The following is a 144179-nucleotide window of genomic DNA, read 5'->3' on the forward strand; positions in this document are numbered from 1 at the left end:
TACAAGAGAAAAAGTAGACAAGACAAATAACATTTATATCACACTTTTCTCCTGGCGGACTCAAAGGACCAGAGCTGCAGCCACTAGGGCATGCTCTATAGGCAGTAGCAGTGTTAGGAAAAGAGAGAGATATGAATCTACCTGGCTATCTGGGGTTCTCTTTGGACAACTGTTGAACACAAAAGACAAGGCCATGTCTGGCTAAATATCTGTAAGCAGTGGCTGCATGGTGTAATGGATAAGAGCGCTGCCTCTGACAAAGGAGACCAGAGTTCAAATCTCAGCTCTGTCTGTTCAGTAAGCCAGCACCTATTCAGTAGGAGACCTTAGGCAAGTCTTCCTAACACTGCTACTGCCTATAGAGCATGCCCTAGTGGCTGCAGCTCTGGTGCTTTGAGTCCGCCAGGAGAAAAGTGTGATATAAATGTTATTTGTCTTGTCTACTTTTTCTCTTGTATTGAGCATAAATGGTAAATTTTAGGCCAGCTTCACTTACTACTGTAGTGGTACAGTGCTTAGGGTGACTTGCCCACCACACAGTGAGATCTGGGTTCGATTCCCAGCTATGGTATGATGTATACTGGTTTTTAAAATAGTATAATTCCCTGGCAGAAGAGACCCTCCTCCCTCCGGGAGGAGGGAAATTAAAATCTCCCTAGCAGAGTGTGTGGCAGCTGTCCCATAACTAATTAGTGTAGGCAGACAACTGAGTCAAATGGTATAAAGGACCTTGCTTGGAGGAGGGAGGGTGGGCGGGTCCTTCAGCAGTGATGTGTATTTCACTCAATTAGGTGTGGCTCCAGGTATTAGAACTTTTGAAACATGTTTTCTATCATTTTTCCAGCTGATAGAATTTTTTAAAACTTTCAAAGTTCGCCTCCCCATTAAAGTCTATTGCGGTTCGCGAACTTTTTCGCGAACCGAACCTTTCGCGGAACTAAAATCGGAGGTTCGGCCCCACTCTAGAGTGGAGACGGAGCGGGCCTTGCAGGTGCAGCACGCCAGGAACCAGAGCAGTGTGTGCAGTGATGAGCGGGCCTTGCAGGTGTATTATGCCAGGAACCAGAGCAGTGTCCAGTGATGAGCAGCTGGGATGAGTGGAGACTGAGCAGGCCTTGCAGGTGTAGCATGCCAGGAACCAGAGCAGCGTGTGCAGCACTGCAGTTTTGCAGATGAGTAGCCAGGATGAGCGGAGACAGAGTGAGCCGTACAGGCATAGCAGCCAGGGGACAGAGCGGCGTGTGATGTCTGCTCTCACTGTGTCTCATTCTTATGATGCCCTCTAGCGGCGTCTTGAAAGACAGTGAGAAGGCTAAAGAGGACTTCTGGACTAAAAATACTGCTGGTAAAAAGAAAAAAAATGCTGGCACTTGATTACTGGGCTCATGGCAGGTGGAGCTTGTTAGGCAGAGTAAATCTTCAGTACGTCCTTGAAGTCGCTGTATGCAGGACTTGTTCGTGTGCTTACTGTAATATTAATAGTGAGCACATGTACATGTCCTGCATACAGCCCACAGCCAGATTGTGCTGGAGATTTATTGTACTCACAATGAGCTCTGCCATCAGCCCATAATCCTATCATAATTGTAGACTGTGAACATTACTGCTGAGATCCCAGAACTTGCCCTTTACTTGGATTACTGAAATTCAGGAGCCGCTGCATTTCCTAACCTTGGCTTATACATGTCTCAATAATTTTTTCCTGATTTCTGAAGGAAAAGTGGGTACCTCGGCTTATACGCAGGTAGGCTTATATATGAGTACATACGGTATGTAGAGGCTACAAGTATGCACAGTAAGCAACAATGCTGAACAGATGTTAATCAAAAGATGACCTGCCGGGAATAAGATGGGACAGTTTTCTCAGAGGCACCTGCAAAGGAGCACTAACAAACTCACTGAATTCCCCATACGGTTGGCTTTGGGTACACCGGTTCCATCTTGAGGCACCCGGTGACCAATAATAGATATTCTTAGAACGATTGCTATTTCCACCAAAGACATAGATTCTTTCACCCCATTGAGCAACTCGATCAGATGCGAACTTCACCGGCAGATGTGGGACCTTTGGCTTCTCACAAACCTGTCCTTTTTCATCCAAGACAAAACATCTTCTTGTGGCTGAATTCGGATTTCCAGATGAATAATCATAGCCACCGATCACAAACACCTTGTTATCCATTGTTACTGCTCCACCATAGCGAACATTAATTTTACTTGGAATGAGACTCCATGCATCTGATGCAGTGTCATAGATCAGCAATCCTTTAATGCTATATTCTAGTGCATTGTCTCCTCCTATGATGTACAATTTGCCTTTTAGCTGTGCAGATGCAAAGGAATGTAACAGGTAAGGTAGTTTAGATAACTCAGACCAACAATGTTTGGATAAGTCAAAGCATTCCATTAAGTCCAAAATCCCATCTCCATTCCATCCTCCAACTGCATAAAGCTTCTCCTGAAAAGATAAGAATCCATGCGAAGACCTGGGAGTCGTCATGCTTGGAAGCTCTGTCCAGTCATCGGTCACAGAGTCATACACATGGAAAGCCTTAGAAACGGAACCATCCTCCGATATACCTCCTGTCACGTACAAATTATTTCCTGAAGCCACACACCTAGGGTGCATCACAGGCTCCAAAGGCTTCAGATAATTCCACTCATTAGAAGCAGGATCATATGCATCCAGGTAGATTGCATAATCCATATCAGCTCTAGGCGGAAGGTCCATGCAAACAATCCAGTTTTCAAACATTCCTTGCCGGAGTTGGAATTTCTGGAGATCACATTTTTCCCATCTTCCACCTTTTTCTACTTCTTCTCGTTCATGGGGCAGCATTAACTGTAACCGGATGACTCTACGGAGTTCTACAGGAAGTGGACTGTCTCCGGAACTGTTGGCTTTCCACCAGCTAAGAGCCATGTGATAAACAGAAAGTTCTGAAGACACCATCAGCTGGTCTGAGGAAAGAATCTTTATTATTTCTCCTAGTTCAAGGTGGAGCAAATCCTCATTATCAGAGAGGCTAGTGATGTGCCAGCTGATGTATTTCATTGCCATTTCCAGAAGTCTACTGTGATGATGGGTAGAGGCCAGTCTGTAAGTCCAGAAGCAGTTATCATCGTTTAGTCTCTTAATCAGAAACCTGAAATTAAATCAAATCCAACATGAAAAACAAATATGGGAGAGTAAGTGGACAAAAATATACACTTTCCAAGGCTTCTGACTGGATTATAGTCTCACCATCGTAGAGATGTGAATGGTTGATACGGGCTACCAAACTATGCCATGTGGTACTATAGTGTAACAAGGGTTGCCGCGCTATATCGCGGTTTGATTGTGCATGGTAATCACACCATGCACAATCGTGTTTTACCGGTTTCCAGGGCACACAGCGGCGGAGATGTGATGCAGTGGCGGGCGTACGAACAGCAGCGGGGGTTAACAAATGCTCACTTCACCTCAATCCATTGTGCGTGTACTGCTTACTTCTTCCTGTTCTTGCGTTCCATCTCTGGGCACTGTTTCAAGGAGATGGAACACAAGAACAGGAAGTAGGAAGAAGTAAGTAGTACACGTGCGATTGATCGAGGCAAAGTGAGTATTTGTTTACCTCTGCCGCTGCATCCCGGCTCCCCTCTACCTGGCTATCTATACTGGCTGCACCTATTCTGGCTACCCATACTGCGGCCACCTATTACTGGCTACAACTATGCCTGGCTACCTATACTGCGGCCACCTATTACTGGCTACAACTATACCTGGCTACCTATACTGCGGCCACCTATTACTGGCTACAACTATGCCTGGCTACCTATACTGCGGCCACCTATTACTGGCTACAACTATACCTGGCTACCTATACTGCGGCCACCTATTACTGGCTACAACTATGCCTGGCTACCTATACTGCGGCCACCTATTACTGGCTACAACTATACCTGGCTACCTATACTGCGGCCACCTATTACTGGCTACAACTATTCTCGGCTAACTATTGCTGGCTACCTATACTGCGGCCAACTATTGCTGGCTACACCTATTTCTGGCTACCTATTACTGGCTACACCTATTCCTGGCTACCCATACTGATGCCACCTATTACTGGCTACACCTACTCCTGGCTACCCAGACTGTGGCCACCTAATACTGGCTACACCTATTCTCGGCTACCTGTTGCTGGCTACCTATACTGCGGCCAACTATTGCTGGCTACACCTATTCCTGGCTACCCATACTGCTGCCACCTATTAGTGGCTACACCTATTCCTGGCTACCCATACTGCGGCCACCTATTACTGGCTACACCTATTCCTGGCTACCTATACTGCGGCCACCTGTTACTGGCCTATTCAGAATCAGAATTGTTTATTGTCAAGTGCAATAAGTGTCACACCCGGAATTATTTGTGGACACATGGCAGTTGGCATAGTGCAAATACTAGGACATAAGCATATTTTTAACAACACAAGTATTGCAACAATAACAGTGTGACAGCAACAGTACAAAAATTTAAGATTGCAACCAGGGATGCTCAAATCCGAATTCGGGTGAAACCCAGATCGTTGCTATTAGTAAACCTGTGCGGGGTGGACGGGGACAGCTTACCTGTCTGACGTCTTCTTCGATCCGTCCCTTGGCGCCTCCCACAATGCGGTCCACGCACATCATGTGACTACAAACACTTCCTCCTTCAACCCGGAAGGAGGAAGGGTTTGTACTCACGTGACCGCCGCGTGGAACGCATTGTGGGAGGCGCTGAGGGATGGACTGCAGAAGATGTCAGACAGGTAAGCTTGAACAACGCACAGGTATCTGGGTGAAATCCGGATAGCAACTATCCGGATTCACCCGAATTCGGATTTGAGCATCCCTAATTGCAACCCCCTGTGCAGAACATGCATCAAGTAGCAACGTATGGGATTAGAGTCACCCTATGGGCAAGCGCTCAGCTCAAGTTGAGAAGGATGTCCGCTTGGGGGAAGAAGGTGTTACGTCTGGTGGTTTTAAGCCTCATCTACACAGTACAATTTTCCATCAGATCGGATCTATTAGACGGATCTATTAGATAATTTCCAACCAGTCCAATAGGATTGCGTTAGATTTTGCAATAGATTTTGGGTACTTATCAAAGCAAAATCTATTACAAAATTGATCTAAAACAATTTGGATATCTACACACAATGCAATTTATTATTAGAACCATCTAATAGGTCCGTCTATCTGATGGAAAATTGTACCGTGTAGATAAGGCTTAAGAGGGGATGGACCTATAGCAGCCTTTCTCAACCTTTTTTCCCTGGAGGAACCCTGCAAATTAGTTTTGGATCTCGAGGAACCCCTGCATATATTTTTCTGAGGCATGGTCTTTAAAAGTAGGTTAGGCTGTTAATTTCACTACCTCCTATTACACTGCCACTCATTAAAATGTGCTCATTATTATTCTGACGCCCAATTTAGTGCTTCTTTTTACAGTACCACCTATTATAATGTTCTCCATTATACTTCCCTCATGATGGGTTAAAATGCCAAGGAACCCCTGCAGAGTCCTCAAGGAACCCTGGGGTTCCAGGGAACCCTGGTTGAGAAAGCCTGACCTATAGGGATGGCCTGAGGGAAGGAGGTTGAAGAAGCAACTGCCAGGTTGGGAGGGACCGTGTGTGATCCTGTTGGCCCTGGACTTGATCCTTGTTGTGTGGAGGAGGTCCAGAGGGGGTAGGGGTGATCCGATGAGCTTCTTGGCGGCATTGACCACTCTCTGGAGTCTTTGTCTGTCCCTTGCGTTTGCCCCTGAGTACCAAACAATGATGGAGGTGCAAAGGACAGATTCAATAGTAGCAGTAGTAGTAATAGTAGAGTAATAGTAGAAGTAGCAGCATTCCTGACTACCTATACTGCGTCCCCCTATTACTGGCTGAACCTATTCCTGGCTACCTAAACTGTGGCCACCTGTTACTGGCCTATTCAGAATCAGAATAGTTTATTTTCCAAGTGCGACAAGTGTCGCCCCCAGAATTATTTGTGGCCCTCTATCTGGCTATCTATACTGCGGGCAACTATTCCTGGCTATCTATACTGGCTGCACTGATTCTTTGCTACCTATACTGCGGGCACCTATTCCTGGCTACCTATACTGCACCCACCTATTCCTGGCTACCTATACTGCGGCCCCCTATTACCGGCTACAACTATTCCTGGCTACCTATACTGCGACCACCTACAACTGGCTGCACCTACAGTAGTTTGCAAAAGTATTCGGCCCCCTTGAAGTTTTCCACATTTTGTCATATTACTGCCACAAACATTAATCAATGTTATTGGAATTCCACGTGAAAGACCAATACAAAGTGCTGTACACATGAGAAGTGGAACGAAAATCATACATGATTCCAAACATTTTTTACAAATAACTGCAAAGTGGGGTGTGCGTAATTATTCAGCCCCCTTTGGTCTGAGTGCAGTCAGTTGCCTATAGACATTGCCGGATGAGTGCTAATGACTAGAGTGCACCTGTGTGTAATCTAATGTCAGTACAAATACAGCTGCTCTGTGACGGCCTCAGAGGTTGTCTAAGAGAATATTGGGAGCAACAACACCATGAAGTCCAAAGAACACACCAGACTGGTCAGGGAGAAATTTAAAGTAGGCTTAGGCTACAAAAATATTTCCAAAGCCTTGAACATCCCACGGTGCACTGTTCAAGTGATCATTCAGAAATGGAAGGAGTATGGCACAACTGTAAACCTACCTGTAATGATCCGCTCAACTGGCTGCACAGGCAGACAGCTGTTCGACCATCCCTTATGTCTGAGAGATGCAGGTCTCTGGAAAAGAGACCTGGCTTCATCTTGCAACTTTCAAAGTTGCTTCGTTGAGGGATTTGCATACATGCAAATTGCCCAGCTGTCTCGTTTGAGGGCTGGCAGTATAAAAGCCTTCTGCTGACCAGAAGGCTTTGCTGGTCATAACGGTTTGTTAAATACACTCCTGGAGTGTCAGCCTTCCCTGTTGGATCTTTATAGGTATCTTAGAGCAGCGTTTTTCAACCAGTGTGCCGTCCTCTTCCCAGCCCTCCCGCACGTCCCCGCTGCTATTACCTTAGCAGCGGCCGCTCTCCCCTCTCCAGCGCATGTGTTTATTTAAGGCAAGCAGCGTATCTCCCGGCTGCTCTGTGATGCGCAGGAATCAGGGCTCGGTTACCATAGTAACGGCGATACATATCGCCGCTACAGGAAGCCACAGCCCTACTTCCTGTCGCATCACAGAGCAGCCGGGAGATACGCTGCTTGCCTTGAATAAACACATGCGCTGGAGAGGGAAGAGCGGCAGCTGTTAAGGTAATAACAGCGGGGACGAGCGGGGATGGGCGGGGGGCACCACCTGGCTATACTGGGGCACTATACTGGCTATACTGGGGCACTATACTGGCTATACTGGGGCACTATACTGGCTATACTGGGGCACTATACTAGCTATACTGGGGCACTATACTGGCTATACTGGGGCACTATACTGGCTATACTGGGGCACTATACCGGCTATACTGGGGCACTATACTGGCTATACTGGGGCACTATACTGGCTATACTGGGGCACTATACTAGCTATACTGGGGCACTATACTGGGGCACTATACTGGCTATACTGGGGCACTATACTGGCTATACTGGGGCACTGTACTGGCTATACTGGGGCACTATTCTGGGGCACTATACTAGCTATACTGGGGCACTATACTGGCTATACTGGGGCACTATACTAGCTATACTGGGGCACTATACTGGCTATACTGGGGCACTATACTAGCTATACTGGGGCACTATACTAGCTATACTGGGGCACTATTCTGGCTATACTGGGGCACTATTCTGGCTATACTGGGGCACTATACTGGGGCACTATACTGGCTATACTGGGGGCACTATACTGGCTTTACTGGGGCACTATTCTGGCTATACTGGGGCACTATACTGGCTATACTGAGGCAACTAAACTCCCTCCTACACTGGGGTAACTATGCTAGCTATGCAGCCGCACCCCAGCCCCCCCCCCCCCATAGCCTGCTGCGCACGGCACTGTCCACTAGGTCGCGCAAACCCCCCCCCCCCCCCCCCCGCCGTTCCCCGGAGAAAAATTTGGTCAGAAAGTGTTCCCCGGGCCGGAAAAAATTGGGAACCACTGTCTTAGAGTAATTCTGGGGACTGCACTATGCAGCTCCTCTAGTGCAGTTAGCCTGCTTATCTGTTTTGTCTATGTTGCCTCTCTGCTGTGATTGTCCTGTCGCAAACGGTGGTCGATAGGAAATCATCCTGTCTGTGGGTGCTAACCAGTGCAGCGGTTGCTACTGGTAGCTCCTTCTGTTTCATCTGACTTACTTGGATCGCACCAGCCTCTAGCGGTAGCGGCTGTGGATCCTTCTGATCTACTTTCTTGGAGTATAGCCGGAGCAGCGGTTGCCACCGGCTATCTCATCTGCCTGTCTTGCTTGGATTGCACCAGCCCCTAGCGGTAGCGGCTGTGGATCCTTCTGATCTGTGATCCTGTCCCTGAACCCGGATCGCACTCGCTCTGGCGGTAAGAGCAGTGGATCCTTCCTATCCTGTCCCTGAACTTGGATCGCACTCGCTCTGGCGGAAAGAGGAGTGGGTCTTTCCTATCCTGTTTCCCGGTCGTCTGTCTGTCTTGTCTGATACGAACACTTGCTGTAGGCTCGGTGAGGTAACCGTTAAGCAAGCGCTCGTGTTCTCTGTTTCGTGTTTGGGTGGCGGGGGTTAGTTAGGCGTGCTTGTCTCTGTTGCGCTTAACGTGCGGAGATCGCGCTGTAAACGCGTTCGCTGTTGCGATTGAGTGTGGTGTTCGCGTTTAGTTAGCGTTTGTTATTTTCCTCATCTTCTCATTGTATGAATTGCTGTGCCTTTGCTACTCTCGTGCCCTGTCTTGCTTTAGCCTTGTGTCACCTCTGGCAATCGCCTCTCTCGCGATTGCGTTCCTACTTCGTATCTGCTGTTGTGTGTCCACCGTCGCAGGTTGGCGACTAGATTGGTGCACACACATACATTCCTCCTCTGTGCTTATTCTGTCTTGTGTCACTGTTAGCAATCGCCATCTCATACGATTGCCTTCTCACCTGATCTTCATGGTTGTGTGTTCATCGTCGCTGGGTGGCGACTAGATTGGTGGACACACATACACTCTGTCGCTTTACTCTCTTTCTTTAAGGGCTATCTTGCCCTGCGTTCTTCCCTTTGTACAATTCCTATCTGGCGTCTGTGGCAGGGCAGAGGATCTGTTCCTCTGCACTCCACAGCTCCATCTGCCGACAGGAATTTCCCTCTACAGGTGCGTTGCACCTTTTGCTGGGTTCTCTCAAATTATACGCTTGTGGAGGATTTCCGCAGTGTCAGCACGCGTCCTGTGCGCTGACCACGGAGAGAATTCCACAATCGTTACACTACCAAGACAAGGCCGTCCACCTAAACTCACAGGCCGAACAAGGAGAGCGCAGATGAGAAATGCAGTCAAGAGGCCCATGGTGACTCTGGACGAGCTGCAGAGATCTACAGCTCAGGTGGGGGAATCTGTCCATAGGACAACTATTAGTCGTGCACTGCACAAACTTGGCCTTTATGGAAGAGTGGCAAGAAGAAAGCCATTGTTAACAGAACAGCATAAAATGTCCTGTTTGCAGTTTGCCACAAGCCATGTGGGGGACACAGCAAACGTGGAAGAAGGTGCTCTGGTCAGATGAGACCAAAATGGAACTTTTTGGCCAAAATGCAAAACACTATGTGTGGCGGAAAACTAACACTGCACATCACTCTGAACACACCATCCCCACTGTCAAATATGGTGGTGACAGGCAGCATCATGCACTGGGGGTGCTTCTCTTCAGCAGGGACAGGGAAGCTGGTCAGAGTTGATGGGAAGATGGATGGAGCCAAATACAGGGCAATCTTGGAAGAAAACCTCTTGGAGTCTGCAAGACTTGAGACTGGGGCGGAGGTTCACCTTCCAGCAGGACATTGACCCTAAACATAAAGCCAGGGCAACAATGGAATGGTTTAAAACATATCCATGTGTTAGAATGTCCCAGTCAAAGTCCAGATCTAAATTCAATCGAGAATCTGTGGCAAGATCTGAAAACTGCTGTTCACAAACGCATTACATCTAATCTAACTGAGCTGGAGCTGTTCTGCAACGAAAAATGGGCAAGGATTTCAGTCTCTAGATGTGCAAAACTGGTGGAGACATACCCTAAAAGACTGGCAGCTGTAATTGCAGCAAAAGGTGGTTCTACAAAGTATTGACTCAGGGGGCTGAATAATTACGCACACCCCACTTTGCAGTTATTTGTAAAAAATGTTTGGAATCATGTTGGATTTTCGTTCCACTTCTCACTTGTACACCACTTTGTATTGGTCTTTCACATGGAATTCCAATAAAATTGTTTCATGTTTGTGGCAGTAATATGACAAAATGTGGAAAAATTGCAAGGGGGCCGAAAAATTTTGCAAACCACTGTATTCCGGGCTCAGTGGAGTAGCTACAAACCTCTGGGCCCCGATGCGGAATCTGGATGTGGGCCCTCCCCCCCCCGGCAACAACAGCCCCCCTCCCCCATCAACACCCGACGCACACACATATCCGAATACCTATAGCCAGCTATAGGTCCCCCCAGTATAGGTAGCCAGGCATAGGTAAGCCAGTATAGTTGCCCCCGGTATAGGTTAGCCAGGTAGGTGCCTCCAGCATAGGTAGCCAGTATAGTTGCCCCCGGTATAGGTTAGCCAGGTAGGTGCCTCCAGCATAGGTAGCCAGTATAGTTGCCCCCAGTATAGGTTAGATAGGCAGGCGTCGCCGGTATAAGTTAGATAGATAGGTGCCCCCAGTACAGGTTAGCTAGGTGGGTGCCTCTAATATAGGTAGCCAGAATAGTTGCCCCCAGCATAGGTTAGATAGGTAGGTGCCCCCAGTATAGGTTAGTTAGGTAGGTGCCTCCAATAAAGGTAGCCAGTATAGTTGCCACCTGTATAGGCTAGCTAGGTGCCCCGAATACAGGTTAGACAAGTAAGTGCCCCCAGTATAGGTTAGATAGGTAGGTGCCCCCCAGTATAGGTTAGAGTAGGTAGCTGCCCCCCAGTATAGGTTAGATGAGGTAGGTGCCCCCCAGTATAGGTTAGATTAGGTAGCTGCCCCCCAGGATAGGTTAGATTAGGTAGCTTTTCCCCAGGATAGATTAGGTAGCTTTTCCCCAGGATAGGTTAGATTAGGTAGCTGCCCCCCAGGATAGATTAGGTAGCTGCCCCCAGGATAGGTTAGAGTAGGTAGCTGCCCCCCAGGATAGGTTAGAGTAGGTAGCTGCCCCCCAGGATAGGTTAGAGTAGGTAGCTGCCCCCCAGGATAGGTTAGAGTAGGTAGCTGCCCCCCAGGATAGGTTAGAGTAGGTAGCTGCCCCCCAGGATAGATTAGGTAGCTGCCCCCCAGGATAGATTAGGTAGCTGCCCCCCAGGATAGATTAGGTAGCTGCCCCCCAGGATAGATTAGGTAGCTGCCCCCCAGGATAGGTTAGGTAGCTGCCCCCCAGGATAGGTTAGATTAGGTAGCTGCCCCCCCAGGATAGGTGGGTAGCTGCCCCCCCAGGGTAGGTTAGGTGGGTAGCTGCCCTCCCCAGGATAGGTTAGGTAGGTAGCTGCCCCCCCAGGGTAGGTTAGGTAGGTAGCTGCCCCCCAGGATAGGTTAGGTAGGTAGCTTCCCCCCCAGGATAGGTTAGGTAGGTAGCTTCCCCCCCAGGATAGGTTAGGTAGGTAGCTGCCCCCCCAGGATAGATTAGGTAGCTGCCCCCCCCCCCCCAGGATAGGTTAGGCAGGTAGCTGCCCCCCCAGGATAGGTTAGGTAGGTAGCTGCCCCCCCAGGATAGGGAAGGTAGGTAGGTAGGTGCCCCCCCGCCCATAATGAAGGGGGGAGCCGCAGCTGCGGGGAGGGCAGCCCGACCTCTCCCTCCCTTCCTCTCCCCGGGGCCCCCCCCCTCAGATGCTGAGTGAGCGGCGCACGGAAGCGCTGTAGGCAGAACTCACCTCCGTCCCTGGTTCCAATCGCCGCTGATCTCCTCCCGCTGTATAGATGCTGATACACACTGCCAGTGCTTCCGGATAAACAGGAAGCAGTGTGTATCAGCATCTATACAGCGGGAGGAGATCAGCGGCGATTGGAACGCAGGGACGGAGGTGAGTTCTGCCTACAGCGCTTCCGTGCGCCGCTCACTCTGCATCTGAGGGGGGCCCGGGGAGAGGAAGGGAGGGAGAGGTCAGACTGCCCTCCCCGCGGCTGCAGCTCCCCCCTCCCAATACCGCGCACGGATCTCCAAACGGACATGGGCCCCCCGGGCCCCTCCCCCGCCTCTTCAGGAGCCGGGCCCAGTCGCCGTGGCGACCGTTGCGACCACGGGCCCTACGCCACTGTCCGGGCTACTTATATTGGGGGCCCCTATACCTGGCTACCATACAGGGAGGTGAGGGAGTGGAACTGTGTAAAAAAAAAAAAAATAAAGATTTGGGTGCAGCGATTGGCCGTAATAGGAATTACGGTTATAGCCGCGCTCAGTGAACAATTTGAGCACAAATTACCATAAAAACACTGTAATTCAGCTGCCAATTACATCTTTCACCACTATCCATGGCGACCTGGAGGGGGAATAGTATTTAACGCGGCCAGTACTTTGCAGGAGCAGGGTGAGCCATTTTACATCTTTACCCTGCGTCTAAATCTCCCGGGAGCTTATTTATATGTATGCTGGGGGAGTGGGGCACACCTGGCTACCATACTGGTGAGGGGAGGGGGGCAGATTATTTAATGTAAGGGGGAGGCCCGGGTCCAAAAAACTGTGTAATACCATATACTGCAATACCCTGGTATTTATTTTAGACGGTTAGAATCTTAGATCAAAATGAGGCAGCATGTACCCCAGAAAAAACAAATACAGGCAGCAAATTCCACTGGACATTAAAAACATATAATAAATAAATAAACTGGCAAAATATCCTCCCAAACACAATTGGGCAGTGTATCACTAAACATAATTAAGTTGTGCCCCTGCAAAATTATAATAAGGCAATGTGTATCCTAATCATTATTAGGCTGTATATGCCCTCAAAATATAAAATAGGCAGCATATTCCCCTAGACACCACAAATAGGCAGTTCCCCCAAACAGAATTAGGAAGTGTGCAACCAAATATAATAAAATCCATTCCAGGATCGCACCCCTCTAGAATGGTACGTGCCAGACCACAAAGATTCCAAACAATAAACACAAAGGTGCCCACACTATAAGGTCCAGAATAACATCCATCTATTATTACCTGAGACAATTCTGATCAACAATCATTTCGGGGCCACCGGGGGTCCCCTTTGTAAAGGCACAAGACAGAAGGCAATACTGTAAGACCATGTGTGACGGATTCGCCATTCACCCTAAAGTAAGCGCCAGGCTTCCCTGGGTTCCCCTTAAAGGTAGTGTGTGTTTTAAAGTGTAACTGTCGGGCATAAAATCAAAAATCTATTATTTATTTTTATCTGGTAAACAAGTAATAAGGATGCTAACCAGGCAATCCAAAAGTTAAAATTTCTATTACTTTTCTTGCTGATAAATAATCATTCCCCAGTTTACATGACTCTTATTTGGTACGTTGCCACACAAAAGGAAGTTGCAGGGCATGCTGGGTTGTCCTTTTTTGCTTCTGTACATTGGTTTAGCCTGAGGGGAAATAAAGAAGCAAAAAAAAAACAAAAAACAACCCAGCATGCCCTGCAACTTCCTTTTTGCGGCAACGTACCAAATAAGAGTCAGGTAAACTGGGGAATGATCATTTATAAACAAGAAAAGTAATAGAGATTTTAACTTTTGGATTGCCTGGTTAGCAAGCTTACTACTTGTTTACCAGATAAAAATAAAGAATTGATTTTTGATTTTATGCCCGACAATTACACTTTAAGAAAAGTTTCGTTTTAACATTGGTTTAGAATGACAAGAAGTGGCCTTTCCTCTCCCGTACTGCTCCTGTGCCACCTTCCTCTCCCGTACCCCTCCTGTGCCACCTTCCTCTCCTGTACCCCTCCTCTGCCACCTTACTCTCCCGTACCCCTCCTGTGCCACCTTCCTCTCCTGTACCCCTCCTGTGCCACCTTCCTCTCCTGTACCCCTTCTGTGCCACCTTCCTCTCCCGTACCCCTCCTGTGCCACTTTCCTCTCCCATACCCCTCCTGTGCCACTTTCCTCTCCCGTACCCCTCCACGGGCCACTTTCCTCTCCCATACCACTTTCCTCTCCCCTACCCCTCCTGTGCCACTTTCCTCTCCCGTACCCCTCCCACAACTTTCCTCTCCCGCACCCCTTTCCTCCACCCACTCCCCGCCATTTTGATCTTGCTCCTCCCACTCTGCTTTCACTCCCCCCCATCCCAGCCACTTTGTCTCACTCTGCTCCCCCCGCCACTTTCCTCTCCCGTACCCCTTTCCTCTCCCGTACCCCTCTGTGTGCCACCTTCCTCTCCTGTACCCCTCCTGTGCCACTTTCCTCTCCCGTACCCCTCCTGTGCCACTTTCCTCTCCCGTACCCCTCCACGGGCCACTTTCCTCTCCCGTACCACTTTCCTCTCCCGTACCACTTTCCTCTCCCCTACCCCTCCTGTGCCACTTTCCTCTCCCGTACCCCTCCTGTGCCACTTTCCCGTACCCCTTTCCTCTTGCACCCCCCCCCCCCACTTTCCTCTCATGCCCCCTCCTGTGCCCCTTTCCTCTCGTCATCCCCCTCCCCCCGAAAACAATTTATCTCACTCCCTGCCCCTCCCACTCTGCCATAGTGTTCCCACTTGCATTCTGCATTGATTTGGTCTCTGCCATCAGTGGACTTCAGTTGCCACATTTTTTTCCATTTAATTCCAATTCCAAGCTAAAAGTAATTTGCATTATATCTGTCAGGTCTGCCGGTGACGCTGTACGGCAGAATGCCGAGCCCCGGCTTGCAGCACGGATTTCCAGGTCTCGGTGGGCTGCTGACGTCACTGGAGCGCAGGGCGCTCAGCTCCCATTGGATAAGCGGCGGACGCGTTCTCAGTACACACTCCGCCACTGTAAACAATGATCACATGTGCACACTGCGTGTCAGCTGACTGCTGACACGCTGCTATGGGATTGGGCACTTTGGATTCCTTTACTTTCTGATTGGTTAGTCCTTGTATAAATGCAAGGTAAGCGCCCTCAGTTATGGCCCGTGATAGCCTATGCTGGGCTTGTGCTGAGACTGCGCTCACAGCTGATCAGAGGCGTATCTGGGTAATACGGCGCCTATGGCAAAGAATGAAATTGCGCCCCCCCCCCCCCCCTGTTCAAGTTTGGAGGGTTCAGTCCAACAAGAAGTGGGAGATTACAATTGAAAACTGCCAGAGAGGCAGTTTAGCTTTTATCTGCAACCTGCACTACTGTCATAAGACAGATGTGTCCCTAGATACTAGAATTAAGTTACTGGGTTACCCAAATACCAGTTTAAAATGCCCCCAGATACATACATTCAGCAGCCATGGTCCCCTAGATATTAGAATTAACTAGTCATGTGCCTCAAAATTAAACAGCTTCCAGATAAAATATTAAAGTAGTCACATGCCTCCAGATAAAAGAATCAAGTAGTCACATGCCTTCAGATAAAAGAATCAAGTAGTCACATGCCTCCAGATAAAATAAAGTAGTAACATGCCTCCAGATAAAATAAAGTAGTCACATACCTCCAGATAAAATAAAGTAGTCACATGCCTCCAGATAAAATAAAGTAGTCACATGCCTCCAGATTAAACTATCATAAAGTACCGTAGTTATGTCCCGCCCAATAAAAACAAAGTTGTCACAATAATCCAGATAAAATAGTCACACATCTCCATATAAAATTAAGTAGCCAGGTGCCTCACATTAAACAGGCAGGTGCATCAAGCCAAATCCATCCTGCATACATAAATCAAGTAGCTATGTTCCTCAGATAAAAGAATCAAGTAGCCATGTACACATATATACTGTATATCAGTATTAGGTAGCATGATGTGTCCCTAGATATTAGGTAGCCATAGCTGTCATCCAATTGCTGGCTGGGTGCAGGGTGCTTGCTGGGGGCTGTGTGCAGGAAGCTGGCTGGTGCACGATGCTGGCTGGGGCAGGGTGCTGGCTTGCAGGGGGCAGGGTCCTGGCTGGGGCAGGGTGCTGGCTTGCAGGGGGCAGGGAGCTGGCTTGCAGGGGGCAGGGTGCTGGCTGGGGCAGGGACCAGGGTGCTGGCTTGCAGGGGGCAGGGTGATGGCTTGCAGGGGGCAGGGTGATGGCTGGGGCAGGGTGCTGGCTTGCAGGGACCAGGGTGATGGCTTGCAGGGGGCAGGCTTGCAGGGGGCTGGGTGCTGGCTGGGGCAGGGACCAGGGTGCTGGCTTGCAGGCTGCTGGCTGGGGCAGGGTGCTGGCTTGCAGGGGGCAGGGTGCTGGCTGGGGCAGGGTGCTGGCTTGCAGGGGGCAGGGTGCTGGCTGGGGCAGGGACGAGGGTGCTGGCTTGCAGGGGGCAGGGTGCTGGCTTGCAGGGGGCAGGGTGCTGGCTTGCAGGGGGCAGGGTGCTGGCTTGCAGGGGGCAGGGTGCTGGCTGGGGCAGGGACCAGGGTGCTGGCTGGGGCAGGGACCAGGGTGCTGGCTGGGGCAGGGACCAGGGTGCTGGCTGGGGCAGGGTGCTGGCTTGCAGGGGGCAGGGTGCTGGCTTGCAGGGGGCAGGGTGATGGCAGGGGCAGGGTGCTGGCTTGCAGGGGGCAGGGTGATGGCTGGGGTAGGGTGCTGGCTTGCAGGGACAAGGGTGCTGGCTGGGGCAGGGACCAGGGTGCTGGCTTGCAGGGGGCAGGGTGCTGGCTGGGGCAGGGACGAGGGTGCTGGCTTGCAGGGGGCAGGGTGCTGGCTGAGGCAGGGTGCTGGCTTGCAGGGGGCAGGGTGATGGCTGGGGCAGGGACGAGGGTGCTGGCTTGCAGGGGGCAGGGTGCTGGCTGAGGCAGGGTGCTGGCTTGCAGGGGGCAGGGTGATGGCTGGGGCAGGGTGCTGGCTTGCAGGGGGCAGGGTGCTGGCTGGGGCAGGGACGAGGGTGCTGGCTTGCAGGGGGCAGGGTGCTGGCTGAGGCAGGGTGCTGGCTTGCAGGGGGCAGGGTGATGGCTGGGGCAGGGTGCTGGCTTGCAGGGGGCAGGGTGATGGCTTGCAGGGACCAGGGTGCTGGCTGGGGCAGGGACCAGGGTGCTGGCTGGGGCAGGGTGCTGGCTTGCAGGGTGATGGCTGGGGCAGGGTGCTGGCTTGCAGGGACCAGGGTGGCTGGCTGGGGCAGGGACCAGGGTGCTGGCTGGGGCAGGGTGATGGCTTGCAGGGGGCAGGGTGCTGGCTTGCGTGCTCGCTGGGTGCCATACCAGTGCTCAGATCAGTGTGCCGCCGGCCCGCCGCTACTTAGGAATCCAGACCCATGTGACGCCTCCCCCGCCGCTGCTTGGGCATCCTCCTCCTTTTAGTACCACATCGGAGGGATCAGCGCGACACCAGAGACAGAGAAGGGCGCACATGTTGCTCGCACCCGGTGTACTATGAATGCGGAAGTTACCGATGATGTCACTTCCGCATTCGTAGTATACCGGGCGCAAGCAACATGTGCGCCATTTCTCTGTCTCTGGTGTCGCGCTGATCCCTCCGATGTGGTACCAAAAGGAGGAGGATGCCCAGGCAGCGGCGGGGGAGGCGTCACATGGGTCTGGATTCCTAAGTAGCGGCGGGCCGGCGGCACACTGATCTGAGAAGCGGCAGCATCAGCGAGGGCTACACCGGAGAGGAGGGAGGGAGAATACAGCGGTGGCATGGGGGCAGGCATGGCGCCCATGGTGCACTGTCGCCCATGGCACTAGCCATGCCTGCACCCCTTTAGATACGCGTCTGCAGCTGATTGATCTTGTTGCCGACATTGCCTGTATCCTGAGCAAGCTTATTTCTAGATTGATTTCCTGTTGCCGACCACCGCTTGTTCCTGGCCACACTTTCCAATTGGATTACCTGTTGCCGACCCTGCTTGATTTCCCATGAACTCTGCCTGGACTGACTCTGGCTTGAACTGACCACGTTACCTGTAAAGTGTTTGAACTGCCTACAACCTATCCTCTCCAGCCTACGATCACTTGGCTTTCATCTGGACTGCCTCAACTTCCAGGCCTTAGGTGACTATATACTTGAGTACACTGTCTCTTGTATTACTCATACTGCTTGTTTGGTGAATACTGTCAGTCTGTATGCTACATCTACCTGCAGGGTATTGTAGTATTATATTTGTATTAGGTAGGAGTTTGCACAGGTGTTACGGGCTGGGCTATAGGTCAGTCATATGGGCATACAGTCTGACCTATAGTCATTGACCCGACAAGCCTGACAATATCATAATCATCTCTTGGCACTGTTCTCTAGTAATAGCTTTCCCAAACCAGAGAATTAAAGTTTAGGGCTAGTGGGATACACTAGGTGATGCCATAGATCGTAACACAAAGTTGCATCTACGCAGCATAAGGTACATTGTTTGGGTACTGGCTATGGGTTGTACAGAGTATATTAGGTGCCTGTGTTTGGCTAAATGGAGGCGCCCTATTTAAGCACAGAAACTAATAGCTGGCACTCAGACAAATGGAGGGGGGATGGAGACTGTAGAAGAAGAGGGCAGCCACAATAGTGAAGTAGGAAAAAGAACAGAGACGGCAGTGTGCACAGCGTCACTATGAGCTGTACTAGTGTACAGCTGTATTCTAAATCAACACCAATGAGAGCTGGGAATTAAGACATAAACAGTCCTGACCTTGTGCGCAGCCTTGGTGTGCTAATAATTGGTGAATTGAGCTTCAGAAACCAAATCTCGGCTGTAGTCAAAACTTCCTACTTTCATCTGAGGAACATTGCAACAAAAACATGTCATTCCCCAGAAGATCTCCCAACCCTAGTTGACACCTTCAATGCCCTCTACGCAGGCCTCCCAAATAAGGACCTGTACCTGTAGCGATTGGTGTCAGCACGCAGAGAGAATCTGATTATTGGTGATCTGCAGTATCACCAAGAATGCAGATATATACCTGATTATTGATGATCTGCAGAATCACTGATAATACAGATATATTGCTAACCTCTGGACACCTATTGGTATGTGAGTGTTTGGTGCAACAGTAGTACTTTGAGTAATGCACCTGCTGAGCAGGTGATAATAGACAGTAAGGAGACACTGCTGAGAGCACAGGAATCTTCCAGCAGCCTGAGACTCCTCAAGGGGTGGAGTCAGGCTGAAGATAGGGAAGGCCAGAGAGTGAGTGACACCTGAAGGTGGATGTCACTATCTGGTCTGGAGACTATCTCTTAATAGGAGAGATAGCTCTCGAGGTCGGGCTCGCCTGACAGATAAAGTACAAAGACAGAAGGCTGATTCGGTATCCAAGGCAAGTAGGGTCTGGCAACGGAATACCAGATATGCGAGGTACCGAATCAGAAGACAGAGGAGTAGTCAGAAAAGCAATATGTCATAACAGATATCAAGCAATGCCTAGTCTGGGTGCGAGGTCCGTGGTCTCAGCACCCTGGAACTAGCCTGATGTATAACACAAATGATAATACAGTTGCCTAAGCTGGGTGTGAGGTCCTTGGTCACTACACCCTGGAACTAGCTTGAAGTATAACACAAATGATAATACAGTTCCCTAAGCTGGGTGTGAGGTCCTTGGTCTCTACACCCTGGACCTAGCTTGAGCATAAACAGAATAACAGTTCAAGTAATCTGGCTAAGTGTGAATTCCCAGGTCCACCTGGTTCAAACACACTGTAGGATCTGACTAAGGTCTGAGTGCTTCCATGTAGTGATCGCAACGGCAGACAACTTGCAACTGGCCAGCAGTAACTATATATGGAGTAGTGCTCTCCAGCACCACCCCTAATTGCTCAACCAATAGTATCCTGCTCCGGAGTCAGCTGATCGGCGTGGTCAGCTGACTCTCCCTGCCTAGTATAAGAATTCTGCCTCTCAGCGCGCGCGCGTGTATTCCTAAGCCTATGTGCACCAACAGACTCAGCCACACCAGACACACACTGCCGCGTGCAAACTGCCGCGCTGGACGCAGAACCAGCCGCCTTACTGTTGTTGCATGCGGTGGATTTTCCGCGTTCTGCCCTGCTACCAGACACACGCTTCCGCGTACAAACTGATGCACTGGACGCAGAATCAGCCACCTCTTCAGTAGCACACGCGGCGGCTTTTCCGCGATCTCTCACAGTACCGCCTGCAATTAGTACAGAATGCTGCTGTCAGTTTGCTAACAAACTAGCCTCGGCCCTGTCACATTACACAGATTGGACTGTTGAAATTCAAATCCCTACACAATTTGGGCCCTGGATACATAAAGGACTTGCTGAAACTGCACCACACCTCTCACAAACTCAGATCAGCAGGTTCCATAAACTTGTTCTCTCCCAGAGTGCACCTCAAAACCTTTGGAGCCAGAGCTTTCTGTCATACTGCCCCTACCCTTTGGAATTCCCTACCACACCCAGTAAAAGCCACCTGTTTATCCTGGCCTTTGCAGACTTATAAAATGTTTCCTATGTACCACAATTTACCAATCAACCAATGACTGTACTGGTCTGAGCCATGCTTATGCGCTTTGAATCCTGATGGAGAAAAGTGCTTTCCAATTGTTATTTGTTGTTAGTGTCTGCTTCCTTCTGCCACTCTGTATAGCCGGAGGAGTGGGGGGAGTAGTCACAATAGCCACACTTATTATGGTGGGCACACGGCTCTACTTCCAGAGTAGTCTCTGAACCACAATAGCCTTTTAGATCAGTGGAACATGCCCCAAGGGATGATTCAGAAGAATGGGGTCAGCATAGCTTAGCAAAATATTTAAGGGGGGGGGGGGGGGGAGGGAGTATTACATACCAGTGTACTATTAATGATGGAACACCTGGGTCTGCAGATGTGTGTGTGTGTGTGTGTGGGGGGGGGGGGGGGGGGTCCTGAGAAATGGCTGCATAATATATATATATATATATATATATATATATATATATATATATATATATATATATATATATATATATATATATATATATATATATATATATATATATATATATATATATATAATGGTGAGAGAGAGTGTTATCTGGTTTGGTATTGGAGGGGAGGTTCAGGTCCAGTGTGTCAGGAAGCTTTCTCTATGGCTAAGATGATGATGATGATGATGTTGATGGGGAGTAAATCCAGCTTAGTAAGCTGTGTTGTGATGAGGAGAGGGTCCACTGAATTGACTGAATTAAGACACAATACTACTGTATACTTTATGTGCTTGAATATGACAATTTCTGATATAGTAAACCACTTTTCCCGGTCCCTTGAAGTTTATAAAGGGATACTACTGTATAAAACAAAAAGAAACCCATCTTTCTATTATCTTTATGGTATTAAATGCATAGGGATTTATTCATTGAAGAAGAACAGTTAGTCTTTTTTAGAGAGGCGAGTAGTATAGGCATAATGGTACTAATGCACAAACTGCCGGCAATACTGTATTGCTATGCGCAAGCAGTGCACAACAATTTTACTGCTACTAATGTCAGCTGTGTACAGGAGGATGCTCAATTAGCACGACCCGCAGTACATGGGTAATGCAAGCGTCGCTATGGTAACATGTGTAGCATTACTTGCTTAACCCCCTTGCCTTTCCAATTATTTCGGCAAGGGGGCAGCGCAGCACTTTTTTTTTTTTATTTATTTTTTGTTAAAATCATGTAGCTAGCCTAGCGCTAGCTACATGATAGCCGCTAACAAGCGGCATCCCCCTATCCTCTTCGATCGCCGCCGGCGATCTGCGCAAGCAGGAAATCCCGTTGAGAACAGGCCATGGCGACGGGGCGGGATGACGTCGCCGACGTCGGGACGTCAGAGGAAATCCCGATACACCCCTCAGCACTGCCTGGCATTGATTGGCCAGGCTGCGCAGGGGTCTGGGGGCGGCGCAGCGCGGTGGGTAGCGGCGAATCGGCGGCGATCGCGTACCACACGCAGCTAGCAAAGTGCTAGCTGCGTGTAGGAAAAAAAAATTATGAAATCTCCTTAGCTCGGGATAACCGGCAAGGAGGTTAATGGGTGTTACCCATGTACAGCAGATCACACCTATTGCTCAACATTAGTACGGATAACAGTGCTATGCGCTGCCTGCACAGCAGTATATCTACAACCGGCAAGACTTCATCTTAAGTTCCAGGTGCGTAGATACAGTGCTGCCTATAATTATCCATACCCCTGGAAAATTTTGACTTAAAGTTACTTTTATTCAACCAGCAAGTAATTTTTTGACGGGAAATGACTCATGATGATTCATACCCTTCACAAAATGGTCACAGTCTGTGGGAAAATCCAAGGTTCAATACCATTCCAAATAGTCCAAGCTGTTCTAAAGCATCCTAATTACCCTGATTAATTGAGTACAGCTGTTTTAATCAACTCAACAGGTGAAAAACAGCAGCTCTCTGCAGTTGGTTTGTAGACAGTCATGGCTAAGACAAAAGAGCCCAGTGAGGACCTGCGGCTCTGCATTGTGGCTGCTCACAAGTCAAGAAAGAGCTACAAGGCCATTTCTAAATGTTTTCAAGTTCCTGTGGCTACAGTGCAAAGCATTATTAAAAAATATAAGATGTTCCGCACTGTGAGAAATCTCAGAGGATGTGGTCGGAAGCCAGAAGTGACACCTGTGCTGGCCAGGATAGTAAGAGAGGTGAAAAAGGATCCAAGGATCACTACCGAGGCCATCCTGGTGAATCTGGGCTCTGCTGGTGGCAATGTCTCAAGGCAGACAATCCAACGGACACTGCACACTGCTGGGTTCCCCGCATGCAGACCAAGACGGACGCCACTTCTCCAGATAAGGCACACAAAAGCTCGCTTGGCCTTTACAAATGCTCATCTGGACAAAGAAGCAGACTTCTGGTCTTCTGTGTTATGGTCAGATGACACAAAAATTGAATTGTTTGATTACAAGGATGTTTCCTTCATTTGGTGTACAAAGGAGAAGCCTTCAACCCAAAGAACACCATCCCCACTGTCAAACATGGTGGTGGGAACCTAATGCTTTGGGGGTGTTTTTCAGCTAATGGACCAGAGAACCTAATCACAGTAAATGGCACCATGAAAAAAGAGCAACACATGAGGATTCTCAACGACAAAATCAGGCAGTCTGCAGAGAAATTGGCCTTGGGACTGTTTGTCCATTTGAGAATCTGTGGAGGGAGCTAAAGATCAGAGTAATGGCAAGAAGATCCTCAAATCTGAAAGATTTGTAGCTCATTGCTAAAGATGTTAAGAAAAACAAAAGTTTGCTTTCCTAAAACAGAAAGAATTTGCGATAATTCAGGTTGGAGGGAGCTCGAGATGTCTCCCAGGCACCACTGCTGAATATATGCAAATTAACCATTGATGAGGATCAAACAATCCGAAACAGTCTGTATGCATGTTGGATTATTATGGCTCTGTACATATTAACAAGCTGACACATCATTGCATTCCAGCGGTTCTGGAGGTGTGTTTAGCTTCTAAGCGTACAATGGTTAATTTGCATATATTCAGCGGTGGTGCCTGGGAGACATCTCGAGCTCACTCCAACCTGAATTATCGCAAATTCTTTCTGTTTTAGGAAAGCAAACTTTTGTTTTTCTTAACATCTTAGTAAGGGGGCTTTTAGGACCATTGTAGTCCCTTACACACCCCAATGAGTTCTGGGTCACCATGAGCTTGCTGGTTAGTCATTGCTAATGATAAATGGGCAAAAACACCTGTGGAAACATGCAAAAAGTTGGTCTGCAATTATGCGTTTGATTGCTGTAACAGCCAATAAAGGCTTTTCTATTGATTATTGAGAAGGGTATGAATAATTTAGGACTGGAAACTTTTTGATCAAATGTATCATATTTTCCGGACTATAAGACACTTTTTCTCCCCCAAAACTGGGGGTAAAAAATTCCTTGCATCTTATAGTCCGAATACAGTGAGTCCCCAGTATATGTTCGCCCGCCAATAGGAGCCGCCGACATGCCGCGATATCGGGGACACCCTGTATTGTCCCCAGTATCTGATAATGAGCAGGGGTAGCCGCGGGTATTACTCACGTGACCCGATGGTGCCCACGGCGGTGGCTGTTGGTCCCCTCCGTGTCGTCCTCTTCCGATGTCCTGCGCTCTCCTCTGCTTCCCGAGAAGATGTAATTAAGCTGCGGCAGCTGCGGGCATTACTCACCGTCCTTGGAGCCCGTGCGAGCAGCCGCTCGTCTCATTCACTTCTTTCCTCTAGTGCCAGTACTTCCTGGTCGCGTCATTACAGACGCGACCGGCACTAGAGGGAAGAAGTGGATGAGATAAGCGGCTGCTCGCTCTGGCTCCAAAGACAGTGAGTAATGCCAGCAGCTACTGCAGCTTAATTACATCTTCTTGGGGAAGCAGATGAGAGCGCAGGACATCAGAAGAGGATGACACGGATAGGACCAGCAGGCACCACCACGGGCATCATCGGGTCATGCGAGTAATACCCGCGGCTACGCCTGCTCATGATCAGATACAGGGACATGGAGGGGAACAGGAGAAGGACACAAGAGGGATATGAGGATGACACAAGGAGGGACAGAAGGATGACATAATGAGGGACAGAAGGATGACACAAGTGGGGACAGGAAGATGACACAAAGGGGGGCAGGAGGAGGCTACAAGGGGGTGCTAGAGAAGGCCACAAGGGGAGACAAAAGGAGGACACAAAGGGGTACAAGAGGAGGCCACAAGGGAGGACAGAAGGAGGACAAGAGGAGGCCACAAAGGTGAACAAGAGGAGGCCACAAGGGGGGACAGAAGGAGGACACAAAGGGGGACAAGAGGAGGCCACAAAGGGAGAAAAGGAGGCCACAAAGGTGAACAAGAGGAGGCCACAAGGGGGGACAGGAGGAGCCAGGAGGCCACAAAGGGGAACAAGAGCACAGCACAATAATTGGGGTGGGGGGGGACATCTAGAAGACGCCCCTGGACCATAGACGCCCCAGGTTTAGTATAATTTTTTTCCCCTGGCTTTTTCCTCTCGCCTCCTTTTCCTCCTCGCCTTTTTTTCCCCACAATAATGCTTCTGGTACATTGTCTTATTATCTTTTGGGAGACACCTATGTCATTTCCCGTAAAAAAAAAAATGACTTTCTGGTTGAATTAAAGTAACTAAGTCAAAATTTTCCAGGGGTATGAATAATTATGGGTAGCACTGTATAAGTCTCTCGCAGCAATCGCCCACCACACACACCCATGTGCGTTCTTGTCACTGCCCGTTAGTACAATGACCACTGAATGGGAACACACGACCACCAGCATCAATGAGAAGCTGGTGGTCATTGAGAAAATCAAAGTGGAAACACACACGCTACACTCCGTGTGTACATTCACAGTACACTGGAATAAAGGGGGGGGGGGGTGCGACATCTAGTGGCTAAATAGTAAAATTACACCTACATACATATTAAATAAAAAATACATAAAATCCCCCATTAATTAACCCCTTACCTTATGCTAGGGACATATTTTAAACGTTGTAATAACAGGGACATTGGGCAAATAAAAGTAGCACGTTTTATTTTAAAGGACAACTATAATGAGAGAGATATGGAGGCTGCCATATTTAATTCCTTTTACACAATACCAGTTGCTTGGTTGTCCTGCTGATCCTATGTCTCTAATACTTTAAAGCATATCCGAGGTGAGAGGGATATGGAGGCTGCCATATTTATTTCCTAGTAACAATGCCAGTTGCCTGGCAGCCCTGTTGATCTACTGGTATTAGTAGTATCTGAGTCAAAATCCTGGAACAAGCATATGGTTAATTCAGTAAAACCTAAGTCAGCTGAGTCAGAGTACCTGATCTGCTGCATGCTTGTTCAGGGTCTATGGCTAAGGGGATTAGAGTCACAGGATCAGGAGGAGTGTCAGGCAAATGGTATTGTTTAAAAGGAAATAAATATGGCAGCCTCCATATCCCTCTCACCTCGGGTTCCCTTTAAGCCTTATACCCTGAACAAGCATGCAGCAGATTAGGTGTTTCTGACATTATAGTCAGATCTGACAAGATTAGCTGTATGCTTGTTTCTGGGGTTATTGAGACACCACTGCAGCCAAATACATTAGCAGGGCTGCCAGGCAACTGGTAGTGTTTATGTAAAGGATTGCGGAGATGCCGCCGCGCGGTCTGGCGGCGGGGCGGCTGTCTCTGCGTTCAGACCGGCGGTTTTCGCACAGCAGCATGTGTCTGGGGTGTCTGAGCCTTCTAGTGCACACAGATGGAGAGCTGCGCGGGGAGGCAGGACCTTTATGCCAAGAGGAGAGGGATCAGCTGATCAGGTTGGTCAGCTGATTACAGCGCAGATTGCCATTGGCTGAGTAGCGCTGGGTGGCGCTGAGGAGTGCTGCACTATATATAGATCTCGCTGGTCAGTCTCAGGTTGTCTGCCGTTGCGAATACATACGTGTGAGCACTCAGACCATAGTCAGATCCCACAGTGTGTTAGAACCAGGTGGACCTGGGAATTCACACTTAGCCAGATTACGCTTGTGTTATACTTTAGACCAGTTCCAGGGTGTTGTGACCAAGGACCACACACCCAAGCTTAGGAATACGGTGTTATTGCTGTGTTATACTTTAGACCAGTTCCAGGGTGTTGGGATCAAGGACCTCACACCCAAGCTTACGTATACTGTGTCAGGGCTGTGTTATTCTTTAGACCAGTTCCTGGGTGTTGAGACCACGGACCTCACACTCTAGACTAGGCCTCTGCTTGATATCTGTTATGACCTATTGCTCTCTTGACCTCTCTCCTGCTTTCTGATTCGGTACCTATGCATATCTGACTACCTGTTGCCAAACCTTGCCTGTACCTGGTTACCGAATCAGCCTTCTGTCTCTGTACCTTATCTGCTCGCGTGTTGCTGACATGGCCTGACCGACCCTTCTGGCTGTCACTCATTCCTTGAGTGTTCAGTCTGCCTGTACTACCTGTGACACCGCCCTACTAGGTGTCAGGTAGCTGCAGAGACTCCCTGTTCCTCAGAGGGGCCTCTCTGCAGTCCAGTAAGGGGCTCTATCCCTTAGGAGTCCTTTGGCTGCAGTATAGCCTGATTCCCAGCATTACAGGGAATCACTGGCTCTCAGGTTATCTCCATCCCCTCGGCTAGGAGATAGTCCTCATACAGCCAAGGGCCACCTGCTCCTCAGGTGGTCCATGCTCATTGTTATCTGCGTCTCCCGCCCCTCGGGAGACAGCTTACTGTTGCACCAAAACACTTACACTCTATCAGGTGTCCAGAGGTTAGTTATACTTGTATTATTGGTGATTCTGCAGATCATCAATAATCAGGTATATATATGTATTGTTGGTGATACTGCAGATCACCAATAATCAAATTCTCTCTGTGTGCTGACACCGATCGTTACAGTTTAGAAGAAATAAATATGGCAGCCTCCATATACTTATTTTCTCACTTCATAAGTCCTTTAAAGAGAACCAGAGACATTTGAAAAAAAGCTTTTATACATACCTGGGGCTTCCTCCAGCCCCATAAGCCTGGATCGCTCCTACGCCGCCGTCCTCCGCTGCCTCCATCTGCCGATACTGGGTCCCGTACTTTCAGCCAGTCGACGCAAGCGCAGTGCATCACTGCCAGCGGACGCGGCCAATTGTAAGCAAGAGCAGGGACTCCCTCCATACTATGCAGGCACATGCGTAAGGATATGGAGGGAGTCCCTGCTCTTGCGTACAATTGGCCGCGTCCGCCGGAAGTGATGGGACCCGGTAGCGGCGATAGAGGCAGCGGAGGACGGCGGCGTGGGAGCGATCCAGGCCTATGGGGCTGGAGGAAGCCCCAGGTATGTATAAAAGCTTTTTCATTTTTTACCCAGGCTTCGTCTCTGGTTCTCTTTAAAACTGTAGTGGCCGTAAACTGAGAAATAATGAATTTTTTTCTAATTATTACTGTCAAAATGCAGATAGAATTAAATAATTCTTAGCAAAATGTACCACCCAAATTGGTGGCGAAAAAAAAGCAAGCTATAGTGAATTTCATTGTGATAAGTAGTGATAAAAAGATATTGGTGAAGAAATGGAAGGAGCGCTGAAAAGTGAAAAATTTCTCTGGTCAGTAAGGGGAAAAATCTCCTTGGAGGTGAACTAGTTAAAGGCAGTTTTTGCTATGGCACTTTCTAAAAATTACATATGGCCTGGGGATTTTGAAAAGGCAGTAATGTAAAGAGAGGGAAACCGAGAGCCCGATATGGTGTAGTATGTTAATGTAATGGTACAGTGGGTTGCAAAAGTATTTGGCCCCCTTGAAGTTTTCCACATTTTGTCATATTACTGCCACAAACATGAATCAATTTTATTGGAATTCCACATGAAAGACCAACACAAAGTGGTGTACACGTGAGAAGTGGAACGAAAATCATACATGATTCCAAACATTTTTTACAAATAAATAACTGCAAAGTGGGGTGTGCATAATTATTCGGCCCCGTTTGATCTGAGTGCAGTCAGTTGCCTATAGACATTGCCTGATGAGTGCTAATGACTAAATAGAGTGCACCTGTGTGTAATCTAATGTCAGTACAAATACAGCCTCAGAGGTTGTCTAAGAGAACATTGGGAGCAACAACACCGTGAAGTCCAAAGAACACACCAGACAGGTCAGGGATCAAGTTATTGAGAAATTTAAAGCAGGCTTAGGCTACAAAAAGATTTCCAAAGCCTTGAACATCCCACGGAGCACTGTTCAAGGGATCATTCAGAAATGGAAGGAGTATGGCACAACTATAAACCTACCAAGACAAGGCCATCCACCTAAACTCACAGGCCGAACAAGGAGAGCGCTGATCAGAAATGCAGTCAAGAGGCCCATGGTGACTCTGGACAAGCTGCAGAGATCTACAGCTCAGGTGGGAGACTCTGTCCATAGGACAACTATTAGTCATGCACTGTACAAAGTTGGCCTTTATGGAAAAGTGGCAAGAAGAAAGGCATTGTTAACAGAAAGCATAAGAAGTCCCGTTTGCAGTTTGCCTCAAGCCATGTGGGGGACACAGCAACCAAAATGGAACTTTTTGGCCAAAATGCAAAACGCTATGTGTGGCGGAAAACTAACACTGCACATCACTCTGAACACACCATCCCCACTGTCAAATATGGTGGTGGCAGCAGCATCATGCTCGGGGGGTGCTTCTCTTCAGCAGGGACAGGGAAGCTGGTCAGAGTTGATGGGAGGATGGATGGAGCCAAATACAGGGCAAACTTGGAAGAAAACCTCTTGGAGACTGCAAAAGCCTTGAGACTGGGGCGGAGGTTCACCTTCCAGCAGGACAATGACCCTAAACATAAAGCCAGGGCAACAATGGAATGGTTTAAAACAAAACATATCTATGTGTTAGAATGGCCCAGTCAAAGTCCAGATCTAAATCCAATCGAGAATCTGTGGCAAGATCTGAAAACTGCTGTTCACAAACGCTATCCAGCTAATCTGACTGAGTTGGAGCTGTTTTGCAAAGAAGAATGTGCAAGGATTTCAGTCTCTAGATGTGCAAAGCTGGTAGAGACATACCCTAAAAGACTGGCAGCTGTAATTGCAGCAAAAGGTTCTACAAAGTATTGACTCAGGGGGCCGAATAATTACGCACACCCCACTTTGCAGTTATTTATTTGTAAAAAATGTTTGGAATGATGTATGATTTTCGATCCACTTCTCACATGTACACTACTTTGTATTGGTCTCTCACATGGAATTCCAATAAAATTGATGCATGTTTGTGGCAGTAATGTGACAAAATGTGGAAAACTTCAAGGGGGCCGAATACTTTTGCAATCCACTGTATCTGGTGATAAAGAAGGTGATTATACTAACAAAGGTAGGTCGCCACCAAGGCAACCACTGGGCGAGCAGGCGGGGAGAATTATAACCTGACCCCGCTCAGGTCTAAGAAGTCGCTCTCTGTAGATAGGAAAAAGTGGGGATACACCCCTCCACCAAGGGTGGATTAAATTATTTTGTAGCAGGAAAACAGAAGCGCCAGGTAGAGTAAAATTAATTAAAATCGTTAAAAAGGGGAAGTGGGTGGACTCACCTCCCTTCTGGAAGAAATGGCCGGACAACGGGCAAGTTACTTGCAGTTTAAAGTAACATTTAATAATAACTCCAAAAGTGCAACGCGTTTCACGGGTAACAGTCCCGCTTCTTCAGGCAAACGATTTTTGGAGGGTACACTGTCTGGTCAAGAGCTGGGTATAGCGCCTCTGCCTCCGTTTGACAGAGGCGCTATACCCAGCTCTTGACCAGACAGTGTACCCTCCAAAAATTGTTTGCCTGAAGAAGCGCGACTGTTACCCGTGAAACGCGTTGCACTTTTGGAGTTATTATTAAATGTTACTTTAAACTGCAAATAACTTGCCCGTTGTCCGGCCATTTCTTCCAGAAGGGAGGTGAGTCCACCCACTTCGCCCTTTTTAACGATTTTAATTAATTTTACTCTACCTGGCGCCTCTGCTATCCTGCTACAATTTTTTTTTTAAAAGGCAGTAGTTTGCCATGGGAGTCTAATAATTGCATTCATTTAGTAATGTTTGCCTTCACACAAAAAAAAGCTCCTAACCTGAATTCTAAAGGGGCCCATACACTGGTCTATTTCAGCCATTGATCGATTCTATAGAATCGATCAGAAATCGATTGTATCAAATTCCCCATTCGATCGATTTGCAGCCAATTTTGATCGATTTCTATCTGACAGGATGGAAAATCTAGGTCAATCTGCTGCTGGTAGCAGATCCATAGCCCATAGAGTTGCATTGGATCTAATGGACCAATAATGCATTTAGATCGATTTCCAATAGATTTCATTCTGAAATCTATTGGAAATCTGTTCCTAGTGTGTGACACACATCAGATAGATTCCTGTCAGATTTGACTTGACAGGCATCTGCCAAAAAAATCTATCCGATGGTCGAATCTGCTGCAAATCTAAGAAAACAGACATCCTCCACCCTTACCCTGAGCACTGGCGTGCCACAGGGCTGTGTACTAAGCCCTCTCCTTTATGCACTTTTCACCCATGACTGCCAGCCTATCCATACCTCAAACATAATTGTTAAGTTTGCAGATGATACGACTGTCATTGGGCTTATATCAGACAATGAGGAAGCTGCATACAGAGAAGAAGTTAGGAACCTGACTGCATGGTGCGACATTAACAACCTATTATTAAATACAAAGAAGACCAAAGAAATTATTCTGGACTTTATGACCACCAAAAAGACCACTCAGCTACCGCTAATGATCAATGCAGAGGCTGTGGAGAGATTTTCCAGCTTCAAATTTTTGGGAGTCACTATCGCAGAGAACCTTTCCTGGGCTGACAATGCTTTATCTCTAACTGGCAAAGCACAACAACGCCTCTACTTTTTGAGAAAACTAAGGAGCGCTAACCTCCCAGAAGCTGCTGGTTAATTTCTACAGATGCACTATAGAAACGTTCTGACCAATTGCATGACGGCCTGGTACAACAGCTGCACCAAGGCTACTAGAGAAGCCCTGCAGCGAGTTGTTAAAACAGCAGAAGCCATTATTGGCACTGAGCTACCATCACTGGAACTCTTGTATAAGACTCGCTGCGTGAAAAGGGACAAAAACATTATCAAGGACAACACTCATCCTGGAAATGCCTTGTTTGAGCTCCTTCCATCAGGTAAATGTTTTAGATCAATTCGCACACACACAAACAGACTGAAAAACAGCTTTTTCCCATCTGCCATACATGTGATGAACTCTGAATCCTCTCTGAAATAATTAACAATGTGTACAAATTGTTTAATTATCTGTAATACCTGGCATACTTGTATAATGTTTTCTCTTGCTATCTTTGTCACTATCACTATGTTCCCTATATGCACCGTGGGGTTGCCATGAAAAGTAATTTTTGTTGTGTTACACAATGACAATAAAGTTCTTGAATCTTGAACATCTATAAGTGTATGGTCACCTTTAGGCAGATTTTGACTTGGCGATTTCTTCCACTCATCTCCAGTGATGTCTATGATAACCCTCGGGATAAAGAAGAAGAGATGATGTGATATCCAAGTTATGGATATCTGTGACGGTTTATGATGATCAGTAACACATCTCTAATACAAATAGGCCGGAAACTGTTCCATAAATATCGGGCGACTTGTTACACACGCCTTATTTCTGTGTACCGGGCAACAATAGTTAGGAATATCTCACAATATTGCAAAATAATAGCCTTATCTGTAACATAGGTCAAAACAAAAAAAGTGGTAGAAGGTGCTATATGCCCAAAACAGCAACAACTTTATTGGTATAAAAAAAAAAAGCTACACAAGAAAGACACATAAACCAGGATAGTGGCAGAACTCATAAAACTAACATGTGCCTAAAGGCAAGGCATCAGTGGCATCACTGATATAAATATGTACAGTATATACTGTATGTATGGCAAACGTGTGTGATGAATTTGACGGAACCGACTTAGATTCCTGGATGGTACGTGATGTATAGAAAAAAAAAAGCAACTGCTTTCATCAGTGAATGCAATAATCAGACACCATAGCACGCCACATAAGCTTCAGAAACAACCTCTGTAGTGTTAGTAAAGCAGCAAGTAGCAGCAACACAGTATTGTCTAGGCAAATACGAAGGTATAAGGGGGTCCTCCTTACTAACCTGCCAGATGATTAGGATGGCAAGGACAGACCATTAGGGCCTTTAGTTCTTACAGCAATTGCAATAAGATCTTGTCGAAAATACATTTCAATTGTATCCCACAAGACCCATAGGATTATCTGCTGCTCAGTCTAAGGGGGCCCATACACGGGTCGATTTCAGCCATCGATCAAACAATCGATTCTATGGAATCGTTCGATCAGAAATAATTTCTATGAAATCTATCGATCGATCTGCGGCCAATTTTGATCAATTTCTATCCATTTGATCTGACAGGATGGGAAATCTAGGTCAATCTGCTGCAGGCAGCAGATGGATGGCCCATAGAGTTGCATTGGATCTAATGGTCCAATAATGCATTTAGATCGATTTCCAATAGATTTCATTCTGAAATCTATTGGAAATCTGTTCCTAGTGTGTGGCACACATCAAATAGTTTCCTGTCAGATTGGACTTGGCAGGCATCTGACAGAAATCTATCTGATGGTCGAATGTGCTGAAAATCTATAAATGTATGGCCACCTTAAAGCTGCTCACCGCGGTCATTACCAGGCCAATCCACAATGCAAGGCACCATAGAGAGTCAAGCACTATATCTGCTCACTCATAGCGTGTGAAGTCACCGCCACAGGCTCTGCCCACCTATGTGGTTCACCCAACCAGCCCATGCTTCATCAGGGTCTTTAACGTAATTGGCTTGAGAGAGTTATAACTGTCTCCTGCATTGTCCTTTTAGGCAGCTTCAGTATGGCTGAGTGCAGTAATGATCCCGGCATCCAGCTATATGTGGATGCTACAAGTATGCACACTAGCCAACAATGCTGAATGGATGTCAATCAAAATCTGACCTGCCTGGAATAAGATGGGACAGTTTTCTCAGAGGCACCTGCAAAGTAGCACAACCAAATCCACTTGGACCATCAGGAGGGAGAGGTAGTTCTTGAGCACAGGTTGTCCAGTCTGAGTCACCCGGTGTCCAATAATCGATACTATCATAAAACACTTCATCACCTTTACTTAGGACATAGATTCTTTCACCCCATCGAGTAACTCCAGCACATGCTGCCTCCTCTGCAAGTGGTGGAACTTCCAGGTCCTCGCAAACCTGTCCTTTTTCATCCAAGACGAAACATATACTTGTGACTGAAGTGGGCTTTCCAGATAAATAATCACAGCCACCGATCACAAACACCTTGTTATCCATTGTTACTGCTCCACCATAGCGAACATTCATTTTATTTGGAATGAGACTCCACATATCTGATGCAATGTCATAAATCAGCAATCTTTTAATGTGATGTTCTCGTGTAGTTTCTCCTCCTATGATGTACAACTTGCCTTTTAGCTGTGCAGATGCAAAGTTGTGTAATGGGTAAGGTAGTTTAGATAACTCAGACCAACAATGCTTGGATAAGTCAAAGCATTCCATTGAGTCCAAAATTCCATCTTCATTCCATCCTCCAACCGCATAAAGCTTCTCTTTAAAAGATAGGAATCCATGCTCGTCCCTGGCACTCATCATGCTTGGAAGCTCTGTCCAGTCATTGGTCACAGAATCATACACATGGAATGCTCTAGAAATGGAACCATCCAGCAGTCTGCCTCCTGTCACATACAAATAGTTTCCTAAACCCACACACTCAGCATGTGACACTGATTTCAGAGGTTTTAGCCTATTCCATGAATCAGTAGCAGGATCATATGCATGCATGGAGAAATCATCATTGTCATCATCTCCATCTCCATTACCATCCTCTATAGGCTGAAGGTCCATGCAAGCAATCCACTTTTCAAACATTCCTTGCCGCAATCTGAAACACATTAATTCCTGTAGATCACATTCTTCCCAACTTCCACCGTTTTCTACTTCTTCACGTTCATGGGGCAGCATTAATTGTAACCGGATGACTCTACGGAGTTCTACAGGAAGTGGACTGTCTCTGGAACTGTTGGCTTTCCACCAGCTAAGAGCCATGTGATAAACCGAAAGTTCTGAAGACACCATCAGCTGGTCTGAGGAAAGAATCTTTATTATTTCTCCTTGTTCGAGATTGAGAAAATCTACATTTTTAGTGAGGCTAGTGATGTGCCAGCTGATGTATTTCATTGCCATTTCCAGAAGTCTACTGTGATGATAGGTAGAGGCCAGTCTGTAAGTCCAGAAGCAGTTATCATTGTTCAGTCTTTTGATCAAAAACCTGAAATTAAATCAAATCCAACATGAAAAGGAAATATGGGAGAGTAAGTGGACAAGAATATACACTTATCAAGACTTCTGACTGGAATATAGCCTCATCACTGTATAGATGTCAAAACAAAGCGAGATGTGACTGGTTGATGTGGGTTACTAAACTATGCCATGCTATACTGTAGTGTAACCATTGTATACCAGAGGGGCTTGGCTGGGGGACTGAATACAGGCACTTTACAACCTCACGGGGAAATAAGCTGCGCTTGTAATTTTCCAATGCAGAACAACTAATGTTTTTGTTTACCTCTTCTGAGAGGGCGAGTTAACCCACTAGTACTGTGCCATATGCAACTATATAATGGTGTAGATATGACACCTCTCCTGTGGAATGGGTAACAAAATGGCTGCAGGCTAATGTCCTGTAAGTAGTTTCTACCAAGAAAGTAATGCTTTCCTGGAAGTAGCAGTAAATGGAAGAAGGTGTTATTGAAAGCAGGTACATAAGCTTTTCTTCAATGGTGAGCAGGGGTGTTAAGATATTGGCAATGTAGGGGACAAAGAAGGCCTAGGAGAAAGCTTGCTCTATGGTGAGTAATGAAGGTGGCTCCAACTCACCACATGTCTACCTGCACTGTAATGCTGGGAATACACGGTTCGTTTTTGCCTTCGTTTAAACCTTCGTTTCGATTGTGCCTTTTGTCCTTTTCGATCCCGAAATAATCGGTCATACGGTTAATATCACCACCCACGGTTTCGGTTTTTTTTTCGATTCTGATGGTTTCGTTTTTCCAATGATCGAAGGCTGCAAAGAAACGAAACGAAAATCCCTTTTTACAGGGACGGACTAGCATAAACGAATATATAATCGATCTGAACAGCCATCAAGCCTACCAATAACTCGATTAGATGGATAAAGAGAGATAATATCAAACATGTTCGATCACTAGTCGTTCGTTTTTGGGGTCTATTAATCTAAACTATAATGAGATTATGACTATTTTCACATACGTTTTCAACACTCGATTCGTTTACCGAACGAATCGAAGGTTTAAACGAAGGCAAAAAACGAACCGTGTATTCCCAGCATTAGCCTCTCAGATATGTGTCCCCCTTTCTCACTCTGCCTCTCTCATTAGCTCCTACCTATTTCATTCTCCTCAGGGGTGCTGGTAGGATGACAGAATATCTGGGGCAGCAAAAAGTGGGTGTGGTCATGCAGTTTATGCGCACGTCCAAACGTATGTGAACCTATGAGGGTCCTTCTCTTGTCAAAGACTCATAGTAGACACAGTCATAATACATAGTGTGTGTATTTTTTCCACATTAACCACTTCTAGATTCTTGGATCAAAATGAGGCGGCATGTACCCCAGAAACAACATATACAGGCAGCATAGAAAGTATAACAAACTGGCAGCATATCCTCCCAAGCACAATTGGGCAGTGTATCTCTAGACATAATTAAGTTGTGCCCCTGTAAAAAAGTTAAAAAAAATAATAAGGCAACATGGTTCCTAAACATTATTAGGTTGTATTTGCAATCAAAATATAAATAGGCAGCATGTTCCCCCAAACACCACAAAACAGGCAGCTCCCCAAACATAATTAGGTAGTGTGCGCCCAAATATACAAAACATTCCAGGATCGCACCCCTCTAGAATGGTAGGTGCCGGACCACAAGGATTCCATCCAATAAACACAAAGTTCCCCACAATATAATGTCCAGAATAACATCCATTTATTCTCACATGAAAGGCAATTCTGACCACCCATTTTACGGCCACCGGGACCCATGTTTGACAGATTCGCCATTCGCCAGAAAGTAAGCGCCAAAAGGCTTCCCAGGGTTCCCTTTAAAGGTAGTGTGTGTTTTAAAGAAAATGTCTCACATTCACATTGGTTTAAAAAAAAAAAAAAAAAAGAAAAAAAAAAGGCCCCTTTCCTAGAATGTGTTTTATTTACCAGAAAGGTGTCAAGAAAGCCATAAAATTCCTTCTCCACCAGAGCAAGCACATTGGGCTCTATTCAGAAAACTTTTCATACAAGACTTATTTATCACTCAGTTAATAAAAATAACCCCTCAGCACATTCACAAGCAAAATTATCACTCAAAGTAAGTTGTTCCTGATTAACTTCATTTCAATATTACAATTCTTACCTAAATGATATTTTTTTTGCTCTTCGGGAGCTTAAAAATGTAACATAGATAAGGTGAAAACAGATGAAAAGGCTTTTGTGACTCATGCCCATTGTCAGATAAGCATATGAAAGGACTGAGATAAGGAAACCAGATTTCGATCATAAAACACTTAAAGAGAGTCTGAAGCGAGAATATAAATCTCGCTTCAGACCTCATAGATAGCAGGGGCACGTGTGCCCCTGCTAAACCACCGCTATCCCGCGGCTTAACGGGGGTCTCTGATCCCCCAAATCCCCTCGTTTCAGCGGGGGAGCGCTTCCTGGTTGGGGCAGGGCTAACCGCCGCAACCCTGCCCCACGCGCGTCTGTCAGCGCGTATCTCCGCCTCTCCCCCGCCCCTCTCAGTCTTCCTTCACTGAGAGGGGCGGGGGAGAGGCGGCGATGCGCCGCTGATAGACGCGACTGGAGGCAGGGCTGCAGCCGTTAGCCCTGCCTCCAGGAGCGACCAAGTGTCGCAGTGGGGGGTTTGGGGGTGAAGGGACCCCCGTTTAGCGGCGCTATAGCGGCGGTTTAGCAGGGGCACACGTGCCCCTGCTAACTATGAGCTCTGAAGCGAGATTTATTCTCGCTTCAGAGTCTCTTTAAGGGGCCCATACACCTAATGATTTTCCTGACGATATAAGGCAGATTCGATCACTGTGATTGAATCTGCTGTGAAATCATTGCACAAACGTTGACCGAACGATCGTTTTCTGCCCGAAATCGATCGCTTCCGTCGATTTCCGTCGTTCCTGTCCATACGGAAGATTTTGCTCGATCGCCGGCAGGTTGGGAGTGCGTCGATAGCGGCATTCGAATGCCCGACGACCAACGCAATACAACGGCAATACATTACCTGATACGGCCAGCGCGAGTCCCCGCTGTCACCGCTGCTCCTTATCCGCTGGGCTCCGGCTGGCTTCATTTCTTCCTGTCCCGGCAGGAAGTTAAACAGTAGAGCGCCCTCCACTGTTTAAACTTCCCCGGACAGGAAGTTCAGTGAAGCTAGAGCCTAGAGCGGAGAAGAAGACAGCGGAGACCGCTGGCCGGAGCAGGTAATGTATGCAGGGGGGGCGGCGGCAGCACCACCACAGATTGTGGTCGGTTTCAGGCTGAAATAGATTCACAATCTGTTTGCAGGAAAGGCAGCCATACGATCCCTCTCTGATCAAATTCGATCAGAGAGGGATCTATCTGTTGGTCGATCTGATGGCAAATCGACCAGTGTATGGCCACCTTAAAGGTGCCCATACATTAGAACGTGTATGGGCAGATTCGACCAAGAGACAAATTGATCTCTAATTGAATCTGCCCATACACTACAGGCCGATTCCCATCTGATTTCAGCATGACATTTTAACGTGGAGGGATTGTTACGTGTTTAACGTGTCATCCTAAGACACCCGTCTTTATTGTAGCATATTCTGCAACAGAGATATGGATTTCTCTGAAACACAATATAATTATTACCAAGTGTTTGATATCTATGAACATCAGAAAACATGCTAGAGCCAAAATTGGCAAGGATTATATCATCTGCTATACATCCACAGAGTTATGGCATAATCTGAGATTTCATGACAAAACTCTTTTCATGAGGCAAGGGGGCTGAGCCCAGCCTGAGCTCAGGTTGCTGGAGGTGGGATTATCTTATTAGGAGCTCTACCCCAGGGGGTAAAAGTCTGACCACACACAGACAGGGTCCCTCCATGCTGATCCACCCCAGATCCATCTGCTAGCTCAATTGGACCCAGCTTATTCTTGGGACTATTAACAAAGAACTTTCTATCGATTTCTTGGTCTTCTAATTTCCAGAAGACATGGTAAATCCAGCTGAGACTTGTTGCAACTACATCACACCCCCCACAATCTTAGATCAAAAGGACGTAACACCTTGGTCACCCCCAGAGTCCACCTCAAAACCTTTGGAGACAGAGCCTTTTGTCATGCTGCCCCTACACTTTGGAACTCCCTGCCACACCCAATCAGGACAGCCCCATCCCTGGAAGCATTTAAGTCTAAACTGAAAACCTACCTTTTCAGTCTGGCATTCATGAACATCTGACTATCTCCTCTGTAACACAACCCAGCCTGAAACCCTGTATTAATCTGAGACACAGCTATGCGCTTTGAGTCCTATGGGAGAAAAGCGCTTTACAAATGTTATTGTATTGTATTGTATTATTTCTACTTTAATTTTTCCCAATATTTTACTATATCAAGTGTTTAGGATATAGATATTCATATATCTGCTGCCACCTACAGAAACATAGAAGTACTGCATTCTGGCTGTAAGAGACACTGAAGCGGAAAAACAATTATGATATAATGAATTGGTTGTGTAGTACGGATAATTACTAGAACATTTGTAGCAAATAAAATATTCTCATATTTTTATTTTCAGTTATATAGTGTTTTTTATAACATTGCATCATTCTCTAATATTTGCAGATTACACACTACTCAGCATTCTAAATGATTTTACAGAGCAGGCTAGTGAATTATTGACCTGCCCTGTGGAGAGAAAAAGAAAATACAGTGACTGACAGTTGAGATAACAAGCTTTAGAAGACAGACCTCTCTTTGACTTTGAAAGTCGTGGAGCTCAATGGCTCTTTAGCATAGATGACAACTGGAGTTTCTTAGGCGGAAAAATCACTGGACACTGTAGCGTTTTGGGAGCAATCGCGATTAGCGGTGCTATGCATGCTAATCGTGAATCGCCAGCAAAACGCTGCATGTTACGCATTTGCGGTTAACGAGAACACTGCCATAGGCTTACATGGGCTAGCGTTTTTTACAAACCGCTAGCGGTTTGCGCTGAGTGGGAATCACGCAATTCCCGCTCAAGTATGAACGAGCCCTAAGGGCTGAATAGTAGGGACGCAACGGGAACAGGAATTGGAGGGTGATGTCACATGACGGCAAAGGGAACAGGAATTGGAGGGTGATGTCACATGACGGCAAAGGGAACAGGAATTGGAGGGTGATGTCACATGACGGCAAAGGGAACAGGAATTGGAGGGTGATGTCACATGACGGCAAAGGGAACAGGAATTGGAGGGTGATGTCACATGACGGCAAAGGGAACAGGAATTGGAGGGTGATGTCACATGACAACAAAGGGAACAGGAAATTGGAGGGTAATGTCACATGACGGCAAAGGGAACAGGAATAGGAGGGTGATGTCACACGTGCCTCTAATGTTTTTTTTTTATTCTTTGAAATACAAGGAGGTCCTCCGAAATGGTGGCATATAAAAAAAAAAAAATAAAAAAAAAAAAATTAAATGTGGTGGTGATAGAAAGTTTATAATAAAAGGTTCCCAGGTAGAAACAAAAAAAATATTTTTTCCTCAAAAGCTGAAACCTTAAACTTTATTCAATGATTAATAATAAAATAGTGTATTGAGCAGGTCTATGGCTATTGTAAACATCTGCAGTGGCGTAACTAAGGTGATTGGGGCCCCAGTGCGAGTATTACATGGGGCCCAAAGCACCCTATTGATATGGAGTGGAGCCTCAAAACCTACAAAGAACAGCTGCAGTGTTAGAGTGGTTTACTTAGAGTAAGGAAACAGGTGGTAAAGATTACCACTATGCAATGCACATATACAGGTGTTCATTACCAGCACAGTACCAATGAAAAGCTAACAGGATAGATAAGGGAGGGGCCCCTCTGGCCTAAGGGGCCTTGCTGCAGTCGCAACCTCTTCATCCTCTATTGCTACGCCACTGCTAGATTGCAAATAAATGCCTTATATGGACAGACAGGCACGGAGATACAGTTTGATGGACCTGGGGTAAACCAAGTCATAGGTAACATACATTTCACTCACACAGCTTTATGCAGCTACCTTAGAATAACTATCCTCCACACTAAAGGTGGCCACTAATGGTCCAATTTCTAGCAAAAAATCGTTCGAGCGATCAGAAATTCTGATCATATTGGTTGAAAATAATCTCAGTTGATGGGCACAATCGATTATGAACGATTATAAAAATAGTCATCCGATTGGATTTTTGTCAAACCAAAATTTTCTTGATTGGTTGTAAAAGATAGGAAGCAAAGATTGGGTTTTGGTGTAGTGAACAATTTTTCTTCCAATCAGAATTTCTGACCGCTCAAACGATTTTTCGCTAGAAATTGGACCATTAGTGGCCACCTTTAGTCTAACCCTTGTCTGTGCTCCTTCTCGTACCCTGGTCATTAGAAATGTCAGTAATCCTGCAATGGTAGCTGACAGTGCCGTAGCTAAGGAGCTATGGGCCCAGATGCAAGTTTTACATGGGGCCCCCCCAATACAATACAATACAATACAATAACATTTCTAGATGCAATAAGGATACAAAGTCGGCACTGCTGTTGGTGTGTTTATTGCCAGATGGTGCTTACATCATATTGCGTGCAAGATATAAGAAAAACACATACCGTGCAAAAGAGGCTTGTAGCTGTGAGCTGGTGGTGGGCGCTGGGTGCAGGAATAGCCTGACGGCCGTTTCGCGCTGTCTAGGCGCTTCTACGGAGGCTGTATGTTGGGGGTAGACTGACCGGGTAGAAATACCCTCTGTCACGGCGTTCGGCGGGCTTCCGCCTTCTGGTGCCGCCCCTATTCTTCCCCTTCAGCCAATCAGGTAATGGAGCGCATCTGCGCTTCATGATCGGCTTCCGTGGGGAAGGGAGGAACTAGATTACTGGTGCCAGAGCGGACCATACTTATTAGATGGACGCTGGAGCTATTGCTCCTATATGGCAACCTGTAGATGGTTAGGCGCCATCTTGTGGCCAGGGACTAAACTGCAGATAAAAATACACATAGAAAAATGTAGTTTAAAAATATTGAACAATTGGACTGGTTCACATTGAACCACATATTGTGCAAAAGTGCAAACTGTTGTGCTTATGCTTATTCTGTGCCATTATCTTGTGTCTCTCTAAAATAAGTGACATGGGAATCAATATGTGGCCAAATGGTACCAAACCATGTGGGTTAAAATGCTCATGTAATGAGTCATGATAAAAAGGGGAGGAATAAGGGATAGGAGGGGCGCTGCAAATATACTGACTAGGGTATTTCAGAATGACCGACTAGATACAAATTCATACAGGGGTGCAATACAAAAGATATGAGGAATGGGGTGGCTCCAAGCAGCCTTCTAATCTGAATTAAACACATAATGTGAATGTTCACATTTAGGGATCTAAAAAACATGCAAAATCCGCATAATCATTGAGACCCATTGGGCCCATAGCTTCAGTCCTGATAATCAATATAATCTCCTCTCTTTTGAGCTTCTTCTCCCGATCACCTCCTCTTCTCAGTGGAGGGACGTGGATGATGCCTGCAAAAGTTAATACTGAGGGATCACCATTATGCGCTTCTCTTATGTGCTTGATTAATCTGGGTGAGCCATGGCCAGATTTAATAGAGTTAAAGTGTTCTCTAAAACGTCTGTTAATTGATCTTGTGGTTTCTCCCACATAGAAACGACCGCAGGGACACCATATAGCGTACACGACGTATTCTGTCTGACACGTAAAGAACGCATTAACTTTGCGTCGTGTGGGCCCTAACTGAAAGCTGTCTCCTACATTCATCTGATTACACGATATACAATGGCCGCATTTATGGTTCCCATGAGGTTTCGATCGTTCCAACCAGTTGTCTCTATGTGGGGTATTAAATTCACTTTTGCTGACTTTTGATCCTATCGTAGGGGCTCGCCTGAAAGAAAACAGGGGTCCTTCAGCTACTAAGGGTTTCAGGATAGGGTCTCTTAATAGAATATCCCAATTCCTAATCATGGTTGTTTTAATTTGGTTTGTCATTCCTGTGAAGTCGAAGGACATTGGTATCCTCTTTGAGGCCTCAGTTAGGCCTTTTTGCTTGTTTTCCAGTAGGGTTTTTCTTTCTTTGGAATTAGCTTTCAGGAAGGCCTGTTGGATGGATTCGGCTTTATAGCCTCTTGCCAAGAGCCTCTTGCCCAGGTCCTCCGACTGTCGACGAAAATCGTCGTCGAGTGCGTTGTTACGACGTAATCGGAGGAACTGGGCATAAGGAAGTGTGCGGGTCACGTGCTCTGGGTGAAAGCTATTGCTATGAAGTAGGGCATTTGATGCGGTTTCCTTACGAAATCCCATAGGTATTAGTTTCCCTTCCCTGATCACTAGTTCTAGATCCAGAAAGGCCACCTTATCCTGTGCTATATTTGCTGTGAAGGCCATATTTACTTCATTTGCATTAATATAATGCACAAAATTGTCAAAGGTGGCACGAGTCCCAGACCAAAATACCAGCACGTCATCCACATACCTGGACCACGCCCCGAGCATGCTTCTGTAGGGATTACGAGGGGAATGGATGTATTCCTCCTCCCACCAGGCAAGGAAAAGGTTCGCATATGTGCAGGAGACTGCTGTCCCCATTGCAGTTCCCGAGACCTGCCAATACCATTTTCCATCAAAAACGAATGAGTTGTGCGTCAGCACGAATTCGAGACATTCACATATGAAGTCCTTGAAGTGATCATTTTTATCTGTACGATCGAGGAATTTCCTGATTGCCTCTAGACCCAGTCTGTGTGGAATTCTACTATAGAGGCTTTCCACGTCTATTGTTGCCAAGAGGTCACCTTCATGCCATGAATAACCCTCAACTCCCCTTAGGACATCTGAGGTGTCTACCAAGTGGGAGGGGATATGGTCGAGCAATGGCCTCAAGACGTGGTCCAGGTATCTGGACAACCTCTCCGTGACCGAGCCCATCCCTGACACGATGGGTCGGCCCGGGGGATTGGTCTGGGACTTGTGCACCTTAGGTATGTGGTACCAGATGGGCTTAATGGGATGGCTGGGCAAAAGGTCGTTAGCTAATTTAGATGTAATAATACCCTGCTCAGTTCCTTTGCGTAACAAGGTTCTCAGTAAATTCTGGTAGCGGATAGTGGGATCTCCTGGAAGGCGTTGGTATGTCGTGGTATCTTGTAACTGTCTCATTGCCTCATTCTGATATTGCTCTACTGATAATACCACGATGGCCCCTCCTTTGTCTGCTCTACGTATTTGTAGGTCGGTACGATTCTGTAACCATTTGAGGGCTCGTGTTTCTTTTACTGATAGGTTTTTATCTACCTTGGGGTAAATTTGTGCCTTCAATTCCCTCTCTACCACTTTTTGGAAAATATCTAAACTGGAACCTGGCTGAACATGGAAAGGAGCTGTAGATCTGCAGGGTTTAAAGCCCATCTCCATTTTTTGTTCCTCTACATTGGTTTGTAATTCCAATTCCCTTAAAATGTCGAGGTTTTGCTGGTCTTGAACAGTCCATTCAATCCTTGGGCTGAAGCCTAGTGGGCCAACTTTGGCATTGCCCCAGCGCATAACGTTTGGTTGATTGGCTGAGTGTTCCTTTTTCAGAAAATGTAGCTTTATGTTGAGGCGTCTGATATTTTTGTACAAATCAATTTTGAACTTTGCGTAGTCAAAGTCGGTGGCAAGACTATAATTAAGGCCCTTTTGTAACAGATCTTCTACTCCATCGGGGAGTGTCACATTCGATAAGTTAAGGACTTCCAGAGACTCGCACTTAGATGGTGTAGCTAGATCTAGTTCCTTTTCCGCTTTGGGTTCTTGGGGTATCTCTTGTCTTCCCACTGTAGGTGTCGTCCTTTCCTTTTTTGCCTTGGATTTCCCTCTCCCCCTCCTTGTGCTCCGCCTAAAGGGTGTAGCCGCTGGTCTGATCCTGATTTTCCAGAAGGATTATCAGAGGGAGTGTTACCGTTTTTCTTTTCCTCGTCACTGGAATCTGTGTCTGTTGTCCAATGCCCTTTCCCCTTTCTTGGGGTTCTCGGCTTGCCAGCTTGTTGCCAGGAAAAGTATTTCTTTTGGCGGTAATCGTCTCTGTCTCTCTGGAATTTGCGTAATTTGCGTTCCTTGATGGTGTCTTGGACCACAGTCAATTTGCGATCGATCCTTTTCAGAGTCTTAGAGTATCGAGTGCGTTCCACCAGGAATTGGTGGAACGCACTCGATACTCTAAGACTCTGAAAAGGATCGATCGCAAATTGACTGTGGTCCAAGACACCATCAAGGAACGCAAATTACGCAAATTCCAGAGAGACAGAGACGATTACCGCCAAAAGAAATACTTTTCCTGGCAACAAGCTGGCAAGCCGAGAACCCCAAGAAAGGGGAAAGGGCATTGGACAACAGACACAGATTCCAGTGACGAGGAAAAGAAAAACGGTAACACTCCCTCTGATAATCCTTCTGGAAAATCAGGATCAGACCAGCGGCTACACCCTTTAGGCGGAGCACAAGGAGGGGGAGAGGGAAATCCAAGGCAAAAAAGGAAAGGACGACACCTACAGTGGGAAGACAAGAGATACCCCAAGAACCCAAAGCGGAAAAGGAACTAGATCTAGCTACACCATCTAAGTGCGAGTCTCTGGAAGTCCTTAACTTATCGAATGTGACACTCCCCGATGGAGTAGAAGATCTGTTACAAAAGGGCCTTAATTATAGTCTTGCCACCGACTTTGACTACGCAAAGTTCAAAATTGATTTGTACAAAAATATCAGACGCCTCAACATAAAGCTACATTTTCTGAAAAAGGAACACTCAGCCAATCAACCAAACGTTATGCGCTGGGGCAATGCCAAAGTTGGCCCACTAGGCTTCAGCCCAAGGATTGAATGGACTGTTCAAGACCAGCAAAACCTCGACATTTTAAGGGAATTGGAATTACAAACCAATGTAGAGGAACAAAAAATGGAGATGGGCTTTAAACCCTGCAGATCTACAGCTCCTTTCCATGTTCAGCCAGGTTCCAGTTTAGATATTTTCCAAAAAGTGGTAGAGAGGGAATTGAAGGCACAAATTTACCCCAAGGTAGATAAAAACCTATCAGTAAAAGAAACACGAGCCCTCAAATGGTTACAGAATCGTACCGACCTACAAATACGTAGAGCAGACAAAGGAGGGGCCATCGTGGTATTATCAGTAGAGCAATATCAGAATGAGGCAATGAGACAGTTACAAGATACCACGACATACCAACGCCTTCCAGGAGATCCCACTATCCGCTACCAGAATTTACTGAGAACCTTGTTACGCAAAGGAACTGAGCAGGGTATTATTACATCTAAATTAGCTAACGACCTTTTGCCCAGCCATCCCATTAAGCCCATCTGGTACCACATACCTAAGGTGCACAAGTCCCAGACCAATCCCCCGGGCCGACCCATCGTGTCAGGGATGGGCTCGGTCACGGAGAGGTTGTCCAGATACCTGGACCACGTCTTGAGGCCATTGCTCGACCATATCCCCTCCCACTTGGTAGACACCTCAGATGTCCTAAGGGGAGTTGAGGGTTATTCATGGCATGAAGGTGACCTCTTGGCAACAATAGACGTGGAAAGCCTCTATAGTAGAATTCCACACAGACTGGGTCTAGAGGCAATCAGGAAATTCCTCGATCGTACAGATAAAAATGATCACTTCAAGGACTTCATATGTGAATGTCTCGAATTCGTGCTGACGCACAACTCGTTCGTTTTTGATGGAAAATGGTATTGGCAGGTCTCGGGAACTGCAATGGGGACAGCAGTCTCCTGCACATATGCGAACCTTTTCCTTGCCTGGTGGGAGGAGGAATACATCCATTCCCCTCGTAATCCCTACAGAAGCATGCTCGGGGCGTGGTCCAGGTATGTGGATGACGTGCTGGTATTTTGGTCTGGGACTCGTGCCACCTTTGACAATTTTGTGCATTATATTAATGCAAATGAAGTAAATATGGCCTTCACAGCAAATATAGCACAGGATAAGGTGGCCTTTCTGGATCTAGAACTAGTGATCAGGGAAGGGAAACTAATACCTATGGGATTTCGTAAGGAAACCGCATCAAATGCCCTACTTCATAGCAATAGCTTTCACCCAGAGCACGTGACCCGCACACTTCCTTATGCCCAGTTCCTCCGATTACGTCGTAACAACGCACTCGACGACGATTTTCGTCGACAGTCGGAGGACCTGGGCAAGAGGCTCTTGGCAAGAGGCTATAAAGCCGAATCCATCCAACAGGCCTTCCTGAAAGCTAATTCCAAAGAAAGAAAAACCCTACTGGAAAACAAGCAAAAAGGCCTAACTGAGGCCTCAAAGAGGATACCAATGTCCTTCGACTTCACAGGAATGACAAACCAAATTAAAACAACCATGATTAGGAATTGGGATATTCTATTAAGAGACCCTATCCTGAAACCCTTAGTAGCTGAAGGACCCCTGTTTTCTTTCAGGCGAGCCCCTACGATAGGATCAAAAGTCAGCAAAAGTGAATTTAATACCCCACATAGAGACAACTGGTTGGAACGATCGAAACCTCATGGGAACCATAAATGCGGCCATTGTATATCGTGTAATCAGATGAATGTAGGAGACAGCTTTCAGTTAGGGCCCACACGACGCAAAGTTAATGCGTTCTTTACGTGTCAGACAGAATACGTCGTGTACGCTATATGGTGTCCCTGCGGTCGTTTCTATGTGGGAGAAACCACAAGATCAATTAACAGACGTTTTAGAGAACACTTTAACTCTATTAAATCTGGCCATGGCTCACCCAGATTAATCAAGCACATAAGAGAAGCGCATAATGGTGATCCCTCAGTATTAACTTTTGCAGGCATCATCCACGTCCCTCCACTGAGAAGAGGAGGTGATCGGGAGAAGAAGCTCAAAAGAGAGGAGATTATATTGATTATCAGGACTGAAGCTATGGGCCCAATGGGTCTCAATGATTATGCGGATTTTGCATGTTTTTTAGATCCCTAAATGTGAACATTCACATTATGTGTTTAATTCAGATTAGAAGGCTGCTTGGAGCCACCCCATTCCTCATATCTTTTGTATTGCACCCCTGTATGAATTTGTATCTAGTCGGTCATTCTGAAATACCCTAGTCAGTATATTTGCAGCGCCCCTCCTATCCCTTATTCCTCCCCTTTTTATCATGACTCATTACATGAGCATTTTAACCCACATGGTTTGGTACCATTTGGCCACATATTGATTCCCATGTCACTTATTTTAGAGAGACACAAGATAATGGCACAGAATAAGCATAAGCACAACAGTTTGCACTTTTGCACAATATCTGGTTCAATGTGAACCAGTCCAATTGTTCAATATTTTTAAACTACATTTTTCTATGTGTATTTTTATCTGCAGTTTAGTCCCTGGCCACAAGATGGCGCCTAACCATCTACAGGTTGCCATATAGGAGCAATAGCTCCAGCGTCCATCTAATAAGTATGGTCCGCTCTGGCACCAGTAATCTAGTTCCTCCCTTCCCCACGGAAGCCGATCATGAAGCGCAGATGCGCTCCATTACCTGATTGGCTGAAGGGGAAGAATAGGGGCGGCACCAGAAGGCGGAAGCCCGCCGAACGCCGTGACAGAGGGTATTTCTACCCGGTCAGTCTACCCCCAACATACAGCCTCCGTAGAAGCGCCTAGACAGCGCGAAACGGCCGTCAGGCTATTCCTGCACCCAGCGCCCACCACCAGCTCACAGCTACAAGCCTCTTTTGCACGGTATGTGTTTTTCTTATATCTTGCACGCAATATGATGTAAGCACCATCTGGCAATAAACACACCAACAGCAGTGCCGACTTTGTATCCTTATTGCATCTATCTGACGTCTACCTACTCCAGTCAGAGCACGCTGAGTGCGCCACAAGAGTTTAACTCACTACAGCCCCGCAAGTCCTGTACAAAGAACAGATGTGAATCCTTTGCAGTGCCGACCTTTTCCTCTTCCCCTCCAATGTCTCTCCTAACAATAACATTTCTATAGCGCTTTTCTCCCATAGGACTCAAAGCGTTTAGGCTCTCTCAGATTCAGCAATTAGTAGGATGAAGTATTCACACAACAAAAGTTATATTTCTGCAAATGCCAGACTGAACAGGTGGGTTTTCAGTCTGGATTTAAACACGTCCAGGGATGGGGCTGTCCTGATCTGTTGAGGTAAGGAGTTCCAAAACGTAGGGGCAGCATGACAGAAGGCTCTGGGACCAAAAGTTTCCAAGTGGACTCTGGGTATGACTAGATTATTAGAACATGTGGATCTGAGAATGCGGGGATTGCTACGCAGCTGTAACATATCTTTCATGTATCCAGGGCCTAGATTATTCAGGGATTTAAATGTCAGTAGGCCGATCTTGAATAGGACCCTCCATTCTATAGGTAGCCAGTGAAGGGAATGCAGGACTAGCGTTATGTGGCAGTGACGGGGTTGGTTGGTTAGCAGTCTGGCAGCAGTATTCTGTATCAGCTGTAGGCGGTACAAGACCTTTTTTGGAAGGCCAGCGTAGAGAGCATTGCAGTAGTCCAGTCGGGATGTGATGAAGGCGTGGACTAAGGTTGGCAGATCTTCTGGGGGTATGAGGTGCTTGATTTTTGCAATGTTCTTCAGGTGAAAATAGGATGATTTCACCACAGCAGAGATTTGAGCACTCTATACATAATTTATATGGCGCACCAAAACCTGTCAAGGACAACCACAGTATCTGAGATGCAAGAAGGGGATAGGGAACAGTGTGTTAAGGATTACTACTATTCAATGCATCTATAGAAGTGATTATTACCAGCACAGGACCAATAGAGAGCTAATACTGTGATAGAGGGTGGCCCCTCTGGCCCAAGGGCCCTGATGCGGTCGCTACCTCTGCACCCCCTATTGCTAAACCACTGGTAGCTGATCACAGGGAAAATCCTCACACAGGACCCCTGTGATTTACACCAGCTCTTACAAGGCGAGAGAAGGACAGCCGCACATCCATATATCACTATGAGTGTGTGTGTGTACACATGTGAGTGTGTGTAAGTGTGTGTGTGCGCGTCATGGCAACACGTCTCTGCCTGCATTAGCGCAGCTCTATTGAGTGGCTGTCCTCGGCTTACCCGCATAGAAGTGTCACAAATCACAGGGTCCTCTTTTAAGCCTCATACACACGGGCTACAACTGTCGCCGCAACCACGTGGCACGCGCATGTTGCAGCGACAGGTCGCCCATGTGTATGAGGCGCGCACCCCGAACCGTCGCTAGTCGCTGCAACTTCGCCGCAACTGTCGCTAGTCCGCCGTGTGTATGCGCAAGGAACCTTCGGCGACAGCTTCTACCGAATCTGTGACCCTCTGTGCGCCGTGTGTACGGCTGTTGCACAGAGGGACCTGGCGACGAGCTGTCGCTGCTTTTTTTTTTTTCCTTTTTTTTTTTTTTTTTTCCTTTTTTATATATGGCTCGAGCCACCGCTGTGGCTCATGTGTATGAGCCTTTACACTGCAGGATTAATGGCATTCCTAACTGCAGGGAAGGAGCAGGACATGGACTAGGAATAAAACCACACATAAAGGGATGTTATTCTAGGATAACAGCACACTGCAATGTAAGATGAAATGTATGTTCCCTACTGATTTAGCATGATCCAGAACTCGCGATCTGCTGGTCAAAATATCATAATCATTTGGAGGCATTTCGGGGCGGAATCTTGTAAGGATGCCACCCCCTCCAACAAGTTGTATCATTGCCCCCAGTATGGGTAGCCTGGAGGGGGTAGCAGCCAGGAAGGGAGAACAGCGGGCACAGCGGTGGGGAAGGGAGTTCAGACCCCCCCCCCCCCTCACCTGGGTCCCACCCATCTGCTCTCCCCCTCCAGCCATTTGCCCAGCATTTAAATCAGCAGCGATCGTACCATTGGGGAAGCAATGACTCACCTTCCTGCTTCCGTTCCAGCACTGCGTTCCACCGCTGTATCACTTCCTGCAATGCCGCCGACTGTGCTTCGGAAGAACAATGGGCGGCATTGCAGGAAGTGACGTGGCCGTGGTAGGAAGTGACGTGGCCGTGGTACACAGTGCTGGAATGGAAGCAGGAAGGTGAGTCACTGCTTCCCCAATCGCTGCTGACTTAAATGCTGGACAATTAGCTGAAGGGGGAGCGCAGACGGGGGAGCCCCAGGTGGGGGTCTAACCCCCCTCCCCACCGCTACGCCCGCTGCTCCTCCTTCCTGGCTGCTACCCCCTCCAGCTCAGCGCCCCCCCACCCATGGCCAGACGGGTGCCCACCCCCCCCCCACACACACACACTTCCACCACCGAAGAAACCAGCCTCACCCCACCTCATGGACGGCCCAGGGCTGTGATCCTGGAGCCCCGGCCGCCGTTCGGGGGTTGCCAGCACTGGATGGGGGCTGAAGGAGAGGATGGGGAAGTCTCACTAGGACCCAGGGCAGAGCCGGATTAAGACCACACAGGGCCCCAAGCAGAGCAATAAATTTAGGGCCCCCCTCCTCAGACACCCTGTTGAAAGGATGTCCCCCAGTATAGGTGACCGGATGTCCCTGCAGTATAGGTAGACAGATGTCCCCTTACTATAGGTTCTAGCCAGATGTTCCCCCCCTTCACAAGTAGTCAGATGCCGCCCCCCCCCCCCCCCCCCGGCCAGCCCACTATTTCCACAGTATAGCTAGTCAGATACTCCCTCAGTATGGATAGCCAGACACTGGACCCAGTAGAATTAACCTGATCCAAATTTCTCCCAGCCAGTGTCTCACCGGTAAGTCACATAAGAGACCCTAGCTGTCGCCATGGAGAACAGACACTAAGAAGCACTGAGGAGAACCTACACTGAAGATGTGGCACAGGCACCTGGAGAGGTAATAGACACTTTGCGCCTCTCTGTTCACACTCTGAATTGCATCTTTTTTGCAGCTGGGTAATGCCAGAACGATTCGACCATCAGATAGATTCCTGGTAGATGCATGTCAGGTCGATTCTGACAGGAATCTTTCTGATGCATGCCACACACTAGGAACAGATTTCCAATAGATTTCAGAATGGAATTTATTGAGAATCAATCGAAATGCATTGTTGCACCATGCACGATCTAACGTAACTCTATGGGCCTTCGATCTGCTGCCAGCATCCGATCGAACTAGATTTTCCATCAGGACCGTTCGAGCAAATCGATCAAAATCTTCTGGAAATTGGTCGATCGGCCTATCGATCATGCTTCCTGCTGCATCGATTTCTATTTCGATGGCTGAAATCGACCAATGTATGGACCCCTTATAGGGAACCTAAACCGAGAGGGATATGGATGTTTCCTCTAAACAATACCAGTTGCCTTGCAGCCCTGCTGATCTCTGTGTCTGCAGTAGTGGCTGAATCACACACCTGTAACAAGCATGCAGCTAATCCAGTCTAACTTCAGTCAGAGCACCTGATCTGTATGCTTGTTGAGAGGCTGTGGCTAAAAGTATTAGAGAAACAGGATCAGCAGGAGAGTCAGGCAACTGGTATTATTTTAAAAGGAAAAATCAACATTCTTCTCAGTTTAAGTTCCCTTTAAGGCTAATTAGCTCAGCAATGACAGGAACAACTTGAAAACAAGTAGAACTTTAGACTGGGAGCACTTTTCTGTTTTTCTGTCCAGGAAAACTGAGAACGAGTGTAAATCAATGGCAGGCCAGTGCACATGTCAAGGTGTTTTTCCTGGCCAGAAAAAAACATTGAAGCATAGTGTGGATTTTCTATGTCAATTAAAGTAGCTTCTGTGAAAAAAATGCCTGCGTTTTCCCACATACAGACACACATGGTGTGTAAAAAAAAAAAAAAAAAAGGCATGCAGAAAAGCGCGCACAGAAAACTGACAGACAAGTGTGCTCCCAGCCTAAGGCTTTTTAGCAGAACAGTTTGTATAAATGATGATGATGCTATCATGGAAGAAACGTTAACTACAGATGTACCTGTAGCCTTCCTGGCTAGCAAGCAGCTCCTGCTGTTTTAATGCTGGCCAGAGATCACACAGATAACATTAGTCATTCCAGCCCCCAGCCTGTGTCTGACAGTTTTACAAGCTAAGGAGAGGGGGGAGGAGTATCTAGGAGAGAAAGAAACACTGGATGTGTTGTATTTATGTTACAGAGAGCATTTCTGCAGACTTTGTTTTTAATGGACAATAAAGAGTTACATGAACAGGGGCAATCAATCTTTTGGGGGTGACGGGGCCCCTGACCTTTTACTAGATCAAAGCAACTGCCTCTGTTGCCTGGTGGATAATCCGGCTCTGACCCAGAGGCTCCCCCTCCCGATGTAAGTATCCCCAGGGACTTTTTTTTTCATTACAGGTGTTCTTTAAGTCTAATCAGGCTCTCACTGCAGTAGTTATTTTATCAGTGACTGGAGTAAACTTGTGTTTACAAAGCTGGTATATGTCTTGCAGGTATTTTAACCCTCAATAATGGTGCTTATAGTAGCAGCACGGAGTGTAGCAGCACGGAGTAGCAAGCACAATTAGGGACCACACAGTGTCTGGTGGCCTTCTAGATCCTGCTGGTGCGTATCATTTTTAAACTCAGGTAACCTTTAACCTTTATTAATGGGGACTTCACAGACTTAGGAATATGGAAAATGTTTTAGTTTCTATATTTACAACTATTCCCAGCTGGTTGAGAAGAAGAATATTTGTACAGATTCCTCTTTTCCTGTGTGAATGTATCTCCCCCTGTGTTACACATCAGTGACTCACCTGCTGCATTGCTCCTGCATGGCTGTAATCTGCAGGCGGCTGGATACAGTAAACAGATCCTCAACATTGTCCAAAGTGACGGCAGCCTCACCGGTGTATATGAAGTGCAGGATGGTCTCTATGGTGGAAGCGGAGACATCTAGGAGAGAAACTTCTCCTTGCTGAGACTCTACCATACAGCTGGTGAACATGGCTCGGAAATAGGGGCTGACTGAAGCCAGGACAACCCTGCAGAGACAGAATAGATATCAGCACATCTCTGGAGCACAATTAGAATGTATTGGAAGCCAGGGCATTTTCTACACCTGCCATCCCTGGATATGGCTGTGGATGGATGCCAGTAAGACTTTAAAGAGAAACTCCGACCAAGAATTGAACTTTATCCCAATCAGTAGCTGATACCCCCTTTTACATGAGAAATCTATTCCTTTTCACAAACAGACCATAAGGGGGCGCTGTATGACTGATATTGTGGTGAAACCCCTCCCACAAGAAACTGAGTACATACTCCTGGCAGTTTCCTGTCTGTGAACCATGCTGCATTGTGGGAAATAGCTGTTTACAACTGCCAAAAAAGCATGCAGCAGCTACATCACCTGCCAACAGTAAAAATGTCACCATGTAATAAATGTCGGAATGTAAATCAGGGATTGAAAAGCTTTTACAATGGGCAAACACTGACTAAATCTTTTATAAATAATTATTGTAAAAATAAAGCACTTTTTTATTACATTATTTTCACTGGCGTTCCTCTTTAATCCTCAAAGCTACATTTATAACCCCTAAAACCAACTAAGACTATAAGATGCCATCCTCATACCTTGTCCAGTCATGTGATGCAGGTGGGATGGCAGGAAACCTGACGTCACTCCAGCAGTTCTCCAAGAGGGGATCTGGCAACTCTGAGAATTACACCTAAAGTGTCTAGTGGTGCGTTAGGATGAATCGGTTAATTTGGGTGCACAGCCCATTCATTAAATCAGGCACCGCCATAGCCCTTAATTTAATTTGTGGCAATAGTGGCACGAAGTGAACGAACTGAGCGCCAGGGTTCAGCTATTATATAGTCAACTGCAGACTACTGTTATTAGCTATGATGAAGGATTATCGGCTACAGTGCTTGGTTATACAGGTAAGTGCTAGATTTAGATTGTGGGAGGGGTACATGTTAGGCATAGGTATGGGAGACATTAGTGTAAGGTGTAGGTATGGGTGAGGTTAGTGTTAGGGGTAGGCATGGGTGAAGGTAGTGTTTGGCATAGGTATGGGTAAGGGTAGTGTTAGGCGTAGTAGGTATGGGTGAGTATAGTGTGAGGTGTAGCGATGGGTGAGGGTAGTGTTAGGCGTAGGGATGGGTGAGGTTACTGTTAGGCGTAGGGATGGGTGAGGGTAGTGTTAGGGGTAGGTATGGATGAGGTTAGTGTTAGGCGTAGGTATGGGTGAGGTTAGTGTTAGGCGTAGGTATGGATGAGGTTAGTGTTAGGCGTAGGTATGGATGAGGTTAGTATTAGGCGTAGGTATGGGTGAGATTAGTGTTAGGCGTATGTATGGATGAGGTTAGTGTTAGGCGTAAGGTATGGGTGAGGTTAGGTATAGGTATGGATGAGGTTAGTGTTAGGCATAGGTATGGGTGAGGTTAGTGTTAGGCGTAGGTATGGGTGAGGTTAGTGTTAGGCGTAGGTACGGGTGAGGTCAGTGTTAGGCACAGGTCGGGGATGGCTTAGTGTGAGGTATAGGTCGCAGAAGCCAATAGTTTGAATAGTAAAGTAACATCACCAATATTTTACGGTCGGCAACAGCAGGAGCCCCAGTATAACAGCCACTATTATGTATGGACAGCAGATCAGTTAGATAGGACTTGCCGTTGACTTTTACTGTACAAAGTTAATAGTTTAACTTGTGTGATAAGTGCACAAATCCTTCAAGACAGATTTTCAGATACAGGAATATTCTACATTTACTGTATTGTCACAATGATACTAACCTGTGGCACAGAAACCTTCTGCCCTCAGTCACGATGGTCACATCACAAAGTGTTTCAGTAAAATAGAGATCACGCAGACCTAACCAACCAGAGGAGACAAGATCTCAATTCATTTACACAAAGAGGTACGAAAACCGATAACAAAACTGACATCATGTTCTAGTGTGAGGAAGTTCCTGTATTGCCGCCACATTACAGAGGGAAAGTCAATCTGAGTGCAATCTTCAGCCATTGTGGTGATGTGCAGATACACTGCTGTAAGTTACACATAATACAGGTTATGGTGAGGAGGCATGAAGTGCTGCATCTGGGGCCGACAAAGTGTAACATCTCACCTGTGACTTTCCTCACTAGCGGAGATTTCGGCCACAACAGGTGTGAAAAACGACCTCTCCCCTTACCTAAGGTATAGAATATTCAGAATACCGAACAGCACATTTACCAGACAGAAGTCAAGGTATTAAGGCTGTACACGACTAATGTTGCCTGATGGGGATTGAGACCTGATCCTTCAGGCGACATCACCGAGCCAAGGCTGTACAGAATTACACGTTCTGTGACTACGCGGGAGGGCAGAGAGCTGACGGAGAGGCACCAATATGATGTCACATGGTGGGTGTGGCATGTAGCCAAGTTGATCCACCTGGCAGATTACTGGCTGAGCAATAGTCACTGGCTGCAGTACACACGCTGGATTATCGACAGAAGGGGTCGTTATCGGCAATCAGAGCAAATTTTGGGTACCTGGAGTCGGAGGTTTCATAAGCAGAGGAGTCAGATGATTTTTGTCCAGACTCCACAGCCCTGGTTATCGGCCACCTCAGCTGACTGTAATCTAGCGTGTATACGGGGCTTACATTGTGGTCAAATAATGGTGAGTAAGGCTAGGTCCACACTAGCTCCTTGACAGATCGTATCTGTTTGAAACAGATCCGGTTTGTTTGTTTTTCCCCTCCGCTTTTACTTTTTGTGCAATTTTGGTGCATACAATTCCAGTCCGTGGAAACGTATGCCCAGGAGGAGGTCGCCATGCTGGAGGGTGATAGAAGCCAGGACGAGGGTGGCTGCGGTCGTTGGGGAGGGGAAACACCCCTCCTCTCCCTCACCTGAGTCCCACGTCCCCGCTACCCCTCCAGCTACTTTGCGCAAAATAATTAAAATGTTGCTATGTGGAGAGCGGGAGCATACCTTCACTTCCTCCGCACGCCGTGTCACTTCCTGCAACGCAGCCCTTTATACTTTGGAGGGCGGCATTGCAGGAAGTGACACGGTGAGTGGAGGAAGTAAAGAAGGTAAGCTCCCCGTTCGCCACATAGCAACCTTTTAATTACTTTGAGCAAAGTAGCTAGAGGGGTAGTGGGGACATGGGACTCAGGTGAGGGAGGGGGACTTCCCCCCTCCCCGCTGCCACCCCCGTCCTTGCTGCTATCACCCTCCAGCATGGTGGCCCCCTCTCCCCCCCCCCCCCCCCCCAGGCTGTGACACAGAAACTGATCCATTTCTGTGTCAAAATTTGCCTGTGTAGAGGGAAAACAGTTTTTCCATTGCCTGCCACTACCCCTGCGTGTATCGCAGTCCAAATCCGTTGTGTGAAAATTCAGCAGATCCGCAAACGCAGGCGGATCCGTTTTTTTCTTGGGTGAAGACGGCTGCTATTTTTAACATTAGTATCAAGGGCTCCGTTTTTAAACAGGGCTGAAAAACTGAGCCACAGATATGTATCCGGACCCAGTGTGGACTAGGCCTAAATGCTTGCCGCACACCTGATTAGAGAAAGTCAAATTCTTACTTTTAAAATGTGTGGCAATGTGAATGCTAGCTCACACATGAAGCTCGTCCCTTGTCCTGATTTATATCATTTAAAGGGAACCTGAAGCGAGGGGAACATAGAGGCTGCCATATTTATTTCCTTTTAAACATTACCAGTTGTTTGGCTGTCCTGCTGATCCTCTGCCTTTAATACTTTTAGCCATAGACCCTGAACAAGCATGCAGGAGATCAGGTGTTTCTGACATTATTGAAAGATCTGACAAGATTAGCTGCATGCTGGTTTCTGGTGTGATTCAGACACTACTACAGCCAAATAGATCAGCAGGATGCCAGGCAACTGGTATTGTTTAAAAGGTAATCAATATGGCAGCCTCCATATTTTTGATGGTTCAGCTACCCTTTAAGACAGGGCTGTCCAAACTTTTTAAGCCAAGGGCCATATCACTTTGTTTTAAGGGGGTGGGGGGCCGGGGATAGTTATGTCGATTAAACAGAGATATGCCCGAGACACTTTGTCAAAGAAAACATTTCCATGGGAAATAACCCATATAAAGTGTACAATTAACACAGTGGCGGCTGCTAATCAGTGGCTGATACTGCTGCTGGCATAGTGGCGGCTGCTAATCAGTGGCTGTTACTGCTGCTGGCATAGTGGGGGCTGCTAATCAGTGGCTGTTACTGCCGCTCCCACAGTGGCAGCTGCTAATCAGCGGCTGTTACTGCTGCTGGCACAGTGACGGCTGCAAATCAGCGGCTATTTCTGCTGCTGGCACAGTGCCTGGCTGCTAATCAATGGTTATTACTGCTGCTAGCATAGTGGCAGATGCTAATCAGTGGCTGTTACTGCTGCTGGCACAGTGCCTGGCTGCTAATCAATGGTTATTACTGCTGCTAGCATAGTGGCAGATGCTAATCAGTGGCTGTTACTGCTGCTGGCACAGTGCCTGGCTGCTAATCAATGGTTATTACTGCTGCTAACATAGTGGCAGATGCTAATCAGCGGCTGTTACTGCTGCTGGCACAGTGCCTGGCTGCTAATCAATGGTTATTACTGCTGCTAGCATAGTGGCAGATGCTAATCAGTGGCTGTTACTGCTGCTGGCACAGTGGCAGCTGCTAATCAGTGGCTGTTACTGCTGCTGGCAAAGTGGTGGCTGCTAATCAGTGGCTGTTACTGCTGCTGGCATAGTGGGGGCTGCTAATCAGTGGCTGTTACTGCCGCTCCCACAGTGGCAGCTGCTAATCAGTGGCTGTTACTGCTGCTGGCACAGTGACGGCTGCAAATCAGCGGCTATTTCTGCTGCTGGCATAGTGGCAGCTGCTAATCAGTGGCTGTTACTGCTGCTGGCAAAGTGGTGGCTGCTAATCAGTGGCTGATACTGCTGCTGGCATAGTGGCAGCTGCTAATCAGTGGCTGTTACTGCTGCTGGCACAGTGCCTGGCTGCTAATCAATGGTTATTACTGCTGCTAGCATAGTGGCAGATGCTAATGAGTGGCTGTTACTGCTGCTGGCATAGTGACAGCTGCTAATCAGTAGCTATTACTGCTGCTTGCATAGTGGCAGCTGCTAATCAGTGGCTACTACAGTGGTGGCTGAAAACCTACAGGCAAGCAAAGGGGGAGGCAGAGTGGCACCAGCATGCAGCACAGCAGCTACGGCCTGCAGACCGCATGGAATTAACAACTGTAAAGAGCTTTGGGGGCACCAGAAAAGGCTTGGCCTGCTGCATTTGCCCCAGGGCCGGACTTTGGACATGCCTTACTTAAAATATATTTTCATAGTGGTGTCACTCCCTGTCCACAATACCTTGTATTACAGCACATTGTACAGTCCCTTCATCCTCACTGAAGAATTCTGCATTGTCATCCGTGCACCATGGAGGGGGTCTACAGGATTCCTCCATTGTGGGTCTGTGCACAATATACAGAAACGTAAGAACATTAACAGTGTATAGGAACAAATGCCAAATCTGAACTTGCTCCTCTATTTGCTCCCAGGAGCCGCCTAATCCCAAGTGTGGCCACAGACAGTAAGACAAAGCAATTCATGTTCAGCACAATCTGCTGCTGCACTGAAGACTACTCAATAATTTGCCATTGATTTTCATCCACTAAATATCCATCAGGATATTTCTCTAAACTGGCATTTAATAAATAGTTTTGAACTGCACTGTGCAATATGAATGTAGGGATAGGAGAGTCAGCTGATTCAGTTCCCAGCAGGTATCTGTCCTCACACTGAGATCAGTATGCTGTCTTCTGGTCCTCCGCCGCTGCCCGGGGCCCTCCTGCTCATCGGGGCCACACTCATCCCCTGCACAAGCACTGCCACACCTGTGCAGTAGCGTGGAGCTGGCCTTGCACAAGTGGCTTTGGTTTGCTGTGTAGGCGTGGCAATACAAGAGCAGGTGCAGTGTGTCTGTGCTTGCACTTAAAGAGGAGCCCTGATCAGATTACCGAAAAGCCCTTGTTGGTTATCTGTGGAGGATCTGAACGCAGGACCAGAGGAAGGCGTGGGAAGCCTCTATAAGACCCAGAGGCCTCCCTTCTCTTAGTTAAAGGGACACTTAAGTCAAACAAAAAAAAATGAGTTTTACTCACCTAGGCTTCCAATAGCCCCCTGCAGCTGTCCGGTGCCCTCGCTGTCTCCCTCTGATCCTCCTGGCCTCGCCGGCAGCCACTTCCTGTTTCGGTGACAGGAGCTGACAGGCTGGGGACGCGAGTGATTCTTCGCGTTCCCGGCTACAATAGCGCCATCTATGCTGCTATATGGTATATGATATATGCTATAGCAGCATAGATAGCGCTATTGTGGCCAGGAACGTGAAGAATCACTCGCGTCCCCAGCCTGTCAGCTCCTGTCACCGAAACAGGAAGTGGCTGCCGGCGAGGCCAGGAGGATCGGAGGGAGACAGCGAGGGCACCGGACAGCTGCAGGGGGCTATTGGAAGCCCCAGGTGAGTAAAACTCATTTTTTTTTATTGACTTAAGTGTCCCTTTAAGTATGTGAGTATGTTAAGTATGTGATTTTGTACCTCAGCAAACACATACATTGTGACTATAAAGTCTCAAACCCACTGCGCCTGCACGGCACACTCCTGTGGAAGCGAGGATGCGGGCTGTGCAGGCGCAGTGGGTTTGCAACTTTAACCACTTGCCGGCCGCCCACTACCTATGGGCGTCGGCAAAGTGGCACGCCCAGGACCGCCTAACGCCCATTGGCGTCGGCTCCTTGGGCACTAAAAAGCCGGGGATCGCGCGCGCATCCACCGGCATTAGGCTCCGCCCACCCGTGACGTAAACCCGCCAGCCAATTAGCAGCGCTGGCGGGTTGTTAACCCCCGATCTGCCGCATAGTAAGCGTACGAGGGACCACCAAGGCAGGAGGCAGCCCCCCTGGTAAGCACACACAAACACTGATCCTGCCCCCTGATCGCCCACAGCACCCCTTAGACCCCCCCCCCCCCGGATCACCCCCTTAGACCACTGTTTGCACCCAATCACCCCCCTAATCACCCATCAATCACTCCCTGTCACTATCTGTCAACGCTATATTTTAGATTAGGTCCTAAACTGCCCCCTGGGGGCTCCTGATCAACCCCCCCCCCCCCCCGTATACATCTATCCTCCCCTGTAATCACCCACTGATCACCTGTCAATCACCCCCTATCACCACCTGTCACTGCCACCCATCAGATCAGACCCTAACCTGCCCCTTGCGGGCACCTGATCACCCGCCCACACCCTCAGATCGCCCGCAGACCCGCCCTCAGATCACTTCCCAAGTGCATTGTTTACATCTGTTCTCCCCTCTAATCACTCACTGATCACCCATCAATCACCCCCTGTCACTGCTACCCATCAGATCAAACCTTCATCTGCCCCTTGCGGGCACCCAATTACCCGCCCACACCCTCAGATCGCCCTTAGAAACCCCCCGATCACCTCGCCAGTGCATTGCTTGCATCTATTCTCCCCTCTAATCACACCCTGATCACCTATCAATCACCCAGTCTCCCCCTGTCACTGCTACCCATCAAATTAGACCATAATCTGCCCCTTGTGGGCACCCAAACACCCGCCCACACCCTCAGACCCCCCCTGATCACCTCCCCAGTGCACTGCTTGCATCTATTCACCCTCTAATCACACCCTGAGACACCCATCAATCACCTCCTGTCACCCCCTAGCAGACCTACCCATCAGATCAGGCCCTAATTTGCCCCGTGTGGGCTCCTGATCACTTGGCCAAATCCTCAGATCCCCCTCAGACACCCTTCCGATCACCTCCCCAGTGCATTAATTGCATCTATTCTCCCCTCTAATCACCCCCTGAGACACCCATCAATCACCTCCTGTCACCCCCTAGCACTCCTATCCATCAGATCAGGCCCTAATCTGCCTCCTGCGGGCTTCTGATCACCTGGCCAAACCCTTACCGGCCCCACCGCAGTGACAGATTTTTTTTTTCTTCAGATCACTGCTGGTCTCTATGACTTAATTGTGGCTGAGACCAACCGTTATGGCACACAATACGCAACCGCAAATCCAAGAAGCTACTATGCCCAGCCTTTACGGTGGAAGCCACTCCAAGATTCTGAACGTAACATTTTTTGGGGCCTTCTCCTTAACATGGGTCTAGTCAAAAAGAATGTATTGCGGTCTTATTGGTCTACGCACCCAATACATCACATGCCCATATTCTCTGCTGCCATGTCCAGGTCACGATTTGAGAACATCCTGTGCTTTAGTGCCAATACAACCTGTCATCTAAGAGGCCACCCTGCTTATGGACGGTTTAAAAAAAATTCGGCCCCTCATAGACCACCTGTCAAAATTTGCAGATGCTTATACCCCTGAACTCCTCACGGTTTTGGGCCCCTAAAATGTCAGGGCAGTATAAGAACCCCACAAGTGCACCCATTTTAGAAAGAAGACACCCCAAGGTATTCCGTTAGGTGTATGATGAGTTCATAGAAGATTTTAGTTTTTGTCACAAGTTAGTGGAAAATGACACTTTGTGAAAAAAAAAACATTAAAAAATCAATTTCCGCTAACTTCTGTGTAAAAAAAAAAAAAAAAATCTCATTTACAGAGATATTTCTCCCACCCAGCATGGGTATGTGTAAAAATACACCCCCAAAACACATTATACTATTTCTCCTGAGTACGGCAATACCACATGTGTGGCACTTTTTTGCAGCCTAACTGCGCTAAGGGGCCCAAAGTCCTATGAGCACCTTTAGGCTTTACAGGGGTACTTACAATTTAGCACCCCCCAAAATGCCAGGACAGTAAACACACCCCACAAATGACCCCATTTTGGAAAGTAGACACCCCAAAGTATTCAGAGAGGGGCATGGTGAGTCCATGGCAGATTTCATTTTTTTTTGGTCACAAGTAGCAGAAATGGAAACTTTTTTTATTTTTTTTTATCACAAAGTGTTATTTTCCGCTAACTTGTGACAAAAAATAAAATCTATGAACTCACCATGCCTCTTAGTGAATACTTTGGGATGTCTTCTTTCCAAAATGGGGTCATTTGGGGGGTATTTATACTATCCTGAAATTTTAGCACCTCATGAAACATGACAGGTGCTTAGAAAAGTCAGAGATGCTTCAAAATGGGAAAATTCACTTTTTGCACCATAGTTTGTAAACGCTATAATTTTTACCTAAACCAATAAATATACACTTATTGGATTTTTTTTTAATCAAAAGACATGTAGCGCAATAAATTTGGACAAACATGTATATAGAAATTTTACTTTATTTGAAAAATGTCAGCACAGAAAGTTAAAAAAAAATCTTTTTTTTTTTTTTTTTTTTTACAAAATTCATGTCTTTTTTGATGAATATAATAAAAACTAAAAATCACAGCAGCAAAACGTTTTTACGCATTCCTGCTGGTGCAGAAAACTATTGCAGACATCAACAAGTACATTTTCACGCGTTATGAGTGCAATGCGTAAAATTTTACGCATTGCAACAGTGACGTGTAAAAATGTTGATGTCTGCAAAAGCTTCCTGCACCAGCAGGGATGCGTAAAAACGTACGCATGGCGGCCGGCCAACTCCCAGTCGGCAAAAACGGAACTAGCTGCCAGCGGAAGACCAGAGGAGCCATGAGTGACTGTGAGGGCACATGATAGCTGCAGGGGGCTGGTAGATGCCCCAGGTAAGTAAAACTAATTTATTTTTTTTTGAGTTAAGGTTCCCTTTCAGGGGTTTTTAGACTGCAGTCCTTAAGTTACTTCCGGAAGTAAACTGGCGGCAGGGACCAGAGACGTCTGTCTGCAGGGGACCATTAGAAGCCCCAGGTAAGTACAACTCTTTCTTTCCCCCACCACCCTCCGTACAGCATTCCTTCTAAGCTCCCAACGAGAAAAGGTCTCTCTGACAAAGGGATGGTTAAGAGCTACAGCTAATATATCTGGAGAAAGCAGTGCTAATGCGGAGCATGCCACTGAATAGGAAGCAGTAAAATACTCTTGTCATAACCCCACACAGGGGATACAAGGAAAGGCTGAGCAGGAAGCAGCACACTGTGTGGATGGGATCACTATATATTGAATGGCACAGATGAAGGAGAACACACATACAAGTGGCTGAATCCCTGTGACTGGTGAGAGCTGCCACATAGATCACACTCCCTTACCTACAGCAGTAATGACAGAGCAGCAGCAGGTGGCTGCGGAGAGGAACAAGCAGCACAATCACCAGAAGCTCAGAGCTGCAGATCACACACAGGCAGGAAGTCCCAGCACTTCTCTAATCTCTGCAGCCATCCAAGCCTCCTTGGGAAGCAGCTCGCTGATTGGCTGTGAGGTCATCAGTGATACTGATGCTACACACGCCTGTAAACAGTGCCACATGGAGGAAGCAAAGCTGCTCACACAAAGATGCATTCCTATCTGAATTATGTTTATGGGATTAATATTTTTCAAACCTTTTGAAAAAATGTGCATGTGGTCTACCAGTTAGTATTACTGTCTGATTTTCACGAAGGCATCCCAAATTCCACTCCTGGAAAAGGAGTGAAAAAGGAACACAGCATAGTTATTTGTGTGCTAGGCACTGTATTAGGGCTGCTTAAATCCGGATCCGGGAGACATCTGGATAGTTCTACCCGGATATCTCCCAGTTACCTGTACGGGATGGGCGGGGGTGTCAATCTTACCTGTCTGACGTCTTCTTCGGTCCGTCCCTCGGCGCCTCCCACGATGCGGTCCAAGCGGCGCTCACGTGATTACAAACACTTCCTCCTTCCGGGTTGAAGGAGGAAGTGTTTGTAATCACGTGACACACGTGGAGCGCATCGTGGGGGGTGCCGAGGGACGGACCGAAGAAGACGTCAGACAGGTAAGATTGACCCCCCCCCCCCCGCCCAGGTTTACTGGGAGATATATGGATAGCAACTAGCCGGGTATTTCCCGCATCCGAATTTGAGGAAGCCCTACCGTACATACACATGTCTATCGCATCATGTCACATCGGGTATCCTTGAAGCCCTATTACTGGGGGCTAATACAAATCAATGGAGCCACCAGGAAGGGCATCGAGAGGGGCAGCAGAGTTCCTGGGGCTGGAGGCTGCCCCAGGTAAGTATTGATTCTTTACTTGCCTTCTTCTCAGGTACACGTTAAAGTGAACCCATGCTCAGGGGGAGCGTGGTTTGCCTTAGTGTGCACTCATACCCATGTCGCAAGATCGCTGAAACGTTCGCTCATCCCCCAAAAATCACTGATCATTGGAAAAATCATGCACAAAATTGTGATGTGGGTGCGAGCCGTAAGACCTCTTTTCCACAGATGACTGAACAGCTCATTTGTCACACAGCTCAGCTTCACATCTGCCGTCCACAAGCGCCATTCAGGTGCAATTAAAATGCATCCGAATGGCAGCGGTTGTAACACCACACGTGTCTAGCAATGACACGCAACACGTGGCGAAAAAAAAAATCTCATCTCTTGTCTGAGCCGTGCTCGGATAAAGCTCCATGGGGGAGGAGCAGGGGGGGCATCTGTCTGCAGCACATGGCAAGCACTAGCAGCGCCCCCAGCCGGTAGACGGGAGCAGCTGACAGGCAGTGAAGAGACAGATGCTCGTGGAAAAGAGGCCTAACCAAGGAAAGTCACACTAGTTATAATTTAGCGTTTTATTTTCCCATTTAGCCCATACCTTGTCGTATTTCTTAGGACAGTTCCTGCTGAGATAGGTGAGCTTATACAATGGTAAAAAGTCTTTCACAGATTCCACTCACATAGCCAATATAGGAGCACATTGAGATTTCCATTTCTTAAAGCAAGATGAAGCTTAATAAATAAAATATTTGAAATAAAATGTACATACCAAAAAAGTATTAGGACTCCTTCACACTATGTGTTGCGCAATTAATCCTGATGCAGTGCAACAGTGTGTGATCTGCACATCTAAAGGGATACAGAAAAGCCTCTTTGAATGTTTCCTCAGGTGCATCGGATCAAATGGGGTGAATAGCAAGACAGGGAGGCTCTTCCTATTGGCTGCCTGCAATTTTACCACATGCTGATTAGCAACAGGTCAGGGCTGGTCTTAAAGTGTACCTGAGACGAGGGCGAAAAATGTATACATACCTGGGGCTTCCTCCAGCCCCCTGCAGCCTGATCGCTCCCTCGTCACCGTCCTCCACTGCCTGCAGCCTCCGGAACTGGCCCTGATAAGTTGTCCGGTCAGGGCCAGTCAGCGCAGGCGCAGTCCGGCTGTGCACGCTCCACCATCACATTATGTGCAGTATGCCCTGGACCGGAGGACTTTCTGGGGCCATTTGCGGAGGCTGCAGGCAGCGGAGGACAGTGGCGATGGACCGATCAGGCTGGAGGAAGCCCCGGGTATGCATAAATTCTTTATTTCACCCCATCTCAGGTTTACTTAAAATATCAAACAATTTAGTTGTTTTAGTGAATGCTCTAATCTTTGTAAATTGACATTTTTGAGGTATTTACTGCACAAGTCGGTAATTTTACATTTCAGTGTGGTAACAGCCTTAGTGATTTGGTGAATTGGTAAATTAGTGAATTAGTGTTTAGCAAGATGTTTGGCAAAAATCAGCGGTTTTCTGCATTACTGAATGCCACAATGCTTAAAGCAAACCTTAACTGAAAAATAAAAGTGAAAATAAACATACACACGTTATACTTATCTCCCGCGCAGTCTGCTTTTCTCTTTCTCCTCTCCTGCGTCTTGTTTGTCCACTGTGATCAAAGGAATTGTCTGTCCTCCATCTTAAAAATGGTGATGACCCCGTAACAGCCTCCAGGTCAGCACTCAGCAGTTAACCAGTAGTATCGCTTGAGCCATAGGAAATCCTGCACATTACCCTGCACATCAGTTGTCCTTTCAGTTTTAACTGACAGCAATTGATGTAGTTGCTGTCAGTTAAGACTTTCATCTTCTTGAGGGGCAAGTCTGACAATAGCTTGTCAGAACTGGAAGGAAACGTTGTTAGAAAAAAATTGTGAGCTTCTGAGAGGATCTGACGTTGAGGTAAGTAACTCATTTAATATTCATTTTCAGGTACATCATGTATTTATTTAAAATAATTTTACTCTAGTACTTTAGTTCAGGTTCACTTTAAAGAGAAACTCAGACCAAAAATTTAACTTTATCCCAATCAGTCGCTGATACCCCCTTTTCCATGAGAAATCTATTCCTTTTCACAAACAGACCATCAGGGGGCGCTGTATGACTGATATTGTGGTGAAACCCCTCCCACAAGAAAAGTTCGAACTTTTGGCAGTTTCCGGTCTGTGAAACGTGTTGCACTGTGGGAAATAGCTGCTTACAGCTGTTTCCAACTGCCAAAAACCATGCAGCAGCTACATCACCTGCCAACAGTAAAATGTTCACTGGATCTTCTCTTTAAAGGGAACCTGAACTGAGTAAAATTATTTAAAATAAACACGCTGTAACTGCAAATGAATATTACATACTTACCTCACCATAAGTTCCTCTCAGAAGCTCACCATTTTCTTCTAACAGTGATCCCTTCCAGTTCTGACAAGATTTTGTCAGAACTGAAATATATCAGCTGCTGTCAGTTATATCTGAATGTGCAAGGTAATGTCCATGTTTCCCTATGGCTCAGTGGGCGATATTACAGTTTAGCACTGTACTGACCAGGAAGCTGTTATGGGGTAATGGCCATTTTCAAAATGGAGGACAGAGAATTTCATTGATCACAGTGCACAAACAGGACACGGGGAGAAGAAAGAGATTCATGAGTAGACTCTACAGGAGGTAAGCATGACTTGTTTATTTTTATTTTGACTTTTCATTTTCAGTTCAGGTTCTCTTTAAGGCCTGTTTTCCACGGACAGTTGATAAGCAGTGAAATGCCTCTCAAACTCTCATAACTGCTTGCTGCTGCCTGGCAAGTTGCTGTAAGCTTGCTGAGCACACAGTTCAACTGTCTGTGGAAAAGATGCCTTACTGAAGCCAGTTATTTCTGAATTACTGTACAAACTCATCCTCACCGCAAAGAGGAGAAGAAAAATAATTTGACGAGAGCCTTCAATCTAATCTAGAAGGAATTTTAAAATGCTTGTTAAAGAGCAACTCCAGTGAAAATAATGTAATAAAAAAGTGCTTCATTTTTACAATAATTATGTATAAATGATTTAGTCAGTGTTTGCCCATTTTAAAATCTTTTAAATCCTTGATTTACATTCTGACATTTATCACATGGTGGCATTGTTACTGTTGGCAGGTGATGTAGCTGCTGCATGATTTTTTGGCAGTTGGAAACAGCTGTAAACATCTATTTCCCACAATGCAGCAAGGTTCACAGACAGGAAACTGCCAGGAGTACGTACTCAGAGTTTCTTGTAGGAGGGGTTTCACCACAATATCTGATGGTCTGTTTGTGAAAAGGAATATATGTCTCATGTAAGAGGGGGTATCAGCTACTGATTGGGATAAAGTTCAATTCTTGGTCGGAGTTTCTCTTTAAATGTATCTGTACTCGTGCCACTTAAATGGTCTATATATCATTTTTTTTAAAGACAAACTAAGCTTTCATTGGGGGGTATTCGGTCCCAAGTAAAATGCTCCTCTCTGTGCATTTTAATGGGAAAAAGTGGTAAAAAATTTAAAAAATGCATTATTTCTCAATTTTGACCAATTCCTGTTTAAAAATAAAAAGTGCTATTGACATAAAAACTGCCACCAGTTTAAGTCACCCCAGTATAGATATCCAGATGTGTCCCCAGTATCACCCCCCCCCCAGGAATAGCCAGATGTGTCCCCAATATCAGCCCCCCCAGCATAGCCAGATGTGTCTCCTGTGTTTGCCACCCCCAGAATAGATTGACAGATGCACCCCCAGGAATAGTAGCCAGATGTGTCCCCTGGATCAGAATTACCCCATTATAGCAAGATGTACCCCCAGGATTAGCACTGCCCCCCATTATAGCCAAATGTGCCCCTAGTATTTGGTTATGCCCCCCCCCCCCCCCCAGGTGCCCAGATGTGCCAAATTATTAAATCATCCTCCCCATAGTTAATCAGATGCCCCCAGTAAATATGTACCCCTCCTTTTAAATATCCTCCCTCCCCCCCCCCCCCCATAATTGATAGCCGCAGCCCCCTCCTTACACAAATCTTTTAAAACAAATCCTCCAGCAAGCAGCCTCACTCACCTTACCTTATTCCTGCGACTATCCTGAAGTCCGAGCCTCCGATCCCCACTCTGCAGTCAGCCGCGTAATGCCGGTTACTCGGGTCCCAGCTTGATGACCTCATCAAGCCGGGTCCTGGGTAGTCGGTAATTCGCAGCTGAATGCAGAGTGGGGAACGGAGGCTCGGGCTTCAGGATAGTCGCAGGAACGAGGTAAGGTGAGTGAGGCTGCTTGCTGGAGGATTTGTTTTAATGGATTTCTGCATGGAGGGGGACAGATGAAGGATCACTGCAGTTGATTACTGCAGCGATCGCTCATTGGAGATGGGTGGACTAATTGGCTACAAGGGAACATGTTCCCTTTTACCAATTAGTAATGCAGCTGAAAGTGCTGGGGGGTGCGCTCTGAAGCGCACCCGATCGTGCACAGCAGGGCTGCAAGCTTAGTCAGTATATCAATGTCATGGTGGCTTGGAGGGTGCCAGAGGTGACGTAGATATACTGTAGCAGTGGGAAAAGTGGTTAAACATAATTAGACAGTTACCTGGCTTCTGTGCTGGCAGTACTGGCTTTGTGCTGGGCGGGCTGGCCTGCTGCCAGGTTATTTGGCAGTTCCCCCATAGCATTCCCTGACCTTTTCGTGGATCCTCTACCATGCTCCAACAGGCACTACAGTTCCCGTTACAAGACAAGACAAATAACATTTATATTGCGCTTTTCTCCTGGCGGACTCAAAGCGACAGAGCAGCAGCCACTAGGGCGCGCTCTATAGGCAGTAGCAGTGTTAGGAAGACTTGCCTAAGGTCTCCTACTGAATAGGTGCTGGCTTACTGAACAGTAGAGTAACAGTAGAGCCGAGATTCGAACCCTGGTCTCCTGTGTCAGAGGCAGAGCCCGTAACCATTACACCATCCAGCCACCAGTTACACCCCTATAGAAGAACCACAGCTCCCTGCATGCCCCCATAGAGGCACCCAGCATCCCCCCATTGATGCACCACAGCTCCCAGCATGCCCCCACAGCTCTATGGGGGTATATGCTGGAAGCTGTGGTGCCTCTATCTATGGTGACATCCTGGGAGCTGTGGTGACTTAATGGGGGCATGCTGGGAGCTGTGGTGCATCAATGGGGGCATGCTGGGTTCTGTGGTGCCCCTATGGGGGCATGCTGGGTGCTTTGGTTCCTGTATGGCGTCATGGTAGGTGCTGTGATGTCTCTATGAGGCATGCTGGGTACCATGGTGCCATACTGGGGGCTATGGTGCCTCTATGGGACATGTTGGGTGCTGTGGTGCCATGCTGGGAGCTATGGTGCCATGATGGTGCGCTGTGGTGTCTCTATGGGGCAAGCTGAGTGCTGTCTGGTGTCTAGAGTTGGGCCGAACCTCCGATTTTAGGTTCGCGAACCGGGTTCGCGAACTTCCGCGGAAGGTTCGGTTCGCGTTAAAGTTCGCGAACCGCAATAGACTTCAATGGGGATGCGAACTTTGAAAAAAAAAATAATTATGCTGGCCACAAAAGTGATGGAAAAGATGTTTCAAGGGGTCTAACACCTGGAGGGGGGCATGGCGGAGTGGGATACACGCCAAAAGTCCCCGGGAAAAATCTGGATTTGACGAAAAGCAGCGTTTTAAGGGCAGAAATCACATTGAATGCTAAATGACAGGCCTAAAGTGCTTTAAAACATCTTGCATGTGTATACATCAATCAGGTAGTGTAATTAAGGTACTGCTTCACACTGACACACCAAACTCCACTGAACAGAACAGGTATGCAGTGGCGGGTTCACTAAACAGGTATACAGTGGCGGGTCCACTGAACAGAACAGGTATGCAGTGGCGGGTTCACAGAACAGGTATGCAGTGGCAGCAGGATCACTGAACAGGTATGCAGTGGTGGGTGGGTTCACAGAACAGGTATGCAGTGGTGGGTTCACAGAACAGGTATGCAGTGGCAGGATCACTGAACAGGTATGCAGTGGTGGTGGGTGGGTTCACAGAACAAGTATGCAGTGGCAGGATCACTGAACAGGTATGCAGTGGTGGGTGGGTTCACAGAACAGGTATGCAGTGGCAGCAGGATCACTGAACAGGTATGCAGTGGTGGGTGGGTTCACAGAACAGGTATGCAGTGGCAGGATTACTGAACAGGTATGCAGTGGTGGTGGGTGGGTTCACAGAACAGGTATGCAGTGGCAGGATCACTGAACAGGTATGCAGTGGCAGGATCACAGTACAGGTATGCAGTGGGCTGAGGGCTCACTGAACAGAACAGGTATGCAGCCAGGAAGAAGTTAAGCCTAACTAATCTTTCCCTATATGAGAGACTGCAGCAGCTCGCCCTACTCTCACTAATGCAGGCACACGAGTGGCCGTAATGGCCGCCGCTGCCTGCCTTATATAAGGGGGGTGGGGCTCCAGGGGCTAGTGTAGCCTAATTGGCTACACTGGGCCTGCTGACTGTGATGTAGAGGGTCAAAGTTGACCCTCAGGTGCATTATGGGGCGAACCGAACTTCTTCCGCAAAACGTTCGCGTGCGGTAACCGCACGCGAACCACCTAAGTTCGCGCGAACCACGTTCGCCGGCGAACCGTTCGGCCCAACTCTACTGGTGTCATGCTGGATGCCGTGGTGCCTCTATGGGGCATGCTGGGTGCTGTGTGGTGCCATGCTGGATGTTGTGGTGCCCCTATGGGGCATGCTGGGTGCTGTTGTGCCAAGCTGGATGCTGTGGTGTCTCTATAGGGCATACTGCAGAATCTGGAGACCAAGCAGCCGGAGTCAAGTATTGCCTGTGGGGTCTTCTGGGGCACCCCAAAATAGATCCATGGAAAGTGCCACTGATCTTTGCCAGTAATAATGTTTTAAGAATGCATTTATATTGTGTGAACACATTTTCAACACCCAACAAATCACATACATTTGCAAACTGTTCTATTTCATAACTGGATGATTGTGTTACATATTTGTGTATATAATAAAGCTATAACATAAGAGGGTAGCCAGGTTACTTATATTGCAAAGTTTCATGTTTTTGCATGAAAAAGCAAAAAGCGATAGCTTTGATGGACCTCCCATATGCTCAGCCCACCCTGGCACGGATTCTTGTTGTGCATGGTAAAGCAGACGTGCTGACGCTGTCCATGGCACCGGACCCTTGTTCAGATATGTCTATTACTAGGGATGGTCAATGAGATGCAAAACAAATTGAGTGGATGCAGGATTATGCATATTTGTGCACCTTGAAAGTGGACCAATTGAATTTTTTCTTAGCAGGATTTGATTGGTTCCTTTTTAAGCTGCATACATTTGCATAAACTTGCATCAACCGGAAATTATTTGCATCTATTGACCAGCCCTATGCGTTACCTCAGACACGAGACAATAGCATGCTGTGCATTGGGAATGATCAGAATCAGAAATATTTATTTCGCCAAGTACAACGGAGGTTGTACCCAGAATTATTTTTGGCAAAAACAGGGTCGGTGATGGTACAGTAAGTAAAATAAAATACAATTAGATGTACATAGAGTAGGCATATAGGCTAGCATAGTGGAGAAGGACTGGAGGGGGTATCCAGTGCTATGTTGAGCGGAGCTGCCACATTCCATTGCGGCGCTCACCTGCTCTGAAGCAATTCTGATACCCCCCCCCCCCCCCCCCCCGTGCATCCTTAGAAAAAAAAAATAGTGCAGAGATGAGAGAGAGAAGAGAGGAAGTAAAGGATAGAGAAGAAAGAAGAGAGAGTGAGAACTTCCTGGGGTTCCGGTGGTGGCTGGCTGGTGGCTTGGATCACTGTCCTGGCTTTGGAAGGAGACAGTCCCCAGGCTTGCTGCCTACTCTGGCAAGGTTGGTCCAAATGTTGGATTGGTAGCCCAGAGAGTCCAAAAAAGACCGGACAGCAGCCTCAGACAAAGGAGAGCATCCCTGGTGAAGGGGAGCAGGCATGCAAAGCCCGCTGGGCTACAGGGCACCAAAGTTCTGTGAGGCTGTGGCCCCAGGCCAGGTGTGCACCCTAGGCTGAGGTGGGCTTGGAGGCCACAGTGGACTAGCCATGCTGCTGAGGGGGAGACCTGATGGCTGGAGCAGGAGTCTTAGATGCTGGCTTTGGGCCTGCCGAATGTATCCATGGACAGGCTGGAAGGGGGGGGGGGGGGGGGATGGAGTAGCAGCAGCGAACATACCTCCCCTAGCCGTCGCAATGGTGCGGCCTGCATGCAGAGTTCCAGTTGGAGCCCAGTACCAGATCTCCCAGCGGTGAAGTGGCCCCATGGCAGCTGGACCAGCAGCAACGGTCACAGTGCAAGGGATTTCCCTGCAATGAAAGGCCTCAAGGCAGCTGGAGCGGCATCGGTGGTCGCAATGGGATGCTAATAGTTACAAGTTGATGTGGGATTATACACATTGTGTATGAAAATATAGGCAGCTTGGAAATGGACCAAATTCCAAGGTGAAATTTGATTGCTCCATTTTCAAGTTGCATAAATTTGTAACTACTCAGAACTATTGGCATCTCATTGACCATCCTTACTATGTATTGGGATGGTCACTGAGATGCAAATAATTTTTATTTGATGCAGGTTTATGCAAATGTTGTATGCAAATTTATGCAGCTTGAAAATGGACCAATCCAATTTTACCTCGGCAGGATTTGATTGGTTCATTTTCAAGCTGCATAAATTTGAATAATTCTGCATCAACTTGAAATAATTTGCATTTTGTTGGCCATCCCTAACTATGCACAACATGTCTGGCATACTCATGTACCGCACAACTAGGGCTGCCATCTCATCCCCTTAAATACCAGCAACATCTAAGTTATACAGGTTCTGGGGCTACTCATATTTAATCAGTGCCTAAACTGCATCTAACCAGACATTTAAATGGATGAGGTGGCAACTCTACACACAACCCGAGGGGTCTGCCAATCAAAATGGGAGCATTGGATTAATTGGCAACGGACACGTATGTATGGCTCCTCAGCTAAAGCTGTGTACACATGATAGATAAAAACTTAGCTGAGATGGCCAATAACGATTGCCTCTGCCAAGAATCTAGTGTCTGTACGGTGCCCTGACCGCCCCTTAGGCTTCTAAGCCAACAATCAGCTCGGTAGATCGCTTCAGCCAAACGATGGCTGAGAGAATAATTCATCCCAGTCACTCGGCTTCCGCATGACATCACTCCTGTGCTGCTCTGTTGGCACTCTACCTCACAGACTAGCAATGTACCTGTACAGCCTCGACCCTGCAATGTTGGGCCACGATCCCCGCTGGGCATCATTCTTCGTACGTGTTCTTTACCATAGGATCCACTTACATATCCATAGAACCACATTTTATTTCTGTGTAGTACCTGTGATCAGGGGCGCCTCTAGCCTTCTTGTCACTCCAGGCAAGAAATCCTGTGGCGCCCCCCCCCCCCCCCATAAAAAATAAAACAAAAATCATATACATTATAGAACACTTCACACATGATATAAGCCATCAGAGAGGGATAACTATGAAATGGGGCCCTGGGCAAGATAACACTTTGCCCTCCACTGATGGTCACCTGGCTTATTTAGTTAGATTTGGTGGGGGCTAGCAACCACCAGGCCCCTAAACTCTCTCTAGACCCTAGGCAGCTGCCTGAGTTTGCCTTGTGGATGATCAGCATTGTATGCCATACAGCACATGCTGCCAGTATGCACCTCAAATAAATACAGCATCCACACTACAAGTTCCAATGGCAGTCACATTGCAAGATTGGATTATCAAGCAAGACATTCTTACTTTCAAAATAATTTTTCACAAACATTATGAGATATGCAAATATGTTACCACCTGTTAGGGTAGGACTAGAGTGGGCATATCATGACATTGAAGGGCTGATATGGTAAGGTGGTTTAAGGCCCAGTGCACACCGAGCGGTTTTAGCAGCGATCCGCCAACCGCATTTGTCTGTGAAAACGCTTGGCTAATGTATTTCCATGGGATGGTGCACACCAGCTGTTTGAGGTTTTTAGCAAACCGCAAACGTGCCTCCTGCTGCACATTTGCGGTTTGCAGAAACGATTCTGCCTCAATGTAAAGTATAGGAAAAATGCAAACCGCTCTGAAAAACGCTAGATCAGAGCAGTTTTCCAGGCGTATTTGTTACAGAAGCTGTTCAGTAACAGCTTTTACTGTAACAATATTTGCAATCTGCTTCACAAAAATGCTCGGCATGTTTAGAAAATGTCTCTAAACATGCCTAGAATCGCTCTGAAATCTGCTCCAAAACCGCTAGCGTTTTGAGGATCTGCTAGCGGTTTTGGTGTGCACTGGGCCTAATAGTTTGATTCATAATCCATTCTGGAGATAAGCACAGTGTGTTTGTAGTTATAGTGATACAAGAGAAGAGAAGTAGAATGGAGGGAGGAAAGGTAGTAGAGGGTCAGAATTGATGACATGGATGAGCAGATATCTATGAGTAGAATAGAGGCTCGGTGGGTAGCACTACTGCATTTTAGTGCTGAGTCCTAGGCTTGAACATTGGCCAGGGCAAAATCTGCATGGAGTTTCTGTCTTCAGACACTTCAGACATTTCCTGCATCCTAAAAAACATACTAATAAGTCAACTGGTTTACCCCAAAACAATCCTATATTGAAAATATTAGACTATAACTATGGTGGGGATTAGACTGTGAGCTCCTCTGAGGACAGTCAGTGACATGACTATGTACTCTGTAAAGTGCTTCAGGAGATGTCAGTGCTATATAAATAAACAATAATAATATGGTAGGACATTATACTACGACTATGGTAGGGTTAGATTGTGAGCTCTACTACCTTGAAGGACCATCTGGTACATTCAGACTTGGCGCCTAAGATGACATGGTTACAGTCCAGAATCCCGAATAGAATGCATAGGTGTGGGGATTGCTCTGTGTGTTGCTATGTGGATGCATGTAAAACCTTTAGGGCCCCCCGACGAGGAAGAGAATGGGAGATTCGCAGCTTCATAAACTGCAACTCAGAATGGACAGTTTATGTCATTCAATGTCCTTGTCCATTAATATATGTGGGGATGACCACGAGAAAACTGAAAACTCGCATTGGCGAACATTTAAGTAATATAAACTGTGGGGCAAAACCAAACGGGGAATATCGCAGTGCACTAGCAGAACATTTCTGTGTGAACCATGATGGGTCAACAAAAGGATTAAAATTTAAAGGCATATACAGACTGAATAAGAGCAGGAGGGGAGGAGATAGGGAAAGAGTACTATTGCAACAAGAATGCAGGTGGATTTACCTGCTGGACTCCCTAACGCCAAATGGCCTGAATCAGGAGGTAGACTATACACCTTTTCTCTAAATCTGAACCAGCAAAAGTAAGAAGATGCAAAGAAGCTGAAAATGAGAGTGGGGGGATAAGAGATGGAGAAGAGAGAGAAGGCGGAAGGAAACTTAATAGAAACACTGCATAGAGTTGGCTGGCGAAAATGTCAAGATGAGGTGTCAAGTTAAAGAACGGCATGATATAAAGGTGGATGGAACAGAGGAGGCGGATCAGCTGATGTGAAAGCGTGGTCGCCTGCAGTTCTGACACTTCAAAGTTTTCGTGCTGGGAGTAGCAGAAATGTTACATGAGCTGAAAGAAGGCAGTCCAATGGTGTGTGGTGAAAGACGTTATGTTGACATGGCAACAAGGGGAGGAACAAAAGAAGCCTGTATACGCAAAGCCGGGGCTGCATAAAAGAGATCCCTGCCCACCTGTCACTCATCCTGACGAAGCTCGCGGTGGGCGGGCGCAACGCGTCGATGGGCGGGGTCACGTCCCGTCCTGTGTTAGAGCGTCTCACTACATGCTGACAAGCTGAGAGAGGACCCAAGGTGTGCTGAGCCGCCGCTCCCCGCTGTAATCCAAAGTGTGGTAGAGCCAGGTGGTGAAGATAGCTGCATGCAGAGCACTGGAAACCGGAAGAGCAGAGCAACTACTGTACTGACATCGGACTGGTGAGATCGGCTGGTCGGCCATACAGTTTAGTGCCTATGCATGCCCTTGGTGTCAGTGAAAGTCTGCTGCGCGGGGACCCTCTCTATCTGGCAGCATACCATCTATTCATGGCCCAGGAATAGTTCGCCTTATGTCCCTTCCCTCCCACTCTGAAGAAAAGATCCGGAGTAGCGTGGTACCGGTACCAGTGTGGGTGAGGTATGAGTAATGCGTTCTGGGTCATGTGTGAGGAGCGCTCCACAGGCAGTTTTAAGTGTTTTTAGGTATTGTGGATCTTATTATGTGGAATTTTGTACTGATTAAAGGTTTATTATTGATTGGATAAGTCCACGAGCAGTTACTATATTACATTGAAACTATTTAGATTGTGAGCTCCTCTGAGGACAGTCAGTGACATGACTATGCACTCTGTAAAGTGCTTCAGGAGATGTCAGTGCTATATAAATAAATAATAATAATATGGTAGGACATTAGAATATGACTATGGTAGGGTTAGAGTGTGAGCTCCTCTGAGGACAGTCAGTGACATCACTATGTACTCTCTACAGTGCTGCAGAAGATGTCAGTGCTATATAAATACATAATAATAATATGGTAGGACATTAGACTATGACTATGGTAGGATTAGATTGTGAGCTCCTCTGGGGACAGTCAGTGACATGACTATGTACTCTGTAAAGTGCTGCAGAAGATGTCAGTGCTATATAAATACATAATAATAATATGGTAGGACATTAGACTATGACTATGGTAGGATTAGATTGTGAGCTCCTCTGAGGACAGTCAGTGACATGACTATGTACTCTGTAAAGTACTGCAGAAGATGTCAGTGCTATATAAAGTACTGCAGAAGATATCAGTGCTATGTAAATACATGATAATAATATGGTCGGACATTACAGTTTGACTATGGTAGGGATGAAATTGTAAGCTCCAGTGAGCAGTCAGTGACATGACTATGTACTCTGTAAAGTGCTGAAGATGTCAGTGCTACATAAATACACAATAATAGTTCCAAATGCTACTGGCTCCCCTGAAGAGTGCTCAGACTAGTGTACATAGTTGTGCACATTGTTCCCCAAGTAGCAGTTGTTTGGTCAGGGAGACAGTGGGAGAGGGAGCATGAGCAGAGGGTGAGGGCAAGCAAAGTTAAGCTCCACACTCACCACAGTGACTGCAACAACACAGGAAGATGGATCCAGCGAGGTGTCCCTCATGACAAGCGTCCAGCGATTCATCTTCCTGCCAGCGGGTATGTGAGATGTCACGTGACATTACAGGACGGGCGCAAACGAGAAGTCAAGCGACCTCAGTACTTTACTTGATCCTCAGTGACGGTCACTTTTCACCACACAACGCTAAGCGATGTCACGACATCGTGTAAATGACTACTTGACGCTCAAAAAAAAAAATTGATGAACATCAGGAAAATCGTTGGAAAAATCGTGAGGTGGTACATAGCATTAGAGAGAGGGCAAACAGACAGCATTAATGGAAATACATTATTATGCCATCTTCAATTATAAGTAGTGATGGATGTAATTACACACATTGCTTACATGTCCATTATCATTGTTTGAGCTTTAGATGCTGCCCTCCTATTCACTCACGCACAATGAAAGACAAAACCTGCAACCCCCACTGTGTCCATTACACACTTCAAACATTGTCCTGACATCTGACATGCAGACATTCTAGCAGAGCACACAGCTGTCTGCAGAGTTTACTGTTTGTTTGTCTCACTCCCTCTGCAGACTCAGTAACATTTGGGGGTAGGGCGCTGTCTCCTCTGTGGAGGGGCTGAGAACAGCTATAAGCCAGACACCTTCTTCTAAAGGTCCGTACACACGCCGGACTTTAGGCAACGACGGGTCCGTCGTTGCCTCCCGCTGGGTGGGCGTGCCAGCGACAGTCCGGCGTGTGTACGCTCTGTCGTCAGACTGATACGGCTGTTTCTGAGCGATCCGCCGGGCGGATCGCTCAGAAACAGCCGTATCAGTCTGACGACAGAGCATACACACGCCGGACTGTCGCTGGCACGCCCACCCAGCGGGAGGCAACGACGGACCCGTCGTTGCCTAAAGTCCGGCGTGTGTACGCTGCTTTAGGGAGTATCTATAATTCTGAACTCTGAATGATTCTTTAGTGACTTAGCAGAAGGCTATTTGTGAAAAGAGCAGAGTAACCAAGCAGCTCAGGGTGACCCAAGCTACTAGGAATGTATAGGGGGATAAAAGGAACCAAATGCCCTCCTACTAAAAAAGCAAAGCTTGGTGTAATTTGCCTTCTTAAAACAGAAGGAAATCTTTTTCTCTCCAGTCCCTTACAACGGTCTTTCAGGACAGGAATTTTTATTTCCCCTTGGACTGACAGTAATTTATTGCGCCTTCCCCATCAAAGCCGCTCCAAGCCGCTGCCTGGTTGGTCAGTAGGTAAAGGCGCCCCTGCCTGTGATGAGCTACATTGAAGCCCTAGGAATCTCTGACACAAGGGCATACATTCTATATGCCAGTAAGACTACAGCAATAACGATTTTACTAACATTTACACAACTGAAGTAAAATTGAAAAATGAACTCTTGCGCAAGTAAAAATATCTACCATCCTAGGCTTCCTGTGTACTATCACCTCCCCAAGATTCACAAACAGATCATTGACCCATCCGGGAGACCAATTATCTCCGGGATTGGGTCACTGACTGCTGACTTGTCAGAATATATAGACAAGTTTTTACAACCAGGTCTGTGGAGTCGAGGAGTCGGGGCAATTTTGGGCACCCGTAGTAGGAGTTGGAGTCGGAGTCGTGGTTTCAGAAACTGAGGAGTCGGAGTTGCATGATTTTTGTACAAAATCCACAGCCCTGTTAAGTATTAGAATAAGGAGTCGGAGTCAAGGAGTCGGAGTCTGAGCAATTTTGGGTACCCGGAGTCGGAGTCGTAGTTTCAGAAACTGAGGAGTCGGAGTTGGAAGATTTTTGTACCGACTCCACAGCCCTGTTTACAACGAGCAGTGGTACAAACAGAATCTTACATTAAGGACATAGGACATATTCTACGTTTGTTGGAGGAGGTTGAATGGAAGGATGATTATATTTTATGTGTTGCTGATATTGGTTCACTATATACCATATACTGCATACATAATGTATAAGCCGATCCCCCCCAACGTTTACTTTAAAAAAAAACTGGAAAAAAATGATTGACTTGCGTATAAGCCGGGGGTAGGAAATACAACAGATACTGCCTACTGGTGAGTTTCAATAGTCAAAATAAATTACAAAAGGTTAAGCACAGGATGTACAAACTTCTGCCAGCCAGCTGTGGTTTACTGTCATGTGGGTGGCATCCATCACCTCCCCCCTCAGAGGTGGAGCAGCATGTATAGCAGAGGCCTGACCACAGCCAGCTCATCTACATGCACAACTTTCACCACAGCAGTCACCATACAGCACTCAGGGGGTTGCACTTTGGTAGTGACTCGTGTATAAGGCGGGCCCCCCACTTCTGGCTCACTTTCAGGCCCAAAAGCTAGGCTTATACATGAGTATATAAGGTACTATCATAGATCACGAAAAGAAACTGAAGGCAGTAAGACACTTTTTGGAAGCCCTTACGGACGTTCCTTCAGAACAAATTGATTTCTCAATGGAAGCTATGCATTTTATTTTGACCCATAATTATTTTGCATAGGAGTCCTGATTTTATTTACATAAGGTGGGGACAGCGATGGGGACGAGATTTGCACCTGGATTCGGCAATCTATACATGGCCTTTGGGGGAAAAGTTATTCTGGGAGGCCCGGGGGTTCCAGGTGCGAATCTCGTGATGTGGAAGAGTTTTACAGATGACATTTTTTATATGGAGGGGAGGGGTGGAAAAGCGGTGTTACTTTTTAAAGTGGATCAATGTCAATGATTTGAATTTGGTTTTCACCTGTGAACACATTTATCTTTGGTAAATTTTTTGGACCTAAATATTTTTATTAAAGATAAGAGTTACACCAAAACATATTTTATGCAGGTGGACTCCAACAGTTATATTTATCTAGATAGTTGTCATCTGTTTAAATAGTTGGCAAATATTCCAAAAAGCCAATTTTTACGGATTAGGCAAAATTGTTCAGATTTAGGGAATTTTAATGAAAAAGTCGAGCTGTTGAAAGAAAGATTTAGAGAAAAGAATTATGAAGTAGCAAAGTTGGATGAGATAGTGAAAGGGGTTAGAGGTTGTGAAAGAGGGGGGTTACTTATCTCCAAAATTAGGGCACCTTTGACCCCCGCTTTGAGTATTAAGATGCAGTACAACCATCAATCTAATATTCTTAAAAATATATTATCATCATCATCATCATCATCATTTAGTATTTATATAGCGCTGACATCTTCCACAGTGCTGTACAGAGTATATTGTCTTATCACTAACTGTCCCACAAAGGAGCTCACAATCTAATCCCTAGCATTGTCATATGCCTATGTATACTGTATATCATGTAGTGTATGTATTGTAGTCTAGGGCCAATTTAGGGGGAAGCTAATTAACTTATTTGTATGTTTTTGGAATGTGGGAGGAAACCGGAGTACCCAGAGGAAACCCACACAGACACGGGGAGAACATATAAACTCCTTGCAGATAGTGCATTGGCTGAGATTCCAACCGGGGACCCAGCACTGCAAGGCGAGAGCGCTAACCACTACGCCCCCGTGCTGCCGTACTATAAAAATATAGTAGGTAAACATACTGCAGCAGGATAAAACTCTAAATGGTATTCTTACTGAAAAACCAAAGTTCACGTTTAGCAAGGCATCCAACCTGAAAAATATAATAGCTTCCACTGTTACTAATAAAAAAAAAGTAAGAAAAAGAAAAAAGGTGCATTTAAATCAATGGGTTCTGTGTACCATGTGACAGTACAAAGTATGTGTCACCTATAACAAGCTTTGAATCTATAAATACGCATGAATGCTTTGATGCAATGGGGAATTTGAACTGTATGAGTACAGGGGTAATTTATATAATTGAATGCGGAAATCAGTATATTGGTGGAACGAAAAGAAAACTTAGGCCTGGTGCACACCAAAACCCGCTAGCAGATCCGCAAAATGCTAGCAGAATTTTAAACGCTTTTTTTTATTTTTATGAGGCGTTTTGCTAGCGTTTTGCGGATTGCTGCTGCGGATTTAAGTGTAACATATTTCATCTATTGTTACAGTAAAGCTGTTACTGAACAGCTTCTGTAACAAAACCGCCTGGCAAACCGCTCTGATCTGCCGTTTTTCAGAGCGGTTTGCGGTCTTCCTATACTTAACATTGAGGCAGAAACGCCTCCGCAATCCTAAAAATGCCTCACCCTGAGAGTATGCGTTTCTGCAAAACGCCTCCCGCTCTGGTGTGACCCACCCCATTGAGATCCATTGACCAACCGTATCCGCAGCTGCAAGCGGCTGCAGAAATGCTCAAAAACCCGCTCGGTGTGCACCAGCCCTCAAAGAGAATTGGAGAGCATATTAGTAATATCAAGGATGGAAACACTAAATATCCTCTAAGTAAACACTTCCATGAGAAGCATAATGGGAGTTTAGATACATTCAAATTTTATGTTATACAAACAGTTGAAAGAGATTGGAGGGGAGGAGATTATATCAAGAAGATGTCACGAAAAGAAACAGAATGGATATATAAGATGAATAGTTTGGCCCATAATGGCCTAAATCATGATGTGGAACATTTTGCATTTAAATGAAAAAAATTAGGGAAGTAAATAGAATGTGGATGTTTGTAAAATAAGAGACATGCAAGACGTGTATGGTGAAAGCAGGGTGATGGAGTGGAGGATATTAGGTGTTGCATAATTTTGTATGAAGAAACTGCAATTATTTGTATGAAGAATCTGCAAATGACGTTCTGGAGGAGGGCGGAGTGAGGGAGTTTAAGAGGAGAGAAGCTGGTCCAATCCGGGGAAGCCCTGAGGAAGAAAGGCGGTTCTATCGAAACCTGTCGGCTGACTAGCTGGGACAAGAGTGGTGATGTCACCCTGAACATCCGGCATCCCACCAGTACACGGACCAGCAAGACTGAGTCATCTACAGTGGATCACCAGCCGGGACTCAAACTGAAAGTGCCACTCCGAGACTGCTGTGTCTCCTCTGCCCTCCTTCCAAAAACATCGAGGAACGCAAGTTGTTTTTAAACCAATGTTGCGAGGGAACTTTTTGAATATTGAGGAGCGTGAGGTTTTAAACATTGTCAACAAATACAGCTGAACACGGAGGCACGGTTTTTGTTTTTTATATTTGTTTTTTACAATTGTTTTTTTATGCAGGCTGCAGACTGCATCATCAAGAAACTGAGGAACTGTTTTTTTATAGAGTGCTGCGGATAGTCTTGCTTAAAGGACCACTATCGCAAAAAAATTAGGCAGTTACAATCTGACAGAACTAACAGGTTTTGGGCCAGTCCATCTCCTAATGAGGGATTCTCAGGGTTTTCTTTGTTTTCAACAACATTTGCTGAACAGCAGTTTATCTGCCAAAATGTGAAGATACCAGCCAGCCTCCCTACTCACTTGCACACTATTTTGTCAGTTAGATTTTGCAACTGCTGTTCATGAAATGCTGCTGAAAGCAAAGAAAACCCTGAGAATCCCCCATGAGGAGATGGACTAGCCCAAAACCTGTCAGTTCTGTCAGATTTTAACTGCTTACTTTTTTCGCTATAGTGGTCCTTTAATTCAGAGACAGGTTTGATTGAGTGGGCGGGTTGTGCACAGAACAGGATTCAGTTTACAGCAATTTGATGCATGCAACAATATTCAGCTTGATGAATGTGCATTCATAGCATACTGGAAGTTATTTAATCGGGTGCTTGATTTAAAATTGTCTTTTAATTTTGAGGTGGATTAAAGTGAATTCTATTTTTACTGGCTGAAGAGTTCATTTTTCAATTTTGATCTGATGTGCATGTGGTGAGGTAGGGGTAACTGATGTACATGTGGTGAGGTAGGGGTAACTGATGTACATGTGGTGAGGTAGGGGTAACTGATGTACATGTGGTGAGGTAGGGGTAACTGATGTACATGTGGTGAGGTAGGGGTAACTGATGTACATGTGGTGAGGTAGGGGTAACTGATGTACATGTGGTGAGGTAGGGGTAACTGATGTACATGTGGTGAGGGAGGGGTAACTGATGTACATGTGGTGAGGTAGGGGTAACTGATGTACATGTGGTGAGGTAGGGGTAACTGATGTACATGTGGTGAGGTAGGGGTAACTGATGTACATGTGGTGAGGTAGGGGTAACTGATGTACATGTGGTGAGGTAGGGGTAACTGATGTACATGTGGTGAGGTAGGGGTAACTGATGTACATGTGGTGAGGTAGGGGTAACTGATGTACATGTGGTGAGGTAGGGGTAACTGATGTACATGTGGTGAGGTAGGGGTAACTGATGTACATGTGGTGAGGGAGGGGTAACTGATGTACATGTGGTGAGGGAGGGGTAACTGATGTACATGTGGTGAGGTAGGGGTAACTGATGTACATGTGGTGAGGTAGGGGTAACTGATGTACATGTGGTGATGTAGGGGTAACTGATGTACATGTGGTGATGTAGGGGTAACTGATGTACATGTGGTGAGGTAGGGGTAACTGATGTACATGTGGTGAGGGAGGGGTAACTGATGTACATGTGGTGAGGTAGGGGTAACTGATGTACATGTGGTGAGGGAGGGGTAACTGATGTACATGTGGTGAGGTAGGGGTAACTGATGTACATGTGGTGAGGTAGGGGTAACTGATGTACATGTGGTGAGGTAGGGGTAACTGATGTACATGTGGTGAGGTAGGGGTAACTGATGTACATGTGGTGAGGTAGGGGTAACTGATGTACATGTGGTGAGGTAGGGGTAACTGATGTACATGTGGTGAGGGAGGGGTAACTGATGTACATGTGGTGAGGTAGGGGTAACTGATGTACATGTGGTGAGGTAGGGGTAACTGATGTACATGTGGTGAGGTAGGGGTAACTGATGTACATGTGGTGAGGTAGGGGTAACTGATGTACATGTGGTGAGGTAGGGGTAACTGATGTACATGTGGTGAGGTAGGGGTAACTGATGTACATGTGGTGAGGTAGGGGTAACTGATGTACATGTGGTGAGGTAGGGGTAACTGATGTACATGTGGTGAGGTAGGGGTAACTGATGTACATGTGGTGAGGGAGGGGTAACTGATGTACATGTGGTGAGGGAGGGGTAACTGATGTACATGTGGTGAGGTAGGGGTAACTGATGTACATGTGGTGAGGTAGGGGTAACTGATGTACATGTGGTGATGTAGGGGTAACTGATGTACATGTGGTGAGGTAGGGGTAACTGATGTACATGTGGTGAGGTAGGGGTAACTGATGTACATGTGGTGAGGTAGGGATAACCTCATTGTTCCCTTTGCAGCTGTTTTAGGTAAAAACTACTAGTGCTACAGTGTTCTGAATTGTTTTACAACTGAAGTAAAGCCTCATACACACAGCAAGATAATGACCCAAGACATAAGTCCAACCTATGCCACAACTACCTTAGGAATAAAAAGAACGAGATGGTAGTGTTGTAAACATTTAGCTTCGAGCTTGTATGGGAAGAAATGGACACAAAAGTGAAAGCAATGCAACCTACAAGAGCCACAACTTTATAGGAACTTGGGAAGAACTTTTTGAAGTATATTTGATTTAATTTTTTTTATTGAAGAAAGAACGCTATTAGGCCTCTTGCACACTGCATGCATTTCAGATTCCGATTCCGCTTTTTAATCTGTTTTTACATCCGATTCCGATTCAGATTTTTAATCTTAACTGCATGCTGCGTTTTTTGATCCGTTTTTCTGTTGAATGTATTCAAGGAAAATCGGAAACGGAATCGGAATCGGAATCGGAAAACGGATTTGCAGTGTGCAGGGAGCCTAAGTGTGTTCAGCAGTTATATCTAACAAAGGTGGCTACTTTGATGAGTTAACAATTTAGAATAAGTGGACCAATGAGAATCCTCCTCAGAATGCAAGGCCCAACTATACTGTCCAATAGGAACTCTTCTCAGGGAGGATCCTGATTGGCTCACGCTGGTGAAAAAATTAAATAGTTAATAAATGGCGGGTGGGGGGTAAAAAATGACCCCATTACCTATTGAAAAGGAAGGGTATCTGGGTGCCTCCCTGCAGCTGAAAAGTTACTGCTCATCTGCCTTCATATTTGACAGGAAGCCTTACTTCTCGGCCTACATGATGGGGTAACTGGTTAGGGGAAAAGGTCAACTTGCATGACAAAATCACCCGAGCGTGTTTTTTCTTACCCCCTGCCTGGTGCATTAGGAGCAGGTGACGTTACCAGCTTAAAGCGGACCTGAACTCAGAACTTCCTCTCTCTACAAGAGAAGCAACAGCATAAGAACCTTTATGGAATAAATAAATTAGTGGGGTTGAACATTTTTGTGAAAAAAAATAAAAAAAATCAAAGGGGTGGTAATAATTATTGGACACTGTAAATACCAAGAGGTCCTCAAAAAGGGTGGAAAAAATAAAATAAAATGAGGTGGTGATAGAAAGTTTACAAGCTCACATACAGATCCTGGCGTCAGTAAGGCTTGGTTCATGCAAAAATCTGTACATTTCCAGTCCAGTCCTCTCCTTTCCTGTCTGTTTGGCATCAGTTTTCTATCAGTTTTACCTGACTGGATTGGAACTGTACACCTTTTCTGTGTGAACACACCCATAGAAAACCTATACAAGACTGACAGGACTGGAACAGACATGTACAGACTTACCGTATGTGTGAACACATCCATAGAAACACAAACCGACAGAACAGTACACCTTTTTTGTGTGTGAACCAAGCTTAAGGCAAGGGAAGCGACTTTCTCTGTGTTCAGTTAGGCTGTGTGATAACACCTGATATCGCTCTCCTTTGTATACAAAATTTGCATAATGCTGCAAGTTGAAATTATTTGCATCTTTATTGACCATCCCTAAACCCTACATAATATGTATTGCTCTTCCTATTAGAAACATGCTACTAGGGTAATCCCAGTAGCCTAAATGTTGCTGCAGTGCCCTTTAAGGAGGAACTTTAACCCAGGATTAGATAATAGGATAACAGAGGCGCCAACAGGATAAAAAACACAAAGAACTTAAAAACCCATCTTGGTAATAGAGGCGGTAGTGGTGGACTTACCTCCTCCAAGCAGAACATATGACTGTGGATTTTCAGTCAAAATAATTTGATTGGATACTCCAAATAAAGTGCAACGCGTTTCGCGGGGTACAAACCCGCTTCATCAGGCAATAACAGATAGGAGTAAACAGCATCTGCCAGTATCATCAACACAGAGGTGCTCAGCGTTGAGGATACTGGCAGATGCTGTTTACTCCTATCTGTTATTGCCTGATGAAGCGGGTTTGTACCCCGCGAAACGCGTTGCACTTTATTTGGAGTATCCAATCAAATTATTTTGACTGAAAATCCACAGTCGTATGTTCTGCTTGGAGGAGGTAAGTCCACCACTACCGCCTCTATTACCAAGATGGGTTTTTAAGTTCTTTGTGTTTTTTATCCTGTTGGCGCCTCTGTTATCCTATTAGCTACATCAAGTCCACCCTTGGTGGAGGGTTGTACCCTTCCTTCTTCTACTACAGAGAGCGACTTTTTAATCCTGAGTGGGGTCAGGACAATCTCCCCACCTGCTTTGACAGTGGTTGCCTAATTGGTAACCCTGGTTTGTGAGTATTAAATTATTATTACTCTTCCAATTATACATTACCAGTACATGCTACACTATATTGGGCTCTTGGTGTTCTCTCTTTTTAACCCAGGATTGAACTTCATCCCAATCAGTAGCCAATATCTCCTTTCCCACAGCAAATCTTTACCTTTTCTCAAATATTCCCACAGTGTGATGCCAGGGCCCTGACAGTTTTCTGTCTGTGAAACTTGTTGCATTCTGAACCTCATTGCATTGTGGGAAATAACAGCCATTTCCAACTACCATGCAAGCAGTATCTGCCCCCGTGCATATAGATAGATAGCGATATACAACCTTTTAGCCTATCACATTGTTAGTAAGTGTGTGTATAGGTAATGGCAGTTGGTTCTGTCAGATCAGCAGGGTGATCTGTCTTTTGGCTTCATACTGCATCCAAATTTGCCTGTGGCCATTTTCAGGGCCGGATTTGTACTTTCCAGCGCCCTAGGCCGGCTGTCACCAACCGCCTCCCCACCTCCCCATTCTGTCCAACTCTGACTAGTGATCACTGGGTTACATGGGCTCCTGTCTGTTTTGATGCTTTGCCCCCCCCCCCCCTGTTCAAAGAAGCAGTGCATGCTCTGTCCACTCCATGTAATTTTGCACTCCAGCCTGGATGCACAGCAGGCAATAGTGTTCAGGGCTTGCATAATTCAGAAATGATGCTCATATATGAGCAGCACTTGTCAAGTACGCATACCCATAACACTCCAAGCCTCGGCTGCTGTGCACATCAGTACAGGAGTGTGTAATAACAAGAAGCCCGAGAGGACAGAGCATGCACTGCTTCTCTGTCCTCTGTGTGACTTGCTTCAGTCAGAGTCACAAACAGGTGATGGTGCAGCGCAAAGGAGAGAAACCCATCCAAAGCAGAACAGGTAAGTAGAAGGATCCGGCACTACACACGCTGGAATAGATGTAGTGTAATGCTAGGTACACATGATGCAATTCTGACAGATTTACTGTCAGATCGATTATTTCCAATGTCTGATTTCCGATCAATTTTTCAATCGATTTTCCATTCATTTCTATGAAAAAAATCATTCAGAAAATTGATTGGAAAGCAGATCGGACATGTTGGAAATAGTCGATCTGACAGTAAATCTGTCAGAAAATTGCATCATGTGTACCTAGCATAAGCTCAGGTGTACTTTACACAGTGACAATTTAGCACTTGGGGCAAGTGAAGACAGATCTTAATCAGTCAGCAGGAAGTTTTTAAGTTTTGTAATAGAATGATAATATTTATTGGCTAACAAAAAAAAAACAGTGAGCCTTTGGCTAATGAGCCATCTTCAGACTTTGTTCCTGTATACAAGATGTTAGGACATCCAGTTATATATACAGTCAGCAGGAGATGTATACATTGTTTTGTAAATATAAATAAATGTAATACAGTTGTCACTCTGTTTCAAAACATCCTGCTTTCACTGATGGCTAACACAGAACAATGCTTTGCTGCTTCTAAAACATGTCAGGAAAGAGTTAAACTGTACTAGCACAGAGAGAATGTTGCTGTCATTCCTTAGGAAATAAAAACAAACCATAAATCTAACAGGTCTCAGGTCTTTAACAGCTCTGACCAAGTAATAAAACATCAGTCTAGGGGAGAGGAGAGCTGATAATTCCTATCCTTGAATGCGTGCATAAGGAAACTAATCTGAACTCAAACGTTCTACTACTTGAGCCCATATATTTTTTTTCTCACAGCATCTTGTATGTCCCCACTCATTATACTGGACCAGATCTTCAGATGACAACAGATGCTGACTGTCAGCACAAACTCTCTGCAGAGAGAGAGATGCAGGGATCTCTGGAATTCAGGCAGAATAGAAAAAAGCAGAAGTGATTTACTTTGATATGTGACCTCTTATCTCTCCAAGTCCTGCGCCCTGCTAAATTTTATCGCCCTAGGCCTTGACCTTTGTGGCCTTTCCAGAAATCCGGCCCTGGCCATTTTAAATGTACGCCTGTCTTTTTTTTTTTTCCCCATGTCTGCCAGTAGTAAAGATGCTGCCCTGCAAGCTGACAGTGGGTGGTTCAAACATCATTAACCACTTCGCATTCAGACCTTGTTTTCAACTTATTGACCAGAGCAGTTTTGACAGTTTAGCTATGTCCCCATTTAATCAGAAATAACATTGTCCCTACTTATGACACAGAAATGAAATATATATTGTTTTTTTCAAGACAAACTAGGCTTTCATTGTATGGCATGTTTTCCCTCAAACAATTTTGTTTTCTATGAATTTTAATGGGAAAACAAAGAAAAAAAATATAAAAAACATGTATTTCTCAGTTTTACCAATTCCAGTTTAACCACTTAACGACCGCCCCCAGCCGATGGGCGGCGGCAAAGACCGGGCCCAAACGACCGCAATACGCCCATCGGCGGGGGCGGCTGCGTGGGTGGCTATGCGGCGATCGCGTCATTCGTGACGCGATCAGCCGCCGGGGACTGGCTCCGCCCACCGCTCGTAGTAACCCGCCGGCCATTCGGAAGCGCCGGCGGGTTACTAGCACCCGGATCGCCGCATGGAAATAGTATAATAGGCTTTGTAATGTATACAAAGCCTATTATACTGGCTGCCTCCTGCCCTGGTGGTCCCAGTGTCTGAGGGACCACCAGGGCAGGCTGCAGCCACCCTAGTCTGCACCCAAGCACACTGATTTCCCCCCCCTGCCCCCTGATCGCCCACAGCACCCCTCAGACCCCCCCCTGCCCACCCCCCAGACCACTGTTTGCACCCAGTCACCCCCCTAATCACCCATCAATCACTCCCTGTCACTATCTGTCAACGCTATTTTTTTTTTATCCCCCCCCCGCCCACTGCCCCCTCCTGATCACCCCCCCACCCCTCAGATTCTCCCCAGACCCCCCCCCCCCAGACCCCTCCCCCCGTGTACTGTATGCATCTATCCCCCCTGATCACCTGTCAATCACCCGTCAATCACCAGTCAATCACCCCCTGTCTCTGCTACCCATCAATCAGCCCCTAACCTGCCCCTTGCGGGCAATCTGATCACCCACCCACACCAATAGATCGCCCGCAGATCCGACATCAGATCACCTCCCAAATGCATTGTTTACATCTATTCTCTCCTCTAAACACCCACTAATTACCCATCAATCACCTATCAATCACCCCCTATCACCACCTGTCACTGTTACCCATCAGATTAGACCCTAATCTACCCCTTGCGGGCACCCAATCACCCGCCCACACGCTCAGATTGCCCTCAGACCCCCCTTTATCAATTCGCCAGTGCAATATTTACATCTGTTATTCCCTGTAATAACCCACTGATCACCTGTCAATCACCTATCAATCACCCCCTGTCACTGCCACCCATCAATCACCCCCTGTCACTGCCACCCATCAATCAGCCCCTAACCTGCCCCTTGCGGGCAATCTGATCACCCACCCACACCAATAGATCGCCCGCAGATCCGACATCAGATCACCTCCCAAATCCATTGTTTACATCTATTCTCTCCTCTAAACACCCACTAATTACCCATCAATCACCTATCAATCACCCCCTATCACCACCTGTCACTGTTACCCATCAGATTAGACCCTAATCTACCCCTTGCGGGCACCCAATCACCCGCCCACACGCTCAGATTGCCCTCAGACCCCCCTTTATCAATTCGCCAGTGCAATATTTACATCTGTTATTCCCTGTAATAACCCACTGATCACCTGTCAATCACCTATCAATCACCCCCTGTCACTGCCACCCATCAATCACCCCCTGTCACTGCCACCCATCAATCAGCCCCTAACCTGCCCCTTGCGGGCAATCTGATCACCCACCCACACCAATAGATCGCCCGCAGATCCGACATCAGATCACCTCCCAAATCCATTGTTTACATCTATTCTCTCCTCTAAACACCCACTAATTACCCATCAATCACCCCCTATCACCACCTGTCACGGTTACCCATCAGATTAGACCCTAATCTGCCCCTTGCGGGCACCCAATCACCCGCCCACACCTCAGAACGTCCTCAGACCCCAGCCCTGATCACCTCGCTAGTGCATTGCTTGCATCTATTTCCCCCCTCTAATCACACCTTGAGACACCCATCAATCACCTCCTGTCACCCCCTAGCACACCTACCCATCAGATCAGGCCCTAATTTGCCCCGTGTGGGCTCCTGATCACTCGGCCAAACCCTCAGGTCCCCCTCAGACCCCCTTCCGATCACCTCCCCAGTGCATTGATTGCATCTATTTTCCCCTCTAACCGCCCCCTGAGACACCCATCAATCACCTCCTGTCACCCCCTAGCACTCCTATCCATCAGATCAGGCCCAAAACATCCTGTCATCTAAGAGGCCACCCTGCTTATGACCGGTTCCACAAAATTTGCCCCCTCATAGACCACCTGTCATCAAAATTTGCAGATGCTTATACCCCTGATCAGTCATTTTGAGAAATTTGGTTTCCAGACTACTCACAGTTTTGGGCCCGTAAAATGCCAGGGCAGTATAGGAACCCCACAAGTGACCCCATTTTAGAAAGAAGACACCCCAAGGTATTCTGTTAGGTGTATGATGAGTTCATAGAAGATTTTATTTTTTGTCACAAGTTAGCGGAAATTGATATGTATTGTTTTTTTTTTCACAAAGTGTCATTTTCCGCTAACTTGTGACAAAAAAAAAATCTTCTATGAACTCACCATACTCCTAACAGAATACCTTGGGGTGTCTTCTTTCTAAAATGGGGTCACTTGTGGGGTTCCTATACTGCCCTGGCATTTAAGGGGCCCTAAACCGTGAGCAGTAGTCTAGAATCCAAAGGCCTCAAAATGACCTGTGAATAGGACGTTAGGCCCCTTAGCGCACCTAGGTTGCAAAAAAGTGTCACACATGTGGTATCGCCGTACTCAGAAGAAGTAGTATATTGTGTTTTGGGGTGTATTTTTACACATACCCATGCTGGGTGGGAGAAATCTCTCTGTAAAAGGACAATTGTGTGTAAAAAAAAATCAAACAATTGTCATTTACAGAGATATTTCTCCCACCCAGCATGGGTATGTGTAAAAATACACCCCAAAACACATTATACTACTTCTCCTGAGTACGGCGGTACCACATGTGTGGCACTTTTTTGCACCCTAAGTGCGCTAAGAGGCCCAAAGTCCAATAAGTACCTTTAGGATTTCACAGGTCATTTTGCGACATTTGGTTTCAAGACTACTCCTCACGGTTTAGGGCCCCTAAAATGCCAGGGCAGTATAGGAACCCCACAAATGACCCCATTTTAGAAAGAAGACACCCCAAGGTATTCCGTTAGGAGTATGGTGAGTTCATAGAAGATTTTATTTTTTGTCATAAGTTAGCGGAAAATGACACTTTGTGAAAAAAAACAATTAAAATCAATTTCCGCTAACTTGTGACAAAAAAAAAAAATCTTCTATGAACTCACCATCCTCCTAACGGAATACCTTGGGGTGTCTTCTTTCTAAAATGGGGTAATTTGTGGGGTTCCTATACTGTCCTGGCATTTTAGGGGCCCTAAACCGCGAGGAGTAGTCTTGAAACGAAATTTCTCAAAATGACCTGTGAAATCCTAAAGGTACTCATTGAACTTTGGGCCCCTTAGCGCAGTTAGGGTGCAAAAAAGTGCCACACATGTGGTATCGCCGTACTCAGGAGAAGTAGTATAATGTGTTTTGGGGTGTATTTTTCCACATACCCATGCTGAGTGGCAGAAATATCTCTATAAATAGACAATTGTGTGTAAAAAAAATAAAACAATTGTCATTTATGGAGATATTTCTCCCACCCAACATGGGTATGTGTAAAAATACACCCCAAAACACATTATACTACTTCTCCTGAGTACGGCAATACCACATGTGTGGCACTTTTTTTGCAGCCTAACTGCGCTAAGGGGCCAAAAGTCCAATGAGCATCTTTAGGCTTTACAGGGGTGCTTACAACTAGGCACCCCCCAAAATGCCAGGACAGTGAACACACCCCACAAATGACCCCATTTTGGAAAGTAGACACTTCAAGGTATTCAGAGAGGAGCATAGTGAGTCCGTGGCAGATTTCATTTTTTTTTGTTGCAAGTTAGAAGAAATGGAAACTTTTTTTTTTCTTTTTTTTGTCAGAAAGTGTCATTTTCCGCTAACTTGTGACAAAAAATAAAATCTTCTATGAACTCACCATGCCTCTCACTGAATACTTTGGGATGTCTTCTTTCCAAAATGGGGTCATTTGGGGGGTATTTGTACTATCCTGGAATTTTAGCCCCTCATGAAACCTGACAGGTGCGCAGAAAAGTCAGAGATGCTTGAAAATGGGAAAATTCACTTTTGGCACCATAGTTTGTAAACGCTATAACTTTTACCCAAACCAATAAATATACACTGAATGGGGTTTTTTTTTTATCAAAAACATGTTTGTCCACATTTTTCGTGCTGCATGTATACAGAAATTTTACTTTATTTGAAGAATGTCAGCACAGAAAGTTAAAAAAATCATTTTTTTGCCAAAATTCATGTCTTTTTTGATGAATATAATAAAAAGTAAAACTCGCAGGAGCAATCAAATAGCATCAAAAGAAAGCTGTATTAGTGACAAGAAAAGGAGGTAAAATTCATTTAGGTGGTAGGTTGTATGACCGAGCATTAAACCGTGAAAGCTGCAGTGGTCTGAATGGATAAAAAGGCTCTGGTCCTTAAGGGGCGAAAAGACTGTGGTCCTGAAGTGGTTAAAAATAAAAAGTGCTACTCTAGATAAAAAACACAAAATTTTGTTAGGCTATTCTTACTGCTTATCACAAAACTTGGATTATGGATTATGCAATTTATTGTGAAGATATTTGATTCTGAAATAATGCTACAGAGTGTGTTTTTCACTATGAATGAGAAAATAAAAGTATTTTTAATAGTAAAAATCAATCTCATTAGCTCAGGAAACTTATATTCCCATTCACCAATTAGTGCTGCATCAGATAGTGCCAGAAATGTGCACAGGAGCAAGCCCAATCCTGCACAGCACTGCTTCTGGACAGGTCAGTAGATCTACTGACCTGTGGCATAGATGAAGTCCCAGAGGACGTATATCTACTGACCCAATGAACTACACAACAGATATCAATCACTTTTTGCCTTATCTTCTATGGTTTAATGTCCCACTTTGCAATGCATTGATTTACTGTAATTATTTTCCCAAAACTGCTATCTTTCAGTAAAGTTCCTCTTTAAAGGGAACCTAAATTGAAAAAAAAAAACAAAAAAAACAAAAGTAGTTTAACTTCTGTGCCCTTGTCATCATTCCCCGACCATCTGGTCAGCTCCAATGTAACATCACACAAACGTTTGGGTAAGCACCATCACTATGATAATTTATACTGTGAGATATAACAATAATATTACCCTATAAGCTACCAGAATGTGCAGAACGGTACAATACAATGTTCAATAGCAACCAGAAAAAGAGAACCTCAAAAATACCGCACCAGAGTGGTATAGGCAAAACTAATCCATCTTTTATTGAAGAATCACATAAAAACAATTAAACCAACAATCAAGGAGGTGGGGCATATCAATGATAAATATATACCAAATAATCAATGTAGCACGGAAAACCTTGGGGGGATACATAAGATGCAACAAGTGACAACAAGTGCAATGTCTGCCCTAAATACAAGTAAACACTATGTATAAGAAACAGGTGATAAAGGGGGTAAAAATAAAGTGCCTCTGTACAGTGAGACAGACCAGACACCGTCACTTTAAATGCTTTATTGCCTCTTGTTGCCATGCAAATATATTATCGCCATGCAAATAAATACATCACATCTGCCGTACATCGATATTTCAAACTTTGATAGATGGTGGTGCTGGGGATGTGGGTGACCAGGGAGAAATGTGCCGTCCATTTCTCCCTACTCACCCACATCTCCAGCACCACCATCTATCAAGGTTTGAAATATCGATGTATGGCAGATGTGATGTATTATTTGCATGGCGATAATAAATTTGCATGGCAACAAGAGGCAATAAAGCATTTAAAGTGACAGTGCCCGGTCTGTCTCACTGTACAGAAATCCTTTCTAAATGTTTTCCGCTCACAATTTTCCGGTTGCACGCCACCCAGCTTGCCCGAGAAGGCCACCATACAGGTGCTACCTTGGAGTGCGATTTATTGAAACTTGCACAAGTGCAGACTGACCCCCTCTTTCCCTCAGAAGATTTACTCTTGAGTGCCGAGTGTTGTCTCATCCTACAGTGTACCTATATAGAAAATAAAGTGCTAGTGCAGGTACTGAATAGGCGCCACAGAAGAGTAGAAGCATGCAAGACTAAGATAAGAATCAAGGTAACAATCGGTGCAGAAGTACCCAGAAGGAGAGTAAGTTAATTGGAGTGAAAAAAATTAGCATTGAAATGATGAGTGTGACGAATCCCTCACAAGGACACCCCCTCCGTGAGGAGTACATTTGAAATCGGCGCCGGTAGACTTGGGCGCAGGATACAGCGGTATATGGCTGATCCTGCTTCTGCACAAGTCCGGGCCGATTTAATTACTATTCCCCCTCCAGGCCGACATGGATAGTGGGGGAATGAAATAATTCAAAATAAAGTAGATTACCTTAATACTGCAACCCAGGTATTTGTTTCAGACCAGGGAGTCTGTGGTACATATAATAAAATTGGCCAATCAGGCCTAAAATCCAGGTCGAGACCCAGTCGTGAATTTTATTTTGGAATGAAATAATTCGGCTTCCAGCGATTGCTGGAGGCCGAATTATTATGTTTTTAAGCAACTTCGGCTCCGTCTTCTGACGCAGCCGACGTTACTCACTGAGCGCTTCAATAGGAATGATTCCCATTGAAGTCTATGGAGGCGCCGGCTGCGCCCAAATCTAGCAGCGCTGAAAAGCACTGCTCCGTCCGTGAGCCCTTACCTCCGCTATCGCGATTCGCAGAGTAGACTGCTTCCGCCGAGTAGACGGCTTCCTCGATGCTCTGAGGAAGCCGTCTACTCGACGAATCGCGATATTGGAGGTAAGGGCCTATGATCAGCTGCAGCTCTGTCCTGTCAGCTGTATGCGCTTCCCTGGGCACACGTATTGTACGGACGTCAGTGAGTTGAGCGCCAGGAGAGCCGAATGACGGCTCTCCCTGCTGCCACAAAACTCCAGGGAGGCATTAAATACTATTCCTCCTCCGAATTGTTGCAACTTGGAGGTGGATGTAATTAGGAGTACGGCAGTCGTGGGAGCCCCGAAATACCGTTACGCGCCCTGCACAGCATTGCTGCTATGGGGCACCTGGTTTCGGGGGCCCAGCGGTGAGTTCCGTGCGCCAAAACCACCTGGTTTTCTTCCCTGGGCTGTGTGCCTCCTGATCATGCTCCAATGGGAGCATTCTGCTCTTGTACAGTATGTAAACATTTCTACTGTGCATGTGCAGAAGGCTCCAGGCAATGGCGTCTTCTGGTCCCCGCAGCCATTTGTTGACCCTCCAAAGATGACCATCAAGAGCTTGTCAGCAAATAAATCAAAGACACGCCTCTTCAAGCATGAGTTCAGCTGTACTGCGCCTGCACAGGTACAGCCAGGCCTGCACAGTAAGCTGGAGCCGCTCAGGCAGCTGGAGGGTCTGCGAGTGGCAGTGAACCAGAGGACCCCAAGGGAGGTCTCGTTAGGATCCCTCTCTTTAGGCAAGTATTGGTTTCTGAACCTGAGCTTCGCCTTGTGGTCTTTTTACCATGAACTCTAAGGCTTGGCAATTTGTTCCAGTCATCTTCAGTGACTTATACACAAATCGCTTAAGCGCACATCCTAATTCATATAAAAGTCCACAAAGACATCAATCAGGAGTTCTCAGATGCCGTTCTCATATGCAATTTCTTGATCTCTTGTGCCACCATCACCATGGACACCCAACAGTAAACAGACTCACCAGATGTATTGGCCACTGCTAGACTGGCCAACCATGCACAAATCCAGGAGCCTCAGTACTTCAGGATCCTGGTACCGCTGCGATGCTGTCCTTTTAGACCACCATCATCCTCCCCATAATCCATGCAATGTACCTCAAAGAAATAGCCTCCATAGCGTAACTCCGTATAAAACTTAAAACTTTAATTATAAAATTGCACTCACATGCTCCAGAATGTATTGCACATATAGAGTTTTACGGGCTCTCCCCCGTTGCCTGGCAGGGCACAGCTTGTGTTGGGTCCTCCAGCTCCCCAGGGGCACGGGGGCTGGACTCATTACCAGGGTTCTTATATCCTTTTACTTGATGCTGATTGGCCGCTTCAGTCCGCTTCCGTTCGTGTCATATGCGTCAGGACGTACGCGTGATCACGTTTCCTTCCATCTTTCAATTGGTCGCGTCCGCACGCACTACATGCGTCATTACGTCCACGTTTGGCCACCATTTTCCGCGTCACCATGTACGCATCATCCATCCGCGTCACATGTGTCACGAGGGAGTGACGAAATCGATCGGGCGGGAGGTTGGACATAGCAGGAAGTGAACGGCCGGTGGAGGCGGTGGTGTCTGCAAGCTGAGTGGAGGGGGAGCTGGAGGACCCAACACAAGCTGTGCCCTGCCAGGCAACGGGGGAGAGCCCATAAAACTCTATATGTGCAATACATTCTGGAGCATAAGAGTGCAATTTTATAATTAAAGTTTTAAGTTTTATACGGAGTTATGCTATGGAGGCTATTTCTTTGAAGTACTTTGCATGGATAATATGGAGGATGATGGTGGTCTAAACGGACAGCATCGCAGCGGTACCAGGATCCTGAAGTACTGAGGCTCCTGGATTTGTGCATGGTTGGCCAGTCTAGCAGTGGCCAATACATCTGGTGAGTCTGTTTACTGTTGGGTGTCCATGGTGATGGTGGCATAAGAGATCAAGAGATTGCATATGAGAACAGCATCTGAGAACTCCTGATTGATATCTTTGTGGACTTTTATATGAATTAGGATGTGCGCTTAAGCGATTTGTGTATAAGTGTTTAGGTCTTGCCGGACCTTGTGGTAGCGCACTCCGTTGGGACTTTTGCAGTTTTAATTTTGTATCAGCTATAGCGCTTTGATATCATTTTATATCTCCAGTGACTTCTATGAAAGTCAAAATGTTAACCCCAGGGATAAGGAAGAAAAGGATCCAAGCGGTGGGTACCATGACGGGTTTTCGATGATCAGCAACACATCTCCAATGTAAATAGGCCAGAAACAGCTCCATACCTCACAGGTGGCCTGTTACATGTCTTATTTCTGTGTAATTCCTGTACTGGGCAACAACAAAGCGTTAGGAATATCTCACAATGCTGTAAAATACTAGTCTCATCTGTAGTGTAGATCAAACAAAACAAATGGTATAACAGGTTATATAACCATAACAACAACAACTTTATTGGTATCAAAAAAGGCACACAAGACAGACAAAGAAACAGCATGGTGGCATAACCTATAAAAGCAACAAGTATCTAAGAGCAAGGCAGCAGTGGCGTCATGGATATAAATTTGTATATATGTTTGGCAAACGTATGCGATTAATGGGTTGGTATCAATTTAGATTCCTGGATGACACGCTGTGTATAGAAAAAAAGCACATTATTTTATTGGTGATTTACTAACAGACATCACAACACGCCATATAAGATTCAGAGACAACCTCCGAAATGTTAGTAAACGTGGCAAGTAGCAGCAACATAGTTAGGCCAGATCCACACTACGCTTGCGTTTGATTGGCGCTTGCTGAGTGCTTTTTTAAAAAAATCGCTCCCATTCACTTTCATTAAAATCACAGCGATTGCTGCGATAACATAAGCAAAAAAAAACGTACGTGATAGTGGTGATTTTTACAGCAATTTTAATGAAAGTGAATTAATTTTTTTTTTTAAAAGCGCTCAGCAAGCGCTAATCAAACGCAAACGCTCACAAAAGCGCTTATAGTGTGGATCCGGCCTTATTGTCCAGGCAAATACGATGGTGATAGGATCCTTCTTAATAACCTGCCTGATGATTGGTTTGGTAAGGACAGACCGTTTGGGACTCTGGCTGGGACAGCAATTGCAGCTGCAATAATATCTTGTCCGACATACAGCTCAACTGAATCTCACCAAACCCATAAGATTATGCGCCGCTCAACGCAGTCATTTCCAGGCCAACCCACAATGCAAGGCACTGCTATCATATAGAATCAAGCATCGTGCCCACTCATAGCGTGTGAAGTCACAGACACAGGCTCTGCCCACCACCCCATGCTTCATCAGGGTCTTTAATGTAATTGGCTTGAGGGAGTTTACTCTAATTTCTGCATTGTCCTTTTAGGCAGCTTCTGTAAAGCTGAATGCAGTACTGATCCCGGCATCCAAATGCTACAAGTATGCACACTAGCCACAATGCTGAACAGATGTCAATCAAAAGCTGACCTGCTGGGAATAAGATGGAACAGTTTTCTCAGAGGCACCTGCAAAGTAGCACAAACAAACCAAGCTGGGAAATCAGGAGAGTGAGATAGTTCTTGGCCACAGTGTGTCCATCTTGAGTCACCCAGTGTCCAATAATTGATATTGTTATCAAGCCAATCCACCTTTGTACCAAAGACATAGATTCTTTCACCCCATCGAGTAACTCCAGCAGATGTGAAATCCTCTAAAAGTTGCGGAACTATCAGGTCCTCACAAACCCGTCCTTTTTCATCCAAGACAAAACTTCTTTCTGTGGGCAAAATCTGACCCACAGATGAATAATCATAGCCACCAATCACAAACACCTTGTTATCCATTGTTACTGCTCCACCATAACGAACACTAATTTTATTTGGAATGAGACTCCACATATCTGATGCAATGTGATAAATTAGCAATCCTTCACTTCTATTATATTGTGTAGTTTCTCCTCCTATGATGTACAATTTGCCTTTTAGTTGTGCAGACAAAAAGCTGCATAATGGGTAAGGTAATTTAGACAACTCAGACCAACAATGTTTGGATAAGTCAAAGCATTCCATTGAGTCCAAAACTCCATCTCTAGTCCGTCCTCCAACCGCATAAAGCTTCTCATCAAAATATAAGAATCCATGCATGTCCCTGGGGCTCATCATGCTTGGAAGCTCTGTCCAGTCATTTGTCATAGAGTCATACACATGGAATGTTTTAGAAATAGAATTATCCAGCATTTCGCCTCCTGTCACATACAAATAGCTTCCTACAGCCACACACTCAGCATATGACACTGACCTCAAAGGCATCAGCCTATTCCACTTATTAGTAGCAGGATCATATGCCTGCATGAAGAAATCATTGTCATCATCATCATCATCATCATCATTATCATCATCATCATCATCATCAAAAAACATCTGATCTCTTTCCTGATAGCCCATGCAAACAATCCAGTTTTCAAACATTCCTTGCCGCAGTCTGAACGGTGTTAATTCCTGTAGATCACATTCTTCCCAACTTCCACCTTTTTCTACTTCTTGTCGTTCATGGGGCAGCATTAACTGTAACCGGATGACTCTACGGAGTTCTACAGGAAGTGGACTGTCTTCGGAACTGTTGGCTTTCCACCAGCTAAGAGCCATGTGATAAACAGAAAGTTCTGAAGATACCATTAGCTGATCTGAGGAAAGAATCTTTATTATTTCTCCTTGTTCGAGATGGAGCAAATCTTCATGGTCAGAGAGGCTAGTGATGTGCCAGCTGATGTATTTCATTGCCATTTCTAGAAGTCTACTGTGATAATGGGTAGAGGCCAGTCTGTAAGTCCAGAAGCAGTTATCATTGTTCAGTCTCTTGATCAGAAACCTGAAATTAAAGTGAGGAGAACATGAAAAGCACCTAACAAGACTTTTGATTGGATTTTAGATTTATTATGGTAGAAAAGTTAAAACAAAGAGATTTGAATGATTGATTTGGGTTACACTATGCCTTGTTCAACTGTAATGAAACAATTGCAGACCAGAATGGAGCTCGGTTAGGGGACTTGAACACCAGTACTCTGCAACCTCACAGGCAAATAAGCCGAGCTCATAATTTGGCACTACAGAACAATTAAAGGATGATTTTGTTAATCACGCCTGATTATCCCGCATGCATAGAGGGGGAGTTATCTCACAGATATTGTATCCTATCCTTACATACAAGCATATGGTGTACATACAACACCACTACTGTGGAATGGATACAACAATGGATGTAGGCTAATGTCCATAAAATAGTTTTTCCCAATAAAGCTGCACTGGTTGATCTCCTGGAAGCAGCAGTAAATGAAAGGGGGTGTTAACAGCAAGTGTTCCATGGTGGACAGGTGTGCTTGGGAGTATAGCCAATAGTGGGGGGACAGAAAAGGTCCAGGATAACACTGTAGTGATACCTAGTAGACAACTTGCACTATGGCGACTAATGGAGGCCACCCCAATTTATTACAAGTCTACGTGCCAATGTTAGTCTCTCGGATGTGCGTATACTTTTCTCACGCTGCCTTTTCATGGGGCCTGATGCCCTAACTTTTAGTAAAGTTCAGCTATATTCCTTTCTTCCCCCAAGCTGCCCTGGCCCCAGGGCTTTTTCTAGTAACAATAGGGCACCAAGCAAAATAAACTCGCCCCCCCCCAATAGACACTGACCAACCAAAAAGTGGCAGAAGAGTCCCTTTGTTGCAGCCAAATTTCCCCCAGGGCCCCTGAGCCGCATGCTGACAGCCCCTCCCACCCCCCCCCCCCAAAAAAAACGTAACTGTGCCCCCCAGGGACCCCTGCAGAGTTTTTAGGAAAGTAACGTCTTACCAGTGCCGGCGGGCACCCTCCCCTCTCATTCTGTGGCTCCATGCACTCCCTAATCTCATCCTTGCAAGGATGCCTCTCCTCCATGACCCAACACAAGTTATAACGCAATACAGAGAAGATGCAGCCATCAGTGGATGAAGACAGGAGTGCAGGAGCCACAGACTGAATGAGGAGTGCGCCCGCTGGGGCAAGGGAAATGCTACACCACTGAAGACTCTGCAGGGGTCCATAGGGAGCAGTTATATTAGTTAGTTATGTTTGTTGAGTTTGGGGGGAGACACCTTGGGGGCCCCCACAGGCTCTGGAGCCCTGGGCAATTGCCCCCTATGCCTCTATACTAGCACCGGCCCTTCCTGGCCCTCAACTCAGAAACACACATACAGAGACTAGCAATCGCCATGTGAAATGTACTAGCAACCGCACTGTGTAATGTTAAATTGTCAATTATAATATGTGTATATCCCACCCCCCTGTGTGTGTTATGTGTACCCAGGGCCGGCCCGCTCATGAGGCGGGGTGAAACTTTTGCCTCAGGCGGCAAATTTCCAGGGGCGGCACCCGCCCGTCCGTGGGTGCGGGGAGCCGGCCCGCCGAGCTGGAGGGGTAGCTGGCAGGACGGGGGTATTGGGCCAGCGGCGGGGAGGGGGGTCGGACCCCCCCCCCTCCCTCGCCTGGGTTCCCCGTCCTCCGCTCCCCTCCAGCCTAAATAGAAGCAGCCGTATGTGTAAGAGGCACGGGCGGGGAGACACTCACCTCCTCCTCGCTCCAGCGTGCGCTCCACTGACATCACTTCCTGCAGGACGCTGCAGGAAGTGACGTCAGTGGAGCGCACGCTGGGAAGAGGTGAGTGTCCTCCCCGCCCGTGCCTCTTACACATACGGCTGCTTCTATTTAGGCTGGAGGGGAGCGGAAGACGGGGGACCCAGGCGAGGGAGCGGGGGGTCCGACCCCCCTCCCCGCCGCTGGCCCAATACCCCCGTCCTGCCAGCTACCCCTCCAGCTCGGCGGCCCCCCAGAGCGCCCCCCCCCCCCCCGAGGGGGGGGGGGGGGAGGGGCGGCGCTGACAATTTTTTTAAAATTTGCCTCAGGCGGCAAAAAGTCTAGGGCCGGCCCTGTGTGTACCTATGTATGCTTTTTATGCCCATGCAGAAAAATTATTCCTTGTACATCACCTTGTACTTGGTGAATAAAATCTATTCTGATTGTATAGGCAGCCTATGGTAATTTTACTAATACTAATGCCAGAGGAGGAGTAGTGTGCCTTATGCACTTGGTGCAACTTGTGGTACCCGGGTAATGCACAAGTTGCTATGGAAGCCCATTACACTATGTACATAAGTAGCCTCTAACACATTACCATAGCAAAGCATGCGTTGCCCAGGTAACGTGGGTTGCGCTAATTGCACAGCGCATACAACTCCTTTGCCGTTAGTAGCAAAAAATGAGGCGTATGCTACCTGTGCACGGAAACTTTACAGAAAGTTAGTCCATGAGGCCGATTATCTTCTACCTCTTTCATTCTCCTCAGGGGTGCTGCTAGGATTCCAGAATATCTGGGGCAACTGTGCAGCATGCACAGTGTGCTGTGGCAAGAAGTGGGTGTGGTGATGCAGTTAATGGACATGTCCAAATATATGTGAAACTTTGAGGGGTGTAACTAGAAATCAATGATTCCCCCAGTAAACATTTGGACAAAACTAGGTGGCAAGTATTCCACAAACAACTCAATCTGGCAACATATTTCTCTAGACCTTATCCTCCCTGGTGTTCAATTTCCCCAGGATTTCTGTGCAAAAAGTGATCAGATTAATTTTCATAACCTTTTTTTTTCCTGTAACATGCCAAAATGTGTCAAGCAAGGGTCTAGTAACGAGTGCAGGAGAGTATTGACATGTATGCACGTCAATACTGTTCACAGAATGTTTTGTATGGACGTGTATAACCGTCAATACGGCTAGGGAGGTTAAAAATATAAACAGGCAGCATATACCTCCAAACACAATCAGGCTGTGTCAGGGGTGCCTCTAGCCATTTTGTCACTCCAGGCGAGAAAGCCTGGGGCGCCTCGCCGCCTCCTCCTCCCCCCCGAATCGGCCACTACTAGAAGGAGGCACAAAAAAGGACAGAAGGAGGCACAGGGGGCCTGAAGGAGGCACACAGGGGGACAGAAGGAGGCACAAAGTGGGGCAGAAGGAGGCACAAAGTGGGGCTGACCGGAGGCACAATGGGGGACAGATTGAGGCACAAGGGGGGACAAAAGGAGGCACAGGAGGAAAGAAGGAGGCACAGGGGGACTGAAGGAGGCACACAGAGGACAAAAGGAGACACAAAGGGGGCAGAAAAAAGCACAAAGGGGGCAGAAGGAGGCACAGGAAGACAGTAGGAGGCACAAAGGGGAACAGAAGGCAGAGGGGAGTGTAAGGAGGCACAGGGAGACAGAAGGAGGCAGAGGGGGACAGACAGAGCCACAGGGAGACAGAAGAAGGCACAAATGGGTACAGATGGAGGCACAGGGGGACAGAGGAAGGTGCAGGGGACAAAGGTGGCACATGGAGAAAGAATAAGGCACAAAGGGAGACAGAAGTAGGCACATGAGGACAGAAGGAGGCAGAGTGGGATTGACAGGGAGGCAGAGGTAGCACAGGGGGCCAAAGAAAGGCACAAGGGGACATATGGAGGCACAGGGGGACAGAAGGAAGCAGAGGTGGCACAGGGGGGCTAAAGGAGGCACATGGAGACAGAAGGAGGCACAAAGGGAGACAGAAGGACAAACAGGGGGTCAGACATGGCACAAAGGACTGAAGGAGGCACAAAATGGACAGAAGGAGGCACAAGGGGGGGGGGGGGGGCGGGGGGAATGATGTACAAGGCACAGAGGGACACAGTGGCAGCTGTCTGCAACGTACGCTAAGCAGATGCAGAAGCAAGTAATAGAACGCCCATGGGGCATGGCTTCATCCAGAGGGCGTGGCTTAATCTAGCAACATGGCACCCCCAGAACCAATGGCACTCCAAGCAATGGCCTGTACTGCCTATGCCTAGAGGCTTCCCTGGGCAGTGTAACTCTAAACAAAAATTAGGTTGCGCCCCTCCCAAATATAAGAAGGCAAAAGGTCTCTTAAACATTATTAGGCCCTATATGCCCACTAAATATACCAGTGCCTCATCCCTGGCAGTCAGTGGTGAGGCACCAGTATGAAAGGAAACACCATACTCACTCTTCCACCTTGCTCGGGTCTTCAAACATCCTGCTCACCCAGAGTGCACTGAGACACTAGAGAGATGAGGCACTGCACACATCTCTCCTCATCAGTCTGTCAGTCAGCCCCGACACACAGACGGATGGTGGCCTGAAGCAGGTCTACAGTAGTCAGTCTTACAGCAGCATCAAGGCATAACTGCTAGGGAAGTCAGGGCACAAGCCCCGAATCTCCAGAGCCAACTATGCCACTGACTCTCCATGTAATCTGTGTGTTTTTCCCTGTTTAAAGGTTCACTTCTGCTTTTCTCTGTCCCTCAATCATTCGGCCCTGTTCTGACACTTTCCCATCTTCAGTTTGAACTCTCTCTTCCTTCTTTCTCAACCCTCCCTACTTTGCTTTCTCTCTCTTTTTTATTTTGATTTCTCTACCCCTCTGCTCTATTCTCTCTACCACCCTCCCCCCACCAATTTTCTCTTGCTCCTCCCACTCTGACTCTGCAACAACCCCCATCTCTGCCACTTTGCTTTTGTTTGCCCCCTCTCTGCTACTTTGCTCTCATGCTCCCCTTTCTGTCCATTTGCTCTTACTCCCCCCCCCCCCCCCCACCAGTTTCCTGTTTCAAACTCCCCTGCTACTTTGCTCTCGCTCACATTCTGCACTGATTTAGTCTCCTTGTGCCACCAGTGAACTTCAGTTGCCACAGCTTTTTTTCTCATTTAAAGTAATCCTGTAAGGGAAAAAATGCCCATGGGGGGTACTTACCTTGGCGCTCCAGTGCAGGCACAGTACAAATTTCCCCTTGGGCTTTGGCTGAAATAGCCTAGACTGATAGGGCCTGCTTTACTGCGCCTGCACAGGGAGCGTGGATTGGTAAATATTGCTGCACTCTGAAGACGCTAGTGTCTGCACTTGTTGGCAGATTTTTGGGGGCTGACAGAACTGGATCCCCAAGGATGAAGAGGATGGGGGAAGTCTCATTAGGATCCAGAGGCTTCCCCCTCCCGAGCTAAGTAACCCATAGGGGCACTTGCTTCCTTACAGAGTCTCTAATTGCAAGCTGATTGTAATTTGCATCACATTTGCATGCAAGTAGGAAAATTAAGATCTCACTGATCATCTCTTGCCACTGTTCTCTACTATAGCTTTCCCAAAGCAGAGAATTTGAGTTTAGGGCTAGTGGGATACACAGTGATGCCATAGTCCATAATGCAAAGTTACAGCTGCACAGCAAAGGGTACATTGTTTGGGTACAGGATATGGGTTGTGCAGAGCATATTAGGCATCTATGTTCAGCTATATGGAAGGCGTATGAGAGGAAACCAGGCGGGAGACTTGGGCACAGGATCCAGCCGGTATATGGCTGATCCTGCTGCTGCACAAGTTCCCAGCCTTGTTAAATACTATTCCCCCTCCAGGCCGCCATGGATGGTGGGGAATTAAATAATTTGTCTTCCAGCTATTACTGGATGCCGAATTATTGTGTTTTAAAAGTAACTTCAGCTCAGTCTTCTGACGGCGCCGAAGTTACTTCTTGTGTGCCGCTATAGCCATAATTCCTATTACGGCCTATGATGGCGCCGGCTGCGCCCAAATCTCCTGCCCTGGATTCACTGTGTTCAATATGGAAGTGCCCTACTCAAGCACAAGAACTAATAGCTGGTGCTCAGCTATACAATATTTGGCAAGGCTCGCTTTTAATTTTTCTCCTGCTGGTGCTCCTCTGACATCAATAAATTGTGTGTGTGTGTGTGTGTGTTGGGGGGGGGGGGGGGGGAGGCGGTGGCTGTAGGAGATGAAGGCCGCCACAATAGTGAAGTAGGAAGGAGAACAGGGAGAGCAGTGTGCACAGCGACACTGAGCTGTACTACTGTCTCCTTCCCTGTGCCACTCCACATAGCTGGAGGGGTGGGGGGAGTAGTCACAATAGCCACACTTATTATGGTGGGCACACAGCTCTACTTCCAGAGTAGTCTCTGGTCTCTGAATCACAATAACGCTTTTAGATCATTGAAAAATACCCCAAGGGATGATTGAGAGGAAATAGGTCAGCATAGATTAGTGACATTTAAAGGGGGGAGTATTACATATTAGTGTACTAATAACAATGGGACACTTAAGTCTGTGATGTACAAAGTATCTGAGGGAAGTCATGTGATAGATTTTGTGGAAGATAAATTTCAAAGAGGCGGTGGTGATAATTATCCAATGCTGGCGCATTAATTTCGTTTTTGCTGTTTTTTTTTTTGGGGGGGGGGGGGGGGGGTTGAGGATTATTACCAAGAGATCCCGAGAAAGGGTTGTATAAAAAATTATATGGTGGTGACAGAAAGTTTATAACATTAGCTTTCTAGGTAAAAAAAAAAAAAAAAAAAGAAAGTAAAGAAAACCTGCTTGTTCTTCTTCACAATGGAATTCAGGTAAAATCGTGTCTACAACGGTAACATTTTCATGTAGTTTGTTACATTTGGTTTGGGATTGGAGGGGAGGCTCTGGTCCAGTATATCAGTGAGGTTACTCTATGGCTAAGAGGATGATGGGAAGAAGGTCCAGCTTAGTAAGATGTGTTGGATGTAGAGCAGAGGCTGAGGCCAGTAAAGTAGGCAGATGGAATAGAAGGGCTAGTATGTTGGATGTATGAATGGTTTTCACCTCCGATAACAGTTATGTATTTCATGGTTTATGCCCATAGAATCTATAATTGAGGTCATGTCCAAAAGAACTGAGTCAAGTCCGTTTCCTCTAAAGAACATTTAAGAGCTTTAACTTGACATTCCCTGCAGAATTCATCTATTCATGTATTCTCATATTTGTTTAGACTGACCAAAGCTATATCTATGCATGCTTCCCTGGTGATACAGTATCCGCAAATGTAGCCCATTTTTCTATCATCTTTATGGTAAAGTGACAAAAGCAGGAAAAAAAAAACACAACAACTTATAATATAATGAATTGTATGTGCAGTACAAAGAATAGAACATTACTCGAAAAGAGTCACACACATATATATATATATATTATATATATATATATATATATATATATATATATATCATTGCATCATTCTTTTATTTTATATAACATTGCATCATTCTGTCATATTTACGGTTTACAAACCACACTATTTTAACTAGTTACTGCACTGCGTGTAGTATATCTATGCCCTGACAGACTTCATCTGAAGTCCCAGGGATGTAGATAATAATCTCACATCATGATCGCTGCTGTGTGTGCTCCTGCGCGCATTCTCGTTGCTGCCCGTTAGTACACAGATCAGTGATCAGGAACACAGTTCCCATTCATCTAAGTGCATTTGATCAATAATCACCGAGATCAATAAAAAAGCCTGTAGTCATTGCTAAAAAAGTTAAAGGAAAACATACAAACATTACCTCCACCTGTGTAACACAGTTTACACAGGAGGAATAAACTGGGGAAGGAGGAGAGACAACTAGTGGCCAAATAGTAAATTACACCCTTACACATTAAATTCATTAAAACTCCCCATTAAAATTAACACCTTACCTCTCCCACTCTTCCATAGTTGCCCCCACCAAAAATTGTATATATATATAAGACAAATAGTTACATCATGATCTTTTTGCAAGTAATTTATTTCCAAATAAAATATTGTTGCCATACATTGTACTAAGGACAAAATTATTATTGTTATTGATTTATAAAGCGCCAACATATTCCGTGGCGCTGTACAAAGTAAAAACAAACATGGGGTACATAATACAGACAATGGTGTACACTAATATACAAGATACATAATTAGTGACAAAATACAAAAAAAAGTATACAGCATACAGAATACAAAATACAGAAGTGGTAATGACAGTGATAAAAGTAACATGATGAATAAAATGTATAATGATCTCCAAGACACAAAATGGGGAGAGAGCCCTGCCCTTGCGAGCTTACAATCTATAAGGAATATTACAATTTAAAAATTGTAATAACTGGGACAAATGTGCAAATACATTGTGTGTTTTATTCACAGTAGCATGTTTTATTTTAAAACTATTTTAAAACTATGATGGCCGAAAACTGAGAAATAATGATTTTTTTTAATTTTTTCTCTTTCTCGTTAAAATGCATTAAGAATACAATAATTCTTAGCAAATTGTACCACCCAAAGAAAACCTAATTGGTGGTGGCAAAAAACACAAGATATAGATACAAGTCTCATCTGTAATGTACATAAAAACTAAAAAAAATAAAAAATTGTAGAACGTGCTTTGTGCCCAAAATAACAACTTTATTGGTATTAAAAAAAAAAAAAAGCTACACAAGAAAGACACATAAACCAGCATAGTGACAAAACTCATAAAACCAACATGTACCTAAAGGCAAGGCATCAGTGGCATCAATGACAGGGCTGTGGAGTCGGTACAAAAATCCACCGACTCCGACTCCTCAGTTTAGGATTCCACCGACTCCTCGACTCCGACTCCTCTAATTTGCATATTATAATCTTGTTGATTGAAAGTATGCAACATGAAAATCGTCTCTTAACTGCCAACGCTTAGGAATTTTAAAAGACAACTGAAGTGAGAAGGATATAGAGACTGCTATATTTATTCCCTTTAGTCATAGACTAAAACTAGTCCTTGGTAAGAGTACTTGTAAAAGGTAAAGACCGGAACAAAGAACATCTATCAGGCCCTAGGCAATGTAACTGTGGGTACATGTAAGAGTGATGTGCAGGTACTCTGCAGGGGAATGCGGAGATTCTTCCTCTATTACACATTCTTCATGCACAATCTGAACATGGATCAGGCCCTAGGCAATGTAAGTGTGGGTACATGTAAGAATGATGTGCAGGTACTCTGCAGGGGAATGCGGAGATTCTTCCTCTATTACACATTCTTCATGCACAATCTGAACATGGATCAGGCCCTAGGCAATGTAAGTGTGGGTACATGTAAGAATGATGTGCAGGTACTCTGCAGGGGAATAAGGAGATACTTCCTCTATTACACATTCTTCATGCACAATCTGAACCAGGTTTATGGGTGATAGACAACACCTCTGTGTTCAATGTGCACAACGTTCTGAGTGGATTCCCTGCAGCTCTGTGGGACGTGCATATGTATGTGTAACAAAGTAAACCTGAGACAGATGAAATTAAAGTTTTATACATACCTGTGGCTTCCTCCAGCCCTCTTCAGGCTAATCAGTCCCTCGCTGTCCTCCTCTGCCACCCGGATCTTCTGCTATTAGTCCAGGCACTTGAGTCAGTCTGGCGTGGTGTGCATGAACTCACTCCGCCGCGAGCGTACTACATCTGCGCAGCACTATTGCGCAGGTGCAGAACACTCCTGGTTGTGGAAGCGGCATGCAGCCATACAGCACTGACTGGCTGAATTACCAGGACTCATAGCAGAAGATCCAGGTGGTGGAGGTGGACAGCGAGGGACTGATTAGCCTGAAGGGGGCTGGAAGAAGCCCCAGGTATGTATAAAACGTTTCTTTTCATCCTTCTCAGGTACCATTTAATTTGTAGTCACCAAACTAAATTTTAACAACATATTAAATTATTTGATTTCATGAGCAAAGAGAGTGCGTACATTTGCATACGCAGAATTAATTCTATCTCATTGACCATCTCTATTAGTGACACGGCTACACATCTGGCTTTATACTTACAGCATAGATGTTATTTAGCAGTGGTGCTCACCGCCAGGTCGTGATCACGCTTACGCGTGGATTCACGACCATTTTGACGCATTCCGCTTCGGACACGCTAAGCCGTGAATAGATTTTCAACCACGAAAATCTACTTCGGCTACGCGTGAATGCGGACAGAAATCCGCATTCACGCTCGTGAAACCCGGCGCTGAAGTCGTGGTTTGCGGAAATGCGTCAAACTATGCGGAAGTGACACATTGCAGGCCAATCAGAGTGCCCCAGCCAGGCCCTAGCAACCAATCACAGGAGGGGAGCTATGCCCTCCCCTCCTGAATATAAAGCGGCGGCCATGATGGAAAAGCTCTGTCCTTGCTAGACTGTGGTGCTGAGAGGATTATCTCCAGGCCATTGTTGTTTGAGCAAGTGCATTTATTGTGTTAAAAACAAAGCGTTTTTTTTGCTAACACTGCTCTTATACTGTACACAGTTAGCTAGTCAGTGAGTGATTGCTGTAGTTAGTTGTAGTCAGTGTAGTGTAGTGGGAGTGTGGGAGTCTAGTGATTATTTAACTGTGTGTAGTGCTGTGCAGGCAGGTTCAGTGCTGCAGTGTAGTGGGAGTGGGGATTATCTGTGTGTAGAGTGCAGGCAGGCAGGTTAGTGCAGCTGCAGTGTTCACTTGTATATTCCAGTGACAGTTTATACACTTGTACTATTTGCAGGCAGCCAGTCACACCGCCGGCGCCGCCACTCTCTGCCAGCGCTGTTCATTCATTCTGTCAGTGACCTTGTGCCGTGCCCAGTGCCCACTGCTCGCTCGCTCGCTGGCATATGAGCATCTCATTACACAGTGTGACATCCTTGTGTGCCCACTGCATCCTTCAGTGACCTAGTTGTATATCCAGTGGCCACTGCTGTGCCCACTGCATCCTTCAGTGACCTTGTACTGTGCCTACTGCATCCTTCAGTGACCTTGTACTGTGGCCACTGCATCCTTCAGTGACCTAGTTGTATATCCAGTGCCCACTGCTGTGCCCACTGCATCCTTCAGTGACCTTGTACTGTGGCCACTGCATCCTTCAGTGACCTAGTTGTATATCCAGTGCCCACTGCTGTGCCCACTGCATCCTTCAGTGACCTTGTACTGTGGCCACTGCATCCTTCAGTGACCTAGTTGTATATCCAGTGCCCACTGCTGTGCCCACTGCATCCTTCAGTGACCTTGTACTGTGGCCACTGCATCCTTCAGTGACCTAGTTGTATATCCAGTGCCCACTGCTGTGCCCACTGCATCCTTCAGTGACCTTGTACTGTGGCCACTGCATCCTTCAGTGACCTAGTTGTATATCCAGTGCCCACTGCATCCTTCAGTGACCTTGTACTGTGCCCACTGCATCCTTCAGTGACCTTGTACTGTGCCCACTGCATCCTTCAGTGACCTAGTTGTATATCCAGTGCCCACTGCATCCTTCAGTGACCTTGTACTGTGGCCACTGCATCCTTCAGTGACCTAGTTGTATATCCAGTGCCCACTGCTGTGCCCACTGCATCCTTCAGTGACCTTGTACTGTGCCCACTGCATCCTTCAGTGACCTTGTACTGTGCCCACTGCATCCTTCAGTGACCTTGTACTGTGCCCACTGCATCCTTCAGTGACCTAGTTGTATATCCAGTGCCCACTGCTGTGCCCACTGCATCCTTCAGTGACCTTGTACTGTGCCCACTGCATCCTTCAGTGACCTTGTACTGTGCCCACTGCATCCAGTGATTCATTACTAGCAACATGTCTGGCAGGGTTTCGCGGGGTGAGAGGAAAGGGAGTTCAATTGCCTCAGCCACTTCTGGGACTGCTCCACGTCCATGGAGAGGACGCCCAGCTGTACGTGGTCGTGATGCAGCAGAAAAGGGGGCAGCAAAGCCTGGGCCGAGTCAGCGGACGCCATTGTCCAAATATTTTAAAGTTTCTGGTCCCCGTGTGGTGGTTGAGCAAATGGAACCTGACGTACTCATGGACATCATGACTTCCTCCCAGACCTCTACTGTGAGCACCACTCCAAGCAGTAGCAGCAGCAGCCAACATCCCACGCTTGTTGTGACATCCACCCCAGCACCCACTGGTCAGCAGCCCTCCCAGGATGACAGCGTTCTGTCCCTCAGTCCGGCATCTGGGAACCTGCTGATGCAAGAAGCACAGGACTTACTGGGGACTGATGTGGCAGAGATTGAGATCGGGCCACAATCACAAGCGTTGTTGAGTTCTGGTGATGAAGAAGAGGGGTCTGTGTCTGGGGATGTAGGGACAGAAGAGGAGGCGGGGGAGTCAGAGGAAGAGCTGGATTATGATGATGCTGCTGATGATGACGTTGTGGACCCTAACTATGTGCAGCCTGCTGAGTCCGTGGAAGAATGGTCAGAGCAGGATGACGAGTCACCTCGGCCTAGGCAAGGATATCGCCATATGTCAGGCAGGGGCATCGGCAGCAGTGGGCGTGGAGGAAGTAGACAGGACACTGCTTCAGCCGGCACCACCACCATGCAACCCCCGGCAACTACTACCACACAGTGCTCCGCTGCACCCTCTGCTAGTGGGGGCCGCAGTAAATTAAAGTCACCAGTGTGGGATTGCTTTGAGGAATGTACTGATGACAAAAGGTATGCGGTGTGCAGGTTATGCAGCAAAAGATTGAGCCGTGGGAAAAGTCTGAGCAAGATGGGTACCTCATCCCTCCAGGGCCACCTGAGAAGCCGCCACTGCCGCGAGTATGCGGACTATAAGAGGAAGCAGGCACTGCTGGCAGGGGTTCCTGAGAGCAGAAGGCCCACCAGCGCAGCAGCATCCTCCCTCCCTCAGGGTCGTGAATCCCCCACAGCAGCAGCAGTAGTAGCACGCAAGCGCTCTTCCACCTCGGCTGCTCAGGACACAGACATTGAGGCTGGCAGCCAGTGTTCGTCTCTCTCCTCTGCCTCCCCTGCATCCCAGCGTCGTCAGACCCTGCTGAGCGACACCTTTCAGGGTCTGACCAAGCCTCTGCCTCCAAGCCACAGGCGGATCCGCAAACTAAATGGCTTGCTGGCCCGGGCCATGGCATCACAGCTGCTTCCCTACTCCCTGGTGCAGGAGGGGAGCGCCATGCGGACGCTGCTCCAATTTGGCATCCCCGAGTGGCAAGTCCCCAGTCGCCACTATTTCAGCAGGAGCGCGATCCCAGCACTCCACAAGTTTGCGGTGGAAAACGTGGCCCGTTCCCTGGACTACTCTGTGGGCAAGCGGGTCCACGTGACCATGGACTCGTGGAGTAGCAGATTTGGGACAGGTCGCTACCTGTCCTTTACGGCCCACTGGGTGACACTGATGGAAGGGAGGGAGGACAAGAGCGCATCAGCCCAGCTAGTGGTGCCACCACGCGGGATCAGGGGGGATGCAGAAGGGTCCTGTCACGACACTCCCTCAACACCCGGAAAGCAAGCCCGCCTCGGCAGCAGCAGCGCCAAGCCTCGGCACTGCCAAGCCCTTTTAAAATTGGTGACCCTGGGGAAGGAGAGGCTTACGGCCACCAACGTCCTGGCCGCCCTCAGGAAGCAGGAGCGGAGGTGGCTGACCCCCAGAGGCCTGGAAGTGGGGTATGTGGCAGCCGATAACGGGGCCAACCTGGTGGCAGCAGTGCAGCAGGGAAACCTCCAGCACATCCCCTGCTTGGCCCACGTGCTCAATCTTGTGGTGCAGCGCTTCTTGCGCACCTACCAGGGGATGAGCGAGCTGCTGCAGGATGCCCGGGCGGTGGTACGCTTTTTCCGCCTGTCAGCCACTGCCTCTGCACTCTTGTCCACCTTACAGCAGCAGTATGGAAGGCCACAACACCGGATGATCATCGACATGCCAGTTCGCTGGAATTCGACTCTGGCCATGTTGGAGCGGCTGTGTCAGCACAGGCTGGCTCTTAGGGCCTACATGCTAGACCCAAGTGTCCCCAGCAACCAGCAAGTCCCCATGATTACTGCCACTCAGTGGACACTGATGCAGCAAGTATGCCTGGTGCTGAGTCCCTTCCTGGAGGCAACCAAGATGGTCAGTGAGGAGCGGGCCTCTGTGTGCCAGTGGGTGCCCTTGGTTTGTCTACTGGAGCAGGCAATGGACAATTTAATTGAGCGTGGGGATGAAGCCCTGAGGCAGTTGGAAGAACAGGAGCAGATGGCAGCACAGTCCAGCTCAGAGGAGGGCTCACAGCAGGTAGTGGAAGAGTTGGAGGTCCCTAACCTGAATGAGGAGGAGGAGGAGGAGCAGAGTGCAGCAGGCGTTGTACGTGGATGGCGGTTTGAGGAGGACAACGACATGGCACAGGAAGAGGACAGGCATGCGTTATGGGACAATGGCGAGGACGAGGAAGATTTTGCTGGCAGGGCCCACTTGTTTCCCATGGCTGTGCACATGTTGCGCTGCCTTCGCAGGGACCCCCGGGTGATCCAGATGCGTTCAAGGGAGGACATCTGGATTACCTTGATGCTTGATCCCCGTCTGAAGGGGAAACTGGGAGACTTAATGACGCCATCCACCACCGAGCAACGCACAAGGGAGTTGAAGGAGGCCCTTGTGCGCAGACTACTGGAAGCATTCCCCCAGCCTTCCACCCCCACTGTAACTGCTCTGCCAAGCCAGCAAGAGGTGCCTGCCATTGCCACTAGCAGCACAACAACAACCACCAGCAGCAGCAGCAGCAACTGGTGCCCCGGAGACCTGAAGAGCCTAAGCAAGAGCCTGTATGCAGTGCAGCAGCCCAGAACAGAGGTGCCCGCCACAGCATCCACCACCAACCAGCACAAGCAACGACTGACCACCATGGTGTCTGACTATATGGGGTCATCCAGCGGGCTCAATGACACCGACAGCCCCGTGGACCCCTTGGAGTACTGGGTCAAGAGACTGGACATCTGGAGCGAGCTTTCCCAGTACGCCCTGGAACTCCTATCCTGCCCTCCTTCCAGTGTCCTCTCAGAGAGATGCTTTAGTGCGGCCGGTGGCGTGGTCACAGAGAAGCACTCTCGGCTCTCCCACGCCTCTGTGGACAAACTCACCTTCCTGAAAATCAACCAGGCTTGGGTGGAAGGTGAGTTCCTGGCCCCTATTGTCGGACACAGGGGGACATGAAGTGGCTGCTGCATGTGCTGTTGTTAACTATGCCTGCCTTTATAAAGACATTTACTACCTGCCTAGTGCCTACCTTGGTTAATTTTTTGGTGTTATGGTACTACTACCAGTAAGTTGCCATGGTCCTCCTTCTGAGCTGCTGAACTGACCGCCCGCTTTGTCCTCCTGACTCAGTCGCTACTACACTCTGCGTTCACACTGCCCGGGTCGCCGGGTGCATTTAATTTTTTGGCCAGCACTATGACGCTGTGCTACTACTACTGTGCTGCTGCTGCTGAACTGACCGCCCGCTTTGTCCTCCTGACTCAGTCGCTACTACACTCTGCGTTCACACTGCCCGGGTCGCCGGGTGCATTTAATTTTTTGGCCAGCACTATGACGCTGTGCTACTACTACTGTGCTGCTGCTGCTGAACTGACCGCCCGCTTTGTCCTCCTGACTCAGTCGCTACTACACTCTGCGTTCACACTGCCCGGGTCGCCGGGTGCATTTAATTTTTTGGCCAGCACTATGACGCTGTGCTACTACTACTGTGCTGCTGCTGCTGAACTGACCGCCCGCTTTGTCCTCCTGACTCAGTCGCTACTACACTCTGCGTTCACACTGCCCGGGTCGCCGGGTGCATTTAATTTTTTGGCCAGCACTATGACGCTGTGCTACTACTACTGTGCTGCTGCTGCTGAACTGACCGCCCGCTTTGTCCTCCTGACTCAGTCACTACTACACTCTGCGTTCACACTGCCCGGGTCGCCGGGTGCATTTAATTTTTTGGCCAGCACTATGACGCTGTGCTACTACTACTGTGCTGCTGCTGCTGAACTGACCGCCCGCTTTGTCCTCCTGACTCAGTCGCTACTACACTCTGCGTTCACACTGCCCGGGTCGCCGGGTGCATTTAATTTTTTGGCCAGCACTATGACGCTGTGCTACTACTACTGTGCTGCTGCTGCTGAACTGACCGCCCGCTTTGTCCTCCTGACTCAGTCGCTACTACACTCTGCGTTCACACTGCCCGGGTCGCCGGGTGCATTTAATTTTTTGGCCAGCACTATGACGCTGTGCTGCTACTACTACTACCAGTATGTTGCCGTGGTCCTTCTGTGCTGCTGAACTGACCGCCCGCATAGACCTTCTCCTGACTCAGTCGCTACCACCACTGCACTCTGCGTTCACACTGCCCGTGTCCACTGACAACTCTGCTGCAATGTCATTGCTAATTGCTGCTGCAAAAAAAAAATAAAAAAATTACAAAAACCTCTCTGGAGCCTTTTTGCCGTCAGCCACTCATCCTCCTCCAGCGGTACCTTTGCCGCCAAGTGCCACTGGAACTCGCCTTCACCTCTTTGACTGCTTAACGCGTATATCCCTTTTTAAAACCACTTATTACCAATTAATAGCCCCATTTAAAGTGTTGATTTCACTTTAAAATCCATTTTCTCTAGAAAAATTTTTTTGGGGGGAATTTTTTATGTTGAAGTTATGTTGCCCCTTATCACCTCGATAATCCATGCTATTTGGGGGACTGTAGCATGTATGGGGGCTTTGTTATTAACGTTAAAAGAAAATCCGCCTCCGGGCGTGAATCCGCGCGTGATTACGCCATTCACGGGAAAAAATCCGCGTGGTTGCGTGGACGCGGACGAAAATCCGCATGCGGCGGGGCCGAATGCGGATTTTTTTTTGCAACCACGCGGATTTCCGAATTCGTGGATGAGGCACATCCGAGCATCCGTTATTTAGTATATATAAGAGATTCCTGTGTACACATCATATATACTGTACAGTCACAATCAGATGTGTATATCTGACTTTAAAAATACGGGGACTGCTTTATTGAAGCAGCACAAGTAACTAATTTTGATTGGTTTATTTCATTTTTGTGGACTAAGCACAGCTATTACTGTATGTATAAATTATTTATGATGACTATTATCTAAGAAATAGAACACTTTATCATATTTTCTATTTTAATTACAGTTTAAATTAATTAGGAGTCGGAGTCGGAGTAGGTGCATTTTTTCCCGACTCCGACTCCAGGCACCCAAAATTGCCCTGACTCCGACTCCACAGCACTGATCAATGATATAAATATGTACAGTATATATGTATGTCAAACGTGTGTGATGAATTGGTCGGAATAGACTTAGATTCCTGGAGGGTACGCGATGTATAGAAAAAAAAAAATCTGCTTTTTTTGGTGAATTAAATAATCAGACACCGTAGCACGCCACATAAGATTCAGAGACAACCTCTAGAGTGTTAGTAATGTGGCAAGTAGCAACAACACAGTTATTGTTCAGGCAAATGCGATGGTAAGAGGGTCCTCAATACCCTGCTAGATGATTAGGATGGTAAGGAGAGACCGCTTGGGACTTCGGCTGGGACAGCAATTGCAGCTGCAATAATATCTTGTCTAAAATACAATTCAGCTGAAACTCAAAAGTCCCATAGGATTATACACCGCTGAAGCCGCTCACCGTGGTCATCGCCAGGCCAATCCACAATGCAAGGCACTGCCATCATAGAGAGTCAAGCACTATATGTGCTCACTCATAGCGTGTGAAGTCACTGCCACAGGCTCCGCCCCACCACCTATGTGGTTCACCCAACCAGTCCATTCTTCATCAGGGTCTTTAATGTAATTGGCTTGAGGGAGTTTACGCTAACTCCTGCATTGTCCTTTCAGGAAGCTGAGTGCAGTAATGATTATTATTATTATTATTGCAGTCTGCTGTGTCGCTGTACAACAGCATACAGGGTATAACAATACAACAGTTAATAAACGGTGAACAACTCAACTACATGTTTTACACAGGGTTGTAAGATATGTACACCCATTACACAGCATTGTGAGACAAAAGGGGATGAGAGCCCTGGCCAAAAGGCCTTAAAGTCTAAAGGTTTAAGGGATAGGACAGAAGGTGAAGGGAAGCGGTGTATGAGATGGTAGAAATTGTGGTCAGTGGCCAAAGTGTCCTAGGAAGGAAAATATGCTTGCCAGAAGAGGAGAGTTTTCAGATTGAGCCTAAAAAGGTTAAGTGTGGGTGAGTGTTGGATGTGTTCCAGAGGAGGGGAGAGGATCGAGAGAAGTCTTGTAAATGGGAGTGAGAATAGGTGACCAGAGAAGTGTGCATATCTTCCATATCTCTGGGTGATCCAGTCATCCAGCTATATGTGGATGCTACAAGTATACACACTAGCCAACAATGCTCAACAGATGTCAATCAAAATCTGACCTGCCTGGAATAAGATGGAACAGATTTCTCAGAGGCACCTGCAAAGTAGAACAACCAAACTCACTTGCACCATTAGGAGAGTATGGTAGTTCTTGGAAGAAGTATGTCCATTCTGAGTCACCCAGTGTCCAATAATAGATTTCGGTATTAGAATATTTCACATTTTCACCACCAAACACATAGATTCTTTGACCCCATCGAGCAATTCCAGGAGATTCCAACTTCGGAAGTGGCGGGACTTTCAGGTCCTCACAAACCTGTCCTTTTTCATCCAAGACAAAACATCTACTTGTGTCTGAATTCAGATTTCCAGAAGAATAATCATGGCCACCGATCACAAACACTTTGTTATCCATTGTTACTGCTCCAGCCCAGCCAACATGAATTTTATTTGGAATGAGACTCCAAATATCTGATGCAGTGTCATAGATCAGCAATTCTTTAATGTGTTCTGCTTCATTTTTTCCTCCGATGATGTACAATTTGCCTTTTAGCTCTGCAGATGCAAAAGAATATAATGGAGAAGGTAGTTTAGATAACTCAGACCAACAATGTTTGGATAAGTCGAAGCATTCCACGGAGTCCAAAATTCCATCTTCACGATTACATCCTCCAACCACATAAAGCTTCTCCTTAAAAGATAAGAATCCATGCATGATCCTGGGGTTCATCATGCTTGGAAGCTCTGTCCAGTCATTTGTCACAGAGTCATACACATGGAGTGTTTTAGAAATGGAACCATCCAGCAGTCTGCCTCCTGACACATACAAATGGTTTCCTAAAGCCACACAATTAGCATTTGTCACTGACCTCAAAGGCTTCAGCGTATTCCACGTATCAGTAGCAGGATCATATGCATCCATTAAGAAGTCCTCATGATCATTAAACAACTCATATCTCTCCTGAAGGTCCAGGCAAATAATCCAGTTTTCAAACATACCTTGCCGCAGTCTGAAAGGTGTTAATTCCTGGAGATCACATTCTTCCCAACTTCCCCCTTTTTCTACTTCTTCTTGTTCATGGGGCAGCATTAATTGTAACCGGATTGCTCTACGGAGTTCTACAGGAAGTGGACTGTCTCCGGAACTGTTGGCTTTCCACCAGCTAAGAGCCATGTGATAAACAGACAGTTCTGAAGATACCATCAGCTGGTCTGAGGAAAGAATCTTTATTATTTCTCCTAGTTCGAGATGGAGAAAATCTTCATTGTTAGTGAGGCAAGTTGTGTGCCAGGTGATGTATTTCATTGCCATTTCCAGAAGTCTACTGTGATGATGGGTAGAGGCCAGTCTGTAAGTCCATAAGCAGTTCTCATTGTTCAGTCTCTTGATCAGAAACCTGAAATTCAATCAAAGACAACATGAAAAGGAAATATGGGAGACTTAAGGGGCCCATACACTCAGCCGATTTTCTGGCCGACCGATCGATCCCGATCAATCGATCGATTAATCGTTTGCAAATCGGTTGGCCAATACACCGATCGATGGCCGATTTCGATGGATTTCCATCGAACTGGCAGGGTGGAAAATTTAGGTCGATCTGATGAGATTGCTTATCAGTTTACATTGGCCTTAATGGAAATCTGATGGCAAAAAAATGCCATCAGATCGAATTTCAATAGATTTCAAACTGAAATCTATTGGAATTCTATCCTGGTAAAAAAATGTTCCAAAAACGCATCAGATAGATCATCAGATGCATTTCTTATCTATCTGCTGCCAATCTGACGAGTGTATGGGAACCTTAAGTGGACAAGAATATACACTTATCAAGACTTCTGACTGTATTATAGTCTCATCATTATTGTTGGATTTTCCAATACGGGAGATTTAATTGATTCATTTATGGACTAAATGAAAATAGTTATGATTTCCTCTTTCCTTTATGTATAGGATATGAAGTTCATGAGATGTATGATTCAGTATGATAATTATAAGTGTGTTATGATAAATACTATGCAGTTACAATGATTATAGCTATGAGAAATTGATATTTTATTATGATTTTGATATTGCTTGATCTCAAACTAAGGCTGAATCAGTGTAACCCAGCTTCATTCTGCTTACCAAGAAGATTAACCAGCAGACAGTCAGATAACTAAGAATATTATATAGAATAGAATACAATAAAACATCCTCTCAGAATGGAGACCAATCTAACTAGGGGTGAACAATAGTGTTGATCGAACAGTGTTCGACACTATTCATTATTCCCCGAATAATGGGCCGTTCGAGTTCGAGTCGAACACAGCCGAACACCGCATGGTGTTCATGACGATGCTCGGCCACGCTGCTCGAACTCCTCCCCCCTACTGTGAATGGCCGAGCGTGCATCCAACTTGGCCGAGCGTGCACCGAACTTGGCCGAGCGGTCACCCGAACGCGCGGCTCGCGCTGTGATTGGCCGAGCGGGTCACGTGGTTCGGGACTATAAATACCCGAACGCGCGTTATCGACGCCATTTGCTTTGGGGTTTAGCTTTGGGTAGGTAGGAGGGAGCGTCAGCGTAGCGCACTTCCACCCACAGGTCCCTGGCCCCCAGCCTCACTGCTGACAGTAGCACCCACAGGGCCTCTGCCTCACACAGCACTGCTGCAGGCCTGCAGCCACAGAGGACAGAGCCTCTGCCTCACCGCTGACAGCAGCACCCAGCCACCCACAGAGCCCCTGCCTCACCACCGCCAGCCAGGCCAGCCACAGGGCCCTATCCTCACCGCTGACAGCACCCACAGGGCTTCTGACTCACCACTGTCAGCAGCAGTGTTGCACCAAAAGACAGTACTTTCAGTGGCAGGTGGGACAGTGGTCTCCAAAAAAACACACTGTATTGCAATTAATTTTGTCTTAGTGTTGCACCAAAAAAACACACGTTATTGCAATTCATGTTGTCTTAGTGTTGCAGCAAAAGACAGTACTGTCAGTGGCAGGTGGGATCAGTTGTCTACAAAAAAACACACTGTATTGCAATTAATTTTGTCTTAGTGTTGCACCAAAAGACAGTACTGTCAGTGGCAGGTGGGATCAGTTGTCTCCAAAAAAACACACTGTATTGCAATTAATTTTGTCTTAGTGTTGCACCAAAAGACAGTACTGTCAGTGGCAGGTGGGATCAGTTGTCTCCAAAAAAACACACTGTATTGCAAATAATTTTGTCTTAGTGTTGCACCAAAAGACAGTACTGTCAGTGGCAGGTGGGATCAGGTGTGTCTCAAAAAAAAACAACACACTTTATTGCAATTAATTTTGTCTTAGTGTTGAACCAAAAACAGTAATTTCAGTGCCAGGTGGGATCACTTGTGGCTCTAAAATAAACACAATGTCAGGTATAGCAGTATTACCTCAGCGGCGGAAAGCAGTGCGACCGCCGCTTCCACATCTGACGTCACCGCGGCAGTGACGGCGTCCTCCCAGACATCTCGCACAGCCTCTGGCAGGACAGGTCTCTCAGTAGCACATCAGCTTAGGTCGGCACGCTCGTGCACGGAGCGGCAGGACCTTTATGGGCTTAGGAGACGGATCAGCTGATCTGCTGACATCAGGCTGCTGGGTCTCGTTGCTGATTGGTCAGGCTGTTCTGGGCGGGTTGTTTGGAATTGCCTGTCTGTATTTAACCTCCTTGCCGGTTATCCCGAGCTCAGCTCGGGGTAACCTGCGCAGGAGGATATCTCAGGCCCCGCTGGGCCGATTTGCATAATTTTTTTTTGTTACAAGCAGCTAGCACTTTGCTAGCTGCTTGTAACTTCCGATCGCCGCCGCTCGCCGCCGATCTGCCGCGCCGAGTCGCTCCCCCCCGCCCCAGAGCCCTGCGCTGCCTGGCCAATCAGTGCCAGGCAGCGTTGAGGGGCGGATCGGGATTCCCTATGACGTCCATGACGTCGGTGACGTCATCCCGCCCCGTCGCCATGGCGACCGGGGAAGCCCTGCAGGAAATCCCGTTCTCAACGGGATTCCCTGCATACTCTGATCGCCGAAGGCGATCGGAGTGGGTGGGGGATGCCGCCGCTTAGCGGCTATCATGTAGCGAGCCCTTGGCTCGCTACATGATTTTAAAAAAAAAAAAATTAAAAAAATGTGCGGCGCTGCCTCCTTGCCGGATTTTTTAGACCGGCAAGGAGGTTAAAGTGAACCGAGCATCACCCAGGGCAGCTCTATAGCAAATTAAAAATGCATTCTAAAAATGTGGTTTATTATTAAAAACACCTTTCATTTTACCTCATCTTTTTACATTTAAGGGTTAAAACAGGCACTTCTTCCGTCCTTGAAAGGACTGAGGTCGCAGAGCAACAGGCAGATAAGGAATCACCTCAGACTTAATTGACCACAAACAAACCCTGAGTCTTCCCCATTGTACTTCAAAAGGAAAACATTAGCCACACTTAAAGAATTTCACACCTAGCCTGGATAATTGCAGTGTAAAAGCAGCAGGAGTTTGAACTCCTGAAACATGGCAGCCCTTTCAGCTATTTGAACCCAAGGACCCTTTAAGCTTGGGGATGTCAGTGGCTCATTGTCTGTTGTTGCTGAAACTTCGCAGTGAAAGCTCTCAGACCTTAGTCAGATCCGTGTGTGCTTGAACCGGCAGGACCCCGGGGATTCGCACTAGCTTAGGAATTATATTATTACTGTTATTGATTATTATTGTGTTTGACCTTTTGCCTGTACCTCCGACTACTCTCTGCCTAACGATTCTGTACCTCTGCCAATCTGATCTGTTGCCGACTTCTGCCTGAATATTAACTCCGATTTTGTCTTACGATTCTGTACCTCTGCCTGACCGATCTGTTACCGACTTTGCCTGTACAACCACTCTCTTATTAGTGATAGCCCCAGCCACTAAGGGCTATCACTCTCTTTTGTTCCTGAATATCACTGTGCACCCAATCACGTGTGATCACACTGACTATTGTGCTGGTAGAGCTAGTACTGATCATCAGATACATCACTGATCATTACATAACAACAGACCAATATTATTATGGAGGCACTGTGTCAGCAGGTTCAGGCCCTAACCACAGCTGTTGAGCAGTTAAATCGTACAGTCACTTCGCAACAGTCTCAATTAAATCTTTTGACTGATGCTGTGCACAATCTTCAGGCTTCTGCATCCTCAGTGCCTCCCGCTCGTGTTATCGAACCCAAGATGGCGCTTCCTGAAATTTCTAAAATCGGACCTAAGACCAGAGAATTTCTCCGGAACAGGTGTATGTCGTATTTTGAAATGAGACCATTATCATTAGGCACAGAGAGTAACGTTAATTAAAACGTTACTTCATGGTGATTCGCAGACCTGGGCCTATAATCTGCCTGATGGACATGAGGCTTTGACGTCCGTACAGGCATTTTTTAAGGCCATGGCTGTTATATATGACGACCCAGATATAGCAGCCACAGCAGAGAGAAAGTTAAAAATCTTCGTCAGGGTCAAAATACTATTGAAGATTATGCCTCAGAATTTAGAAAGTGGGCTGTGTCGTCTAGGTGGGAACAGTTTGCACTATTAGGGGTTATCTGAATCTGTATCTGACGTCATGATCAGTCATCCCGAGCCGAAAACACTTGATGAGGCTATCACATTGGCCATCAAGATTGACCAAAGAATTCGGTTTCAAAAGCAGGGCAGGTCTAGTGCTTCTCCTAAAGTTGTCTTTACCACTCCCTCGGTCTGAACTAGTTCTGATGAACCTATGCAAATAGGCCATTCCAAATTATCGGAGACTGAGAAGACTAGGAGAAGGAAAGAGGGTCTCTGCTTGTACTGTGGGGAGAATGGTCATCTGATTCAAAACTGTAGTAAGAAGTCGGAAAACTTCTCCGCCTAGGTGTAGTAGGAGGTACTACCCTGGGCGAACCTGTTTTACCTCCAAAGAATGGTAAATTGTTATTACCATGTTCTATCACTTGGGAAAATCAAGTGTTTTGTACTCATGCTTTTATAGATTCAGGCTCAGCAGCTAACTTCATCGATCTAGATTTGGCTTTGAAATGGAAAATTCCAGTTCTTTCCATGGAGAGGCAAATCTATGTAAATGCCGTCGATGATTCTCCCTTGCAGAACAAGCAGCCACTCTCACAAACTCCATCCCTCATTTGTCACGTGGGGGTTCTGCATAGGGAAGAGATGTAATTCTATGCGTTAAACATGTCTTCCTCCACTGTAGTTCTTGGTCTCCCTTGGTTACGCAAACATTCTCCCAAGATATACTGGAACACAGGGCAACTGATGGCCTGGTCTCCTGCCTGTCAAGAACACTTTTTGGAGAAAATTACGTTGTGTTCTACTGAGAATTAGGTGGAGGGTGTTCCTCTGCAGTATAAAGCTTATTCTGATTTGTTTTGCCCACGCTCTGCTGACAAACTAATAGGGAGTTTGATTGTCCTATTGATTTAAGATCCGGTACTATGCCTCCCAGGGGCCATTTATACAATCTTTCAGGTCCCGAACAAACTGCCATGATGGATTTTATTAAAGAAAACCTCGAGAAAGGTTTCATTCGTCCCTCTAAATCGCCAGCAGGGGCAGGATTCTTTTTTGTTCAGAAAAAAGATGGTGGACTCTGAACAAAATTACCATTCAGAATCGGTACCCAATGCCCCTAATTGATGACCTCTTCTCCCAAGTGTCTGGAGCTCGAGTCTTTTCTAAACTTGACCTCAGAGGGGCATACAATTTGATATGCATTGGGCAGGGGGACGAATGGAAAACGGCCTTCAATACACCCGATGGCCAATATGAGTATTTCAGAATCAGAATTTATTTCGCCAAGCACGGTTGGGACTGTGCCCGGAATTGGATTTGGCACATAAATAGTAATACAACAGACAAGATGCTACAGAGTAGTACAACAGAACAAGAGCAATGCAACAGAACAAGGAGTAATACAACATATGCAGTAGCGCAATTGCGGGTCTAGCAGGAATAGCAGTGTGTAACAGAAGATAATAATCCTAGTACAACCAGGCAAGGCGGTAAACAAGAGCGGCCGCAGCCGAATTCAGGTATTAGTCTGTAGGCGGCAGCAGGGTGGGGGGTCAGTGGAATGGGAAGAGTTCAAGAGTCTAACGGCTGTGGGGAAAAAAGTGTTCATGCGCCTGGTAGTCTTAGCAGGGATGGACCGGAACCTCCGGCCTAGTTTGAGACGGCTGCAAAAACTGTGACCAGGGTGCGAGGGGTCGCCCACAATTTTCAGTGCTCTATTACGCAGTCTGGTGTTGTAGATGAGATCTAGAGGGGGGAGGGGTTTTCCAATAATCCTCTCCGCTGAGCTGATGACCCTCTGGAGTTTATATCTGTCGCTGGCGGTGCAGCTAGCGAACCAGACCAGAATGGATGAGCAGAGGACCGACTCGATTGTTGCAGAGTAGAAGGACCTCAGAAGTTCATAGGCCATACCAAACTTCTTCAGTTGGCGAAGGAAGAAGAGTCTTTGTTGTGCCTTCCTCTGGGTTGCAGTAGTGTTTGCCCTCCAGGTCAGGTCATCAGAGATGGTTGTACCCAGGAGTAGAGTTGGGCCGAACGGTTCGCCTGCGAACGGTTCCATGCGAACTTCCGTGGTTCGCGTTCGCGTCCCGCAGGCGAACTTTTGCGGAAGTTCGGTTCGCCCCATAATGCACCATGAGGGTCAACTTTGACCCTCTACATCACAGTCAGCAGGCCCAGTGTAGCCAATTAGGCTACACTAGCCCCTGGAGCCACTCCCCCCCTACTAAAAGGCAGGCAGCGGCGACCATTACGGTCACTCGTGTGCCTGCATTAGTGAGAGTAGGGCGAGCTGCTGCACACTCTCTCTCATAGGGAAAGATTAGTTAGGCTTAGCTTGTCCCTGGCTGCATACCTGTTCTGTGAACCCACCACTGCATACCTGTACTGTGAACCTACCACTGCATACCTGTTCTGTGAACCCACCACTGCATACCTGTTCTGTGAACCCACCACTGCATACCTGTTCTGTGAACCCACCACTGCATACCTGTACTGTGAACCCACCACTGCATACCTGTACTGTGAACCCACCACTGCATACCTGTTCTGTGAACCCACCACTGCATACCTGTACTGTGAACCCACCACTGCATACCTGTTCTGTGAACCCACCACTGCATACCTGTTCTGTGAACCCACCACTGCATACCTGTACTGTGAACCCACCATTGCATACCTGTTCTGTGAACCCACCACTGCATACCTGTTCAGTGAACCCACCACTGCATACCTGTTTAGTGAACCCACCACTGCATACCTGTTCTGTGAACCCACCACTGCATACCTGTTCAGTGAACCCACCACTGCATACCTGTTCTGTGAACCCACCACTGCATACCTGTTCAGTGAACCTGCCACTGCATACCTGTACTGTTCAGTGAACCCGCCACTGCATACCTGTTCTGTTCAGTGAACCCGCCACTGTATAACCTGTTCTGTTCAGTGAACCCGCCTACTGTATACCTGTTCTGTTCAGTGAACCCGCCACTGCATACCTGTTCTGTTCAGTGAACCCGCCACTGTATACCTGTTCTGTTCAGTGAACAGTTTGGTGTGTCAGTGTGAAGCAGTACCTTAATTACACTACCTGATTGATGTTTACACATGCAAGATGTTTTAAAGCACTTTAGGCCTGTCATTTAGCATTCAATATGATTTCTGCCCTTAAAACGCTGCTTTGCGTCAAATCCAGATTTTTCCCGGGGACTTTTGGCGTGTATCCCACTCCGCCATGCCCCCCTCCAGGTGTTAGACCCCTTGAAACATCTTTTCCATCACTTTTGTGGCCAGTATAATTTTTTTTTTTCAAAGTTCACATTCCCATTGAAGTCTATTGCGGTTCGCGAACTTTAACGCAAACCGAACTTTTCGCGAAAGTTCGCGAACCCGGTTCGCGAACGTAAAATCGGAGATTCGGCCCAACTCTACCCAGGAGGCGAACGCTGGGAACCCTAGTGACCTCAGTGCCCTCAATATATATTGGGGGAGGAATACTGGCGTGCTTCCTGAAATCAACGACCATCTCCACTGTTTTGGCAGTGTTAAGAACTAGCCCATTCTCATTGCACCAATTGCAGATTCTGTCTACCTCCTTGCGGTAAGCCTGCTCTTCATTCTTACTAGCAAGGCCAACAATTGTGGTGTCGTCTGATGATTTTGACAGAGTCATCTGTGGATATGAAGTTATTCGTGTATAGAGAAAACAGAAATGGTGACAAGACGCAGCCCTGAGGGGCTCCAATGTTGGTCACTCTGGGTCTGGAGAATATGTTGCCCAGCTTAACAACCTGGGACCTGTTCGAGAGGAAGTCTATGATCCAGAGACCAAGGGTTGGATGGACATTTAGCTCTGTGAGATTGTCATGCAGAATCCAGGGACAGATGGTATTAAAGGCCGAGCTGAAGTCCAGGAGAAAAATTCTAGCGTATGAGTTCGGCCTGTCGAGGTGGTCAGTGATAAACTCCAGGCCGATGTTAATAGCATCGTCAGTGGACCTGTTTGCCCTGTACGCGAACTGGAGAGGGTCCAGTCGGTCCAGGGTAGCGTTCTTGAGCAGCGTCAGGACCAATCTTTCAAAGGTCTTTGTTATGATCGCTTCTGCAGCGTTTGCTGCTGGCTGCAGTGGTATTGCAAACCAAGCAGTTCTAATGTCATTACATGCATTTGCTTGCATAGTTTGGTTTGCACTTAAGCTAGTTGCTGATTCCATCTGCAGTCGCTCTGAAGTTAATGACAGTTTAATATGCTTTTGTGTAAACAAACATTGTCTGCTGCAATGGAGGGGCAATCCCTTTCCTGCAGGCTGCATATCATTGTCTGCCTTTTCCTGCTGTCAGCCTGTGATTAATTACCATTCACTTGTGTGGGAATCTGCAGGTCTGCTCCCATTGGATGACCTCAGTATAAAGAACTGCTTCCTGCAATGCCTCATGGGCTACCATAGTCTCAGATTCTGTCTGTTACTCTGCTCGTGCCCCACCTCGTTCCTAGTCCGTGTGGACTGCGCTGACTCCTGCGAAGGGGTCAGCGAGTCCTCCTAGTTCTGCTCTTGTTCTAGAAGTTGTTACTCTGCTTGTCTTGTGTCATATATTGGTTCATCGCCAATATATACGCATACTTGCGCATTTTGTTATTTTCCTTGTATTCGTGTTACGTTGATACATCAGTGTCGCTGATATATACGTACACGAACTGTTTATTTCCTGTGTTCAGTTAGTCAGCCTTCCAGCACGTTTTGGTAGTTTGCGCGTATCGTGAGCACCCGTGCTGAGCTAGTATCCTGCTCCTGGTCCTGTTTGTGGATTGCGTTCATCTCTGCGAGGAGATAACGAATCCTTCTGAATCCTGTCCTGTTACCGTTTGTGGATTGCGTTCATCTCTGCGAAGAGATAGCGAATCCTGAGTCCTGTTCCCTGTATTGCTCCAGTGCTAGTCAGTGTTCCTGCTTATGTCATATATCGGTTCATTGCCGATATATACATATGTTAGTCAGACGTTACAAATAGTTTCATTGATAGCTGTAATTGTAATACGCTAGGAAAACATACTTATTGTATATTTGTCTGTGTTACGTTCATCTATCTTGATCCTGCTATTTCCTGACTATCTTGTCCTGTCTTTGTGAGGCACGCCATCGCTGCAAACGCATTGGCTGCCTCATTCCAGTCTGTCTTATTGTGGACGCTTGCTGTCACTAAGTAGTGGCTAGTTAAGCAAGCATTCATTCTGTCTACCTGTCCTGATCTCCTCAGTCCTGGTTTATGCGCTCAGCGCTACTTTGCGCTGAGACGTTATTACGAAAGTGTTGTTTGTGGCTGTTCGGATCTGCACCGGCTCTGTGCACCACAATCTCCTATTGGAGTCAGTCCTCTCCTCCACTAAACTGGGGATATCCTGATTCCTTGTGCTGGTGTGTGTACCTCCTTCACGTCAGCTTATGTGTTGCATGCTGACTGTGGAGATTACACCTCCAAGCTTAACATTATGGTAGCCCCATTACCAATCCCCATTGTGGGGGGGTTTCCAGCAAAAATGACACTGTTTGTTATGGTTCCTGTTCCTTTAAGAAATTTGAGAAACTTAATTCTGAAACAGAAAATGAGTTTTTTTCTGAATGTACCAGGTTTTTGGCCAATCCCGAGCTCCAGGCTACTCCTGTTTCAACGTGCCCCCCCCCAGTTAATTTATGTTTTGTTTAAGGGAAATTTGTTCCAGTGGGCGTACGATGTCTTGGATCATACGAATTTGAAAGAAAGACCGCTGGAATTTCTAGCGTTTGTGATCCATAACTGGCTGCGCAAAACCGATTTGCCTAGCCCTTTCGATAAGCTCCTGGCAGCTTGTCAATCAGCTGCTCCTTCTACTGCTTACAAAGATAATCAGCAAGCAGATAATTGTTCTGAGAACTTTTCTTCTGCTTTGAATAAATCACCTAAGGCAGCAGGGTCTAAAGCCAAACGTAAACGCTCCAAAAGAAAAGCGTTACAATCAGCGGAGTCGTTGCCCTTAGCGACTGCGCATCAGATCTGTAATGAGACTCCGCCATTAGCCGATAATGAAATTCAGTCACCATTCAGGGGAGTCAAATGGACCTATGAAACTACTAATGAACTTTCATTGCTAGCCAGGGAAAATAAAAGTTCTTGTTTAAATGAATTATCTGAATATGATTATGAAGATATATTACAGAGTATTGAACAGATCAATTTATTCGTGCAGCAAGGGAAATTTGCATACACTACAGTTCAACACTTGCTACAGGTATTGGAGATCCTTAGGAATAAGAAATCGGCCAATCACCTGCTGAATAACCCAATGTATGTTTCTGCCACTAACACATTTGCAAACTATGATCAGCTTGAATGCTCAGCTGTTAAATATGCATGGAATCCTCCATTTGAGAAGGGAGAGATGGAAGCCCTGGTCTATGAATGGAAGAAAGATGCAAGTTCATTTTGTCAGTTTTACAGTGCAAAAAGTGAATTAGTATTGAATGCATGCATTAAGTCTGCCTATAACCTAATAAAAACTGGTGTGTGGGGGTATGACTTTGTGGCTCCATTGATCGATGTGTGGAAAATGATTTTGGACGATTTTTATGCGATTCAATCAGTTGATACCAGGGAAGACACACTGTCAATTGGAGACTGTCCCACTTCTCCAGTTACTGAGTCCCTGCCATGTCTTGTGAATGTTCCTGTAACTCCACCCTGTACCATGGATAACTCAGTGTTACTTCCCAGTAAAACAGAAGCCACTGATACTTTCTTAACTTTGCCCTGCACAAATTTCTCAGCAGAGAATCCAGAGGTCCTGTTGACTTCTGAGTCCAGCCTAGCCAGTACTCATGAGTCTTTGTTCAGGGAAACAGACACCAGAAAAATCTTGCCTGTCTCTGCAAACACTTCTGCAGAAATTACCTGTGTTAATAAAGTTCAACTCCTGTCTGATCCAGCAGATGCCAATAGATGCACTACATTCGTTTCTGAGTCCCAGCAATCCTGTCTAGAAACCTCAGAACCCCAGTATCTGAATTTCCCAATTTTACAATTGAATAGTGCTTCAGATGCACAAACTTTGTGTCTTGATCTTCCTGTCTCTACACCTCGCTCTAGTTTCGTGAATAGCTCAGAGCATCTGCTATGTGAACCTGAAATCGTAGAATTATTACCTTGTTCAGAAAATGTTCCAGTAAATTTGCCCTGTACCATGAATTGTGCAGTAGATCTTCCCAATGAAGCTCAGGTCACAGAATCATTATGCTGTCCAGCAGGTGCTTCCATGGTTTTGCCCTGCAATATGGCCTGTTCAGTGATCCTGTCCAGTGAAGCTGTGGTCGCAGAGTCTTATGCTTCACCCAGTACTTTGGATACTTCAGATCCTCTAGTAGAGGAGTCGGAGGCACTGCTTACTTCAGTGGGTGTTGCAGTAGTATTCACTTGTTTAGCAGCTGTTTTGGAATTACAGTCTGCTCTAATAAAACTTGATGAATCTCTGCCCAGTGAAGCAGAAGCTATTGAAACATTGTCTTTGTCAGCAAGCGTTTTTGATACCCTGCCCTGTACACAGTCTGATTTAGCTAAATATGTTGAGTCCCTCTCTGATCTCACAGTAGTCAGGGAACTTCAGCCCTGTCCTCTGAATGTTTCAGAAGTATTGCCCTGTAACATGGATAATTCTGACTCGCTGGAAAAAATAATAGAAATCTCAGAATTTCAGTCCGGGTTAATGAGTGTTTCTGAAACCCAGCCCTGTATCCTGGAAAATTCTGGTTTTCTGGCCGGTGTGGCAGTAGTTCCAGAGTCCCCTTCCTGTCCAGTGAGTTTCTCAGTTTTGCCTAGTTCAGTGGGGATTGCTGCAATGCTGACTTGTTTTGCAGCCCTTCATGAGCTCCAATCCAGTGTATTTGATGAGTCTCTGTCTAGTCCAGAAGAAGCTATGGGAACCCTGTCTAGTTCAGTGCATACATCAGAAGATTTGCCCTGTCTTGTAAATGCCCCTGAACATGATTTGTTAATAACCTTGCTGGAATCAGCGACATCTAAGTCTGATCCTGCAGTTTTTAGTGAGAATCCAGTAACTGTGAAGTCTAGTCATGATGAATTTTTTTTGCCCAGTTCTGGTTTCGGTCCTGTCTTGACTGACTTTGAGGTTCGCAGTTCCTTGACGTGCCCAGAGGTTTCTCTTGTGCCGGTGTGCCCAGATGTGCTTCGTATGCCAGAGTGCCCAAGTGTGTCTGTGTTAGCGTGCTCACGTGCTTCCCTAGTGGAGACATGTTCTGATGTTGCCGGTTGGCCTGCATGCCCGGAGATGGTTCTGGTCCCTAAAAGCCCTGATCTTGATGTTTGTTCTTGTGACCCTGACTCTGGAGTTGCCCTGGGTTCCATAGGGGTTCTTGATAGTTCTCCATGTGAGCCTAAGGGGCGTTCTGACCTGTGGGGATCTCTTTGGAGCTTCCAAGTGTTCTGGGAGATCTCTGAGGAAACTTGTCCTGGTACCTTGGACTGGTTCAACAGTGGGTTTTGTGTTGGTAAGGACAGTTCCGGTGGGCATTGCAAAGGCTTTGGCGTTTTTGGACGGTCCCTGGAAGGCGGTGGGTATCGCTCAGAGAGTTTCTTGGGTTTTTTTTCTGGAAGTCGTGGTTCTGATGGGTATCACACTGAGGCTTGTAGTGCTGACGGGCATGGTTCGGTAGGTTCTGGTTCCAATTGGTCTAGTTTTGGTGAGACTGATTCGGGAATTTGGTTTTGTCGGGCTGATCTGACCTTCATGAATTTGCAGTCAGATCAGTTTGCTGGATTTCCCACTTCTGATTTTTTGGTTCGGGTGGTTCAGGAGAAATATCCGACACACACAAGCAATAGAACACAGCAATACATGCATGCAGCTACATTTAAGTCGTCAGCAGGTGCTCGTCAGCCAATCAGGATGCACTGTCATACACCCTTTACCTGCCATACCACATCTAGCTGCCATTAGCATTCAGGTGGGAGGCTTCAGTTGGACGCAAATCGCAAGATTGCGTCGCTAGCAGGACCGCCCCGTGCAGGCATTCCTCCCACAGGGGTCCCTCCCTAACAGCTCACCTGTCTGCCATGTCCTAGAGCTGAAAAAAACGTTTAAAAACACACGATTGGTTCGCACGATGGCCAGGGGCCCCTGGCCATCGTGCGAACCAATCGTGTGTTTTCAGGAGAAATATGTCAGTTTTTATAGGCGTCCAGAGGCCGCGTTTAAGGGGGGGGGGGGTACTGTTATGATCGCTTCTGCTGCGTTTGCTGCTGGCTGCAGTGGTATTGCAAACCAAGCAGTTCTAATGTCATTACATGCATTTGCTTGCATAGTTTGGTTTGCACTTAAGCTAGTTGCTGATTCCATCTGCAGTCGCTCTGAAGTTAATGACAGTTTAATATGCTTTTGTGTAAACAAACATTGTCTGCTGCAATGGAGGGGCAATCCCTTTCCTGCAGGCTGCATATCATTGTCTGCCTTTTCCTGCTGTCAGCCTGTGATTAATTACCATTCACTTGTGTGGGAATCTGCAGGTCTGCTCCCATTGGATGACCTCAGTATAAAGAACTGCTTCCTGCAATGCCTCATGGGCTACCATAGTCTCAGATTCTGTCTGTTACTCTGCTCGTGCCCCACCTCGTTCCTAGTCCGTGTGGACTGCGCTGACTCCTGCGAAGGGGTCAGCGAGTCCTCCTAGTTCTGCTCTTGTTCTAGAAGTTGTCACTCTGCTTGTCTTGTGTCATATATTGGTTCATCACCAATATATAGGCATACTTGCGCATTTTGTTATTTTCCTTGTATTCGTGTTACGTTGATACATCAGTGTCGCTGATATATACGTACACGAACTGTTTATTTCCTGTGTTCAGTTAGTCAGCCTTCCAGCACGTTTTGGTAGTTTGCGCGTATCGTGAGCACCCGTGCTGAGCTAGTATCCTGCTCCTGGTCCTGTTTGTGGATTGCGTTCATCTCTGCGAGGAGATAACGAATCCTTCTGAATCCTGTCCTGTTACCGTTTGTGGATTGCGTTCATCTCTGCGAAGAGATAGCGAATCCTTCTGAGTCCTGTTCCCTGTATTGCTCCAGCGCTAGTCAGTGTTCCTGCTTATGTCATATATCGGTTCATTGCCGATATATACATATGTTAGTCAGACGTTACAAATAGTTTCATTGATAGCTGTAATTGTAATACGCTAGGAAAACATACTTATTGTATATTTGTCTGTGTTACGTTCATCTATCTTGATCCTGCTATTTCCTGACTATCTTGTCCTGTCTTTGTGAGGCACGCCATCGCTGCAAACGCATTGGCTGCCTCATTCCAGTCTGTCTTATTGTGGACGCTTGCTGTCACTAAGTAGTGGCTAGTTAAGCAAGCATTCATTCTGTCTACCTGTCCTGATCTCCTCAGTCCTGGTTTATGCGCTCAGCGCTACTTTGCGCTGAGACGTTATTACGAAAGTGTTGTTTGTGGCTGTTCGGATCTGCACCGGCTCTGTGCACCACAATCTCCTATTGGAGTCAGTCCTCTCCTCCACTAAACTGGGGATATCCTGATTCCTTGTGCTGGTGTGTGTACCTCCTTCACGTCAGCTTATGTGTTGCATGCTGACTGTGGAGATTACACCTCCAAGCTTAACAGTCTTCATGACAATAATGTAATAGAGGCGCTTCACATGATACCATTCAATATTCTTTCCACAAGGATACACACTGCAGCCGCTGTAGAGGTAAATCCTCAGCCTCCAGAACAGTAGATATATCACCAAAAAGCAGCAGCGCTATATAGTAAACCTTTGGACGATATAGTTCCACCTCCAGAGATCCCAATCAATATAGTTTCTTCTCCTAAACGTGCAGCTCAGTGCACAAGAAAGAAAAATATGGATTCTCTCAGTGGAATATCAACTGCAAATTTTATTAAAATGGATGGATTTTAAAAAAAATATAAGATCAACTCACATCTAGAGGGTCCTACTCCAGTAGGAACCCTCCTGGCAATGAGCGCTTCCCACTCCGTGTGGTACTACAAATGTTAGCGATCAATGTAGCGTTGCCCGCTCTCGTCCCGACTAGTTTCGGCCTTCCGCCGTCATCAGGGGGTATGAGAGCGGGCGGGCAAACCATACATATATATGCTTAGATAGCCATAATTACCTTTCTCTCAGTCGGCATGATTTCGAATGGCCTCCGCCGCTAGTAGCGGGCACTTCCGGTTAGCGTGATGACTACTTCCGGTTCAACAAATGAACCCGGCCGTCACTGGAGCGCACATGCGCCTCATCGTAGTACACGATCGTGGTTGGAGCGCAGTTGCGCTCCACCACAGTAAACGGCCAGCAGGCCACGCATTCAAATTTGTATATATCTACTCACATATAGATTTATATGTAGTAGTAAATCATGCTGACTTGTGAGAGACTTCATCATTAAAATATAACTTTCGTTATGAACAGTATACATTAAAATTATATAGTGTCAAGCAAGTATCTGGATAACATTTGTGCCTAATTATTATCAAATTTCTGCCACAACCTCAGTCTATCAATTATTTCATATAAAACATAAAAAGCCAACAAACTAAAATAGAAGAATATTTGCATAAAGAATTTTGCATAAAAAATATATATATATATCTATGTACAGTAGTGTTTCTCTAAGACAGTGTAACAATGTCAATGTTCTAAAAGCTCCCTCTTGTGGTGGAAAAATATATTGTTCTTCTTATTTCAATTTTTATAATGTTCAGATTGGACGGGAGTCCTCCTCCTCCATCTTGTGGGCAAATAATATATTGCACATTTGTCTCTTTAGTTTTAAACAGTACACTGTGTTTCCTAGATGGTAGTTGTGGTTAAATTAAAATAGAGAGAAGCTTACCGTCTCTCTCCACTATTCTTTCATTACATTATAGTCTTTATAGGTATCCTCACCTCAAATGTTTCTTTCAGGTATTTTTAACTGTTGGCCAAAAAACAATTTAAATTAAAATCTATATTTAAACCATTTGGATGCATACAGTTCAGTTTCACTATCCAATTCATCTCCAACTTTGCCAAATCTCTATCCATGTTGTTTCCTCTCCAGTTTCTCTTCACTTGATCAATAGCTGTGAAAACCAAACCCCTTGGATCGCAACCATGCTTCTCTTTGAAATGTGCTGAAACGGAATGATCCATAAAACCACTACGTATGTTCTTTACATGTTCATAGGTTCTCTCCCTGAGTGCCCGCGTCGTCAAACCCACATATTGCAGACCACACGGGCACCCAAGGAGATAAACCACCATTTTAGATTCACAGTTCAGAAGATTCTTGATAGGGAAGGTGTCCCCTCCCATTCTACTAGTAAAAGAAGAAGTTCTCTGGGCAACATTCGGACAGTGTCTACATGCAAAGCAGAAACCACATTTGTAGAACCCTTTGAAATCACCCAAAGTGCCACTTGATTGGTTTGGAATGTCTACAGCACTTTTTGTTATTAAATCCCTCACATTTGGTGCTCTTCTAAATATCACTCTCGGTTTTTCAGGTATAAAATGTGACAGTTCATGATCCGCCTGCAGGATATGCCAGTGTCTTTGTAGAATCTTTCTAATATCTCTATGTTGGACACTATAGTCTAATCATTGATACTTCTGGTTTCCTCATATTAATTGGTTTCTCCTTGAATATTATCGTTTCTCTATCTTTCCGTATTACTTCTCCCCGGACTTGATTTATTTCTTCCTTGTTGTTAGACAAGGAGGCCACATACCTAGTTCCCTCCTTCTACAGAACACCAGTATTATATGCACTACCAAAAATCCACAAGAACTGTGTTAAGCCACCAGGGAGGCCGATTGTCAGCGGCATAGGCTCCATAACGTCAAGACTAGGAGAATTCTTGGACAATTTTCTACAGCCATTGGTAGTTACAGTGCCCTCGTATTTAAAAGACTCAAAAGAACTAATTAAATTATTGGGAAATGTGCAAGTAACTGAAAATAGTTTTTTAGTCACAGCTGATGTGACATCTTTATATACGGTCATTGACCAAAAAAGAGGTATTTCTTCTGCAGAACATTTTCTAACCAATTCGGGAAATTTCAACCAACAGCAAATACAGTTTTTACTAGAATGTTTGGAATTTGCCATGAGCAGAAATTATTTCTGGTTTGATAATATGTTTTATCTGCAGAAGGTTGGCGTAGCCATGGGAGCTAAATATGCTCCCAGTCTCGCTAACCTCTATGTGGCTGAGTGGGAAGAAAAATATATAGACCCAATAAGGCACAATGCATTGAAATTCTGGAAAAGGTACATAGATGACGTGGTGTTTGTGTGGGAGGGGGATGAAACATCTCTGCTGACCTTTATTGAGTTCATCAATGAGAATGAAGAAAATCTCAAGTTCACATGTGATTATAGTACAACAAAAATAAATTATTTAGATCTAACCATTAGCAAACAAGAGGGAAGCTTAAAAACCCAAACTTTCTTTAAATCCACGGATCGGAACAGTTATATACCCAGTGACAGTTGCCATCATCAAAACTGGCTCAAATCAGTGCCCAAAAGCGAAATGCTAAGGATTTACAGAAATTGTACACAATTGTCAGACTTTAATACCGAAGCAGACTTACTAACGCAAAGATTTCTAGAAAAGGGTTATGATGAGGAAGAAATAAATCAAGTCCGGGGAGAAGTAATACGGAAAGATAGAGAAACGATAATATTCAAGGAGAAACCAATTAATATGAGGAAACCAGAAGTATCAATGATTACAGACTATAGTGTCCAACATAGAGATATTAGAAAGATTCTACAAAGACACTGGCATATCCTGCAGGCGGATCATGAACTGTCACATTTTATACCTGAAAAACCGAGAGTGATATTTAGAAGAGCACCAAATGTGAGGGATTTAATAACAAAAAGTGCTGTAGACATTCCAAACCAATCAAGTGGCACTTTGGGTGATTTCAAAGGGTTCTACAAATGTGGTTTCTGCTTTGCATGTAGACACTGTCCGAATGTTGCCCGGAGAACTTCTTCTTTTACTAGTAGAATGGGAGGGGACACCTTCCCTATCAAGAATCTTCTGAACTGTGAATCTAAAATGGTGGTTTATCTCCTTGGGTGCCCGTGTGGTCTGCAATATGTGGGTTTGACGACGCGGGCACTCAGGGAGAGAACCTATGAACATGTAAAGAACATACGTAGTGGTTTTATAGATCATTCCGTTTCAGCACATTTCAAAGAGAAGCATGGTTGCGATCCAAGGGGTTTGGTTTTCACAGCTATTGATCAAGTGAAGAGAAACTGGAGAGGAAACAACATGGATAGAGATTTGGCAAAGTTGGAGATGAATTGGATAGTGAAACTGAACTGTATGCATCCAAATGGTTTAAATATAGATTTTAATTTAAATTGTTTTTTAGCCAACAGTTAAAAATACCTGAAAGAAACATTTGAGGTGAGGATACCTATAAAGACTATAATGTAATGAAAGAATAGTGGAGAGAGACGGTAAGCTTCTCTCTATTTTAATTTAACCACAACTACCATCTAGGAAACACAGTGTACTGTTTAAAACTAAAGAGACAAATGTGCAATATATTATTTGCCCACAAGATGGAGGAGGAGGACTCCCGTCCAATCTGAACATTATAAAAATTGAAATAAGAAGAACAATATATTTTTCCACCACAAGAGGGAGCTTTTAGAACATTGACATTGTTACACTGTCTTAGAGAAACACTACTGTACATAGATATATATATATATTTTTTATGCAAAATTCTTTATGCAAATATTCTTCTATTTTAGTTTGTTGGCTTTTTATGTTTTATATGAAATAATTGATAGACTGAGGTTGTGGCAGAAATTTGATAATAATTAGGCACAAATGTTATCCAGATACTTGCTTGACACTATATAATTTTAATGTATACTGTTCATAACGAAAGTTATATTTTAATGATGAAGTCTCTCACAAGTCAGCATGATTTACTACTACATATAAATCTATATGTGAGTAGATATATACAAATTTGAATGCGTGGCCTGCTGGCCGTTTACTGTGGTGGAGCGCAACTGCGCTCCAACCACGATCGTGTACTACGATGAGGCGCATGTGCGCTCCAGTGACGGCCGGGTTCATTTGTTGAACCGGAAGTAGTCATCACGCTAACCGGAAGTGCCCGCTACTAGCGGCGGAGGCCATTCGAAATCATGCCGACTGAGAGAAAGGTAATTATGGCTATCTAAGCATATATATGTATGGTTTGCCCGCCCGCTCTCATACCCCCTGATGACGGCGGAAGGCCGAAACTAGTCGGGACGAGAGCGGGCAACGCTACATTGATCGCTAACATTTGTAGTACCACACGGAGTGGGAAGCGCTCATTGCCAGGAGGGTTCCTACTGGAGTAGGACCCTCTAGATGTGAGTTGATCTTATATTTTTTTTAAAATCCATCCATTTTAATAAAATTTGCAGTTGATATTCCACTGAGAGAATCCATATTTTTCTTTCTTGTGCACTGAGCTGCACGTTTAGGAGAAGAAACTATATTGATTGGGATCTCTGGAGGTGGAACTATATCGTTCAAAGGTTTACTATACAGCGCTGCTGCTTTTTGGTGATATATTAACAGTCTTCATGACCACTGATGTTAGGGCCACTGGCCTGAAGTTGTTTTTTGGGACAGGAATGATGATGAATGCCTTGAAGCAAGTAGGGACTTTCTCTTCGGTGATGGACCTGGCAAAGATATAGGTCAGGACGGGGGCCAGCTGACGTGAGCAGGACTTCAGACATGCAGGTGACACGCCGATGCTTTCCTGGCATTCAAGGAAGACAACAGGTGCAGAACATCGGCCTCGGATACTGTCGGGGACAAGCATGTGCTCCAGCTAGGTTCAATGCTCTCAGCGGCAGAGGGGAGAGGGGCAGAGGGAGTTGACTGCCCCCCAGAGGTACCCGGAACCTCAAACCTGCAATAAAAGTTACTGAGATCCTCGGCTAGCTTGGGGCAGGGAGTAGCCTGTTGGGGTGGAGGCTTATAGCTGGTGGCAGCCTTCAGGTCCTTCCAGACAGCCCGCGGAGTGGAGATTGCTCTGAATCCTTTCAGCATATGACCGTTTTGCGGAGCGCAGTTCCTTGTTGAGGGAGTTCCTTGCTGCCCTGAAGTCCTCCAGGGAGCCAGACTTGTGGGCGGCTTCCTTGCACTTCCGCAGTTGGCGCAGCCTATTCGAGAACCACAGTTTGTCGTTAGGGTAAATCTTAAAGGACTTGGTGGGTACATACGATTCCATTTAGTCATGCCTTTTGGCTTATGTAATGCTCCAGCTGTGTTCCAGGAGTTGGTCAATGAGATTTTTAGGGAGGTACTGGGTCGGTTTGTTGTCGTCTATTTGGACGATATTTTGATTTTTTTCCAAAAACCTCACGGAACACAGGGAGCATGTCAAGTTTGTGTTGGATAAGTTAAGACAAAATTGTTTGTATGCAAAACTTGAAAATGTTTATTTGAAGTCTCTGAAGTGTCCTTCTTAGGGTACATTATCTCCACCACCGGTCTATCCATGTACCCTAAGAAAGTTTCAGCTGTTTTGGAGTGGCCTCAACCTTCTGGTTTGAAGGCACTCCAAAGATTTCTTGGATTTGCCAACTATTACAGAAAGCCTAGGGCTCGCTACATGATAGCCACTGCTCAGCGGCATCCCCCCAGCCCCACCGATCGCCTCCGGCGATAGGCTATCAAGAAATCCCGTTCAAAGAACGGGATTTCCTAGAGGGCTTCCCCCGTCGCCATGGCGACGGGGCGGGATGACGTCTAAGGGAGTCCCGATCCACCCCTCAGCGCTGCCTGGCGCTGATAGGCCAGGCAGCGCATGGGGTCTAGGGGGGGGGGGGGGCCTCTGCGGCGCGGCGGATAGCGGCGAATCGGTGTGCTGACGCAGCTAGCAAAGTGCTAGCTGCGTTCAGCAAAAAAAAAAAAAAAAAACTATGCAAATCGGCCCAGCAGGGCCTGAGAAAAACTACATTGGGGGTTACCGCCGGGAAGGTTAAGGGTTTCTCCTCTGTGGTCGCCCCCTCTCACCAATCTGACCAAAAAAGGGACAGATATCTGCAATTGGTCTGAAGAGGCCTGTGCTGCATTTTCTCAGTTAAAAACACTTTTTTGCTCCGCTTCCATTCTCCGACACGTGGATGTGACTCTACCTTTCATTGTGGAGGTAGATTCCTCAGAGATAGGAGTAAGGGCTGTTCTGTCTCAACATTCAGAGCTTCAGGGACGGTTGCATCCATGTGCATGTTTTTCTCACAAGGTCTCCCCAGCAGAAAATAATTATGACATAGGTAACAGGGAGTTGTTGGCCATCAAATTGGCTTTTGAGGAGTGGCGTCATTGGTTAGAGGGGGCTGAGCATGTGATCACGGTATATACAGATCATAAAAATTTGGAGTATATTGAAGGGGCAAAAAGACTCAATCCACGACAAGCTCGTTGGGCTCTCTTTTTCTCCAGATTCAAGTTTATAATAACCTACAAACCTGGTAATAAAAACATCAAAGCAGACGCACTGTCCCGTTGCTTTGAACCAGGGACAGTTCAGCCCTCACCCCCAGTCAGTATTCTGCCTGAACATGTGGTAGTGGCAGCCACAGAACCCATGGAGGATCTGGCAACCACTCTGGGTCCTTATCAACAAGATATCCCAGAGGGGAAACCAGATGGTCTGCTATTTGTCCCACTGCCTTTACGCCTGCAAGTCATGCAATTGTTTCACAGTCACAAAAACATGGGACATCCCAGTATGACCAGAACTTAGGAGTTACTGTCTTGTTGTGTGTGGTGGCCTTCAATCAGGAACGATTGCAAAGAGTTTGTAACATCATGTACAGTTTGTGCTAGAAGCAAACCTTCCCGGCAGGCTCCAGCAGGGACACTGCCATCTTTGCCTGTACTCACTGAGCCCTGGACTCATATTTCCATGGACTTTGTAGGGGAACTCCCTAGTTCTGAAGGGAAAACGGTGATATGGGTGGTAGTGGACTGTTTTAGTAAGATGGTTCATTTTGTGCCTTTGAAAAAACTCCCATCTGCTCAGGAACTGGCAGATCTCTTTGTCACTCATATTTTCCGCTTGCATGGAACTCCGAAAGAATATAGTGTCTGACGGGAGTGCAATTTGTTTCTAAATTTTGGCGAGCTTTCTGTAAACATTTGGGTTTGACCTTGTCTTTTTCCTTAGGATATCATCCTCAGACTAATGGTCAAACAGAAAGGATGAACCAGTCCCTTGAGCAGTTTCTCAGCTGTTACGTGGCCGATTAACAACATGACTGGGTAAAATTCCTTCCCTTTGCGGAATTTGCCCATAATAATCTGATAAACACTTCCTCAGGATTTTCACCTTTTCAGGTGGTCACTGGGAGGTCACCTAAGTTTTCTCCATTACCTGTGGGAAATTCTCCCTTTCCTGTATTGGAAGAATGGCAGAAGTCTTTAAAGAGAAATTGGGCTTTAGTAAAAGTCCATCTGGAGAAAGCTTTTGAGATTCATAAAAGACAAGCGGATAAGAAGCGTTCCCCCGAGTGGGATTTTTCACCAGGGGATATGGTATGGATTTCCACCCGTCATGTAGCTCTTAGACAACCATCAGCGAAGTTGGGCCCTAAATATATTGGTCCATATCCCATTTCTGAAAAGATCAATGAGGTAG

The 144179-nt window shown here is 46.4% G+C and overlaps 2 protein-coding genes across 3 annotated transcripts in view; both read right to left on the reverse strand.

Annotated features, from left to right (window-relative positions):
• Positions 1–703: 703 nt before the first annotated feature.
• LOC137561022 (kelch-like protein 3) lies at positions 704–64321 on the reverse strand. Of its 2 annotated transcripts, XM_068272233.1 has the most exons (6): positions 64214–64321; positions 59363–59466; positions 55785–55863; positions 53801–54028; positions 33693–35042; positions 704–3146 (listed from the first exon to the last, which is right to left on the reverse strand). In XM_068272233.1, the coding sequence occupies exons 2-6, from the start codon at positions 59457–59459 to the stop codon at positions 1820–1822; spliced, it is 3081 nt and encodes a 1026-aa protein (XP_068128334.1). In that variant the 5' UTR covers positions 59460–59466; positions 64214–64321; the 3' UTR covers positions 704–1819. The 2 variants fall into 2 exon arrangements, with proteins under 2 accessions (XP_068128334.1, XP_068128335.1); XM_068272234.1 differs by lacking the exon at positions 59363–59466.
• A 35078-nt stretch (positions 64322–99399) lies between these two features.
• LOC137562768 (kelch repeat and BTB domain-containing protein 8-like) overlaps positions 99400–144179 on the reverse strand; it is a 103520-nt gene continuing 58740 nt past the window's right edge. Inside the window, exon 8 of the mRNA XM_068274436.1 lies at positions 99400–101779. Within this exon, the coding sequence (XP_068130537.1) occupies positions 100384–101779 (1396 nt within the window). The 3' untranslated portion in view covers positions 99400–100383. The remainder of the gene's footprint in view (positions 101780–144179) is intronic.

This window comes from Hyperolius riggenbachi, chromosome 3 (assembly GCF_040937935.1).
Source record: "Hyperolius riggenbachi isolate aHypRig1 chromosome 3, aHypRig1.pri, whole genome shotgun sequence".
NCBI lineage: Eukaryota > Metazoa > Chordata > Amphibia > Anura > Hyperoliidae > Hyperolius > Hyperolius riggenbachi.

Bases quoted from the DNA above. Each gene is read 5' to 3' on its own strand.
- LOC137561022 (XM_068272233.1), bottom strand. From the start codon at position 59,459: ATGGAGGAATCCTGTAGACCCCCTCCATGGTGCACGGATGACAATGCA. The intron at 55,864-59,362 runs GTATTGTGGACA...CTGGTTGGTTAG, and splicing joins ACAATGTGCTGTAATACAAG to GTCTGCGTGATCTCTATTTT. The intron at 35,043-53,800 runs GTGAGTCACTGA...ATTTAATTTCAG, and splicing joins ATGCAGGAGCAATGCAGCAG to GTTTTTGATCAAAAGACTGA.